The sequence below is a fragment of the Propithecus coquereli genome, unplaced genomic scaffold (genome assembly GCF_000956105.1).
Source record: "Propithecus coquereli isolate 6110/MARCELLA unplaced genomic scaffold, Pcoq_1.0 Scaffold206, whole genome shotgun sequence".
NCBI classification, from domain to species: Eukaryota; Metazoa; Chordata; class Mammalia; order Primates; family Indriidae; genus Propithecus; species Propithecus coquereli.
The window spans coordinates 2,838,160-2,976,557 of NW_012145634.1; the positions used below are offsets into that span (position 1 = coordinate 2,838,160).

At 54.5% G+C, this 138,398-nt stretch overlaps 1 protein-coding gene across 1 annotated transcript; it reads left to right on the top strand.

The window, feature by feature from the left end:
• The first annotated feature begins 6,743 nt into the window (after positions 1-6,743).
• MN1 (meningioma (disrupted in balanced translocation) 1) lies at positions 6,744-51,243 on the top strand. The gene is made up of 2 exons (XM_012644110.1): positions 6,744-10,512; positions 51,062-51,243. The coding sequence occupies exons 1-2, from the start codon at positions 6,744-6,746 to the stop codon at positions 51,241-51,243; spliced, it is 3,951 nt and encodes a 1,316-aa protein (XP_012499564.1).
• Positions 51,244-138,398: the final 87,155 nt, after the last annotated feature.

The window sequence follows — 138,398 nt, forward strand, 5'->3', positions numbered from 1 at the left end:
GTGGCAGTACTGGGCTTTGTGCCTGGGAGATCTAGCTCTCTCGCTAATGCCCCCAAGCCTACCCCAGCTGAGGAGTGGGCAGGAGGTTCTGCTCTGTAGAGAGCAGCATCTATAGTCGTGGAGCTAAGAGGGACTCTTGTCTGTGCACGGCACTGAGATGGGACAGCCAGCAGGCACTGTCCTGCTCCGTGCTGACTGCTTAGGTACAAACTTGGAGCTTCCCCTCTCCTAGGCTCTATTTCCAAGGAAACCAGGTGAAGATGGCTTCTGGGGCCACCTTGAAAGGCAAAGAAATGGGAGACTCTCAGGTCTCTAGGAACTGTTTTAAACTCGCCTCTCTCTATGGTTTTGCCTAAAACCTTTCTGTGGCTCCCAGAACAACGTCCAGACTTTTTCACCCATGAGGTCCTCCTGATTCTGCCCCACCTTCATCCCACTCTAAACTCAAGGCTGCTTGAACCTTCCCCCTCCTCCTCTAACTGGATTGCTCTGCTTGGAACGTCCTTTGACCCTGTCTGGTTATCAAACTCCTATTCTACCTTCAAAACCCACCATTAGGAACCCTTCTCTATATTGCCTCCCACCCAGCACAGTTATTTTATCCCTTAGAGGTATGCAATGTAGTCCTTTTCACATCAAGTACTAAGTTTCCTTTGATCTGGCTTGAGGACCAGGACTGTGTCTTCCACATCTTTGTGAGTCCCCGGACAGACCAGGCCCAGGCACACAGTAGGTGTACAATATGTGCTTAATGGACAGATGGAGGAGAGACTCCAAAAGATTTCAAGCATGATGTGCAGAGAGAAGGAAGGGGTGCTGTTGCTTAGCAACGTGAGGGTCTTACCCCTTCTGACCTCTGGGCAGCTACTCTCTCCTCTGTCCTGGCCACAGCTGGGCTTCCCTGGGTGTTCCCTGGACATAAACGGGGCGGGCACCCGTCTACACTAGCACAGGGGTGGGCGACGCTGGGGTGACCATCAAAGAGAGTCATCCTTTCTCTCAAAGCCTGGCTGGTGAGGCAAAGCTGATTTGTCAAATAAACCAGGATTCTTTGGCATCACGGTTCTGTTCTCCACCTGCCTGGATCCAAACGTAGAAGAAATAATAATGACAACAGGAGAAGCTACCATTTAACGAATGTCTGCCATGTGCCACACTCTGTGCCATTCCATAAACATCGTCTCCAAGCCTTATGCTTCATAGGACCTGGCCAGGATGGCCCTTTCCAGCAGGGGAAACTGAGGTTCAGAGAAGAAAGTATTGCATAACGTCGCACAGCTCCTAAGTGGTGAAGACAAGATTTGATTCTGGGTCTGCAATGTCAAGATCCGTAACCTTTCCACCACTGAGCCAGGGGAGGGGCTGGTTCTGAGGACCTTCTACCCCGGTGTCAGCGGAAGCAGGTTCCTCTTCAGTCCTCCTAGGGGACTCTGCCTGCAAGAAGGGCTTGGGGGGGCGTGGTTTCTAAGCTCTAAAGGGCATGGGGTGTGGGGGAGAAGGCTAAGGAAATGGGTGTCTGTGTGTCTGTCTGTGCTAGTTTCTCATGTTTGTGTGGGTGAGAGAGACACCCTGAGAATAATACTAATCATAGTTACAACAATATCAATAGTGACAATAAGGGCAGTAGTAATAAAGATTGCTAACGTTTCTTGGCACTTACCACGTTCCCTGCACTGTGCTAAGTGTTTTACCTGAACTGTCACACTCGGGTAGAGGAGGCAGTGGTTAAGAGCCAGGCCTTGGTGCCAGGCAGATTAGAATCCCAGCTCTGCCACTATTTGACTTTTGGAAAGTCACTCTACCAGTCTGACTCCATATTCTCATCTGTAAAATGGGTTCAGAGTCCTGACCTCACGGAAGCACTTAGCACTTCACTGACACAGAGGGAGCCTTCGATGCCCCGTAGCCAGTGGGCAGACACATTCACTGTGGAGGTGAGTGTGTGTGTCTGTGTTGGTGTTGGGAGCCTGATGGGCAGACGTGAAGGCTGTGTGTCTCTTGGGCGACGAGTGTCAGGTGTCAGTTGTTTGGTGTTTTTGCAGAGTGGGGAGTTCACTAACAGGGGCTTCCTGTCCAGCCAGAGCTCTCAGGCTAGTTCAGCTATACTAGGCTTTCTCCCCACGTGGTGACAGTTCTGGGCAGCTCACTGGGGGCCATTCCAGGCTGTTGCCTACTTGTTACCAGCTCGGAGCATCCTTTCCCAGCTCTGGGCCTGTGTCTCCTCCTTCCCCTGCCCAGGAGGCCCCTTCTGGCTGGTGCCAGCACACTTAGGAGCGGAGGGTTCCAGGGAGGGAAGGAGTAAGGAGAAAGGCCTGGGGGTGGGACCCTGAGGCTCCCGCCACTCCTGGCTCTGCGCCTTCGGGGACTTTGAATGCGTCTGAGCGCTAGGGGGCAATGTGTCTGTTCCAAAGAAACTCCGCAGGCCCTTGCGGGCGAATGCACACACAGGGGCGCCCACACTGTGGGGGCGCACACGTCGGCTTATCCACGGGCACAGATGGGCACAGGCTGGGGCACACACGCTCACACTTGCAGAAGAAACGGACACACCTGAGCAGAGATGCAGGCACACAAGGGGTGAGGCAGCTGCACACACATCGTACAAACACAGAGGCTCACACACAGAGAAACATGGGGTTGGGGGGCAGACAGCACACACACACACACACACACACACACACACGGAGGCACCCAAAGATACGCGCACACATACACACACAGAGACGTGTACAGAAACACACGCAGACACCCTGCAACCCCCACACAAGCGAAGACACAAAATACAAACACACCACACAACATTTGCAGTGTTAAAGAAAGGTGACCCAGCCACACATCCTGACCAGAAACACAACTGGGCCCAAACACTCCCTTCTTTCAGATGCTAACACACCTTGTACAGCTAACTCTTGGAAAGAGCCCCAGAAAAATACTCCCACACCCCCTCTTCCTGGAGTGCACAGAATTATTCCACAGGAAACCTGCCCAGGTGTGCCGGGGACCCCTACCCAGCCCTTGCGTGAAGTCATGCCTCAGCCCAGCACACACCCCAAGCCAGGTCTCCCCAGACTGCAGGCCTGTGAGCCATTCTTCCCACCCCCCGGCCCACCCTGGGGCCCCAGATAGGACCCCGCCTTTCACTATTTCCTCCATACACGGAGACGCAGGCTTCTCACATAGGTGCGTCCTGAGGCATGCCCAAGCCAGAGCAGATTGTGTGACCCAGTGTCAGGGACTGCTCAGGCCTTTGCCCATGTGGGGCCCCCTCCTGGCAACCATTCCCCCTCTGGCCCCCTTCTTGCCCAGGAGGTTCAAGGTCCCCCCTGCTGTGGCCTGAGGGGTGCAGAGCCCTAGGGCCCTGAACCCTGGGGAGGGGATCACCGGAGTCCTACCCAGGCCCTTTCTTTCTTTGTGCCTACATCAGCGAAGCCTCAGTCTTTTCTCTGGCTCTCGCTTCCCTGTCACTTTGCTAAGTAATAATTTCCATGTCCAATTCCATTTCTTTTCTAGTTCTGAAACCTCTAAGCTATCAGCAAGAGGATAGTTCACATGAAAACTAATTACACAAAATCAATATTTAATCACAGACCAACAACCTGATCCTGCAGAAAAATCCTTTAAAAACTCCGCCGCCCTGTACAAATACTTCTTCCCCATGCTTATTTATGGACCCCATTTTTGGTGGGGGTAATTTTCATTTTTAATTTCAGAAAGAAAAAAAAAAGATCTGTAGACATCCACAACAGGAAGGCCCTGGGAAGGGCCTTGGATCTGAGCTTGGTTTGGCTTTCTGAGTTTTAAAGTTGTTGGTTTTTATTATTTGTTTTTGTTTTTATTTTTATTTTATTTTTTGGGGGGGAGGGTATTTTCTTCCAAATTCCCTCGAGACTCTGCTTCCTAACCCACTCCCCCAAATGTGAGCCTGTCTCCTAGGCAAGGGGGGCCCTGAACACCCAGCGCTACCTTCCCAGCAGCAGCTCCGGGAGCTATGAATCTGTGCGCGCAACGTGGCAACTTTTTAACTCCCGCCCGCGACGGCGGAGTGCTTAATCTAAGGTTTTTAAATAAAAAGGGCTCAGGGGTTGGTTTTATTATAACGTTTATTTCATTTCAGATTTCATGCGCAATTTAGCAAAGGCTAGACAGACTTGGGCGATAAACACTTTCTTTCGTGGGGGGAAAAAGGCATTTTTATACACCGTGTTTAATTTTATTTAGATTTAACAGCGATATCGGGCCACTTCAAAGAAAGTTCTTTTTTCTCCCCTTCTCCTAAGAATGCTGGTCTGCTAGCAAAATCACCTGGTGCTATTTTGTGGCAAGGAAAATTACAGGCCTTCTCCCCCCTCTCTTTTCTTGCATACACTTTAGGGAGGAAAACACACACACACATACACACACACACACGCACACACGCGCACACACGCACACACGCACGCACGCACGGGCACATAGGCACACAGAATAAACACCTCCAACACCCTGCATCACCTCTAACTTCCAACTTCTAATTGCAAGATAGATTTCAGCCTCAGTGGGGATCAGGAAGATCTAAACATTTTAACTAAGATTATTGGGATAAATATTTCATAAAGAGCAGGGCAGATATTAAATTACTCCTATTGATTTTAGTATCACAACCCAATTCCGTTCCTTGGCCTCTCCAGGTTAATTGATCTCTTAAGGAGGCCAACCCCGCACCCGCAGAAGGCCTGGGCGTTGGAAGCGGGTGGCCAGAGCGAGGTGTGCGGCCTGCGGGCGCGTCCTCTATGCGCGAGTCTTCTCGGGGTTCCCAGCCGCCTCGTATCGTCGCTCCGGGGCTGGATTCATCCGTTATGTCCCCCATAAAGTGCCGGAGTGATCTCTGCTCCTTCGGGCCCAAGGCGGCGGCTGAGACCCAGGAGCCACGGACAGTGGGATTAGGGAACAATTGTGAGCGCCCCAGAGAGGGAGGAGTGAGCAAGTGCCCGGGTCTCTCGGGGGGAACCCTAACTTCGGGGTTCCCGTCTCTTTTAACCTCCAAGAAAATCCCAGGGCCGGCTAACTTGGGCGCCGCTAGTGGAGAGCAGAGGGCTCTACTGAATTCAGCGCAGTAGACGCGCAGCGACTTTCCTTGGCGAGTCCAGGGGCTTTGACTGGCGACCCCATTGTCTGAGCGCCCCGCACCGCTCACCGCCCACCTCCCCGCCCCCTGCCCACCCGGCGGGTCTCGCTCCAGTTGGGGGTGGGGAGTTGGGAACAGTGTGAATGGGAAGGGGGGTGAACAAAGCCAAGCTCCCGCCATTCTCCTCTGCTTGCGCCCTCTATAGCCCGGTGTGCCCGGAGGCCAGGGCGCGCCCCCAGCGCGCTGACGCCGGACCCCGAGGCAGTGCGGGCGCTGGGGACCCCAGAGCCGGGAGAGTGCGGGTTCGTGGCTGGGGCCTCGGCAGCCAAGACCCAGGACCACCTTAAGAGCGAGCCCCGCCCCGGGCCCGGAGCTTGGGCGGCGCTGATTGGTGCAAATGTAATGGCTGAAATTGATTGCTGAAATGCAAAACTTGTTGCTGCTTCTCCCGGCGCAGGGCGAGAGGCAGACAGAGAGAGGGGAGCCGAGACCCTCGGAACGCCCCACGCAGAGCCCCCCCGCCAGTCGGGAGAGGGGTGCGCAGACCCCCCAGAGCTGCCCCCGCCCCCCTATTCCAGGCTCTGAGAGCGCAGCCGGAACGCCTTAGCTTGCTCGCCCAGCGTGGCCCCCAACCCGCGTACACCCCCCCTTCCCCGGGTCCGAGGGGGACTCGCGAAGCACCTCGGCGCGGAGGCAGGGAACCGGAGCCTTGGAGCGACCCAGCCCCTCATCTCGCTGCCCTCCCGCGCCTGCGACGGTGCGCGGAGACTCGAGCGAACTCCGAGACCCAACGGCGGAGGACAGAAGCGGCAGGCGGTGGACGTGGCCGCGAAGCGGCGCGCCGGGCGCAGCGCACCCGCCGCCAAGCAGGGGAGCCGCGCCTTTCCCCCGACCCTCCGCTCCAATCCCCGGCGCCTGCTGCCTCCCCAGCCCCTCTGCGTCCTCAGCTCGGAGGCCAGCACCGGCGATGCCGAGCGGAGCCTCCAGTCTTCCGACCCGCTGAAGAAGCAGCAGCCGGTCGCCCGGAGCCGACGGGACTGTGCAAGCCGATCGTGCTCGGTGGAGGCTCCGGCTGCGGAGCTCTGGGACTCGGGGGGGAGGGGGGAGGGAACCGCTCTGTCGGTGCCCGGAGCCAGCCGCGGCTTTGAAGGGTCTCCCTCCCCTGCCCTTAGCAGCTCCGCCACGGACTCCGGGAGGCTGCGGGCGGCGTCCTGGGGCTCCCCAGCCGACCCAATCGGACTTAAGAAGGTGATCGCTTTGCTCTCCCACCCCCCTTCCCTCCTCCTTTTCCCCCACTTAACTTTTTGTCTCTGTTCACCCGCGGCTCCGTCCCCTCTCCGCAGACCCACCCGCGGCTGTGCCAACTGCCCGGAGCATGGGTCCTCCAACACGGCTTTTGGAGGCCCCGTGGCCTCGCAAGATATGAGAGGCCCGCCCCGGGGCAGAGCCAGAGCTTCAGGAGCGGAGCTGATAGCCCCCAGCCTCTCCACGCCAGGCGGGGTGGCGGTGCGCGCTGCGCCCCCGCGGTGCTGAGCGTCCCGGAGCGCCCAATCCAGGGCTGGAACGAGTAGCTGGCCGGAGGCGCGCCGCGGAGAGCAAGCTGTCATGCCCTATTGATCCCCCCTGCCCCCCGCCAAGTATGTTTGGGCTGGACCAATTCGAGCCCCAGATCAACAGCAGGAACGCTGGCCAGGGCGAGAGGAACTTTAACGAGACCGGACTGAGCATGAACACCCATTTTAAGGCTGCGGCTTTCCACACAGGGCCACCCCCTGGCCCCGTGGACCCTGCCATGAGTGCGCTGGGCGAGCCCCCGATCCTGGGCATGAACATGGAGCCATACGGCTTCCACGCGCGCGGTCACTCGGAGTTGCACGCAGGGGGTCTGCAGGCGCAGCCTGTGCACGGCTTCTTTGGCGGCCAGCAGCCTCATCACGGGCACCCGGGAAGCCACCATCCCCACCAGCATCACCCCCACTTTGGGGGCAACTTTGGTGGCCCGGACCCGGGGGCCTCATGCCTGCACGGGGGTCGCCTGCTCGGCTACGGCGGCGCAGCCGGCGGCCTGGGCAGCCAGCCGCCCTTCGCCGAGGGTTATGAGCACATGGCGGAGAGCCAGGGGCCAGAGAGCTTCGGCCCGCAGCGACCGGGAAACCTCCCGGACTTTCACAGTTCGGGTGCCTCTGGCCACGCCGTGCCTGCCCCATGTCTGCCGCTGGACCAGAGCCCTAACCGAGCAGCCTCCTTCCACGGCCTGCCCTCCTCCAGTGGCTCCGATTCCCACAGTCTGGAGCCCCGGAGGGTGGCGAATCAAGGAACCGTCGACTCGCTGGAATACAATTACTCGGGCGAGGCGCCCTCAGGACATTTTGACATGTTTTCGCCTTCTGACTCCGAAGGGCAGTTGCCTCATTATGCGGCGGGTCGCCAGGTTCCTGGGGGCGCTTTCCCGGGTGCCTCGGCCATGCCCAGAGCCGCAGGCATGGTGGGCTTGTCCAAAATGCACGCCCAGCAACCGCAGCAACAGCAACAGCAGCAGCAGCAGCAGCAGCAGCAGCAGCAGCAGCAGCAGCAGCAGCAGCATGGTGTATTCTTTGAGAGGTTCGGCGGGGCCCGCAAGATGCCTGTGGGTCTGGAGCCCGGAGTGGGCTCCAGGCACCCGTTAATGCAACCTCCCCAGCAGGCCCCGCCACCCCCTCAGCAACAGCCCCCGCAGCAGTCGCAGCAGCAGCAGCAGCCGCCGCCACCCGGGCTTCTGGTCCGACAAAATTCGTGCCCGCCTGCGCTCCCGCGGCCCCAGCAGGGCGAGGCGGGCACGCCCGGCGGCGGCCTGCAGGACGGAGGCCCCATGCTGCCCAGCCAGCACGCACAATTCGAATACCCCATCCACCGGCTGGAGAACCGGAGCATGCACCCTTACTCCGAGCCGGTTTTCAACGTGCAGCATCCTCCTCCGCAGCAGGCGCCCAACCAGCGGCTGCAGCATTTCGACGCGCCCCCCTACATGAACGTGGCCAAGAGGCCGCGCTTCGATTTCCCGGGCAGCGCGGGAGTGGACCGCTGCGCTTCGTGGAACGGCAGCATGCACAACGGCGCTCTGGACAACCACCTCTCACCCTCTGCCTACCCGGGCCTACCCGGCGAGTTCACGCCGCCGGTGCCCGACAGCTTCCCCTCCGGGCCGCCCCTGCAGCACCCTGTCCCGGACCACCAGTCCCTGCAACAGCAGCAACAGCAGCAGCAGCAGCAGCAGCAGCAGCAGCAGCAGCAGCAGCGCCAAAACGCGGCCCTCATGATTAAACAGATGGCGTCGCGGAATCAGCAGCAGCGGCTGCGACAGCCCAACCTAGCGCAGCTAGGCCACCCCGGGGACGTGGGCCAGGGCGGCCTGGTGCATGGCGGCCCGGTGGGCGGCTTGGCTCAGCCGAACTTTGAGCGCGAAGGCGGCAGCGCGGGCGCGGGGCGCCTGGGCACCTTCGAGCAGCAGGCGCCGCACTTGGCGCAGGAGAGCGCATGGTTCCCAGGTCCGCACCCGCCGCCCGCAGACCTGCTACCCCGCAGGATGGGCGGCTCGGGCCTGCCCGCTGACTGCGGTCCGCACGACCCCAGCCTGGCGCCTCCCCCTCCGCCTGGTGGCTCTGGGGTGCTGTACCGGGGCCCTCTGCAGGAGCCGCTGAGGATGCCCGGGGAGGGCCACGTGCCCGCGCTGCCTTCGCCGGGCCTGCAGTTCGGGGGCAGCCTGGCCGGCCTGGGCCAGCTGCAGTCGCCTGGGGCCGGGGTGGGGCTGCCCAGCGCTCCCTCCGAGCGCCGGCCACCGCCGCCAGACTTCGCTGCGCCCGCGCTGGGGGGCCAGCCCGGCTTTCCGTTTGGCGCAGCGAGCCGGCAGGCCACGCCACACAGTGGTCCAGGCGTGAACTCACCCCCGAGCACAGGCGGGGGCGGTGGCAGCTCGGGCGGCGGCGGGGGCGGCGGGGGTGCCTACCCGCCACAGCCCGATTTCCAGCCCAGCCAGCGCACCTCGGCCAGTAAGCTGGGCGCGCTGTCGCTGGGCTCCTTCAATAAACCCAGCTCCAAGGACAACCTGTTTGGCCAGAGTTGCCTGGCCGCGCTTTCCACCGCTTGCCAGAACATGATCGCTAGCCTAGGGGCCCCCAACCTCAACGTGACCTTCAACAAGAAGAACCCGCCCGAGGGCAAGAGGAAACTGAGCCAGAATGAGACCGACGGCGCGGCCGTGGCCGGTAACCCGGGCTCGGATTACTTCCCGGGAGGGACTGCTCCTGGGGCCCCGGGACCCGGAGGCCCGTCTGGGACTAGTAGCAGCAGCTCCAAAGCCTCGGGGCCGCCCAGCACGCCCGCCCAGGGGGATGGCACCAGTCTCTCCCCCAACTACAACCTAGAATCAACGTCGGGGAATGATGGCAAGCCAGGTCCCGGGGGTGGTGGCCGGGGACGGGGTCGCAGAAAAAGGGACAGTGGTCACGTGAGCCCCGGGACCTTCTTTGACAAGTACTCGGCAGCTGCGGACAGCGGGGGCGCAGCTGGGGTGAGCCCAGGGCAGCAGCCAGCTTCGGGCGCTGCCGTCGGGGGAAGCTCCGCGGGCGAGACTCGCCGGGCAACGACGCCCCACGAGAAGGCGCTCACGTCACCGTCGTGGGGGAAGGGGGCTGAGTTGCTCCTGGGGGACCAGCCGGACCTTATGGCGTCCCTGGACGGCGGGGCCAAGTCAGACGGTAGTTCGCCGCACGTGGGCGAGTTCGCCTCGGACGAGGTGAGCACTAGCTACGCCAATGAGGACGAGGTGTCGTCCAGCTCCGATAACCCCCCAGCCCTGGCCAAAGCGAGCAGGAGCCCCCTGGTGACCGGCTCGCCCAAACTCCCTCCCCGTGGGGTAGGCGCCGGGGAACACGGACCGAAGGCGCCCCCGCCCGCGCTCGGCCTGGGCATCATGTCTACCTCTACCTCGACCCCTGACAGCTACGGCGGCGGTGGGGGCACGGGCCATCCGGGCACGCCGGGCCTGGAGCAGGTCCGGACCCCGACGAGCAGCAGCGGCGCACCGCCACCCGACGAGATCCATCCCCTGGAGATCCTCCAGGCGCAGATCCAGCTGCAGAGGCAGCAGTTCAGCATCTCCGAGGACCAGCCTCTGGGGCTCAAGGGTGGCAAGAAGGGTGAGTGCGCCGTCGGGGCCTCGGGCGTGCAGAATGGCGACAGCGAGCTGGGCAGCTGCTGCTCCGAGGCTGTCAAGAGCGCCATGAGCACCATCGACCTGGACTCCTTAATGGCGGAGCACAGCGCTGCCTGGTACATGCCCTCTGACAAGGCCCTGGTGGACGGCGCAGACGATGACAAGACGCTGGCGCCTTGGGAGAAGGCCAAACCCCAGAACCCCAACAACAAAGAAGGTATATGCACACTCCTTCCCTTCTCACTACCCCGGTGACCCGCCCCATCCCCAGTGCAGGCCTCAGCCTCGCCTCTGGAGTCCCTTGGGGCTTGGGGGACACAGCTCTTCCTAATCCTCAACTCAGAGCTGGGCACCCCTCCGTTGGTTACACCAAGGGCTGCGGGGACAGACCTCCACCCCCAGCTGCTGCCAGGTGGATTCTAGTGCCACAAGGTGGTAAGAACTTACTCAGCAGGCAGCCCTTTGGGAATCTTGTAGTCACCTGCCCCCACCCCCAGTTCTGGCTGAGTTGCCCAGAGCACCACCCCCTCCCTTTCACACTGAGATCTCCCCCCACTGCAGCAACCGAAAAGGTTGGTTCCACTTTTGAGGAGTCGTGGGCCCCCTTTCCTGGCAGGACACCTGAGAAGTTGTACAAACGCCTTCCCACCTTTTCCTAGTTCCCCAGCCAGCCTTCAGCTGAGTTCTGTTAGGAGCCAGCATCTCTAGCAAGAAAGTTCCCAGCCTCAGTGCCGGCAGCAGCGCCTAATTTGACATTTGTTCCTAATGAATAGCTGTTTTGTCTCTTCTTAACTATCAGAGTTTCATTGAAAAAGTGGAGACCTGTGGGGGTTGTAGGAGGCAGGGAACCTTTTCAGGGTGCATCTCCTTGACATTTGGCGGTGGCTGGGGGGCTGGGGTGGAGCTCGCCTGACAGAGACCAGAGCGCGCATCAGGACATCATTTGTGTGTGGGGATATGGATATATATTCTTAAGACACAAAGGACCCGCGTTTGTCAATATCTCCCTTGGTTTTGGTGACAGATGTCCAGTCCCAGCTCTCTTTTGCATTCTAAGAACCCCTCCCCACCAGGCCTGGAGGCCTTTAAGGTGGGAGGGGTGGGGTTAGTAAACGCACTGCCATTCCAGTGAAACTAATAACACTTCTTTTTCACCTAAACATTTCTAGGCTGCAGTAGATACCATTTTATTTTAATGAAGCTTTTTTATTAAAAAAATATATATATGGCTAATGGCTTCTTAAAATCAGGTAACATCATTTTTTTTTTCTTTCTTCCTACCTTTTTCTTTTAAAGCCTGGTTGAATTCCCTTGGTCTCACTGGGCAGACTATTACCCTGGAGCCAGTGGCTGGCAATTTAACCCTGTCTTTTTAAAGATGTGCCTCCTGATTCTTGCCCTCTCTTACTTTCTTTCCTCCTCTGCCTTAGCTTTCCTTGCCCTCCCCACATCCTGCCGTCCCTTGACCCTGGATTTAAGGTGAGGGTGGGTTTTAGAATGGGATGGGCCTGGGAGAGGAAGGAGGAAGAGGAAGGGGAGCAGGGTGGGAGCTGGGTGGTTCAGAACTCGGGGCTTTCAAGGCGCCCATCCCCGGTAGTTTTTCCCGCTTAGGTTTTCTAATTCATGAATGCGGCCTCTCTGCCTTTCTCTTTGTTCCGCCGTTACTGCCCAGCCCGGGACGCCCGGGACGCGCTCACTCATTTGAAGCCGGGTGTTTAGCATGCACAGCAGACGCCGCCGCCAGCATCAGCATTCTGCAGCCTTCTCCCAGGCAAGGCCATAAATTGGTTAGTTTGGGACCCTCAGCTTCTTCTCCCCCTTTTTTTTTTCTCCTTTTAAAAATGGAGTTGGACACAGCATCCTGCTTGCTAACACCACCCCCCGCCACCCCAGCCCCCTTTTATTTTCTTGTACACAACATCTCGATCTGGCTGGATCGATAGCTGGTTAGCACAAATCTCAGCCCCTGTCACTTCTACCTGGCCTGGCCCCGCCGCCACTCCCCCCTTCTTTCCCCCACCCCCCCAGTAATTAAGAACATATTGGCTAAAATGGGGTGAGAAAAGTTAAAAAAAAAAAAACCAACCAAACCTGATTTAGAGAATTAATAAAGAAAAACCAGTAGCACTTCACCTTTGAGTCTTTTCAAGAACCTTAGTAGACTAGATGGAGGGGGTATAGGGTGGTTTTAATGAGATTTTTTTTTTCTAAGTGTCTCTCCCCATCCCCTTCTAAAGTCATTCCTTTGGGGCGGGGAAAGATGCCGGTCTGTGAATGAAGAAATATCAGTAAAGAAATGTTTTGTTTGTTTTATTATCACTGTCATAGGAGTGAAAATATTTTTTTGGAAACAGATGCTAGTAGGTAAATGAGGCCCTCCCCTGCACTGGGGAGGGCAGGGACTGGCTGCCTTATGAGCATTGGCAGGGACACCCACTTGACCTCCTTTGTTTTCCACTCCCTGAGGTGGGAAGGACAGTTTCCTCGATAAAGCACTGAATTGAGGTCACTCGAAGCTTCTGTAGCCTCGGGATTGCTAGTTAAGGCTTTATAAGATATCTGCATTCGATTCCTGCTCCCTTACTGCTAGTAAATAAGGATGATTAAACTTTTCATTATGATAACACCCTTCAGTTCCATCTGCACACGTTGTATAAATAGGTACACAGAGCTTACTACAGGCCCCTGAGTCCCCCGGCTGAAAATCAGAGTGAAGTGTGCCACTTCAAAATACAGTCAGAAAAAAAAAAAAAGGAAAGCAAAAACCTCCTGCTTTTCCTTAAAAATCATGCCCATGATCCCCTTAGCCATGAACAGTGGTGACCAATGGCCTTGAATATACCTTCTCTGCGTTCCAACCCCGGGCAAGCACTGTTTTTTCCACCCACCCCCTCCCCCCTTCCAGGCAAAGCACATTTTTGTAATGATATTTTATTTTGTCACGCCGTAAAACACGCCAGTACTAATGTGATTAAATATTAACACCGTTTCTGAAATTCTTCGCTCCAATGACAAAATACTAGTCGGTATTTAACAAAATGATCTGTGCTCGGATTGGAGGGAACGAATAAGTCTTCAGAACTGCACAAGGCCTGCGGCCACTGGGACGTGCCCAGATTGTCTTATGGGCTTTAAGATGTCCTTGGGCGGGGAGGGAACTGGATTCGCGAGTTTGCGGTTCTCACAAAGTCTAGGCTAGAATCACATGTGATTACGATTTTTTTTTTAAAACCAGCAAAGCCAACCTCTCCAAGTTATGCTTCCCTTGACTTCTTAATCAACCCACCAGACAACTTTTATATAATGAAATCCTACATCTGATCATGATGCTCTTTTTGCACAACGTTGGGGTAGGGGAAGGGTGAGGTTATGGAAAAGAGAAAAAAAAAAAACAACAAAAAACAGCCAGCCTAAGTTTGGGCCTATTCAGACGTCTCTTAAATCAGGGAGGATTACGCAAACCTAAAAATAGTTTGCAAAATCATCCGCCTATCTTCGTAATAGGTGTGTGGTTATGGAAGAATTATTTCAAAACTGAGAGAGAAGGAGAAATAGTGATAGATTATAGATAATAAAGAGTAAGTTGGAAAAAGTATGTTTTCCCTGCTCCTGCCCCTGACGATTTTCAAAAGTTGAATTAACTGTCTTCTGTAGTAAGTTTCTCCTTGGCAAACTTCCTTTCCCTTGGTAGCTCTCTGTCTGGAAAACCGGGGACGGTCTAGAAATGCTCTTTCGCACACATTGAAATGGAAGCGGTCTCGGTATACGCTCTGCACTCAATCCTGCCCTTTTTGGAAGTCTGATATTTTTACAGTGATGCGGAAGAAATTTTCGGAATTTCATGCTTCTCTCAGTGTTCCAGTCGGAATATACGAAGCAGCACTGAGAAATACTAGGCTGGCAGGATTTGAACATTGAATTTCTTTAGACATGGGGCAGATGTGGGGGGGGGGCCGGGGTAGGTCCTAGCCTCAGAGCAAAGTCCTGTTTTTTGAGTCGTTTCCCCTCCTCCCCGCACCGTGGAGAGAATTTTTAAAGCTCACTCAAACTTGTTTGGGGAAGGCAAGGAGGCTTGCAGTCCTGTTTCCCTGCGAAATCACCCAGCAAGGGTTGCATGCCTTCATGTGACTTTTGCGCCTCCGGAAGATGTAACCCAAAACTTTGCAGGTGTTAATCAGGGGTAATGTAAACAGATAGGGTCCCCTTTGTGCAGCTGAAGTTGAGGCCTGCCTGCTCCCTGGCTAGACCACGACATACAACTACTGTTCATTGCTGCTTGTTTAATATTTCATGGCTGTAATAAACCTGTCTTCTTAGCCCGCCTCCCGACATAAAACCCCAACCTAGCACACATCTGCAATTATACATTTCTACTAAATATTAATAAAGGACAAGGATGTTTTAAGGGGCTGAAGCTTAGCGGTGTTGAACTTGTCATGCTTTCTGCCACTGGAGTTTTCTGGCTGTTTTGATTTTAAATAGCCATAGCCTTCTACTGGGCGATACATACTTCTATATGCATATATATAAATATGTACAATTTTTGTAGATTGAAGGGCTTTCCTCAGGTATAGCTTTCCTTACTATAAATTCATTTAGATTTCTTGCGAGGCCCCTTTAGACCGGAAATAAGAGACTGTTGAAATGTACTTCTATTTTATTGAGGTTTCTAGGAAAGGAGTGAGGGTTGGTTAATCTAATTTCTCTTTCTAGCAATGAAATTCTATGATTCCTGATATGATTTTGTTTGCCTGACAGAGGTATTTAAATTTCCACAAAGAATCTTAATAGGTTTTGAAAATACGGGCTGCTCTCGCCAAGAAGTTATTGGATACCCTGTGTTGATATAAAATATACATCTTTAATAAACAGTCTGGGAAGACCAGGTGAAATTAGAGGAGGAAAATTCTTCCCACTGTGGAAGGACCAACTTGAGGGCATCACTGGGATTTCACAGGATCTCCTAAAGTCACTCTATGCTGGAAAATTTAGCACAATCACTTGTGACCTGTTTGTCTCCACTTGAGTGACAATGACGTCGGATCGTGTTCTTTGCCCAGGGAGTGATCAGCTTTGCCGAGAGCATTTAGGCGATAAATACTCTTGGTGAGGAATACTGTATTTACCTCTGCTTGGTTATTTTTAGAGATTAAAAGGCTGTAGCTTTATATAATAGGATCAACTGTCTGGGGAGTGTGTGAGAGCAGGGAGGCCTCCCAAGCGCATCACAACATGAAAACCTCAAATCCTCTCATGCCAGAGGGGTCCTCGGTTTACCCGGGGCCCCCTGAAACCAGCGGGTTCACCGTCTGTCCTTTTCTTACAGACCCCTGCTTGTTCTACCCGAGTCTCTGGTCTGGAGGGGCCGGAACGGTCCAGCCTCATCATTTTGACTCAAGTCAGGATTGTGACTCGCCGGCAATGTGTTTGTTTTAGGACACTGTCTATATTTAGGTGCGTCTTGGGTGGACAGATTTGAGTGTGGGATTTGATCGCTCGTGGCGGAGTTGTTGATATATACATGAGTGCGTGATTGAGAAGAGAGACATTTGGAGGAAAAATGTTCAAGTTCCCTTGACTTCTCGCACACACGCTGGAGCCAACTGAAGGGGTCTGGGTCTGCGTCTCAGGGGAGGGAAGCAGGGCCCCTTGCAATTGAGCCTGTGAAGGAGCCCCCCTCTCCCCCGCACCCCGCCCCCGGCATATGCACGGATACATATGCATGGCCAAGTGTATTTCCATCAAATCTGGAGTCACTCCTCCAATCCCCCCCTAATCTGCTTTCCGAAGGCGAGTGGGGAAAGGAGCTAACCCTTCAGTCTCAATGGCCTTAGCTGACAGGTTCTGAGCCTGCGAAGGACTGAATGAGCGCCAGCCCTAAAAATAGAGGGAGGATTTTGAGGATCCTAATTACGAAATCTCGGCCTCTCGGGGCCTTCTGGGCTGTGGGTGACTTTGATCCGGAGTATTTCAGTAGCAGACGCACGTCGCCCCGCGCTGGGTTTCGTGCGTGAGCGTGCGTGGAGGTGTCTCTCTGGCTGAGTTCAGCTAACACCAGCTTCCTGCCAGGAGAGGAGTCTTTGAATCAGCGCCTCCCCCCACCCCCACCCCTACCAGTTGTGGGAAGCGAACGCTGCTTCTCATTTATGGAAATTCCACTCCTTCATTGTAATCTTTTGGTACCAACGATGTGGTGGAGAGGATGCTGGGCTTTCGAATTAGTCACGGCCCTGCCTGCAGGGTCCCCCTGTGTCCTGAGGCACAACAGCTCAGCCGGAGTCCCCAGCTCAATGCCACCCAGGGTCCCGGGAAGTGGCGAACAGGACCCGAAGGAAGAGGTGGTTCTGGGGCCTGGGCACATTTTGCTGGATGGGTCTCCGCAGCACAAAGGTGGCCCTGAGCATTTCCTGCCATCTTCCAACGGCACGACAGCCGGCATCCAACACCCAGCCTCACTGGAGCAATCCGCTGCTTTGCAGAGTGTGGCTGAGAAGATACCTTGTTGTTGGGTGTGTACTTCCAGGGGGCAAAAACTCGAAACTTATTTTGTGACCAGGATCGGAAAGCAGGGTTAACTTTCATTTGCCCGAGTGCGGAGGGACGTTTGAAAGACGTCACTTTCGCAGGGTGTAATTATTATAGGATTCCGAGACCTGCTTTGTTTGCTGGTCTGCATGTTAATCAACAGCCTCCGAGGTTTGGGAAGCAAATGGAGTGTCTGCTCCCAACATAGCGTTTGCCCAGAGGGAGGGGGCGCCGCGGGGAGAAACTGCCACAGGTTCCCCTGAATTTTGGCATCCAACGGTCTGTTTCAGGTCCCCGATCAGCTTCCAGTTTTGGCCCGACATGGCCACATTTGAGGCACCCCTGGTACCTATGGAGTAGGGGGGTGTTCATTGTCGCCCAAATTCTCCGTCTCCTGGTTGGCTGAGAAAGCCGCTAGGTTTTCATAATCAACTGCTTCCTTGTGAAGCCAGATCAGAGAGAACTTTATAGCAAGCCCGTGCGTATCCCTTCACGATTCACACATCATCGTAGGGACCCAGATGCCCTTTAGACACAAGGCAATTGAATTTAATAGTTTGGAGGCCTTAGCCTATTCATGATAACTTGCTGGCTCTCTTCAAAGATCCCAGAAGGAACATCTTACATGGACTGGACATGTCCAAAAAGGGAGGAAATGAAAAAAAAACCCAATAAACATCCCAATTCACACTCACATTGTTGAGGGAAAGCAGGTTTTTATGTTCTGGTCTTTAAAGCTCAGAGTCTGGTGAACTCCAGTTGCCCCGCTTCCCTTAGCGCTTGTAGAATCAGCTGTGTGGGCCTAAGTCTCCGCCTCACCTCTCGTCTTTGACTTCTCCGTGGAAAATCTCGGACTCGCCCGAGATGTTTGGTCCTGGGAGTCTGATTCTTCCGTTGGTCTCTGGTTTTCTGGGTGGCAGTCTGACTGACTGGTGCTGCCTCTTGGTTTGGGTGAAGTGAGGTGCGTTGGAAAATGCTTTGGGGAAGGCACATTTGGGACCCTGTGCTGTCCAAGATCTTTGGAAAGTTGGGTGCTTCGAAGACACCGGGAAGAAAACCGGGTCTTGCTTTTCTCCTGCATGTCTCAAAAATCATCTCCACAGGTCCTCGGAAGTAGATGGTCATTGTCATGCCTTTAGAGGAAATGTGGACAAACTTTGGTGCCAAGACATCCCTACAGTTTTGTGTCTTCTGTTTTCTCTTGGAGCAGCCTGTCTGGGGAGAACTAAGTGGTCCGTAGACGCGTTCGATTGAGGCGTTAAAATTAGTTTTTCCTTCTTGGTGCTGATAGGAATGGAAAGAGTTTTGGGGCACGAAGCTTTCATTTGATTTTAAAGCTCTAGGCAAAAATTTCCCTGGCGCGATGCGGGCTCTGTCTGGGCCTTTCTGGCTTTGCGTGGTGTGGCCGGGGAGATCCCTCTGCCCTGAAGTTGAGGGCCCCGGCGTGGCTCGTCTGGTTTTTTCTGGTAGTATTTGGGAGCTCCTGGAATGTGAGATGACCGTTAATGAGTGAACCCCTCCATGTATGCACACACACACGCACACACTGGTTCCTGTTTGTCTAGCCATTCAGGGCAGGGTGAGGTGTCAATAAAAGATATGAACCTTTTCAGTTACTGCGAAGCAGTGTTTTCAGACGCCCTTGGATCGTGGAATACAAGCGTTGTCAAATGATTGGCAACGGCCACCAGGAATAAAATGCTTCTGAGGGACCATCTCATGATCAGAGAGGGGGTGGGGAAGTCGGCAGGAAACTCAGCCTGCTTTGAAATCCCCAGAGCTCAGACTTCCAGAGAAAGCAAGGGTTGGTTGAGAATTTCCTGAGAAGTTAGTTGGTTCTCCCCTGTCCTCGTGGGCCATTTGAAAAAGCCCTGGAAAATTTTAGACCCAGTTCCTGATGTGGATGATCTGCCCCCTTTTCCAGAAGACAGAGAGAGAAACACCCCCAGTTAGGAAGACTGGATGGGAATTGGGGTGCGGTTCATTTTCTTGGGGTGAGGGCTGTGGTAGAGGGATGGATGGGGCCGGGAGAAATGTATGCATATGAATTGACATGTTATTTACCAACTCCCGGGGTTCAGGAGTGGAAAATAATTTATAAAAGCGGAAGTCATTTATACCACCACCTCCTGGGCAAGGCTGAGGGAGTATGAGTGGCTCAGGGGGCTACTGTTGGCCATCGCAAAGGACAGAAAGTGCTTGGTGGGCTTTCCCTACTGGACCAGGGGCCGCCCTATCACCGAAGACGTAGGAGGGAAATAGATACCGAGGACCCAGCTGGGGACTGGAGAGCAGCGTCGTGGGTCTGTTAGCAGTCAGGGCCCGTTTCTGTGCAGGTAATGGCCGAGGCAGGCTCGTCGCAGGATAAAGTCCCAGACAGGCCCTCGGTGGGTCCAGCCCCTGCAGCGTGCCTGCGGCCAACTCCTCTGGAGGGGTCGAGGCCCAGGCCTTTCCATAAAAGAGGGACGATGGGGGTAGGGGTGGGAAAAGGGAGTGAGCCTGTAAGGTGGCCACAGGGGCTTCCCCCCCAGCCCCAAGCCCCTTCTGGCATAATCTTGGCTTTCACCGCCACTGCAGGCAGGCCCCCCTGCCTTGAAACACAAGTGCGCCCCAAGATGCCCTCCTACACAATGTATATTTTTTTCCTTTTTCTGAATGGTAGGCTAAAAGGGAACTAAAGTCAGTGACAAATTCAGCAAGAGGAAGATTTCCCCAACTCGAGAAAAGCCAAATGTGGAAAGGAGCTGGAGAAATGACAGTCTCCTCTGTCGTCCCTTTCAGGGGACCCGGATCCAGCCTCTGGAAGCCCTTAATGCTTCTATGGAGAGGCCTAATTGGCTAAAAACAAATTGGCCATTTCTGTCCCCTGCGATGTAACTTTGGTGGTTGTTTAGCATTTGAGGGAAGGGAGGCTAGGATCAAAATTAGGCTTTTAAAAACGGGAGCAATTTCACGATCCTTATGCCGTGACTGTTTCTAAATTGTCTGGGCATAAAGGTTTGGATGCCTTTTGCCGGTTCCTGCCTACGCGCACGCACACAGGCACACACGGGCCCGGGACGTCTTAAGGAGAAATGAAAAAATAATTGTTTTCCCCCAAGAAGAAGCTCGTATAAAGTTTTGGCCTCGTTCACTTTGAAGTAGACGAATATTGATCTCCATGTGGTCAATTTTTGCCGAATTTGTAATCCTGTTAGGCCTCCGGGAGAGACATGATTAATTTACTTGTACATTTCACTATTTTGGGTCAGTTTAGGTAATAAGCGTTTATTTTGTGCTCAGTGCGTGTGAAGCATTTTGCTGGGATTAGAATTGTTCGTGGGTGCATGTGCGTGTGTGCGTGTGTGTGTGTGTGTGTGTGTGTGTGTGTGTGTGTGTGTCTGAGTATGGGCACTAAAGGGGCCCCTCGCCCGGCACGAAATAATGTCCCCTAGTCCAGGCTCCCCACCACCTCCCTGGGACAGGAAGAGAAGGCGGGCGGCGCCTCGCACTGTCACTTGTCCTGGAGGGGGATAAAAAGCCCAGACGGTCAGCAAACCCAGCCTCCCGGAGCCTTGGAGACCAGAGAACACAGGCTTCCTCCTGGTGCCTTAGTGCTCGGACCCTGGAGAGCGTCTGACCATTAATTCTTAACTGACCGGGAGCCAAGCACCTTTGCGGACCAGAGGTCTCCGCACTTGGGCGGAGAGTTAGGGATGTTCAACCTCTTTGCAGCTCCTTGCATTCTGCTGCCTTGACAAATGGTGGTGGCCGAGTGTGTGTGTGTGTGTGTGTGTGCGCGTGTGCGTGCGCGCGACTTTTACAAAATGCATGGTTTGACTTCCAAAGAAGGAAGAAAAAGTATGCATAAGTCTCGAAAGCTGGGAAAAGGAAAAACAAAGCAAAACAGCTCGCAGCCCTGGCCTTTCCCAAGCGGAGTCTCTAAAGGGGAGCGAGTGTCATTTTGATGCTGGGAGCGCGTCAGCCCGGCTTTGCTGGGTGGGCGTCCCTTCTCTTCCTCTCTGGACTCTGCTTCCAGAGGATGGGTTAAAATTCCACCAAAAACAAAACAAAACAAACCCCCAAATCCAGGCTTTGACCATGACACTTTTGGAGCAAATGGTGTCCCCAGCACCCTGGCCTCCATTTGCTGAATTCCTCGCACATCCGTCTCCACCGAGGCCCTGCCTCTGCAGCGAGGGCTGGACGGAGTGTTTTCGGCACTGAGCCAGCCTGAAATGAACTGGAGGCGCTGGGGAGACAGGCATTTGGAGAGATGAGGATACAATTTCTTTTTTTATGTGGGCCCGTTAAAGTCTAATGGACATTGGTGTCTGGCCTTAAATTTGGAGAGGGTCTTTATCTAACCCTTAAAACCGGAGTCGTTTCCAGTAATTACGACACCCCGGGCCAGACCACTAAATCTTCCAGAGCTTGTCTGCCTGACCGTGCTGGGGGCTGGGAGGGGCTGGGGGGCACACCTGTTACCTGTATCAGCTATAATGATGACATTTCTGGACCCCTGGTTTTAAAGGAAGAATTTGTGGGCCAGGCGACGCCGGAAGAGAGCAGCCAGAGGCGTCCTGGCTCCTGGCAGTGAAATCGCAGGAGCCCCCACACTCGGTGCCCATCACAGCCCCTGTGTTTCTTTAATCAACTAATTTAGCTCCCCAACATTTGGTAATAAGTAAGTAGTTATTTTGAGCATCCAAGAGAGAAAGAGCTGGAAGACTTCTTTTCTAAAAAAAAAAAAAAAACAAAAAAAACTTTTTGGAATAAAGAAAAAGTATTGCGTTTTGAAGTCTGAGACGACTTGGCGCCCAGGCGTGAGATGTTACAGGGGAGGACACATTCGGGGCGACGTGGCCGGACGTGGCACAGTGGCTGGGCCCCATCCCCGCCTGTGATTTTGCTTCTCCACAGAGGGGGTTTTTCCGTTGTTAGGAACAGTGGAGACCACAACACCCAGACTCCGTGAAGTTTGTTTGGAGGGACTGTTTAGATTACTCTCGCTTTTCAAATGGAGAGAAACTTGGTTTAATGGGAAAATAGCAGTATTACTATCTTGGTGTGTTTGCTTTAGCGTTTAAAAATAGTTTGTTTTCATAGCCCGAATTTCATCCTTTCCTTCTTTGCTTGTTTGATGGAAACCCGTGTGTGTGTGTGTGTGTGTGTGTGTGTGTGTGTGTGTGCGTGCGCGTGATACCAGCACACATCTATGTACATGCAGGCAGTGGAATTGTTGCAATCGTACAACCCCCCCCCCCAAAAAAATGGTTGCAATTTTACAGCTGGCTAAAGGGACCCAGAGCATTTGTTTTTAACTTAAACCATCTTGTCCCTTCCCTCATCGGCATACACCACTCCCAGTCTCTCCCCCGCAGCCCCAGCAATATTTATTTCTTCCTTAAAAAAGGAATGCCGGCCCGTTTGCTGAGGTCCCTGTTGGAATAGATTCTCAGAGGCTGTGTATTAAATGTGTTTGAGGGCTATTTCAGCCCTAAGCCTGCTTGTCCCAGTACTAATAGGAGCAGGGCCTATTACAGAGAGGCAAAGAATATTGTAAATGGCTTATGCAGAAAAACCATTTAGATAAAAATGCAATTTTCCCTTCTGCATAGAGTGCTAAGAATTAATAGCACATTTTTTCTAAATGGGTATTTTTATATTATATTTTCCCCCTAATGAAATTCTTTTCCCAAACAGGAGCATGTTTCATTTTAAACTTCAGAGTAAAATTGATCTGTTTTTAAGCCTGCAAACACTGGCGTCCCAGTTTCCAGCAGAGACCCCTTTCCTCCCTACTCCGCGTCCAGGAGTTTTGAATTTAGCTCGTGCCGTGGACAGTGATGGCAGTTCTGTCCCTGGGTTGTCCACGTGGAGGCTGAAAAGAGGGCGGGGACTGGGTCGGCCCCGCCCTTGGGTTCTTCCTTCCTTCATCGTGGGGTAAGTTTGGGGGTGTTTAGTGGTTTCAACAAACAGAGAAACTGGTCCTGAGGTTTGAGCTGTTCGTGATTGGCCCTGGCCTGGCCTGGCCGTCGAGGGAGGCTCAGGGAATTCCTGTGATCCTCTGCGGGGTGCGCCCCTCTCCCCCTGTTTCTGCAGGGGAGGCCCAGGTGCCCCTGTCCTGCTCCCCTTCACGTGACAGCTGGGAAAGGAGCTGCTTTCAGCCCCTGGGGGATCACCGAGGGGCAGTTGTGTGGGCCGGCTCTGCGCCGGGGCCTACGTGGGCATTTTGGGAAGAGTGGAAATTCAGAGCTTCTAGAAGGCTGACTTCATGCAGACCGGCAGAAGCTCGCAGCAGCATCGTTGTGGAAAATCTTTGAGAGCTTGTTGTGCTGGCTGCCACGGGCCAGTGTCTGCTGACCCAGTTTTCCCCGCCCAGGTGTGTGTACGCGGAGATATTTGGTGGGCTTGCCTTGGTGGCTTAGGTGTCCAGACTTGATGGCAGTGGACACTGTCACGTTGCGGTAGAAGAACGTCCTAAAACATGCGCTTGCGGTTTTCGCTATCAATACGGCACTAAGGTGAAAGTTTAGGTAAAATTCTAGAATGGGAAAGACCTCCCATTTTTGTTCCCCTTCCCCCTACAACATTTTCTAGCTGAGAGAACTAAGGCCCAGAGAGGGCAGGCAACTTGGCCAAGGTCACACAGTATAGGCATAGAGCGAGGATTGGACTATAGATGACCCTTGATCTTGCCTTCCCTTCCTGCCCCTTGACCCCTCACCTGGGAGCTAGGATCTGATTTTGCTTGGCTAATCCTTGCATAGACCAGAGTTGAGTCTTCTTGAGCCAGAAGTTTGCAAACCTTTTTAGAAAGCACCATGACATACATCCTCTCATGACAGCAGCACTTGTTCCAAGGTGGATATCGTGCAGGAAGTAACTCTGTTTTTTGTTTTTTTTTTTTTTAAGACAAGGTCTCACTCTGTTGCCCAGGCTAGAGTGCAGTGGCATCATCATAGCTCACTGTAGCCTCAAACTCCTGGACTAAAGTGATCCTCCTGGCTCAGCCTCCCAAGTAGCTGGGACTACGGGTGCCACCACATCCAGCTAAAGGAAATGATGCTTGACCTTGGGGAAGCCCCAGTAGCACGATACCCTACCAGCTGAATGGCCTCCATTTCAGGCCGTTTGACTCTTCTGAGCTGTGTGACCTTAGACAAGCCACTTCACTGCTCCCAGCTTGGTTTCCTCATTGATAGAATTGAAGAAGAAAAAAAAAATAGTGCTTATCTCATAGAAGTATTGTGAGAACTAAATAGGATGATTTTAGTTAACATTGTAATAATGTAGTTGAGAGCACAGGCTCTGGAGCCAGACTACCTGGGTTCAAACCCCAGTAATTCCACTTCCTAGCTGTGTGACCTTGGGCAGGTTACTTAACCTCTCTGTGCTTTCATTTCCTCATCAGTGAAAGAAGATAATAATAGTGGGGCTAGGAGGATTCAATGAGTTAATGTATGCGTGAGTTGATACTCAGAAGCCTGCCTGACACAGAGGAAGTGCTATGCCAGTACCACCTTTTATTGATCAACTACTGTATGCCATGTGGTTCGTATGAACCTATAAAGTGCACGGTGACGTTGCTACTGTTATTTATCCCATCTTAGGGATGAAGAAACAGGCACAGAGAGGCTAGTGAGTGGTGTGGGCTGGAGGAGAACCACACCAGCCTGTACTTCAGGCACTTAGCGCTGGGTCTGGCACCAGGGGCTTGCTCAGTAAATGTCACAGTGTCACAGGGCGGGGCCAGGCTGGAACCTGGCACCCCTGCAACAGCAATTTCAGGTCTCACTATCGGACCAGTGTGTGGCTGGGGAGGGTAGCGGGGTGCGCAGACCTGCTACCTGTTTGGGGCAGTCGGGCCCCGTGCAGATGTCGGTGGGCTGGTCACAGCCTGGCACGGTCAGGCACCGTCGCTACCAGCGGGATGGTAGTGCTGAGGTATTTTTTTCTGCCTGACAGCTCTCCCTGTGCTCCAAGGAGCAGCTCCCTGATATGCATGAGTAATGGTCAGCCTGCTCGTTGAAGGAATTCACGAGACGAGCCGGTCCCTGGCTCTGAGCACTTTGCCAGGAGCCCGGTCAGCCATGGACAGGCTGGGGGAGCTGGGAGAGAAAAATCAAAGCCTTGCGTCTGGCACCTCAGGGGGGCCTCAGGAACCTGGCAGGCTTGGGCTGAGACAGTGAGAGCCAGAGCGAACGAGGGAGGCAGAGAGAGAGAGAGAGAAGGAGAAAGAAACACTGAGTGTCCCTGCCCTGGGTGAGGGTGGGAGGTGTGGGAGTCAGACGAGCCGAGTTTGAATCCGGCTCTGCCGCTTGCATGCTGTGTGACCTTGGGCAGGGGATTCACTTCTCTGAGCCTCAGTTTCCTCGCCTGTAAGACAGATACAATTCCTGGGGCCCTCTCAGAGGGTTGCTGTGGGGGATGCACAACCAGGTAGGTTGGCCAGAGCGTGGGCTCTGGAGTCAGCTCTGGAGGGAGGCCGTGTGGGACCCCCGGCCACGTTACAGCTCCTCTCCAAGCCTTAGTGTCCTTGGCTGCAATCTGGGGAGAGCGACACACTTCTCACAGGGCGGTGGCAGGGGTCCTCACCCAGGGGTGATGTTGTTCCCCAGGGGATACTGGCAACGTCTAGACGTCTTTGGTTGTCATGACTGCGGGAGGGAGGATGCTACTGGCTTCTGATGCGTAGAGGTGAGAGATGCTGCTCAGGGTCCTACAGCGCACAGGGCAGCCCTCGCTACTCTCCTCCCCAGCAAAGACCGATCCAGCCCAGATTGTCCACAGTGCCAAGGTCGAGAAACCCTGAACTACAGTGAGTGATTGAGGTTAGGTTCAAAATGATGCCCAAAACATGGTAGTAAAGCCTGAATTCAAAAATGTTGGTGTATTTATTCATTCAACAAACACTATCAAGCCACTTGCTACATGGTGACCTTGTTCTGCTGGGACAGACCGACAGACAAGCAGCTAACAAGAAAAAGCAGAGAGTTAGAAGGGGTGTGTGTGAGGGTTTCTAGACTGGGCCACCAGGAAGGTCTCTGTGAGGTGCTTCTGGGGAAGAGGGACCACCTGGATGGTGAGAAGGAGCCAGCCAGGCGTGTTCTGGTGACTCTTCAACACCCGGCTCTTTGAGGGAGGAAATGAAAGCTCTGATGTGTAGCGTCTGCCCATTCCCATGGTGTAAACACATTCGCCACAGCCCGGTGGATTTCGGGCCACCAAAGTGATGTCAACGGTCAGTCTCAGCGGATTGCAAAATTCCTGAATATTTAACACTGGGCTCCCACCCCCCGGAGCCTGCCTGTCAAGCTCTGCGGGAAGGGTGTTGGGTGGGGGCACAGGAAGTGAAGGATCCCTGAGGCAGGACTGAGCGGGTCTGTTCCAGGAACAAGGAGGCGGCTGGGGAGGGGGAGAAACAGTCCCGGCAGGCACGGTCAGATCGACAGTTTGGATTTTATTGTGAGTGTGTCAGGGGTGGTGGGGGCGCAGGGGAGGGTGTTGACACAGGAGGAATGGGGGCTGAGGGCACATAGTAGATGTGTAATTAACAGGGCTTCCTCTGAGCCCGGGAGATCTGAGCACATGTCTGTTTCCCTCCCCTTATGCCCCGGCCCCGTCTGAAGAGGCAGAAACTCTCTCCTGACAGTCTGGGGCACCCAGGTCAGAGGTGAGGCAGATTAGGCCACCCTACCCCCAGGATGGGGAGCTTGGGCCCCAAGGCAGGGACTCAGCCTGCCACAGGTGGCGGGGGGACGTGGGGGATGTGTGTCCTCTCCCTGAGCCGAGCGGGCGGGGATTTACGTCCTGGTCCGGGGAGACTCTGTTTCCTTCTTTCCCCAGGCATTGTTCTCCAGGCCTGGCAGAGGTCACGCTGACAGGAAAGCACAGGGCCAGCTGGGGCCAGCCCGAGGAGGCGTGGAGGGCTGGGCCCCTGGGTGACCCAGGCCTGGCGTCCACTTTCTGGAAGCTTTTCCTTTGCACTCCTCCCCAACTCTCTGAGTTGCAAAGGAATCGTAACAGGCTGTGGTTACTGGGCACCCATCAGGCCGAGTCCCATTTTGCAGATGAGAAAACCGAGGCTCAGAGAGGTAAAGTGACCTGCCCAAGGTCACGCGGCTGGGAGGGGGCACAGTGTGGACTCATACTTGGGCCTTTCTGAACCTGTGGCCGGAACCACTAAGGATACGGAGACAGGAAGCCGTATTTCCCACCCACAGAGGCTTGAGCTAAAACCCGACTCCGGGTCTTGCTCCCACCGGCAGTCGCCAGGTCCTGCCGTCGGCTACTCAAGTGTTCGCCACCTGCTTCCCACAGGGGAAGGGGCAGCGGTCAGAACCCCAGGCCTGGGGGCTGGGAGGGGACTTGGTGTGACGGGGGCAAGGCCCCCTTGCCGACCCTCAGCCCGCGTCTCTGTCCACTGGCTCAATTCTGGTATCACGGAGGACCCAGCGAGCCGGGAGCGTCTGCCTGTGTATCTGGTACCTCCTGTGTGCCAGGGAGCACCGGGGCTTTGTCCCAGGCACGTGCTCTACCCTGGTCTCAGGCCTGGGGCGTGAGTGCCCCGTCCGGTGACAGCGTTGAGCGTGGCCACCCTGACACCCTGCTGCCTGTGGCCCCTGGGACTTAGGAGGGGGGATGAGAGTTTCCTCCAGGGGTCTGGTCCAGAGTTGGGGATCCCCACCCCATCTCTGCAGGGGTGAGGAGGGAAGGAAGGGGGTCCCCCATGTCCCAGCCCCTCTCCCCACCCCTATCTCCAACACCAGGCCTTGCCAGCCCCTCCTGCCGTGGGTTGTGCTTGCCTGAGCCGCTGTGGCCTGGGGCGCAGCCACTGCCCCACCCGAGCGAGGCTCGTCACAGACGTCAGGGGCTGCTGGACCACAGAGGATGCCGGAGTTTCCTCCCTTAGTCACCTGACCACTGGCCATTGGAGGTGGATTTTATGGCCCAGACCTCGGGGAGGAGGACGTGCACAGAGCCAGGCCTGCGGCCTTCTGTTGGACCGACCCCTTCCCCACCGCGGGCCTCAGTTTCCTCATCTGCCTTTTGGGATAAATGGGGTTGTGGCGAGGATTAGGGGGGATCATGAAAAGCACTCAGCCCAGCGTCTGGCACATCAAAGACGTCACTAAGCCTTGGCATAAATACAGCTGCTTCCTCCTCCTGGGCGGGAGGAACCGGGAACCTCTGCGGGGAGGCAGTGACAGGCCGCGTGAAGCGGAGGAGTGGGCGTCCCCTTCAGGATGGCTCAGTCCCCGGTGGGCAGTGACAGATTTGCCTGCAGAGTTGCGGAGGGTGGTCTCGGATGTCGTGCAAGGCAGAGATAGTGGCCACTGCGGTTGGCAGAAATTCCCCAGACAGCGAGATGTTTTGGAACGTAAGTCGGAGAAAATGAACCGGAGACAAAAACTGTGCCTTTTCTGGAACTCCTGAGAGTTTGAAATACCCTGCCTCTCTGTACCCACTTCTTAGATTTCCTGTTTGTGGAGGGTTTGGCAAATCAGCCCCTTGCTGGCATTAGGAAACCTTCCTAAAAATCACGGCAACCGTGCTAATAATATTTAAAAGAATCTATTAATCACACCTTCTATTCCGTAGATACAGGGCGATATGTTCTTCCTGGGCAGTTACGACAAACCACGTGTCGCCCTTAAAAGCCGTGCCTGGCCGGTAGAAAGCCCCCACAGCTGCGAACCTGCTGCTGGGGTGACCGGCTTGGGGACGGAAGAGACATCCCTGTAGCACTTTTCTTCTCGCTTGTGTTTGTTTCTCCCCAAATCCATGCCCTGCAAGCCTGTTTGGCTGGAGGTTTCTTCTCGATTTTGCTTTTGGAAGAAATCTCTTCTGATCCTCCGCCTCCAGCATTCATTTACAATTTGATCCGACAAAGGTGGGGTGGCGAAGGGGGCTGGTTGTAGGCAGCAAAATGCTATCTGCGGAGAGTGGGGTGTATTCATCTCCCCTCTCGTGTTTTAAAGGCCGGTGCAAAAACTTTTTTTTTTTTTTTTTGCACGCCAGTCCCTGGGGGACGGAAAAGTATCTCCGGCTGTGGTTCCCCAGGTGTTTGCTGTGGCCCCCTGTCCCCTGCCACCCCCTCCTCTTCCTTTTTCTTCTCTCCCTTTCATTCCGGAGCAATCGTCCCTGGCCAGGTCCTTTGGGCTCTTCCACATTCTCTGCCAAAAACAAAAACCATTCTTAACCCCGGATGACCAGGCCTGCAGTCGTTTTGTCTGGTATGTGGCGTCCACCTCGGGTGGGGGCGACACGCATGCTTCCAATTTATATTCCAGCGTGCCAGCTTCAAGGGGAGATGGGGCTGGGGAGTGGGGAGCCCAGAGCCACCACGTTGCCAGAGAGGAGAGGGTGGGCGGTGAGGGAGGAATGGCAAACCGAGGTGACCAGCAGACTCTAGGTCAGGCCAGTTCCCTGTTTCAGAGCCCCACCGCCCCCTGCCTTCTTAGCCCCGTGGTAGACTTTGGGTTTTACTCTGTATTCTATTTGATTATTATGATTTTATAATGAGGTCAGGCTGAAAATCCATCTGCCAGGGCCTGCCTGCCTAGGTTTGAAGGCAATTAAACCGGAGACTAACCTCTTAATTAGGGTTTCCCTGTGTAAATCTCATTTGATAAATTCCTTATCATCCTTGGCTTTAACTACAGTGCGTCCTCGAGACCGGATTGAGCTCCCCCAGGGACCTCTAAGTGAATCCCCCCAGAGAGGCTGCCCCGGTCTGCAAACTCTTCTAGCCAGAGCCTCCCCCAGGAAGGCGCTGGAAGAGAGGCCCCTTTCAGGGTTAATTAATCAGAAAATTTAGTGGTGCCCGGTGATTCCGGAGAACTTGTCTGCCACCTTTGAATTCTCCTGTTCCCCCTTCTGCCTCCCTTCTAGGTCTTTTAAAAAAAAAATAATAATTTTTTTTGGGTGAACCGATCTCTGCTAAAGGAAATCTGCAGCCCCTACTCCTTCCTTGCAGCTCCCCCCTCCCTCCTACTCAACCTGTTTGTCTGTGTGGATGGTTAAATTTTTTTTTTCCTTCCCTTTTTTAAGCGCAAGTGCGGCTGGGAGTGGAAATGTCAGAGGTCAGGCTCAGCTGCTGTCGGTGCCACTCAGAGAGATCAGAGCTGCGCTTAACCCTTTGGAACCCAGCCCCTGCCTGTGGCTCCAGGGACTCCGGGCACTTGCCACTCTCTTCACTGGCGCGGAGTCGGGGACATTGGCACCTGGACTCCTTTTTGAGGATTTTAAGCTAAAAGTCACTGCTGCGGTGGAAAGGGGGTGGTCACAGCGGCATCACTTAGAAGAATGTCGAGTTGGATTTTTGGTCCTAGCAGCACGTACTGAGCAGTACCGAGCACCTACGGTGTGTTAGGGTCAGGGTCGAGATGCCGTCCATTTGGACGCGGTCGTGTGGGGCGGGCTCAGCCACGGCCATGCTCACTGCTTTAACCCTGCCAGCATCCCGGGAGATGTCCCAGTTTACAGATGGGGAAACTGAGGCCCAGGAGGCACGGTGATGCGCTCAGTCTCCCAGCTGGTAACAGGTAGGGGTGGAATCAGGGCCCAACGTTCCCAGTTGTGAAGCCTTAATTCCTGCATACCAAGATCCCTGACTCCCTATTCCTGGAGTCTGGTAAGAGGAGAAACCTGAGTCACATATGGAATTTGGGCTGCTTACGTCATTCTATAGCCATTAAAAGGGCAGGGGGGCCAATCTGGAGGGCTGAACACATGCTGGGGCCTTCTCTGTGTCACCCACAGCATCCTTCCACCCCTGGGAAGCAGCTATTGCTGTGGACCCATTTTACAGATGAGGAAGGCAAAGGCCGATCTGCCTCCCATTCTTTCTGCTCACTGGGCCAGGCTGCCCCCCAGCGTGGGGACGCTGCCAGTCCGTGGAAGCAGGAAAAAGAGCACAAAGCACCTGCGTCCCAACCACCGGGTCTCCATCACCCGCGGAGTCGCCCAAGGGCAATGAGACACGGACAGTCTCTGAAGTAGGGCTCGGGAGAGGGTGCACCTGGGTGGGCGTGTCAGAGTGACACGGGATCTGGTCTGCCAGTGGCCTAGGTCGGTACCTGGCAGAGCTGCCCCCGGCCCCTGGGGCCCTGTGGAATTGTTGTGAATGTTGTTATCACCGCGCCTCAGTTTCCTCCTTCTGGGCAGCAAGGACAGTGGCCGTGCCAGCCCCATGGGGCTTTGTGGGCACTAAACTCGCCTGTATACAGGAAGCCTTACTGCCGGCGACTCCCACCGGGTGAGCTTCAGCAATATTAGCTGCTGGGATTATTATTTATTCCTAATAGTGGAAGAAAAAAAAAAAAACGTAGGTGCAGAGAATCCCCGAGGGAAGAAACCCTGTGTTATGACCAGAGCCTCGTGGACAGCTGGGGGTGTGGGGGCCCCAGTGGGAGCTGGAAGCAGAAAGCTCTGCCCCAGCTGGGCCCATGGGGTGGGCTTCCAACCTGGGGCTGTGTGGCCCTGGGCAAGTCACCCCACCTCTCTGTGCTCCTGGTGGTGGGGAGGAAATGCCCGCTTCCTTGGTCAGTGGTGGGGTTTTTTTTGTAGGGCAAAGGGAAGGGGGGGGTTTGCTTCATGGGCTTTGCCCTCAACTGGGCAGTGGCTGTGGGATCCAGCCCGCCGGCCAGGCCTCTGTTTCCCCGTGTGGAATGGGGAAGCTTTGGTGAGGCTTAGAGGAAGTGATGTGCCCAGACGTGTTTTGCAGCCTCGAAGAAGGCTGCTCAGACGTCAGAGATTATTATTAGAATAATAAAAGTGGGTGTTTCTCTGCAGAGCCCAGGGACATCTGAGCACACGGGAGACGCAGCCCCTGGCAGCTGCAGGTCTGTCCAAGGGTCTGTTTGCTCCGCGTCTCCCTCTCTCCCCAAGGGGCACTGCAAGAGGATGTTTTGGGGCCTGGGTCTGCGTCCCAGGCCCTCTCTCGCTGCGTAGCCGTGAGCGAGTCTGTCGCTGCTCTGTGCCTCTGTTTCCTGGTCTGTAAAATGGGTGCAGCGAGTTTCTACCTTCTGGAGCGGCTTTGAGGACTGAGTGCAGTGGGGCGTGTGCGGTGCCAGTCTGGGCTCTAAATGATGTGCTCCGTCACTGGTCACCGTGGGACAGCCCAGGCCCAGCTGAGCCTGGGAAGGTCTGGAGCCGCCCGCAGCAGAACTTGAATTCTCCCCTCGCTGGCCTGCGGCCTCCCGTCCGCCCTTGCTCGGAAACCAAAGCCCGGCACCTGTTTCCCGGGAGCTGTTTAATATTCTGCCGCGGTAAAATGAACTCATTGGAGCCACCCGAAAACAGCTGAATGAGCCCCCTGGCGCCCAGTTGCCTTTCAGAGCAGCTCCAGACCTCCCTCGGGCCTCGGGGAGGCTGGCAACGGCAGCAGCTGTGGGAGAGGGGCCCCTTTTCTTCTTATGCCCTGGGGGAGCCTGTGCCCCTAAATGGGGCTCCTGGAAGGCTGGGTGGGGGGCCGGAGTCTGGGGAGGGGCGGCCTGGGATTCCCGGCCTGTTTGGGGCCTTGTTTGTGCTTCTTGGCTCAGAGGTTCTGTGTGTGGGGCCTCCTTGGGGAGGCCAAGGAAGCTGGGCCGTCCGCGGATTCTGCCGCTCCTGGGCGCGGTGGAGGCAGGAAGCCCCCCGCATAAACCACGCTACTGCTTGATGGTGGTGACGATGATGGCGATGATGATGATGATGGTGGTGGTGGCAATATCCACGGCACTTGCCAAGCGCCAAACACTGCTGAGTGTGTTGTCTTGCTAGCTAATTGATGCCTCGAAACCACTGGGGACAGTTTACTGTCCCTATTCCCATTTGACAGGGAAGGAAACCGAGGCCCAAGAGGTGAGCTGGCTTGTCTAAGATCACGCAGCTAGGAAGTGGCCAAGCAGGGCTTCGACCAGAGCCTGCTGTCCCCACCACACCACTGTCCCGATGCTGCCACACAGACGTCTGCACCTGCAGGGCTGTCCTGGGGTCAGGTGACATCAAAGCCATTGAGCATTGCGCCCAGGCATGCAGCCGGCGCTACTTAAGTGCTAGCCGTTGTCATTACTTGATCACTGTACTTTGTAACGCTGTTGCCTGTTTAGCCCCAATCTCGCGGCGCTCCCCCGGCTCCCCTACCCCAGTTGCGCCTCGGTTTTCATCCCAGCTCCCTCGAAGGGTGAACGGTAACAAAGCGCTTCCAGGTAGAAGCCGGATTAATTTCATATAATTATCCCTGACAAAATTAAATATCACTTGCAATTAGTCTTGGGCAATTTCTCTGCTGAGACGTGGCGAGGCAGCGGGGTGCCTGCTGGGCTGGGTGCCGGGCCTGTTGGTGGCTGGGTGTGCATTGTACATACGCTGCCCAAGAATGCCCCGTCACCAGGACTTAAACCCACGGCAGCCATTTCTCCCCAAGCAGAGAGATCCAGGGAGGGCAGGAGGGAGGACACACTCGACAACTCCTTTCCTCTGCCCTTATTTTGTATCTGAAGAGCCTCAGCAAACAGTCCTGGGCTTCATTTTTCCAGCAGGTGGTCTGACATGGGTCTGGTCCCACAACCTCCCTGGAAGATCCTAAAGATTGATCTCTGGAAATGGAATCCAAGGTTTGGTGTTTTCTCCCCAGTGTTCAGACCCCAGCAACACCACCTCCCAGCTACGAGACCGTGCTCAAATCACCTCTTCTCTCTGAGCCTCAGTTTTTCTCATCTGTAAAATGGGGGTAGTTTTGACCATTCAGTGAGTGGAGTCAATGCAGGGGTCAGCAAACCTCTTTTGTAAATGGTCAGATGGTAAATAATTTGGATGTCGCAGGCCATAAAGTCTCTACCTGAGTACCTAAGCCTGCGCTTGTCGTGCAAAAGCAGCCACAGAGAATGTGCAAATGCATAGCTGTGGCTGTGTTCTGATAAAAATTTATTTATGGAAGCTGAAATTTGAATTTCATATAATTTTATTTTTTGGAGTCATAGTCTTGCTCTGTCACCCTGGCTAGACTGCCATGATGTCAGCCTGGCTCACAGCAACCTCAAATCTCTGGGCTCAAGTGATCCTCCTGCCTCAGCCTCCCCTGCCTCCCCGCCCCCAGGTAGCTGGGACTACAGGTGCTCACCACCACGCCCGGCTAATTTTTTCTATTGTTAGTAGAGACAGGGTCTCGCTCTTGCTCAGGCTGGTTTCGAACTCCTGACCTCAAGCGATGCTCTCGCCTCGGCCTCCCAGAGTTCTAGGATTACAGGCGTGAGCCACTGCGCCTGTCCCATATAATTTTCATTTGTCATAAAATAGTCTTTCGATTTTTCCAACCATTAAAAAATGTAAAAAAAAAAAAGAATCCAAAAAACCTCCCACATTCTTAGCTCACAGGCTGCAAAAAGATTCCAAAACCCAAAGTCAGGTGGTAGAGCAGATTTGCCCGTGGGCTGTAGTTTGCCAACCTCTAAGTTGACTCTTGGAAGGTGTTTAGCATGGTGCTCTGCACAGAGAAACTGCTCAAAAATTCGAAACGACTATTATTGTTTTCTAGCTCATACTACCTTTTATGGGTATATTTAGGAGTAAATTAAAAACAGGTCGGTACTGTGAGGTTCAGATGATAATGACATCATCATCCGTTTTTACGGTCTACACCTGTATCTTCACATTTTTGTGTGTGTTCTTTGACCGAGGCAGGACTGTCACTCCCATTGCAGGGAAACTGAGGCCCAAAGAGGGAACATGCCTTGTCCAAGGTCACATAGCTGGGAAAAGGCAGAGGAGGGTCTTGAAGCCACGAGGCTTCTCTGCCCGGCCCAGGGTGTGCCTAGGAGGGCCTCAGGGTCCCCTCTGGCAGTGTCTGTGTTGGAAAGCGCACTGGCCTGGGAGCTTGAGTCTTCCCTTCCTTGAGCCTCAGTTTCTCCACCTGGAAATGGCTGCCCTTCAGACCCCTGTCTGTCCACTGGACTCTGACTCTGGGTGCTGACGGGGCGGTGGGTGACAAGAATCTTTCCCCACGATCCTTTTAGCAGTTCTAAAATCCAGGTTGTATTTGAGCCGTGTTTGTGCTGCCCGTGGCTAAGGATCACGGGACCGTCTGCTGTGCCGGCCAGAAAGGACTCGGGCGGAAGGTTGTGAAACCAAGCTAGGGCCCGTGTTCCCTGGGTCAGGGCGAGGATGGGAGCTTGGGCGTGGTCACTGCTCAGCACCCCGGATGGCCGTGATCTGTATCGGATGATGATTGCCAATTAGTGCCCGCCTTGGACGGGTCCCTCTGGGTCTTTGAATCTCCCTTCATTCACCATCCGGAAAGCGGGGACAACCGCGCATACGTTTTAGGTTGTCGTGAGAGTGAAGAAAGGTACCGGCGAAAACAGAGGCTTGGGCCGGCCACGCAGCAAGCGATCAGTAAATTGGCGTCACTGATACTATTATAGCTGGGATCACTGTTCTTCAGTTCCTGCATTTCCAGGCCTCAATTTTGAGGGTTGTGAATTTCTACCATCCAGAGTGTTGAGGGGGGAGGGCGGTGTGTGATGGGGAGAACAGGAGGGAGGAGGTAACCCTGGCCTGGCCTTGACTCGTCGTCTGACCTCAGGCAAGTCATTTTATTTCTCTGGGCCTCAGTTTCTCCCCCTCTGTGATTGGACTAGGTCAGATTACAGACGCAATGGCAAGCGCTCACCTGGATTGATCAGTTCTGGCTCCTGGAGCATTGTGTGGAGAAAGACTCCGAGGCCGTGTCTGGGCTGCATAGGCAGGAGTGCTGCAGTGGATTAGTAATGTCTGCCGTGGGCTCAAGCAGAAATATGTTTTGGCGGGAGTCGCAGGTGGTTGATAATCCCGGAAAAGGTGACCAGCTCCTTCCAGCCCCAGATTTACCACAATCTAAGGAAGCTTCCTATTAAAAAAATGATGGGGCTTGCCTTATGTAAGAAGACGAGTTGTCATGGCAACCGCTGATGCAGATTGGGAGAGACTTTGTAGATTTTTATTCTAGATCAGCGCCATCCCATAGAACTTTCTGCGAAGATGGAAAGTTCTATCTATCCCGTCCAGTACAGGATCTTCTAGCCACTTGAAATGTTGCCAGTTGTGAGGAATTGATTCTTAAATTTTATTTCAAATTTTAAAAGCCACATGTGGCTAGTGGCTACCATCCTGGGCAGCCCAGTTTTAGACTCCTGGAGTCCCTGAACTTGTAGGGCCTCCCAAGATCGTCAACTTGTTATACTCTAAGCTCGCTGTGAACTTGGGCTGGGGTGTGGGGTGAAAGCCTGTTGCTAGGCAACAGATGCCAGGCAGCTCTCTCTGTAGCTCCACCCACAGGCAGCTGGAAACCACCTTTGCAGGAGTTTTGCTCAGGTGTGTGAGCTCTGCACGGGAGGGCGAATGCTTTTCTGCATCGCACGCCTCCCTGGTTCCCCAGGGCTCAGACCCTAGGAGTGGGTGAGACACCTGCCTCCCCCTCCCCCCCAGGCAGGTGTTTCCAGATGCAGAGTGGGCGGGCCCAGAGGAAGGCTAGGTGACGGGTTTAGAGAGTGGGAAACATTTGTTATTTTTTCCTTCCCTCCTTCCCTCTCTCTATTTCTGGCACGGGGCAAAAGTGGAAGAGGCTTTGGAAACGGACTTGGCTTCATGCTACCTCAGCTATGTGGGGCTGGGCAAGTCACCCCGCCTCTCTAAACCTGTTTTTGCATCCTTTAAAAAGGACCGACAGCCCCTCCCTCCGAAGGGAGGACCCGATGAAGTAATATACATGGAACGTTTAGAATGGTGTCTGGGATGTGGTTCCCTTCCCTAGGGGAAAAACAAAATCAGTTAAATCACCCTCCAGTGCTCTGATACCATCTCTCTCTTTCTCCTCCCCCCACCCCTAAAAAAATCCCCAGCCCACACTCCCACCCGGCCACCCCTCCTGCGCAGAGATGACGTCAGAGCAGTGGGCAGTAATTTACCTGATTCCCACGCCTGGAGTTGACTTAAAACTCATCTCAGAGGCTGTCCCAGCATGTCCGGTCTCCGGGCCGGGTGGGGGTGTTGGCTGGGAGAGGGGCCTTCTTGGTTCATCTCCAGGCGGGAGGAAATTGATGGCATTTTGCTTAGCTCATTCCAAGGGACTCTGATATTTTTCTCTCCACGAAAGGCACCCACATCTTGTGGTTTCTTCACACACGGGCAGGATCTGAAATAAACTGGGAGAATTCTAACCTCCGCACTTTGGAGGACGTCTGCTGGCTGCGTTGGGGTTCTGGGAAGTGAGTGGACGGAATTCCTCCATCTTTGGGTCATCTTGGGAGAGTGTGGCCCATCTCGGTAAATTTTGGGAAGGAGCTCCAGACAGGACTCCCGGGGAAGCCTTGTGTTACTGGCACCCAGGAAGCCCTGTGACGTTCCAGTTCGGGTCTGTGCGGAGGCCCGGGTGATGCGGTTTGAGTCTTCCTCATTTTAGGGATTCTTTAGGGTTTGCTCCTGCCCCCAGGAGTTGATGGTCAGCACGTGGAGGGTCTGCGATGTGCCAGGGCCACAGTAGGGGAGAGAAAAGGCCCCTGATTTCATGGACTCGCATTCTCAGTGTTGTGACAGAGAGCAGGACAACTATAAGACGTTTAGCATAATCTGGGTTAGCATGAGGTGTTAGAGGATGGGGGGGCACTGGAGCCCACTAAAGGGCTTGACGAGACCTCCCTGAGGAAGGAAGATACAGAAGAGTTAGTCAAGTGACGGGAGAAGGGACAGTAATGGTCCAGGAAGAGGGGAGAGCTGGCAGGAATAGTGTTGCCACCTCTTGGTGACAGCGTACTACAAACTCCATGGTCAAGCCTTCTGAATGAGGAAGGGACCTAGAGCTGGCTTTGGCAGTTGGGACAAAATGCTCGGATCTTGTCACATTTCTGTCCTTGACTTACCCCTCTCTGGCCTTGGTTTCCCCAGTATGTAGCGCCTGCCAGCCCGGGCTTCCTGGGGTCCGATTCTGCCTTGCTCGGAAGGGGCAATGACCTCTGCCCTGGGAGGAGCGGCCCTGGGGCTGAATCCCGCTTCTCCGTAGCGGAGACGTAGACCGAATCCGGGAAATCCTCCGGAGAGGTGGGGGGTGGGCGTAGCAAAACCTGTTGTGTCCGGGGAAAATGTGACGAAAGGTGAGGCTGGGGTCCCCTTAATCACTGAACCCCGCACCCCTGCCCCTGCCGCTTCCCACACCCCTGCCTGAGAGCAATGTGGCGGCCCCCTCCTTCTCCTCCGAGCCCCCCCCACCTTCCCAGGTCAACACCAGAGACGGTGCTTGGGGTGTCACAGGCCCAGCCAGCAGGGGCACGTGGAGCCGGGCCAGTCAGCATGGCTCAGTCCCCTGTCCCACCCCCAAGGCAGAGATCGGTGGACGTTTCCCAGCAGTCTGCAGGACAATTTCGGGTGGGGAACATCCACTTGGGTGGCCTCTTCAGGTCACAGTGTCATAGTCCTGGCAGTTGGTGCTCTTGCCACTTACAAAGGGGTTGGCAGCCCAGAGAGGGCAAGTGATGTGCCTGATGTCACACAGCCAGCTTGTGGCAGAGCCGGGGGAAGAGAGCCCAGCCTGGAGGGAAAGCAAGCTGGGGGTCGTCTGTGGCAGATGCTCATCTCCGTCTCCCCAGAAAGCCAAAGGCTGGATCTGTCGGAGCCCTTGGGAGGTGGCAGCTGGGGATGGTGTGCCAGACACAGGCTCCCCAGGGGCTTTGTTCCCCGTGGTTTTGATGGAAGTAACCGCTCAGCTCCTAAGCGCACACGGACCAGCTCCTACCGCTCCACCTGTCTCTCCCTGCAGGCCAGGCAGGCACCGGGGGGCGGGGAGGAAGGCACAGGCTCTGAGCTCACACAGACCCGGGTTCGAATCCAGGCTCTGCCATTTTTAGCCCCGTGGCCTTGACTCTCGTAGGGCGGTTGAGAGGGTCGGTGCTCTGCCCACCACTGCCCGCTTGGGCCCCGCCTGCCCCGCCTGCCCCGCCTGTCACCATCACTCTGTCCTTCCCAGAGTTGAGGCCTAGCTGCCGTTTTCCCGGTCAGGCCGTGGAGCCCCATACAGGGGTCCTCAGAGGCCTTGCGGGAGTAACACTGGGTCCCGCTCCCCGAGTCCCCCTCCTGATGTGGCTGACTTAGCCTCAGAGAACCCACCTTTCTCTTTTCTTTGTGGACGTGTTCTGAAATGATTTTTTTTTTTTTTATTGTTGGTGTTTTTACAACAAACCCCCTTCCCTCACCCAATGTTTTAATGACTTTTTTTTTTTTAAAGATAGGGTCTTGCTCTGTTTTCCAGGCTGGAGTGCAGTGGTGTCATCATAGCTCACTGCAGCCTCCAATTCCTAGGCCTAAGGGATCCTCCTGCCTCAGCCTCTCGAGTAGCAGGGACTACAGGTGCACACCACTGTGCCCAGCTAATTTTTCTATTTTTTGTGGAGACAGGGTCTCGCTCTTGCTCAGGCTGGTCTTGAACTCCTGACCTCAAGCGATCCTCCCTCCTTGGCCTCCCTAAGTGCTAGGATTACAGGCGTGAGCCACCGTGCCCGGCCTATTTTATTGATTTTTCAGTAAGAAGACAGGAAGGTTTCCACTGTAGCCGGAGAAGGAAGACCAGGGCCACAGTGAGCAATGAGGACATTTCTGATTCCCTAAAGGTCCTGGTGCGAGTCTTCACAGATCAGGAGTGTGTATTGAGCACCTACTGGATGCCTGGCTGCTGCTTCCTGCTTATGTGAACTTGGACAAGTGACATTACCTCTCTAAGCCTCAGATGCAGGAGTCAGCAGACTTTGTAAAGGGCTGGATAGTAAATACTTTAGGTTTGTGTGTTAGACAATATGATGGTTAATTTTATGTGTTACCTTGACTGGGTCATGAGGTGCCCAGACAGTTGGTTAACCGTTTTCCTGGAGAACCCAGGCCAATACGTGCAATCTCTGTTGCAACTGCGTGGAAACAGCCATACAGAAAATGTAACCAAATAGGTGTGGCTGTGTTCCAATAAACTTTATTTACAAAAACAGGCAGTGGGCCAGCTTGGGTTGTGGGCGGTCATATGCTGATCCTAGCAGGTTCTTCATCTGTGACATGGGGCTAAGAGCATAGATGTGGCCCTGCAGGGTTACAATGAGGAATTGGTGAGTTTAAAAGAACGAACATGTGATAGATGTTAACTCTAATTATCTGTGATTGTTAATATTATCGAATGTCATTCTCCCAGCAGCCCTGCCCAGTAGTAGGGGTATGATCTCATTTCACAGATGGGGAAACTGAGACATGGAGAGATGAAGCGACTTGGCCTCAACCCTTCTGCTCACTGTTAGATGACCTAGGATGTGTCTACACTCCTCTTGGGCCTCGGTTTCCCTACCGATAGCCTCGGAGATGTAATGCACAAGGCACGATGATTATGTCCATTGTGTGGGGGGGCGTGGAAGCACAGAGGGGTGGCGTCCCTTATAGGGGTCACCAGCTGAGACGTGGCAGGGCTGGGGTTAGGAACGGAGCTGGGGTTCTTGGGGACCCAAGTTATCGCCGTCTAACTCAGACGCTGCCCAGAGTGCTTGGCCTCTTGGGGTTCTTCTGGAGGGGTCATGCCTAGGTTTGGGGTACCCCCCTCCCTCTTTTTCTCTTTGCAAAGTTCATACTCATCCTTAAAGCCTCCCACAAGCCCTCCCCTCTGCGAAGTCTTCCGGGATCCCTGGCTCTGTGCCTGGATCCCTCAGCGCAGGCCTCCTTTGCTCCAGCAGGTACTGTGCTCTGCCTTGTGGGTTCGAATCGACCAGAACGTCTCCACCAGGCTGGGAGCTCTGGGGGTCAGGACCTATGCTGGGGTCACTTCTCTGAGCCCAGCAGCCCACACCCAGCCAGGGCACACGTTTGGCTGGGATCAGCCACCGCCGTGCCGTGAGTGCCCTCACGAGGGCCCCTTCCTACAGGCTGCCCCGGGCCCCGGTTTGGGGAACTGATCATAGTGGCAGGACACTGAGTGCCCACTGGGTGCCAGTTCATCCCTCTTTGCAAGGCAGGAGTGACCAAACCCATTTTTCAGATGAAGCAATGGAGACTCAGGCAGTCGAAGGGGCGGATCTAGGGTCACACAACCTGGCAGTGACAGCACATCCAGGCCTCTGTCTCGCACAGCCACCACCACGACATGTCCATCCGTGGCGTGCAGCAGTGTGGTGGCAACTTACGTGGCCCAGCCGGCCACCGGCCAGCCCGGCTGAGCTGACACAGGCAACACCCCAAAGCTCCCGGCCGACCTGCGGATTGCGGGTGTTGGGCGGATGAGGCAGACGACCCCAGGAATCCCCACCCAAAAGCATCGGTGCTTCGAAAACTTATTTTCTAAACTTCCGACTTGTTGCTGAGTCTGGTGTTTCCTCCAATTGGGCTGAAAGCGGTGAGACTCTAATTCTAAAGCAATGCAAATGTACATTTCTTTTTAAATAAAAATAATTATTTGTTGAAAGCAGAATGCTGGGAGCTCAGCGAGGTGCCGGCCCTGGTGTTAAGTGGCCTCAGTTTGTGTATGAGGATGTTGGGGCTCAGAGAGGTATAGTGTCCCGCCCAGGGCCACCCAGCGTTGGGTCTAGCACCATGTGGGCGAATCTTGGGTGAGAAGACAAGGAAACAGAGAGCAAGAAGTGCCATGCTGGGCTCAGGGCTGCAGAGAACCTCAGATGCCACACACGCCAGTAATGCTGACAGCAGCCGCTACTCGGTGGGGTGTGCTTGGCGCCTGGCATTGTGCGGAGCGCTGTGCTTGGCCCTCCCTTCCATGAGACTGACACTGTCTCCATCCCCATTTCACGGATGAAGAAACTGAGGCCCGGAGGAGTCGATTTCCCCAGAGCCGATAGGCAGCGCCCTCCCCGCATAAGCACCCTGGCCACACCACTGTCCAAAGGAAGGTACAGGCTGAGTGACTGGCCCTCAGCCCCCAGGCCTGTCGCATCTCAGCAGCGTGCAGGCCGGGAGTGGCCCGGCTGTGTGCAGGGCTGCGTCTGTCACAGGTCACTGGCTGTGTGTGGCCGGAGGCGCCGGGACAAGGAGCCCGACTGGAGATACTCGGGCCTGGTGTGAGGAGCCCGTCTGTCCGCCCTGCGGCCTATGGGTCTCATGCGTCCCCCTGTGCCCTCCTCCAGGGCTGGGGAGGCCCCAGCAGTCAGCCTCCCCCACGATGCCCGGCCCTGCCCCGCCCTTGACGGCCCGGCTCGGACGATGCCCTTGCTGCCTGTCCTCTGCGGAGCCCTCGGCCAGTTCTCAATCTAAATGACAGCTGCCCGCAGCCAAGTCAACTCGCATTAATCTCCGAAGGCTTCCAGGGGCCTGGCCGAGCGTCTCGGCAGACACCGCGGCCGCAGTGGCCGGCACAAGGCCCCCTCTTCACCCTCGCGGGCCCTGGAAAGGGGGGCCGCACAGGGCCCCTTGGTGTGGTTAGTTGGGGGCTCTCTTGGCGCCCGGCCCCACACCCGGGGTGGAAGGGGACGCAGGCCCTCCCTGCGCCGCCACCCGGCCATGCCCTGCGCTCCTCCTGTGGGACGGGGCTGGGTCGTAGCTGAAACTCACAGGCAGTGACCAGACAGGGAAGCGTTGAGGGGGCAGGAGGCGTTGGTTCTTTCCTCTGCCGCTGTCAGCCCTGGTAGCTCTCATCCCATCTGTGAGCCCCAGGGTTTTTTCCCAAAAAGTCAGTGTGTGGTGGGACGGGGGTTGGGGGAGGACAAGAAAGAGACAGAGGTTGACAGAGGAGGGGACTTCCAAGAGAACGAGAGGGAGACTGAGGTGGGAGGGGTGGTACCTGCCGCGTTGGCAGGGCACTCGGCCCCTCTTTGTGCGACTTTGATACAACCACACGCTTTGACAGCAGCCAGCCGTGGGCGTGGCCCTGGCTCTGCCGCTGCCTGGCTGTGTGATCGCGGCCCTGTGGCGGCTGTGGGGGGACGGGGGTGTCAGGCCCTCTCTCCCTGGTGCTGGGGTCATCCGCGAGACTGGCTGAGCCCACGGTCAGCGTCCACCGTGACACCCTGTGAGATGCGGTCTGCTTTCCTTTTTCCTTGTCTTGTTGTCACAGTGACACCACTGCTTGACGTCGTCTTGGAAGGGAAGGGAGAGGAGGGGCAGGGGATGCGGGCGGAGGGCTGGGCTGAGGAGTGGCCAGTCCCCTGGCCCCTGTGTGGTGGCTGGGTGCAGTGTCACTTGGGCTGCTGGCTGCCATCCCTCAGGCCCCAGGCCCTGGGGTTGTGGGTGGTGATTCTTTGGCCTTAGGCTGAGGTGTCTTAGTGTCCCTCACTCCAGGAGGGCTCCTGCCGACATCGAATGTAAAGTCTGGTTGTCACAAAGGGAAGGATTGGGGCGAGGGTTGAACATCCACCCACCACCCGTCATTTTAGGGAGGGCCAAATAGGCCCAGAGAGGCGAGTGACTTGCCCAAGGTCACACAGAAGCAGGTGACAGAGCTGGGATGAGGATGTGAGTGATTCATGAAAACATCTGGCCAATACTTACCAGGTGCCTACTGCGTGCCAGGAAGCAGAGAGACAGCCAGGAGCCACACGGACACGGTGGCCCTCAGGGCCTCTGGGCCGTCTTCCCCAGAGGGATTGTCACCGCCTTCTACTGATGGGGAAATCGAGGCTCAGCAAGGTGACCTGCCCAAGGTCTCGGAGCTGGTGAGGGGCAGAGTGTTGAGATTCAGATCAAGGTGGGATTCAAAGCCAGGTCCCGGAGCCCAGAGCGGGGGTGACCTCCTAGCTGCCCAGTGTGGGGCCGGGGTGTGGCCGCGAGGTCTTAAGTTTGCTGTTCTCCTGCTTGGTTGGTGGCCGAATGGACCCTCTTTCTGCTGCCCGACATCCGGCTGAGATTTGCTCTTTCTGTCCCTGAGCCGACGGATGGGGATTCCCAGGTCCCATCTCTCTCTCTGGAGGAGGGACTGGGACCAGGGGTCGAATGTTGACAGGCAGCCAAGATGGGGTTGCCCTTGGGGCTGTGGGGCCCTGCAGATGGGTTCCGGTTGGGTCACAGGGGCCAGCTCACAGGGCGGCTCCCCCACACCCCCAGTGGCGGGTCCTTGCAGACAGGCCTGAGCGCTGCGTTAAAAAGCCTGTGACCTTGCTTGCCGCTCAGCACGGCTCTCTACCCTGCGACTTCCGTCTGCTCTGAGAGCTGGTGGCATTTCCTGGGCACCTGCCATATGCCAGGCACCATAGCACCTGGTGTAACTCGGCAAGGAGCTGGGTGCTCCCCTAACCCCATTTCACAGAGAAGAAAGCTGAGGCTCACGGGGGGAAGGCGACTTGCCCAAGGTTGACCTGCTGGGAAAAATGACAGGGACGTTGGTCATCTGACTCCAAAGTCCCCCCACGATGTTCCCCATCTCTGGCAGCCTGTTGGTGAGTGGCCTTGACCTCAGGACACACTGCTGCCAGAGTGGGAGGTGTCAGCGCTCCCCGCAGCCAGCTAGGCAGTGGCCAGTGGCACCATCACTCTCATGGTGGGAGGGGCAGGGCTGCCATCTGCCAGCAGGGAGGGGAGGGTCACGTACTGCAGAGTAGGGGCGTTGGAGAAACATTGCCAGGGGGCTGATAGCCAGGTAGAGTGGTAGGAGTCAGCGGGGTGAGGAGGGAGGGTGCTCCAGGCAGAAGGAACAGCAGGAGCAAAGGTGTGGAGGTGGGAAGGGAGCGATGGCCAGGGCTTGGCGTGCAGGAGGGGGCGTTGAGAGATGAGGCTGGGGGCCTGAGATGGAGGCAGGCCAGGTCGTGGGCAGCCAAGGGCTTTATCCTGGGGGCGCTGGGGAGCCATGGAAGGTTTAAGCAGGAGAGAGGCCTGCTCTGGGGTCAGCGTGGAAGCGGTGAGAGCAGTAAGGTGGCTCGGCAGGAAGGAGATGGCGGAGGCTGGGCCGGGGTGGGGCAGCGGGGCAGGAGAAAAGTGGGCGGCTATTAGAGGCAGCCTCTTCCCTCCTGGCGCCGGGGCTGACTCTGGGGCATGAAGGAGAGTGACATGAGGTGCCCAGGGCTAGCTCGGGTCCCACGGCCTGGCCCTTCTTGGAGAAGGGGAACAGGAGCTACTCACATCTGGGGGTCACGGATGTGTGTGTGTGTGTTGAGGGGCCCCTAGGGACACCCAGGCCCTGAGAGATGGTGGTCCAGCCCCTCCGCTGAGTGGCAGCTGTCACGGAAACCAGCATCTCCCCCCACCAGGTCCAAATAAAGGAAAAACCAAAATACATTTCCCTTTGTCGGAATCCGCGAGGGTGAGTCGGGCGAGAGTCATCCGCTATTGTGTTCTGGGGCCCACACTGCCTCTTACATAAGCTCCGAGTTAAAAATACGCCCGGAATTCTCATTCTCCTGCTCTGCCTGGGACCGCACCCTGACCCCCAGCCGCGGCGGGCAGGGGTGGGACAGGCCCCCAGCACCCACAGAGTCGAGGAAACTGCCCCACGGCACAAAGCTGGCAAATGGCACTTCTAGATCCCACTGTCCCCAAAGCCTTGGGCTGTGGAAGAAGAGTAAGTGTAAAGAGCAGATACCCCTTTTTTGTTTTTCTGAGACAAGGTCTTGCTGTGTCACCCGGGCTAGAGTGCAGTGGTGTCATCACAGCTCACTGCAGCCTCAAACTCCTGGCCTCAAGTGGTCCTCCTGCCTCAGCCTCCCGAGTAGCTGGGACTACAGGTGTGTGGCACCACACCTGGCTAATTTTTAAATTTTTTGTAGAGATAGAGTCTTGCTGTGTTGCTCAGGCTGGTCTCGAACTCCTGGCCTCATGAAATCCGCCCGCCTCGGCCTCCCAAATGCTAGGATTACAGGTGTGAGCCACTTCGCCCGGCCAGCTACCCTTTTTTGGGGGCTCACCAAGTGCTGAAGACTTTGCCCCTTCATCTTGCTTAATTCTCTCTGCAGCCCGTGGGGTAGGTTCTCTTCTTGTCCCCAAACGCAGCCCAGGCTCCTACCTGCCCAGCCACACCCTGGCTTGGTGCCCCGGAGGCCTTGATCTGGGCCTTCGTTGGACTCTGCACGCTTCCCCCACACCCTTGGTCTTGCCGGGTGGGTCCAGGACGTGGCTGGGCCAGAAGTCCCCTTCCCGAGGGTTTGACCGTGGAAAACCACCGAGGCAGCACTTTGGCTTTCGTGGGAGGTGGCAGCCACCTCCGCCCAGCTCACGACGCCTGAGCAGGTGGCTCACCCAGAGCAGGCCTGGGGATCTTCAGAGCAGAGCAGGGTGATGACGAGGACCGTGTGGCTGACTTTAAAGACAAAAAGAAAACTCAGCCCCCTCCGCGGGTAGGCGGCATCTCCAGCAGTGAAATTAAAAATGAAACGTCCTCAGGTAAACACAGGTACCTCTCTTCCCTTCTCCCTTCACCCCGGTCCTGGCCAGCAAAGGGCCCCTCGGCCTCCCCATGCCCAGCCCTGCGGGTCCCCGCTGTCGCCTGCAGGCCGGTCAGCAACGACAGACAGGCGGACGGTCCCCACGGCCCGTGTGGCGGGAGCGCGACGTGCACTAAGCGCTTTGCGCGGATCGTTTCACTTAGTCCTCCTGAACTGCCTCCGCGGTGGCGCGTCCGTTGTCTCCCGGTTTCCTGGCACCGAGTCCCTGAGAGCTGAAGTGACGTGCACGAAGTCCCTTCCTCCACAGACGGTGGCCCCTGTCACCGTGGACCCCTGTAAGGGAAACGCAGTGACGTTGGTTATTCAGGCAGGTGCTGCTTTGGCACCTGCTTTCCCCTTCCCGTCACGGACTCGGCTGTCCCCGCTGTGGACCGGGAAGGTGGGGAGACGGAGCCCCTCCCCGGTCTCCTGGTCACAGAGGCGGCCGGCCGGACCTCCGCGGCACGTTACAGAGTCGGCAAAAGTGACCGAAGCCAGGGCGCGGAGGTCGAGGCGCGGGTGCTGGGGTGGCGGGCAGAGGCGGGAGGGTCCAGAGGACACGTGCACAGGACGAGAAGCTGGGGAGGACCCTGGGGAGGGGGCGGCAGGGGTGTCGCAGCTCCAGGCCTTGACCCTGGGTGCAGGACGCGAGGTGGTTCCTTCACAGATGTCCTTAAAGACTGTCCCATGCCCTTTCCCTGCTGGCAGAGCCGCCCATCCGGGCCCCGGGGACAAGAGGCCCCTCTCCCGAGTCCCCTGTGCTGCCTGTGTCCAACGAGGCACACGCGGGTGACATGTTTTGAGATGATGCCCCGGCCTCTGGGACTGGCCCCCGCCCCCCGCACATGTCGTTGGTGTGGCCCTTTCTCTCGTGCGGTCCCCCCAAGCTGCTCCTAGCCGGGCCCACCGGGAAGCACCGTCCCCAAGTTACAGATGAGGAAACCGAGGCTTTGCAGACGGGAGGCTGCCCAGGGGTGGGCGACCTGGGATTCCACCCTGGCCCGAACGGCTGAGAGAATCCTGGACTGAAAGAAGAGAGCCAGCCCCAGAGCTGGTGACCCGGCCCCGGGTGACCCCTGGGCAGCTCCCCGCCCCTTGGGGCCTCTGTCTTCCCAACTGCGGACTCGGAACGGGGGCCGCCTCCCAGGCAGTGCACGCCCCAACCGCGTGCAGGCTGCAGAGCTGGACAGCCCAGACCTGCCCCTCCCCGGCACGGCCAGTCTGACGGGGGAGGCTGACGTCTAGCAAGTGGGAAACGAGACGCACTCCCGGGTCCCGTGGTGTCTGCCAGCGCCAGGCGCTGAGTATCTCCAGGGTCTTCCCCCAGCCCTGGGAGCTCGGGAGGGCGCGGTTTTATCTCTGGGTCCTGGCCTGGGGGCTGGTGTGCCCGCCGGCCCTCCCGAGCGCGGACTGAGAGCCTCTCCCCAGCGGGGCAGGCCGCGACTTGAGGCCGCTTCCGTGGGACTGATTTATTGCAGCGACTCGGCAGCCCCGGGGGAGCTGCAGTCCGAGGGCGTGTTGGGTCCCCCGGCTGGAATGAATCCAATGGGAGGATGAGTTTGGTCATGCTTGGGTTGTCGAGAACTGAAGAATAATATTCTGTCTTAAAAATATTCCCCGTGGATACCAGACTGGCTGGCTCTCTTGCTCGTCCCAGGCAGAGGCTGGGGAATCCTGCGTCTCTGGCCTGTGCTCTGTGACATTGGGCGAGCCCCTCACCCTCTCTGAGCCGGCCCCGGTGCCCCTGCTAGTGTGGGCAGAAGGGTCACTCTGTTGCTGGGCTTGCTGGGGGATGGGTTAGATAACACCCAGAAGCAGTCAGCTGTGTGCCTGGCACGCCCTCATTACATCCACCCAGACAGGAAGAGCCACCGTCTCTGGCGTTAGTGCCCGGCGTGGTTAAGAACCGTGTGTCACTTGGGAATGAAAGCCTCTTTGGGAAATTTGGCCATTTGGGCAGGTCTGTAACCAGCATTTTGCTCAGGAAATGACGACTTCCTTTTACCTTCCTGGTGCTTGCAGCCACGGAGCAAGGGGGCCGGGGGTTGGAAGCTCAGGCCGGGGTCTTGTCTCTCTCCTTTGGCGAGAGGCTTCATCCCTCTGAGCCTCCATTTCTTCATCTGTAAAATGGGCGCAGGCATTGCTCTCGGTTTCTTGAGATAAGGATGTGTGCAAAGTAAAGGAAAAACACCCTTTCAGATTTCTCTCTCTCCAGCACATGCTACCTCCCGCCCTCTCGTCCCCCTATCCAGATCTTGCTGTGCTTGGAATAAAATTTCTTTTGGGGGTATCAAGTGGGGGCGCTGGGAGCAAGGCAAGCGTGGGGGTGCCGTGCCTCGGTATTGCAAGAGTCCAGGGCTCGCTTTGTGCTAAGGGACTCTGCCGCTGAGGCTTCAAGCCTCCTGGGGTACCTGCTCCCCAGGAAGCTCTGGGTGTGGCGTTAACAGCATCCCAGCTCCCCCGCTACTAACCAGCTTTGAAACCTTGGGCTCAGAACCTCAGTTTGCCATTCTGTGGGATGGGGCAAAGACTCCAATGTCATGGGCAGGAGCATGCCCACCGGGCCAGGCCCCAGGAATTCGGGGGGCCTTAGGGGCGTCCAGGTGGCTGCGAGGATCCCTCACCTTCTGACCCTCCCAGATCCTAATGACAGTCCCAGCAATACAGTTTGGGGATCTCTCTGGGCGCCAGACCGTGACGAGGCCCCAAGGGAGATGACATCACCCTTACTTTACCAGCGGGGAAACTGAGGTTCAGAGAGGGAAAGTGGTAGGGCCCTGGTGGGGCCATGACTGCAAAGTGACTGTGCCTTTGTTAGAAAGAGACACTACCTCCTCGCCTCACCCTCAGCTGCAGGAGGAGGGGAGGACAGTGTCTGGATCTGCAGGGCCAGCACCAGGCCTGACACACAGTAGGTGCTCAGTAAAGGCCTGTTCATTGAATGAATGAGGGAAGGAGCAAAGGAAGGAAACCCTCCCCAGCTCCGGCTCCTCCCAGCATGCAGGTCCCAAAGCTTCATGTCTCTGGGGCTCCAGCGTGGGGGCCCAAGCCCAGTTAGTCATGGCCTGTCCTCGGCTGCCTGGGCCCGTCCCTCTGGGAGGATTTTCTGTGCAGGCCACGGCTCATCTCCTGGGGGAGGCCTCCTGCTAATCCCAGAGGGCAGGGCGGGCGGGGCGACTCCTGCCTGGCACGGGGCCCTGGCTGGGCTCGCGCAGTGCTGAGGGCGGGCCGGTGCTGAGGGCGGGCCGGTCGTGGAGGTCAGTATCTGGGTGTGCTCCTCCAGCTGGAGCGCAGCCCCCACCCCCAATTTCAGCTTTTCTCACTCCTGCTGAGTCAGAAATTCACCATCAGCCGGTATTCAAACCCAGCGTCCTGCCTCTTCCTGGCTGTGTGACCTTGGGTACGTCACCTGTTCTCTCCAAGCATCAGACTCTAGAAAAGTGGAATGATGAGAATATTCACTGACATATGGTAGCTCTAAGGACAGAGCCAGCGGTCACTTGACAGCAGTACATTAGACATCCTCCAAAATGAGAGCTCTATTCCTTCCCTGCCTTAGAACTCCCAGTTCTTATGCTCTTCTGGTCTAATTTATACTAAAGTGTGAATGGTTATCAGACTACTTTCTCCTCAAACGTATCTAACACAGGCATCACTGTGATCTGTGGTGTTTTCTGGTGCTGTGTGACTGAGTGAGAAGGGAAATGGGGATATTTTCACTAAGGGTAGGGGCGAGGAATAGACTCCCATATCCCTGGCACCCAAAGTCCCTTCATGCAGCAGCTAGGAATGGTGCTTGGGTGCCGGTCTGGTCAGGGAATCCAGACTCTCAGTCTTTACTGCTCTGAGCACTTCACCCTCTATCCCCGGGAAGACAGCCCTTTGCGGTTGACACAAACACCGCGTACACGTTAACGGCCTGGTTGACTGACCGTCAAGAGGAGGTCTGTGGGCCTGGTGGACACTCCCATTTTCGGAGGAGTCCCTTTGTGGGGCTAGAACTCAAGTCTCTCAGCTGTCGGTTTGGAGCTGTGTGACCCCAGGAAAGTTTCCATGCCTTTCTCGGCCTCAGACTGCTCATCTGCAAAGCGGAGGCTAAGCCTCGTGGGTAGGAGGGAATGAACGACATAATAATCAGGTGTCCCAGTGTGCCCCTCCCCTCCCATGCCCCCACTCTCAAAGCCACCTCTATCGAGTCTCAAGCCCTGCTCATCAAGGAGGGGCAGACCTGTAGAGGTGGGAGGGGCTGAAAGTGGTGTTGGGAAAGCACTCTCGTCTGGGGTTGGGGATCTTCCCCATCCTGCCTGCTCCCCCGGGGATGGTGCTGTGTGACTCTACACTTTCTCCTGTGTGACCTGGGCAAGTCATTTTCCCTCTCTGGGCCTCAGTTTTCTGAGGTATAAAGTAGAAGTGACCATCCTTACCTCCTGGGCTTGCTATGCAGCCCGGCACTCTTTAAGGAATTTCCCAGCACATGACAGTCCCCTGACCAAGTGTCTATCCAGAGGGTGACACAAGAATGGGCTGTGTTCCAGATCTGGACAATCCTCCTCCCCACCCTTTCACTGCATCTGGCGAACTCCTACACATCCTTCGATGCCCCGTTTAGATACCCCTCCTCCACGAAGGCTTCCTGACTTACCTCACGTCCACTTAATCTTTTGAGAACTCTAGTTTATCAGAGATGAGCGAACCCTAAGTTTATCCTACCCCATTCTCCTGTTTCCCAAGGGGGAAACTGAGTCCCAACAAGGGGCAGTCAGAGTCAGAGGCAACAGCAACAGGACTCAACACAAACACCTCTAGATCCACTTGGACCATTGCTAGCCGTGAAAAGAGGGCGTGGACAGTGCCTCTCTTCTCGCGCCTCGGCCACTGTGTACCTGCCACTAACGTGCTCTTTTCCTTCTTTCTCCGCAGCCCACGACCTCCCCGCGAACAAGGCCTCGGCCACCCAGCCCGGCAGCCACTTGCAGTGCCTGTCTGTCCACTGCACAGATGACGTGGGCGACGCCAAGGCCCGAGCCTCCGTGCCCACCTGGCGGTCCCTGCACTCTGACATCTCCAACAGATTCGGGACATTTGTGGCGGCCCTAACTTGAATGACAAGAAATACCCCCTCCCCTGCCAGGCCCTTCCCTCCCTGCTCTGTCTCCTCCCCCTCCTCCTCCCCCTCTCCCCACCCCTCTGCTCATTCGAAAGGGCCACTATTGCTGAGTGGATGATTTTTTTTGTTTTCTAGGTTGGTACCTGCTTAGTGGCATACGGACCGGAAAGGGTTAATTTAAAGGGGGAGGGGAAAAAAAAAAAAACCTCAAAAGTTTTTTTTTAAAAAAGAAACTTGTCTGCCACAGTATGTTACCAGTGTTAATCCTTCCGCAGTTAGCAAACTTTCGCTTAAGCCTTTTTCCTGCTAGATAATCCCCCGTTTTCTGTAATCTTGGCATACATTTTTTAGATGACCTCTTCCCTTGTTTTACCTTCATGCTGCTGTATGTCCAAGTATTGTTATTTCATAATAAGGCAAGAGTCGCTTTCCTTTTTTTATTCTTTTTCCTTTTCTCTCCTCCTTCCCCCCCACCTTTTTTTTTTCTTTTTGCTTTGTTCACTGCTTATTAAAATGGAAATCGTGGAGAACGAGTAGTTCTGGAATATTGCCGGGTGAAAGTCAAATTGTCATCACGATATTATATATTGACACCCACCTGTCATCAGCCGGGCAGGAGCCAAACAATTAATGTCCCCCTTAGGTATTCCGCCTGGGATTTTGTTTTGTCTGTTCCCTAAGAAAATAGAGATATGTATTTTCGTTCCTCCAAACACATGCTCAGCCTTCAGCTCCGTTCGGCTCCGTGTTTTTTCCTTCTCCTGCTGCAAGCCGGACTCGAGGAGGAGCCATCCAGCCCTCTCTAGGGGAAGGAGTTGGAATGTTCCATGGGGGTCTTCTCTCCTTTTCTGGGCGTCCGCAGAGATGCCCGGGCTCTGCATTTTCACGCTGTGCTGAGCAGCCTCTGGTCTGCCTGGGGTAGGGTGCTCTTCCGGCTTCAGAGTTTCTGGAAGCTCCATGCTCCTGCCCTTGCTGCAACCCAGCCAGCTGCGCCTCAGGCACGGGAGGTGGAGGTGGGTGAATTCTCAGCCTCTGCCTTTTCCCAGCGTCTGTTTCTGGCTGTGCATCCCGGGGCAGAAGGAGGGGGCTGAGTGTGTCTCCCCACCCCTCCCATTCCGTCCCCAGTTCAGCTTGGCAGCCCCGTCCCTGGGAGGGAGAGGCACCCCCAGGCTCAGCTGCAAAGCCCCGCTCCTTGGTGCCCGGGTGTATTTCTTTGCAGAGCTTTGCAGACTCCTGAGGGCTCTAGGAGGGAGAAAGCGAATATAACTAAGGACTTTGATTCCGGGGCCTTGTATTTTTGAACCCTGGAATCCCAACCCCCCCCCTTTTTTTTACTTTATCCTCACCCTGTTGCAAAACTAGAGCCATGTCCCATGTGTCTCACGAAGGCATAACTTCCCCTCTGAGCAGAGACGAGTGGCAGGACCCTAAGGTGCCCTCAATGCCCGCAGAAGGCCTTTGTGACTTGTGGAGGTGGGGAGGGGACACACAGACTCCAGGGTGGGTCAGAGAAGAAGGTGACTGCTGTCACTTCACCAACACTGGTGACCGCTGTATGTTACTGCAGTTTTTGGTGATAAGCGTGTCTTCTTAAATGCTCCATTTTGAGCTCCCCTCCCCCACCAGGTCCCCAGAGGTTGCGGATCTGGCTTCCTTTCTTTTTTTTTTTAGCAAGTGACCTGAAGGCTTCAGGCTCACCGTACAACACCCACATTGTTTATTTCAAAGAACTTTCCAGCAAAGGGAGAGGAGCTTCCAGAAAAACCTCATACGCTTTCCCCTCCCTTCCCTTCTCTTTCCTTCGGTGGCCCTTTTGCCTGGGGTCTGTGTCTGGGCCATCTGCGCTTCCCGCCGGGGCTGCAGAGGGCAGACGCAGCAGGTGGCACGGATTTATCATCCAGAAGGGGTGAGCGGGCGGTTCCTGCGTCCTGCCACCAAGGGAACGAAAAGGGAAGGGGATTTTTCCCATCACGGCTTCGGGAGAATCGGCCACGCTCTGGGCAAACAGGCCTCCACTACCCCTCTGACTCTGCGACGTTCAGACGTTCAGCTGTTTGAGAGCTTCGGCATTTTACTTTTTAAACAGGAATGATTTCTCCTTAATCGCTTAAGGCTGGGGAGCAAAGTGTCTTAACTTCTGTCTTTGACTTTCTCAGCGCCGAGTGCATCAACACTTGGCCATTAGCTCATGGTCCTCGCAACCTCGGGGACCCCTGAAGTTTGAAACTTTCTCGCTCCCCGCGACCCCAGAATGGAACAGCTTTAAAAATAGCCTTAAGCAAAAAGGATGTTATTTCATTAAATTTGGTTTAATGGAAACAATAAAAGCAAATTAAAAACACACCCAACACAGGAGACTCCGAACACTGGTAAATCGCTACTGCATAGCAAACTCTTCGGGAAAAGAAAACGAAAGTGTTATTGCACATGTAAGATATGAAAACTTAACTCTGCTGTGTGTTAGGCAATCCTGTAATCTTTTTTGACTCTTAAAAGAAATTCATTTCTGAAATGCTTGGTTGGAAGACTGTGACAATAGCTCATGAAATTGAGTGTTATTTTTTTCTTTCTTTTTTAAAAAAAATATGTAAAGTGCAGTCTTCTGTATTCATGCATATTGTATATACCTGTATATGTTTTCCTGAGCAGCTAAATTACAATAAATATGACGTTAATGGTGACTGTGGTACATTTGTGGGCGGGGCTTTCTTTCTTTTTCTCCCCACCCCCATCCCTTTTTCTTTTATCCATAGGTCTCTTCGAATTCCATGGGTTGTGGAGGGCTAGCGCTGGGTGCTGGAGCGTGTGTTGGTGCTGTTCTAAGTTGGGCCGTTTCCATATTTCTCAACCTTGACACTCTTGGCATTTTGGGTCAGATAATTCCTCGTTGTGGGGGGGCATCTAGTGCATTGCACGATGTTTAGTGGCATCACTGACCTGTACCCACAAGATGCCAATGGCACCCCCTTCCCACCATTGTGACAACCAAAAAATGTCCTTAAACGTTGCCCAGTGTCTCCTGGGGGGGCAGGATCACGTGGGGGCTGAGAGCCACTGGTACTGATCAACAGCCAAAGGAAGGGGCAAGGGAAGGCCCTCCCTCCCCCAGGTGGCCGTGGTGTGGGGCAGTTATTCTTCGGGGTTCTAGCGTTCAGTTGCAGATCCCAGGAAGCTTTGTGATCTCCTGCCGTTGACGTAGCTCCTCAGTTCTTCCTTTCCGCATCTGTGAAATGGGTCTAGCTTGTGGGGTTGTGACGGGAGACAGTGGACGCAAATGGGACATGTAGGAAGGGCTCTGTCTGCATAAGCTGTCAGCGCTGGTGTCACTGGAACCCAGCGCAGCTGATGGTGTCCTGGAGTCGGGCTGTCCTGGGTTGGATGCCGCTGGGCCCTGGGCAGGGGGTTTAACTCCAGCCTCCGTTTTCTTGTTTCCCAAGTGGAACAAATAACACATTTAGCTTGAAGGATACTGCTTTGTTCTTGGCCCCGGAAAAGCACCGACTCTCCCACAGGCCACGCTTTGGACAACTTCACGCCGGCACCTGCAGCCTCAAACCTGAGGCCGTTGCAGAACCTTCTCTGCCCTTCCCTCTTGCACCGTTAACTCCCAGTGTTTCTCAAAGTATGGTCCACAGAACCCTGGCAGCAGAAGCACTTCAGGGCTCTTGTTAATGTCAGATTTCTGGCCTTGTGCTAGGCTACTGACTCAGACCCTTTGAACTCTTACTTTGCACGTAATAGTAATGGATGCAGTTACCTTCATTCCTGGCCTGCAGCAGATCAGACGGCTGCTGTCGGTGGGCCCGATGCCAGGCTGAAGCGGGAAGATGAGTCAGAAATGAGAGCGGCAGATTGAGAACTGAAGTGTAGCCATTTAGCGTGGAGGCAAACAGCTTACATATGTCTCTGTGTATATGTCTCCGAGATGAATCTACCCCTGAAAGCATCACACTAACACACGTAAAAGGAAGCTCCCCAGACTGGCATCGAACTGGTAAAACAGTCTGATTATGTGCAGGAAACTCCCCGTCTCGGAAGCAAGGAACACATGTAGGAAGACGTCTCGCCGTAGCCGCTTTGGCGTTAGTCTGGAACCCGGAGTGGAAAGACCTCGGGAGTCAGCCGGTGTCTGGGGGCAGGCAGGGTACTCTCTCAGCCTCAGTTTCCCTGCCAGTGGAAGGGGCATGCGTGTTGCCGATCCCACGGAGCCGATCTGTGGGCAGACTGCCGAGCGCAGTGCCAGGCACACAGGGGAGTGGGCGGTGCCCATCCCCGTCTGACGCCAGGTAACTCCTGTTGGCATCTGGCAGGTTGAGCCGCCACGACCATTCGGAGTTGGGAATGGTGCTCTCTCACGACACATCTGCAGGGAAGCGTGACCTTGGAGGACATTTGCCTCCCTGGGACCGACTCAGAGACCTGGGTCCCCACCCCTCACCCATAAGCAGAGGACACATACAGGTGCGGGCTAGTCACACTATTTCATTTGAGCTCAACAAATTTACTCAGCTCCTACCATGTTCCAGGAACTGAGGATGCAAGTAATAGAACTGCCGTGAGTTGAGGACCAGACTCTGTTCTAGGCACTTTATAGACTAATAGCATCTCATTTAATTCTCAGGGCAAGCTTGGGTCAGGACAGAATCATCCTACTTTTGCAGATGAGGAAATAGGCTCAGGGAGATGAAGTGCCTGAGGACGTGCAGTTAAAAAGTGGCTTTGAGTCCAGCTGGGATTGAGACCATGGATCACCCTGCCCTGAAAACACTCACAGCCTAGAAAGGAGGCATGAGGTTAGATGGGCAAGTAAGTTGAAAGTTAAAAGTGAGGGGAATATGCCCAATAACCCACGGTGGTACGAGGGATGGATGTCACTCTGAGAGATTCACAAACCCCGTGTGGGAGGCTTAGGGAAGGCTTTCTCCAGTAGGTCATGTCCAGGTAGGGTTTTGAAGGATGAATAGGAGTTTCTCCTATTTATCCCAGCATATAAATTGACACTAATTTTGCAAGTTCTATTGTGTTTTTTTCTTTCAACTCTTAAAATTTTCTTTATAAATAGCTAATGGCATATTTGTCAGAACATGAGGCTTAAGGACGGGGCCTCTGTATTCTCCTTAATTTGGAGAAGCTTAAGAAACCTCTTTAACCTTTAAAGGTCTCCTGCTCAGAGTGACAGTGGTAAATGATTGTGTTCAGGACCCAGGGAAAGGAAGAGAGATGGAAGAATAATGAGCACTGAGTGTGGGGTTTGGGGAGACTTCAGGTTGGTGTAAAATGAATGGGTGAGTGAGTGAATGAATTCTCAGAGGGCCTAAGAACCAAAAAGGCCACAGACTGGCGCATTGTTGTGTGTGTGTGGGGGGGGAGCGTAAGACATAGGGGCTGCAACTTTGGGGTTCATATGGCCCTGGGGACAGCCAGGATAGGGTTCCAGCAGCACCTCACAAGTGGGGCCTTTCCATATGAACAGAGAAACACCATCTTAACTGGATGTCCCATCTCACACCTCAGGAGGCTGCCTCCCCCACCCTGTGTTGACAATTCTGGGGTGCTGAGGGACAGAAGGCAGCCTGGGACCCTGGCCCAGCTCGGACTGTGCAGAGTACGAGGGAGGTGCATCGTCCATCATGGCGGATGAGTGTTGAGCGAATACCATTATTGCAGCCTTGGAAGGGACCATATTCTCTGGAGGAAGATTCTGGACTAAATACCATGGGAAATGTCAAATCTATCTTGGAGAGATGTTGCTTTGGGTCTCAGTTTTTTTTCTCTACGGTAGGGTGGCATCATAATGGTCCCTGTGGTGACAAGGACGTGGTGGCTCGAGGCCCCATTGCGTTAGACCCCTCCAACCCGATGCCCTCGGCTGCAGGTTGTCAGAAGCTTCGTTCCATGATCAGGTTGTTTCAAAGGCATTTTTAGAGCTAGGGAGAGCCCCCGTCAGGGGCAGGATAGCCCTTTGGAGAGAAAGGAGAGAAGTGGGGTGCAGAGAAGTAATGATGTCATCTCCTCCTGGGACCCCTTAAAGGCACTCTGGCTTGGGGCCACCTGGGCTGTGTGTGTGAGGAAGAGGAGGATTTGGGACTTGGTGGGCTCCATCCAGAGTGGGCTTCAGATGCCCCAGGTAGATGGAAGATTGAGTCACAGCCCAGGGTCTGGAGACTAGGGCCTCACCTCTTTGCACCTCAGTTTCCTCATCTGTAAAATGGGGGAGGACATTCACAGTAATAACCCTCTGGCAAGCAGACTGTGAGGCTTAAGTGAGGGTTTTGCACTTGTCTTGCTCACAGTACAGTGCTCAGTGAGTATGAACCATTTGTAACGTCAGGAATCACAGGCTCCCGTGGGCATCTGCCACATGTTGGGTGTTGAGGCTGGGGAGGGGTGATGCAGGCGTGCAGGAAGAGCCCCCTAAATGTCTAGACCCGCTCTGTCCAGTGCAGTCACCACCGGCCGCGTGTGGCTCTTGAGTGCTTGGAATGTGGCTGCTCCAAACTGAGATGTTCTGTGTGAAATACACATGGGCTTTCAAACACTCAGTTTGAAAAAAAAGAATATAAAGTATCTCATCAATTAAAGTTAAAATTCCGTGTAGCAATTACATGTTGAAATAATACTTTGGCAATACTTTTAATATGCCAATAAAATAATTTCACCTGTTTTTTTCTTACTTTTTAAAAAAAATGTGGTGTGTTATGTTTTCTATTGCTCATAACAAATTAGCAACATCCATTGTTGAATTTGTTTCTGTGGATCAGGAGTCCAGGTGTGGCATAACCGGGCTCTCTGCCCAGGGACTCACAGGCCGAAATCAGGGTGTTGGTGGGCTGTGTTCTCATCTGGAGGCTGGACCGTGGAGTCGTCCACTTCCAAGCTTGTTTGGATTGTTGGCAGAATTCGTTTCCTGGAGGCTGTCGGACTGAGAGCCCCAGTTTCTTACTGGCTGGTGACTGGGGCTGTGCTTAGCTCCCGGAGGTCCCTGAAGTTCACGTGGCCCATTGGCTGTGCACGGCACGCTGTTTGCTTCTTTGAGGCGAGCAGGAGGGTCTCCCACTCCAGTCTGCTAAGACGGAGTCTTATATAACACAAGATTTTTATGGGAGTGACAACCCGTCACCTTTTGACATATTCTGTTGGTTAGAAGCAAGTCACTGGTTCCACCCACACTTAAGGAGAGGGGATTATACTAGGACATGACTCATCGGGGTCATCTTAGGGTGTGCACACCCACACATGGGACTGCTTAAGAATTCTAATTTGAGTATTACACATGCGGCTCGCATTTTGTTTCTATTGGACAGTGCTAGTCTTGAGACTACTAAATTGTGCCTTGGGGGTTACGCTGCCTTTGATCGAGGAGGAAGAGCAGGGCGGATAAGAGAGTGGGCTTTGGGTAACTGCTGGGCATCCGTGGGCAAGTGACCGCACCTCTCTGAACCTCAGTTCCCTCAGCTGTAAGTTGGGGGTGGTGGTACCTACCCCTTGAAAAATCTAAGAGAGGTGATGTTTATAAAGTGTTTCTTAGCCCAGTGCCTAGCACTTAGTCAGTGCTCAATAAACAGTAAGCATTATGCGTATTATTAATACATATTGACTTTCAACCTTTAGAGGACAGGCCTGTTGACTGTCCTAAAACTTGGCCGTGCTGCTCGCTGCTATGAGGCCAAAGGACTAAACATCTCAGGGCCTCAGTTTCCCCGTCTGTGACATGAAGATGTTGAACTATGTGATTCCTTCAATCACTACCATCGGATGCATTCTGGCTGCTTTGGACAGGGTGACGGGGGGTAGGGAGCCCGGCAGCCCCACGAAGGAGGGAACGACGCTCAGCCCCCAAAGAGAGCAGGAAAATGCAAAGGAGGTCACCCAAGCAGGCGGCAGCCCGGGTACCCCGGTGTCTCATGGAGGAGGTAAAAAAGGAGTCAGGTGCGTGTTCTGTCCTTAGCGAGCCAGGGGAGGTGCCGAGAAGGAAGCCCCACCCCACTCTCTTTTTAAAAAGATTAGAAAAGGATCTGAAGACCAGAGCGAATCATGGATTTCCCTACATGACAAGAGGTTCAGCAGGGAGGACTCCACCTGGGGCACTGCAGTTGAGTTGCAGAAGAGACAGAGGGTGTGGGGGACGCCAAGCCCCTGGCCCTGGTCTGGGCTGACCTGACCTGGAAGTGATTGGGGATATTAAATCCTGCAATTATAATACAGTGATAGGGTGGGGGTAAGACCCTGCATCTGTGGTTGTAACGCAGCCTGATGTGGTGCCCCAGGAACCTTGGAAGAATTTGTTTTTTCTTAAATTTAGATAAAATTTACATAACATAAAATTCACCATTTTAACGATTCTGAAGTATATTATTTATTTATTTATTTTACTTTAAGTGCTCATGATGCAATAGATAACTAAACACTAAAGTACTGTAAGCACTTTAATTTTAAAGTATGTAAGTGAGAGGCTTTTAGTATATCTGCAATGTTGTGCAACTATTACTACTATCCAATTCTGGAACATTCTCGTCACCTCAAAAAGAAACCCTGTACCGATTAGCCGTCACCTCCTATCCCCCTGCCTCCCCTCATCCCCTGGCAACCACAAATCTGCTTTCTGTCTTTATGGTTTTGCCAATTCTGGACGTTTCATATAAATGGAATCGTGCGATATGTCGTCTTTCACGTTGGACTTTTTTCGTTCAGCGTAACGTTTCAAGGTTCATCTAAATGGTAGCGTGGATCAATACTTCACTCTTTTTTATAGCTGACTAATATTCCGTTATATGGATATACCACATTTTGCTTATCCATTCACCAGTTGATGGACATTTGGGTTGTTTTTAACTTTTCAGCTATTTTGAATAATATCGCTATGAATATCTGTGTACAAGTTTTTGTGTGAACATATATTTTCAATTCTCTTGGATATAGATCTATGTATCTAACATACAACCCCTAGGTTGTATGACCGCTCTATGTTCCTCTTTTTGAGGAACTGCCAAACTCTTACAGCACTGCACCATTTTATATCTTGGAAGGGGTTTTTTTGTTCCTTTATGTAACCCAGCATTGCCTGCCTTTTTCACATTTTTAAAACTAAGATATAATTTATATACAATGAAATGCACAGATCTTAAGTGTATAATTTGAGTATATTTTCTCAAACGTATATACCTGTGTAACCCAAGTCCTTATCAAGATTAACTGTGACAAACTCCCTAGAAAGTTCTCTCCTGCCCCCTTTCAGTCAGCTCCCCAGCCCCAAAGCAACCGATTCTCTGAGAGTTCCAGTTCCTCCTCACATTCTTGCCAACAATTGATATTGTCTGTCTTTTTAACTTCAGCCATTTTACTGTATGTGGTAATATCTCATCGTGGTGATAATTTATATTTCCCTAATGATATTAAATATCTTTTCACATGCTTGTTTTCTATCTCTGTATCTTCTTTGGTGAAAGAAAGATTTTTTTATTAGATTGTCTTTTTATTATTGAGTTGTGAGAGCTCTTTATATATTTTGGATCCAAGCACCTTCTCTGTGTTACAAATATTTTCTCCCAGTCTGTGGCTTTTCTTTGTGGTGTCTTTTTGCAAAGCAAAAGTTTTTAAATTCCCCAGTGTCCATGTTATCAAATTTCTTTTGTGTTCTTCTAGTAGCTTTATGCTTTTAAGTTTAGCTTTATGTCGCGCTCTGTGACACAGTTTGATTTAGGTTTGCACACGGTGTGAGGCAAAGGCAATTCTTCATTTCCATTCCATCCAGGTGTCCTGGCACCATTTGTTAAAGAGAGTTCCCACCCCCACTGGATTGCTTTGGTGTCCTTGTTGAAAATCATTTGACAGTGCACGTGGGGGTCTATTTTTGGACTCTCTGTTCTGTTGATCTGTTTGCCCATCCTTTTGCCACTTGGTCGGATTCTAAGCTGGGGTCATGTAGGAATTTTAGTATGTTCCCTCTGGAGCATGACCAGGAGAGGGAGTCTAGAAGAAAGGTACCCGCGTGTCCTACCATGACCCTAAAATGGACACCCTGAAAACTTGGCAGTGCCACCATGGTCTTCTGGAGGCCTCTGGCCTGAGACCTCCTCTCTGCATAGAGAGGGCGTTAAAGACCTAGTAGCACCGAGTCGAGACATTCTCCTCGTAGCAACAGAAAAGCTTGCAAAGAGTTGAAAAAGGGGCGTCTTTATCCCTGGGAGGTTTGAAATTACCGCATTTGGGCTCCTCACATGCCGCCATTCTCCAGCCTTCCAAGAAATGCCCTCGATTTCTCCATTTTACACGCAAAGAATTGGAAGCTCAGAGAATCATGTGTCTTGTTCAAGGTCAGCTGCGAAACCAGGGACAGAACCAAATCCCCGAAACTCCCTGCCTCTTCCCACTAACTGTCCCTTCTCCTGTGGACCCAGGACCAGGGAAACTGGAGGGAGAATGAGGAAGCTTGGTAACTGCAGCAGCTGGCACAGGGCCTGCACCCAGTAGGTCCTCACTAGATGTGGATCGAATGAAAGGGGCCACCGGTGGTTTCCCCTTCCTTGCTTCATGCCCACCGCCCTCCCCACCTTCGGCTGCTGTTGGGGTTAATGGGTGGCGGCATGGAGCTTGTGTCCGGGGACCAGGCCTGATTGCTCCGACTCTGACTCCGGGGGCCGCTCATGGCTGTGTTTACAAAAACACAACAGGTAATGAGCAAACTCCATTATGAAGACTAATACAGCTGGGGGAGGAAATAGCAGGTGACAGGGAATTTCTCAGGGACACCCCTCCAAAGATGACCAGGGGAAGAGACTGAGGGTGTTGGAGAGCAAGCCAAGCAAATATCTGAACAGAGGGAACAGCATGTGCAAAGGCCCTGTGGTGGGAGCATATTCGGCATGTTGGAGGAGCAGCGAGGTGGCCATGATAATAACGATTCCACTGGGCCCAGACAGAGAGAGGCTTCCAGAATCCAGTCCTCATCCTACGGACCCCTTACTCTGATGCATTAAAAAGCCCAAACTAAAAGGAGCTCCTGGCATCTTTTTTGCTGTACCACTCTTTCCTGGGGTCCCAGGATGTCCCCTTGAAGTTCTCAGTCTTGGTCCTGCTGCCACCTGCTGCCTCATTTCCTGGGCCTGGCCTGCCTCCCAGGCTCTCTGCCCCGTTCATTGAAGCTCGTTATGCATCAGCCCTTCATCTCACTCTATTTTGCCAAGGCAGGTGACATAAGGGTCTATGTGTGCAAAAGCTGCTGAGCCGAAGGGGACAGCACCCGGATCACGGATGTGGGGAAGGAGACCCTCAGACCCACAGGGAATGGCCGTGAGACTCCCCTGACAGGAGTTGGCAGCTCCATTTTACCTATGGAGGGTTTGGGGTTTGCAGAACTGCTCCTGGCTTGCTGGGACGGGGAGGAGATTGCAAATGCTGCTGCTGCTGACACCAGCTGTCATTCGGGGAGCCCATGCCCAGGGACTTCCCGTGCATCAACTGTAAGCTCAGGCTTCTTGTCCCTATTTTCCAGGGAAGGAAACAGAGGCTTGAAGATAGGGAGCGATTTGCCTTGAGGTCACATGCAAAACCGATTTGAACCCATCCAAACCTCTGCAGCCTCCAGAAGGCCCCAGTCCAGAAGGACGGGGCACATGGTGGGGTTTGAACAGACAGTGCAAGGAAGCCAGTGGTGAGGGTCCCTCTCTGGGCCTCAGTTTCCCCATCTAACAAATGGGCTTAAACCAGCACCTGTCCCAGGTACCTCCCAAGGCAAGACTTCCCTGAGAGAAAGGTGGAAAAGGGAAAGTTAGAAATGACGAACTCCAGTGGGGGTGGGCGGACACCCCTGGCCCCCTGCCTGTTATCAGAACCTGGGCAGCCAGGGTTTGTTGATCACCTACTGTGCACCAAGTGCCCACAGGGCACTCAGGCAGTCATGCAAGATGAGGGGCTCAGAATCCTTCCTGGTTTGCAGGTGAGAAACTGAGGCTCAGGGATGTGTAATCTACAGATCGAGTTTGCCCAGGAGGTAAGCAGCTGGCCCAGGGGCCACGTTTGGGAAACTCTGAACTCTCAGCCTGCAGGTGGCAAGGGGGTATCTTCTGTTTGCACCTTCGTAGGGATTTGAGCAAACAGGGATAACCACACCCCTCCCGGCAAGGTCCTGTGGTCCCCTTGTTTTTTTAAGGAGGGTAGGGACACAGGAGGGGCTGGAGCCTGAGTCTGGCAGTGGCATTCACCTTGTTACACCAATGTAGGGGATGGGCAGCAGTCCCATCAACTCTATATCCTGCTGCCTGGGTGGGTGGCCATTTGCTGAGCCTCAGTTTCCTCATCTGCAAAATGGGTCTGATTGTAGCATGAGCGTGTAGAGATGCGAGGATTAAATACAGCAACAGGGACTTGCACACAGCCTGCCCTGAGTGAGCATTCGGTGCATGTCAGCTGCTGGCGGTGGCAGAATGAACCATTCTGTGCCTCCGTTCTGCGCTTTGCAAAATGGAGGTAATGATATTAACAACTAGCAACGACAGGAAACACGTGTGATGCTTGCTCCATGCAGGGGCCTGACCCAAGCATTGTACATACACACGCTGATGAGACAGTGGCTGGACAGTGTGCCTCACAGGGCCAGGGTGATACCTATGAGGCTCAGAGAGGCTCAGCCACTTACCTGAGGCCACACAGCTAGTCCAAGGCAGGGCATGGCCAACTTGGGTCTTTCAGAGTCCAGGGGGCTGGGTGTTTTTTGCTCTTCCTGACCTGCTCTGTGGCCTGCATGCAGTAAGCACTGGGCAAATGCACTGCCCACCCCCTAGTCCCCTGCAGGTCCAGGCCAATGATTTCCCTGTCCTTCTGGCTGTGTTCTTGGAGGAAGTGGGGGGCAGAGGCCAAAGGAAGAGGCACCTGGTTTTTGTGCCTCCCCCTCCTGGTCAGCACAAGTGCCCAGGGCCTGGCAGCCTCCCTCCCGCGGGGAGGTGGGAACTTCTGCTTCTCCACCCCCTCCTCTTGGGACTGGAGCCCTCCAGGTCAGGCTGGTGGGGTGGGGGCCGAGGGGCCACGGGGACCGCTCAGATCAGTTCCAGTGTGTGCTGTGGCCGCAGCCTTTGTCCCCTCCCAAAGGGCTGGAGGAGTCTGACCCCATGGAAATCCCATCGGCGGGAGCACATTCTTTCCAGCCATGCTTCTGAGCCCCCGCCGGGCACCCCGAGCAGCCCCCACCCCTCCACGCCTTTGTCCCACGGAGGGACCCTCAGTAGCTCTGAGCCCCTCGGAGGACAAAGGGCTCATTGAGGCGCCAAGGCCAGGCGGACGGGGAGGGCGGGGGAGGGCAGAGTGACTGAGCTTATAGATGGAAACCCGATCAGGAGTGGCCAGGCCAGGACCTTCCTGAAGCTCGCTTTCCCCCCGAAAGTGGCACTGAGTTCAGTTCCCTGCCTCCTGCGCTTGTCTATGAACTCACTCAACAAACTTGGGCTGAGTACCTGCTGCGTGCCGGGCAGGACCGACCCGATCTCAATCCTGGGGAAACTTCCAGTTTGGTGGACAGGGCCCTCTATGCTTAGCCTGAATGTGCTGACTAGAAACTCCTGGACCCTGAGACCAGAGACCGCGACTGGGATTGGCCCTTAAGTGGCCAGAGAGTTGAGCGTCAGTGGTAGCGTCAGTGAGGCGTCCTTGAAGACGGGCTGTGGATTTGCAGAGTGTTTCAGCGGCTGGGGGAAGGGCGCTCTGGGAAGAGGTGGAGTCCCTTTGCACAGCCCGGGCAAAGGCCTAGCAGGCGGAGGGAGTTTCGGGGAAACTGCCAAAGCCCAGGACCTTGGGGAGGAAAGAGAGGGCAGAGATGGAAGTTGAAGCCGGAACCCCCAGAGGGGCTGCCCAGGGGCCACGTGGCTCCAAATCCTATCTCCCGCCCCAGTCGGATCCTCTGGCCAGGCCCCCAGCCAAGAGTTCTCCTTGGAGCTGGGCTCTCCGCGTGGAGCTCAAGGGTTCCTGACAGCCCTGCCTCGTGGCCTAGATGCGTCAGGGTTTCCTTCCTTCCTTCCTTCCTTCCTTCCTTCCCTTTCTCCCGCCCTCCCTCCTCCTCCTTCTCTTCCTTTTCTCTCTCCCAGGTCCAGGGCCTAGAAGTCCCCCAGCCGAGTCCCTGCATGACGACATCGCCTTGTTCGCCCAGCTGATTGTGCAGCCACTGCTTGTTGCCAAGCTCGTGCATTTTCTCACCAAATCCTCACCCAACCCTATGATTTTAGAGATGAAGAACACAGAGCTCAGACAGCCGTAGCGACAATCCCAAGGTCATCGTGAGTGGGGGAGCTGGGTTCCAGCCCAGGTCCTCACAAGCTCACCTGTGGCCCCTGCATCCCCAGGCCCGTGCGCTCTTTCTGCCTCCAACACCTTCCACCTGACGGTGAACTCCTAACCATCCTTCAGAACGCCGTTCAGATAGCCCTTTGTTTCTTCAAGCACCCAGGCAAGGCGCATTTCATTGCTCCTTCCGTGGCGGCAGGTCCTGGGAAAACACAGATGAAGACACCGACCTGGGTCGACCTGGAGCCAACGCACAAGTAAACATAAACCAACACGTCGTTAGTGGTTGCAAACACAGGTGGGGAGGCCACGGACTGGGTGCTTTAAAGAGTAATGGGTCGGGGTTCCTATGCACCGGGGGATCAGAGAAGGTCTTTTGCAGAGGCGAGATGTGAGGAGTGCTCCCGGGCAGAGGAACGGGCAGGTATTAGCACGCGGGGCCGAGGCAGGGAGAGGCAGATGCACGCAAAGGATCAGCAGGTTGGCCAGTGCGGCTGCAGCGGAAGGAGAGGGGAGAGGGTAGCAGGAGAAAAGCCAGGGAGGTAGGCAGGCAAACTCCCTTAGCACAGGTCCACAGCACACAGGGGTCAGATCAAATTCGTGCTGCGGTGTCCCCAGGGCAGCGCCTGACACCCAGGAGGTGTGCAGGTGAAGGGGCAGGTGATGGACCCCTCCGCCCCCTCCCTCCTTTCCTTTGCTCAGGAAGGAGGCTAGCCCTCCCCACCTGGCTGGCTCCTGTGGGACACCCTCCGAAGGGACTCCGCAAGTCAGCCTGGTGGGGGGTGGGCGCGAGGGGTGCTGACGTCGGGCCTGGGAGGGGGCCGGGGTGCTGCTCTTGTGGGAGTCAGGCACCATCTGCAGCTCATTTTTCCATGTCATTTGCATTTTCTCTGAAATCATTTTTTTTTTAAAGTTTCCAGCCAAATGCTCTGTCACGCAGGCTGCAGCTTTAAAAGAGCGTGGGGGGTGAGAAAGAGCGGGGCGGGGGGGCGCCGGGTGCGGCCCCTCCAGGCTTCTAGCCTCCCTGGGATCTCTCTCCAACCCCCTCCCCACCTGAGGCAACCTGGGCTAGGCTCTCGTTGTGCGTGGATAAGAGCCAGGGGTCACGCACGGCCGGTGCCACAGGGACGTCTCTGCACCGGGCTGCGTGTTCAGACAGCGCCGTTCAGTCTCCGCCAGGGCCCCATGCAAGGCGAGGGCGTCGTCCACTCCGCTAGGGACACCGAGGCTCAGAGCATGCGCACAGCGAGCCGAGGTTTGGAGCTCCCAGCACACTCGCATGGCCACCGTTAAGCGGGGGCGGATCCGGCAGGTGGGATACAGGTCCGCCAGGTTCCCAGGCTGTCGTCTCCCCGCTTGGGACAGGAAGAGTCCCCAGAGGTCCTTTAGCACAACCAGCCATTGTATAGCGGAGGAAACGTAGTCCTTCAAATAGACGGGAAGGGGCAAGGTCAGGATTTGAACTAGGAATGTCCGCGCCAGAGAAGGATAGATTGTATAACTTCAGCCATAAAACAGGGGATCCCCTAAAAGTGCGGGGCCGGCTCTGCTCAGAGAGGATGCAGGGGCAGGTAGACCTCTGTGCGAAGCCCCTCTCTGGTACATCACGCCTGCCAGTGTGTCTCAAAGGGCGGGGTGCATCCCCCTCAGTGGGATGTGAGATAAATAATTTTGAAATCCCCACTGAGACAGCTATTTCTTTCCCACTCCTCTCACGGCATCACACAGAGACTCCTGTGGGTACTAATGTGTCTTCAACACCTCTCTCCAGCTCTCGCCCTTTTCCCTTTGCAACAAAAGGGAATGATGATTGTGATGGTGATGATGATGGTGATGGTGATGGTGTTGATGGTGGTGATGATGATGGCGGTGATGGTGGTGATGGTGGTGATGGTGGTGATGGTGGTGATGATGATGGCGGTGATGGTGGTGATGGTGGTGATGATGATGATGGTGATGATGATGGTAGTGGTGGTGATGGTGCTAACGGTATAAATAGTAGTGTCAACTAACATTTACCTTTGTATTCCCTATTTCATTGTCATTATTAGACCACTTTCCCTTGGGATTATCACCATTTTTATCTCCATTTTTCCAATGAGGAAACTGAGGCTTGCCCATGGCCACCCAGCTAAAGGATGGCCAAGGGGGGGTGGGGCACCCGGCTGGCCTGACTCCTGAGTACTGAGCTCTGGACCCCATGCCTCCTGCTTCCAGCCTGCATCTGGAAGAGCCTGTGCCCCAGCCTTCCCCTGTGCCCAGGGCACCGAGATGTCAGGCTTCTCTCCTCCTAGGCCTTTGTACCGCTCTGACCCCGTGGGCTAAGCCTTTGAAGGCGCCTGTCTCACTTTCAGCTGCAGGCTTGTCATTCCCTGGCCATTGGCAGCTGTGCACTGGCCCCAAGGGTGGGGGCTGGGGAGGCTTTCCACATCGCACAGCTCTTTTGTGCCAAACCCTGGCCTGAGTGAGATGAGTGTGGAGGAATTTGGTGCACATGGATCCAATTTCTCTTGGAATATACAGCAAATGGTGCTGGACAAAGGCAGGCTGCCTTGGCTGGACCTAAAATATGTGGGCGATTGCTTCCGAGATGTTTGACAACTCCAAGACTCAGCTGAATGGGCCGGCGGCACTGGGCTGCGGCAACCGATCCAGGAGTGAGCAACTGACTGCCACAGCTCATTCTGTGAGCGTGCCAGGGACACATGGACAGGGACCAAGATGCAGGGGAATCCGGCCAGGCTGGGCAAGGTCCTGAGCAGGGCTGCCCAGGCACAAGAGACCCTTCCAGAAGACACAGCATCACATTGTATTGGCAGTGAAGTTTTAAAGCCTGATTTTTAATTTTCCTGCTTTGTGACCTGAGTGAGTCTCTCGACATTGCTGAGATTTAAGGATCTATATTTATCAAATGGGGCGAGCAGATCTTGCGGAGCCAAAATAGGCCTTTTGGTTCTATCTACCCAGAATAGACCAACCCCACCTCCCCAACCTTCCCTTCCTTTCCGGCATCTCTTCCTCCTCGTTTCAACCTGTGCTTCTGATCGGGGCTGCCAATCATACTATCTCATTCTTTGACTGCAGTGATTGGTCAAAGGTGAGCATGTGACCTACACCTGGCCAATCAGAGCCCTTCCCTGGGATTTCTGCTCTTGGGCCAGATGAAGGCAGCCTCTTTTCCTCCATGGAGGTAAATCCTGAGCGTCTATGACTGTGTGGAAATAAAAAAAGACAGTGACCAGTAAAGAGAGAGGCAGATGAAGACCAAGAGAATGTCTCGATGAGTTTGGCATCCTGAAGGCCAGCCTTACACCTGTCCTCCTCACAGAATTTTCAGTGATGGGAGCCAAGAACATCTCCTGTTTTGCTTAAGCTAACTGCATTTGTGTTTCTGTCTCATACAGCTAAAACCATACTGATAAATGCAAGCTTTTTCTGGCTTCCAAGACACCTCCATGGTTCATTGCCCTTGTTGTTCCTCAGAGCTGCTCTCTGAGATGGGTATTAATATTCCTGTTTACAGATGTTTATAATCATAACTGCTTCTATTTCCCCAAAACTCAATGCTGTGCCAGCCACTGAGCTAAGCCTCTTGTGGAAATTATTTTACCAAATCCTACAATGCACTTGGAGGTAGTGTTTGTTATTTTCCCCATTTTAGAGATAAGGAAATGAGGTGCAGAGAGTCAAGGGACTCACTTCAGGTCACATAGCTGGTGAATGGCAGAGCCATAATGTAAAGTCAGGTCAAAATTCAAGCCCCACGCTACTGATCTATGTGGGTGGTGATTGATGGTAAGCAAAGATTTATTGAGCACCTACTGTGTGGCAATCACTTCAGACACATTGTCTCTTTTAGTTCTCATGAAGGTCCTATGAGGTAGATACTATTTTTATCCCCATTTGGCAGATGAAGAAATAGAGACTTAGGGAAATCGGGTGATTTACCAAATGCCACATGGCTAGACAATGGCAGTTACATTTTATACTGTGGGGTCAGTGGTGCTAGACTGATTGCAAAAGTCTCAATTCCTCCTTCCCCATCCTTTCCCTTACCATGCCTCTTTAAGATGTGGCTTTGCAGCTCCTTCCAGCAAGAGGATTCATCCCTTGAATCTGGATGTCTTAGTCAGCCCAGGCAGCATAACAAAATACCATAGGCCGGGCAGCTGGAGGCCAGAAGTCTGAGATCAGGGTATCAGCATGGTTGGATTCTGGTGAGGGCTCTCTGCCTGGCTTGCAGATAGCTGCCTTCTTGTAGAGCCCTCACATGGTAGAGACAAAGAGATCTCTCACTCTCTTCATTTTCTTGGAAGGCCAGAATCTTGTGGGATTGGGGTCCCCCCTTATGACTTCATTTAACCTTAATCACCTCCTATCTCCAGACAGAGTCACATTGAGGGTTAGGGCATCAATATATGAATTTTAAGGGGAAACTATTCAGTCCACAGCTCTGCGGTTGGCCACGTGACTTGTGTTAGCTGGTACAGTGTGGCAGAAATGGCATTGTGCCAGTCCCAAGTAGGGCCTTAAGGAGATTTCAGTTTCTGTTCTTTCTCAAAACCTTGCCCAGCTGCTATGAAAATAAGCCTTGGGTAGCTTGCTGGAGGATGAGACACAAGTGGTTCTAGTTGAGGCCAGTCTTGACCCACCTGGCAGCTGACTGCAAATGTGTGAGTGAGCCCAGCTATGACCAGAAGAATAGCCCTGCTGAGCCCAGCCCAAACTGTAGATCGGCAGAATTGTGAGCTAAATACATGTTTTTGTTTTTGTTTTTTTTAAGCCAATATGATTTGTTACACTACAAAATATAATAGACACAGAGACATTACTGGGAGTGGATCCAGTTGGGATTGTTTCTAAGAGATTTTGGGCCATGGAGTCAAGCCAAGGGGAACTGAGAAGAGGCAGGGGCTTGAGTTGAAAAGTTGGAGAATATATCTTTATGCCTCAAGCTGGGAGCTCTAGGAAAGGCAGGATGGTTGGGCTCTCAGTTCGTGGATGCGGGGTCCGTGTAGGTGGGCTCTTCTGTGGGTCTCCTGTGATCCGCTGCGGACTGGGCTGGGTGCTTAAACAGCTAGCTTAAGCCTGACGTCTCACGTGTGTTTCCACTGCCGGGAGGTGTCAGGACAGCAGCAAAGGCTCTGGTATCAGACCTCCTGGACTTGCATCCTGGCTCCCATTCCATTGCCAACTGCCCCATTCCTTTCTCAGCCTCAGTCTCATCATCAGTAAAATGGGGACGAAAATAGTACCTACTTCCTTCCCCAAGTGGGGAGGATTCAGGAGATACTTGTTATCAGTATTGGCTCTTACTGTGGGGATAGTTGGAGTTCTAGCTCTGGGTCCAGGATCTTGACATTAATCTCCCCCAGATGGGCATCACCGGGGCCAGCTATCGGGATGACTGACTTTTCAGGAGAGGTGCAAGTTCCTGCATAAATGGGCCCATGGCAGCATTCTCCACGACACCCAACCCAGAGGCTCCGGAAGGGGGTCTCAGGCGATGACTTCCTAATGGGCCATTTGCTTTAGCTTGCCAGAGAGTCCGTGATTGAAATCTCGGCATTGGTTGAGTAAAAGCAAAGCAAACGTTCAGTTTGTCTTGGTTTGGTTTTGCTTTTCAAGCTTGATGGAAACATGTGTGCTCCTCATGCTGTTGCAGAAAAAACCAAAACTGATCCCTCAATTCTACCTTTTAGGGGCTGCATTTCATGTACCTTGTGCAGTTCTAGTATATTTCTGTCAGTTACCATTCTGTCCACTTTAAAAAGGTTTTCTCTGGGAAGTTGGGGAGAATGCTCATCCTCGCTCTCTCAGCTCTGTGCTTACGGCCAGGAGGAGGCCAGGCAGTTTGGTAGATTGATTACAATAGTCGTCCCATTTCTTCACTTCTCCCTCCATCCACACCCTCTGCCATGTGACCTCATGGCGTCCTCCTGACTCCGAGCTCAGCCACTTGCTTTAGCCAATGGAATGCCAGCAGACAGGATGCACGCACAGGCCCGAAAAGTCCTGTTGTGACTGGGCTTTCTAGCTCTTGCCCTCTGCTGTCACCCAGACAAGGACATGCCCGGGCTAGCCTGGTGGAGGGTGAGAGGCACGTGGAACAGAACCAAGTGAACCGAGTCATCCCAGCTGAGGCCAGCTTAGATCAGCCGACAGCCAGCCGAGCCCCGGACGTGAGAGCAAACCCAGCCGAGACACGTGGAGCCACCTGACCAGCCACCCTAGATGTGCAAGCAATAAGTGCTTAGTTGGGCACCACTGAGGACATGGCATTATTTTGTCATGCAGATTTGTTGTGACAAAGAGAACAGGCAGCGACAGTGGGAGAGAAAGGGGCAGAAGGTGTCTTCCCTCTGCCGTCTCTGGCTGTGTCTCCTTTGCTGGACGCCACAATGGAGGACCATGTGATGCCACCTGCACCCTCCCCACATCCGCCCTTGCAGCAGCTCAGAACGTGTGACGTTGGTTTTCTAGGGCTGTGCCTAAGTGCTTGTCATCAACAGCGAGGCTGACTCAGAAGCCCCGTACCAGCCTGCCCACCCCATTCAGAGCAGAGTTTGTGGGAGTTGAGTAATTGTATTGTTTATTGCCCTAAATGGAACATTAATCAAACAGCTTGAAGGTGCTCAGGCTGTCCCCACGGGCCATGCTCTCTGCCGCGTGTCTAGATGGCAAGTGGACACTCAAGGGACCTGCATGGTGGATGTGGGGACCTCTAGCTCTAGCTTCCCAGGTGTCGTCCCCACCCCCAATGCCTCACCATCCTTCTTGTGTTAGGGGTTCCATTTGACAGATGTGGAAACCAAGGCCCAGAGAGGTCAAATCACTTGCTCAAGATCACCCAGCAAGGAAGGAAGAGGAGGGGGTTGGAAGCCAGGTGCACATGTGTCCAGAGCCAGGCTCCTCTGGGTCACACTGTCTGGCCCCCGGGGGCTGCAGCCGTGTTTTTCTGAGCCTTGCCCAGCCCTGGGAAGAGAGAGGATGAAGCTGACAGACGTGACTGGTGCACGGAGATGATTTGTCTGAAGCGGCAGAAAGACTCTGGAGCTCGGGGCTCTGTAAGTCTCCATGAAGCTGCCGTGACCCTGCGCAAGGTCGGGGGAGGGGGCAGCGTTGACAGGCGCAGCTCCGAGAAGCATTGGGTGACTCTCCACCTCACTCCCGTGCGTGGGGAGGGGGTGTCTCTCTTCCCTCCACCTCGTGACAAGGTGGCTATTTTTAAACCCCTCTTTTTATAGCTAAAACGCGTTCATGTCAAAGTCACCACGTAAGGAACACGTCAGGCATCCCAGGAAGTGACGTTCAGGCGGACAGAGCTGGGTAGAAACCTTGGCAGGGGGGTTGCTGGTGTCAGAGCAGCCAAGCAGGCAGCCGGGGGGGGCTCTGGTGAGTCACCCCACTCTTCCTCACTGCTCCTCTGTCCCTGGGAGCTGTTGTGTTGGGAGTTTCCTAGGGATGGGGACAGTGGGTCCAGCCAGAAGTGACCGTCCACTCAGTTCCCAACCTGAGTCCCAGGTGCTTTTCTTCACCTCTGCTGAGCACCAAGAGCCCACCCCGCTGTCCCCCCAGGCTCAAGGTCACTGAACCCCTGGCAGTACCGCTCCTCTCTTTAATCCGTCACCCCCACCATGGCCACAGTGCTCCCCAAAGACCAAGCCCGGTCATGGCTCTCCCCTGCTCGAAACCCAGCAGGACCAGGGACTAGACCAGGATGCCAAGCTAGACGATGATGGAACAGGTTTTCCTTGTTGCAGCTTACCTGGGGGTCTTCAAACTTGAGTTCCCAAGAGGAGTTGCTGGAGGCCACGGCAGGGCCTGGGTCCCCACTCACTCTATTTTTCTCCCCTCTTTCGCAAATCTTTCCTGGAAGATTTCATTAGGAGGAAATGTTTCGCAGCTAAAAACAAAATTTTTTTTTTTTTGGAAACTCTTAAGTTTTGCAGTCAGACTGCCTACATTCACTATCCTGCTCAGCCTCCTAGCTGTGTGGCTTTGGGTGAATTACTTAACTTCTATGAACATCATTTCCCTAATCTATAAAATGGGAATAATAATCGTACCTACTTCACAGTTGTTTCGAAGACTGTGGCAAATTGTATGTTTCAAAGATGGTCGATAGCTCTCATCCCGCACGTCCTTGTAGAATCTTGCCATTCCCCCAGCAAGAGGTTGAGTCTATGTCTCCTCTCCTTGAACTCAGGTGGGCATCTGTGATCACCTTGATCAGCAGAGTATGGTGGAGGTGATGGTACAACTTCTGAGGCTAAGGCATACAAATGCCACTTGTGCCTGGTTCTCTTAGGATGCTCATTCTTGGGATGTGGCCACCATGTTCTGACAGAGCCCACGCAGCCCACACACAGGCATGGAGACACCCCCTGCCCCGCCTCCCCAGGGAACAGCCCCAGCTGAGCTCCCAGCCAACAACAAGGACCAACTCTCCAGCTGTTCTGGAAGTGGACCCTCTGCCCCATCGGTGAGCCGCTTCAGCTGATGTGGGGAGCCGAGGTGAGCCCAGCCCTGCGTAAACGAGGTTGTAATGATTGTTGCTCCAAGGCACTGCGTGTCAGGGTGATCGGTAATGGAGCAGTAGGTTATCGGAACAAAGAGTGGGCGAGGTCATGTGCATAAAGGCCTTAGCACCAGGACCAGGTGCACTGGAAGCATTTTTGACACAGGAGAAATTGAGCACAGAGACAGTGGTGGGTTGGCTGAAGGTCACACAGCTACTGGGCATGTTTTCTATCCACTTCTTTGCCTTTTTCTCTGTAGGGAGGTGGTGAGGATGTGACGTTTGGGTTCTGAACCCATTCCTAGCCCCTCTCCCCAAAGACTCGCACCCACTGCTCAGAGCAAGGTTTAGCAGCCAGGCCTGGGTGCCTCCAGACAGGCCTGCTGCAGCTCTCTCCTCCCTGCCTCTCCCCTCGGGGGGCCGAGCGGCCCAGCTGGGCATTGGCACGTGAAAGGCCGTGGAGGTGGGAAGGGGGGCGTCTCCTGGCACCAGCCCCTGCTTCCTGCCTTCCTGCAGCTTGTGCCCCCGAGCGTGAGTGGCTGGGAGCGAGGATCTGGGTCACTCTTTCCTCTCGGCTTTAATAATACTGCTAATTAAGCGGCCAAGAGAAGAACACGGCTGGCGCCAATGAGGGGACAATGGTCTGAAACGGGAACAGAGAGATGCATCAACAGCTTCCCATGCAGGGCTTTCACAAGAGCAGCTGTGGGGAGTAGGCGGGCGGGGAACAGAAGGGACGTCGCCAGGGCCGGTCATGGCGTGAACGGGCAGGGAAGCGCTGGGTGAGCCCACGCCAGCTGCCCAGCTGTGCTCCTCCCTGGCACCCCCTGCCTGCCCAGCTGCACCAGGGCTCCTCTGGAGCTCTGGACAGGCTGGATGAAACAGGCAGCCAGAGGGCACCAGCTGGTCCACACGGACTCCCCATGAGAACTCACTCTGCCTCCGTTTCCTCAACTACAAAATAGAGGGCGTGAACTAGATTCCAGTTCTTCTTGGATGCTCATATCCACTGCAGGTGGCTGCCTGGAACGTTGACTTGAGAATTTAGAACCAAATCAATGCTCCATGGGAAAGCGTGTTGGGATCGATTAGTGATGTCTGCCACGAGTATGGGACTGGCCAGTGGGGGCAGGCGTGCTACCCATGAATTGGATCCCCAAAGGTCCATTCATTCATCCAATGAGTAGTCAAAAAACGCCTACCAATTATAGATCTTCCTCTTTTTCTGGGCTAGTTTCCTATCTACAAAATGGGGATCCATGGAGAGGTACAGTTGTCCCTTAGTATCCATGGGGGATTGGCTCCAGGACCCCCCATGGATACCAAAATCCCTTATACAAAAAGGCGTAGTATTTGCATATAGCCTCCCGTGTACTTTAAATCATCTCTAGTTTACTTATGACACCTAATACAAGACAAATGCTACGGAAATAGTTGTTAAACTCTATTGTTTACAGAATAACAACAAGGAAAAAAAAAGTCACGTTCAGTACAGATGCAACCATCCATTTTATTTTTGCCGAATATTTTCAATCTGTGGTTTGTTGAATCCGTGGATGTGGAACCCACATATACGGAGGGCCAACTATACTTTGTTTTCCTCCGGACTGTGATTTTTGGAGACAAAGGAAGTAGGAAAAGGGAGGGACCAAGAGAGAGGCAATATCAGGAGTGATGAGTAGAAAGCCTTGGTATTTGCAAATCACTTTAAATCAAAGGTTGGCAAACCACAACCCGTAGGCTACTAAATACAGTTTTATTGGAACACGGCCACACCTACTTGTTTATACACTGTCTGTGGTACAGAACTAGGGCTACCAGGGACAGAGAGCTTGTGGCCGGCAAAACCTAAAGTATTTACTACCTAGCTCTTTCCAGAGAACCGCTGCCAACCTCCGCTGCGTACTTTTCAAGGCGTTTTCCCGGTTCTCCCGTCACTTGCTTTTCATGCCAACCCTCTGAGTTTGGCAGGGCAGATAATATGAAGCCTCATTTTTTGGAAGAGGAAACTGCAGCCCGGCCACAGGAGGCAAGGCCTTGAACTTGAGCATCCTATTTCTTCCCGTGGGCCGCTTTCTCTTTTTTTTGTTTTTTTGAGACAGAGTCTTGCTCTATCACCCCGGGTAGAGTGTAATGGCGTGATGATAGCTCACAGCAACCTCAAATTCCTGGGCTCAAGCGATCCTCCTGCCTCAGCCTCCTGAGTAGCCGGGACTACAGGCGTGCACCACCACACCCAGTTAATTTTTTCTATGTTTTGTAGAGACGGGGTCTCGCTCTTGCTCAGGCTGGTCTCGAACTCCTGACCTCAAGAGATCCTCCCGCCTCGGCCTCCCAGAGTGCTAGGATTACAGTCGTGAGCCACCACGCTTGGCCCCTGGGCCTCCTTCTCTACTCTGCCTTCCATCTAACCCTAAAAGCTGCCAAACTTTTTTGATTTTTCCTCTCAAATCCTTTATATCAGCCTCAGCCCCCAGCAACACTCACCAGAGTGATTCTAACAGCCTCCAGAATTTCTCCTTTTACATTATCCTACAGTGGTTAGAGTGATTTTTCTTCAACCTGAATCTAATCAGGCCACTCCCTCGCTCAAAGCCCTCCCATGGCTCCCCAGTGCCACAGCCCAAAGCCTGAGTACCTTAGCATTATCTGTAAGGCCCCTACTGCACTCCGAGCCTCCCCACTGCCCCAACTGCTCTGGGCCATGTCACTCCTTTGCTCCTTCTGCCAGGAACTTCCTTCCAGCCCCCAACCCTCCATCATACAATTTCTCCTTGTTAAGTCCTCTTCAACCTTTAAGGTCCAGCTCAGTCCACAGATAAACCCAAGGAAGGCTTCTCTGTTCCTTGCCCTTGTCAGCCAGAATCAGCCCCCAGCACCCTGGCTCCCCCAGGCCTCATGCCCTGAATGTGGCCTCACAATCCTTTTTGAAGCATCTGTAATAGTCAGAGAGAGGTTTGGCAATAAAGCTAAAATGTTTTCCGGCGCAGAGGGATGAAAGAAGGAAAGAAATAACATTACCACACACCTTCTATGTATCACAGTCTATGTTGCTAACAACTACTATTTCTATGGCACTTACTATGTGCCAGGCACTAAAATGTTCAAAATTGGCTTCAGGCATGGCTGGATCCAGGTGCTCAAACAATGTTGGCAGGACTTGGTTTCTCCTGGCCTCATTTTGCTCTCCCAGGCAAGCTCTACCAACAGGATCCTGGGCACCTCCAGAGCTGTATTCTCCTCACACCCACAAACACACATACACACACGCACACTCACTCTTTAACTCATTCACAAGCACTTATTGAGTGCCTATTGTGTGCCAGGACACAGTGGTGAATGAAAACAGGTCCCAGCCCTCCCCACTCCCCAACAGGGAGCTCACGAATTACTCCTTTGAGGCACACAATGCTTTAAGAAAGACAGGCATGTGGAGTGGCGAGAGTGTGTACCAGGCAGGGCTTCCCTGAGGAAGTGGCAGTTGAGATCTGAACTAGGGAAAGAGCATGAGGGACAAGCATTCTGGGGGACGGGAACAGCATGTGTACAGGGCCTGAGGGGAGGGGAAGCGTAAGCTCTCGGACAGGTTGACTGGAGGGCCACGTGGCAGGAGCCTGAGAGTGACGGGGCGAATCAGGAGTCGGCCACGAGTAGGGGGGCAGTGGGAGCCTTGGGAGCCACTGAAGGGTTTTAAGCAAGGGAGGGACGGGGTCGGATTTGGGTTTGGAAAGGGCCTTCTGGTTGCTGCGTGGAGGAAGGTATGCGAGCGTCGGTGCAGCTGGACAGGGAGGCAGCTGCACCGCCCAGGTGGACACAGTGGTGGCCAGCAGCAGGGAGGGTGGTGGGATGGCAGGAGGAGCTGAGAGAGTGGAAGGAAGTCTCAGTAGTAAAGAGGAAGGAGAGCAGGTGCCACTGGCATCCGGTGCGGGTGGTGGGAGGGTGCCGTGTACAACCCCTGCCTGGGGCCCTGCACACACAGCAGGAGCAGCGCAGGGCAAGATGTCCCCTTGCAACCCCCACTACCACCCTCAGACCTCTCTCACACCCCCACTCACAACCTCACTTATTTACAGACATCCAGACACACTCACATGCACACGCTCACTCACACATTCATCCTCCCACGTCCCCTCGCTCACGTGGACAGCAGTGCCTGTATCAGTCAGCGCAGGCCGGGTTATGCTGCAGTAACAAACATCCCCCAACAGCACCATACAGAGGTTTCACTCACACCCACGTTGTCTTGCTCCGTCCCTCCCACCCTTTCCTACTTCCCCTCACTCACACGGACAGCAGTGCCTGTATCAGTCAGCGCAGGCCGGGTTATGCTGTTGTAACAAACAGCCCCAAACTTCAGCACCACACAGCAGCAGGGGCTTGTTTCCTGCTCCCACTCTATCCAACATGGCTGGCAAGGGCTCTGCCCCACCTCATCTTCCCTTCCGCCCCGCTGACGCTGCAGCCTCTCTCTTTCTGTGGCCATGGCAGAGCAAAAGGACACAGCAAGCCACGCACGGCTCTTGAAACTCCACTTGAAAGTGACATGGAATTTTCACAGTTTATTGGCCAGAGCAAGTCCCATGACTGCTGGATGCCGAGGCAGAGAGTGATGCTTCTGCAGGGAGGGGCAGGGAATGTCTGTGCCTATAAATACAGCAGGCCACCAGTGCACCCAGGGGACCCCCTTCACCAACACACTCAATCCCCCCACCTCTGCCGGTCACACGCACCGTCTCAGCCACACCCTCTCTGTTCACACTTGGACACTTGGTGACACACGTGGGCACTTGCGCTTACCCCATCCCTCACACTCCTTCAGAGCCGCTCGGATCCACACGCCCTCTTTGTCACCGCGCCCGGACACTCACGCACTCATTTCAATTTTTCACACATTCCTGCACTCAACCTGGTGCACGCCGCCATCTGCCCTGCCAGGGACTGGATGTTTGTGTCCCCCCGAAATTCACATGTTGAAACCTAACACGCAAGGCGATGGCATTAGGAGGTGGGGCCTTCGGGAGGTGATGAAGTCCTGAGGGCGGAGCCCCCATGAAGGGCATTGGTGTCTGTCTTAGGTCATTGTCTGCTGCTGTCACAGAATCCCGGAGACTGGGTCATTTATGAAGAAAAGAAATTGACTTCTAACAGTTACGGAGACTGCGAAGTCCCAGAACGCGGCCCGATCACCTCTTAAAGCCCCCACCTCCCAATTCCCTCCCAAAGGCGAGTGGATTTCGTGTGAGTTTTGGAGGGGACGTTCAAATCACAGCAGTATCCTCAGAAAAGAGGCCCTTCCAACACGCAAGGACACAACGAGGAAGCGCCACCCATGCACCAGGAAGCCCTCGCCAGACGCGCATCTGCCAGGGCTTCGATTTTGGACTCTTCAGCCTCTAGAATGGTGAGAAGGGATCTCTGTCATTTGTAAGTTACCTAGGCTGCAGCACTCTGTTGTAGTGGCCGAAACAGACCGAAACACACCCACGCTCGCCATAATATCTAGCTTTCAAGTGCAAATATGCACCCTGCGTCTTCAGACACACACCCCTCGAGTCATGCCCCTGCACAAACTCACACATGTGCACCGGCAGTCAGGCCTTCCGCACATACACACACACCTGGCACAAACACGCGTCCCATGCACACACAGAAATCAGGCCTGTTGACTCCCTCCCAAGTGAGATGCTGTCAGGGCCTCCTGCTCTCCGGGTCTGAGCGTCCGGGTCTGTCTGGCTTGAGCCTGCTGGTGCCACACCCCGAAAGTGGGCAGGTGCGTCTACACGGAGCCTTGCTTGGTGAAAAGTCCCCCGCCGGTGCCCCACCTGGCCTCCTCCCCCTGCCCCAGGAGGCTTGACGCTGCAGCGCCTCTGTAATTGGCAGTGCGGGGCGAATCGATGAGCCTCTGTGTACACTGGCCACAGGAAACGTAATTAACAGTGTTTGGGATCTGTTAATTGCACCAGTTAGGAATTCCAAACAACCTCATTTGAAATGTCACTTTTGAGCGTGTCTTTGCCTCCATGGAGCACGGGGAGACTGAATAGCTGCGGAGGGCAGCGGGGCAGACAGAGGCGTATCTGTTGTCATGGGGCGGGGGTGAAGGACACTAAGGCAGGGGAACGGGTGACTTCCCTCCTCCAAGAAGCCCTCCTGGATTGCCCCATGCCCCTCAGACAGCCTCTGGACTTGCCCCACACCCCAATTCGGCTTGCAGCCTACTGCCTCCATGGTTTAAGATTGTCGTCCATGGATTCGTGCAGCCTCTTCTGTGGTCAGAGGTCTTGTCGCCGACACCCGTTCATGGTACCTGTTAGTATGGTTATTATTATTGCTGTCGTTATTTACCTCTGTCCTCAACCTAGTCAGCGCCTCAGGGGAGTGAGTTTTTTGTGTTTTACCTTCTTTGTGACACAAGGCTTCATTTGTCCTAAGTGTTTCAAAAGCTCAGATCTAAGGAAATAAAAATCAAACCAGTTTGGGTGTCATAAGACACTAAGAAAGGTTATCACTGAAAATGTGTTGAGCTTCCTAACCAGTGAAATATGAAGCTCTAGTTTATAAAAAAAGAAATGAAGAAAAAAACCCTTGCAAAATGTTTTGTGGTTTCTTCACAGATGTGCCCGAACCTTAAACCCCTCGCAAATTTCTGTTCCTGTCTTATCCCAGAGCCCAAATTGCCGAGAAACCGTTGAAGACCTGGCCCAAGTCTTAATTATTGCTCCCTTCTCAAGTATCTCTCAGGCTGAAAGGTTAGGGAAGCTATTGTGGATAAAAAGACCTTTGGCAGAATGGGTTTTGCAGGGTGAGCAGGAGTTTGACAGGTGGAGAAAAGGTTTGGGAAAGGGACATCCAGGCAGAAGAAATGGCACATAAGGCAGCGTGAGGCGGGTGAGCAGGGCGGAAACAGCATTGCAGATGCAACTTGATGTGAGAGTTGGACAGAACTTGAGAAACCCGGAAACTTTAGTCTTGAGTCTCGGGGCACTAGGGAGCCAAGGCAGGGCTTATCCCCACTGGGGAGGGTAGGAGAGCTCGAGTCCAATTTAGGAGCCTCAGCAGCAGGGCCTGGCGCACACTATGCACCTTTCCTGCACGGTGCCATCTAGTTATGCCTCCAGACCTTTGCTCCTTCTGTCCTCCCTGCTGAGAATGCCCTTCCTCACTCTGCCTGCCAAGGGCATTCCTACGCATTTGCTGAGATGCAGCTTACGTCTTTTTCTCTGGAAAGCCTCTCTGGTCCACCTCCTCTCCATGGGCTGATCCTCCCCCTACCCCATTCCCATGCACATCCACCTGTTATTGCATTGATGGGACCATGTTGTGACCCCGAGCTGAGGCTGGGGACTTCTTTCCTCATCTCTACACACAGACACCTGGTGCACACCTGCCAGCCAGTCCTTGGCTAGGAAACGTTGCTGAATGAACATCCCACCCTCGGCAGCACACGTGGGAGGGGGCGCAGGCGGTTCCTGCGTGAGCACGTGAGAAACAAGGCACGCGTGTGCCCTGCAGCGAGCAGCGGGTGGCGTCTCTGAGCGGGTGGCAGGGACTGCGAGGGTGTGTGGGGGCCTCTCAGGGGACTGGATTCCTGGTGCGTCAGGGTCCTGCGGGCTGTGCTCTGCTGCGGCCTGAGCTCTGCTGCGGCCTGAGTGTTTGCGTCCCTGCAAACTTTGCATGTTGGAACCTAACACCCGAGATCACGGTGTCAGGAGGCGGGTCCTTTGGGCAGTGATTAGGCCATAAGGGTGGAGCCCTCGGGAACGGGATTAACGACCTTATAAAATGGGCCCCTTCCGCTGTGGGAGGACGCAGCAAGAAGGTGCCATCTCTGAACCGGAAGGAAACCCGCACCCGACTCGGAATCCGCCGGCACCTTGATCTTGGACTTCCGGCCGCCAGAAACGTGAGCAACGAATCCCCGCGGTCCGTACGCCGCCCGGGCTCTGGCGCTTTGTGAACGGCATCTCCGAGGGACTGGCACACGCTCCGCCTTGTGCTTTCTGCCGACGCTCCCGGACGCGACTGCGGCCACACGGCCCCAGGGCGGGGGCTGTTAGCACGCAGGCCTGGATTCGGCGCGAGTTCCCGGGATTCTGCGTATCCGGCCACTTCCTAGATGCTGCCGCCGCGCCGTCCACGCCGCACTTGGCCTTGTCGCCAGGCCGCCGCCCCGGGAAGGGGCCCAGGACCCGCCGCGGCTCACCCGGCAGGGCAGCGCTTGGCGGAAACCCAGGCCTCTGCCCCGGCTCCGGAGGCTGCCGCAGTCCTGGGGACCCTGAGGCTGCCACGAAGGTCCCGATTCTCTGCCGTGCCCTACTTTACGGGCGCGCGAGGGCGGCTCCGGCATCAAGGGTGTCAGCGGGTGGGTTTAATGTGCTCGGGCAATTCTCGCGGCTCCGGTGCCAGCGGCCGTAATTCACCCGCTAAATTATGGCCATAAATTTCCGCAAAGAGACGGGTCCCCAGGCAGGTGGGCGGGTTGGTGCTGGTGTCATTGAGCAGAGTCAGTCTTCTGTCCTGATTCCAGGGCAGCGTGAGACCGTGCAGGCCCCCGAGGCCTGGGCCCGCTGCTCCAGGTGCCTGCTGTGCCTGGGCCTAAGCGGGGCAGGACGGGCAGCTGCGGGGCCGCGGCAGGACACGCGGGCTCCGGTGTGAGCCTGCATGCAGAGCGAACGGAACCAGCAGGCTCCGTTCTGAGCACCAATCCTGATGCTGCCTGCGGTGGGTTGAATGGTGACTCCCCCCAAAGAAAACGTCCCATGGAACCTCTGAATGTGACTGTTTGGAAAAAGAATCTTTGCAGCTGTAATTAAGTGAAGGTTCTTGAGATGGGCTCAACCTGGGTTAGGATGGGCCCTCCATCCAATGACAAGCGTCCTTAGAAGAGCAAGGGAAGAGGACAAGAGGACGCAGAAGAGCAGGCCATGCGGGAACTGAGGCGGAGACTGGAGTGACGCTGCCACAAGCCAAAGAATGCCTGGGGCCACCAGAAGGGGGACGGGGCAAGGAAGGACCCGCCTCTACAGCCTTCGGAGGGCGCATGGCGCTACTGACACCTGGATTCCGGACTGGCGACCTCCAGAACGGTGAGAGGACGCATTTCTGTTGTGTGAAGCCATCGAGTTTGTGCTAATTTGTCACAGCTGCTGTAGGAAACAAACAGACTACTGTATGACTTTTGGGTAAACTGAGGGACTCTCTGACCCTCAGGTTCCTCTTCTGGCATGTGGAGTTCAAATTGCGCCTTCCATTCCAGCCAGGTGTAGGGCACGGTTTGACGATGTCTGTAAAGTGCCCATGACAGCCTGGATTGGTGGCTGGGATGCTTACAGGCCGTGGCCGTGGCGTGGGCTTGGCCCTATAAAACGGGATCGCTGGGCAGCGGATGCGTCAACCGAGACTGTGCTTGGAAAGCGCTTCTGTAAACTGCCAGGTGAGGGGCTGTGGTTCGTGACAGGGTGGCCCTGAGCTGGCGACCCCCACCTGCCCTGCGACAACCCCTCCGGCTCGTCATGCACCTTCCACTTGGCCGTTTTTCCCCAATATCATTTCCACCGATGCTCACATGTACTCAGTGCCTTTCATCGAATCAGCTCCTTCGTTCAACTTAAATGAGTGTATTTAAAAAGGACGCTTTGTACCGCTACAGTAAACGGGACACGCATTTCGCTTGCCCTAAACAGAGGGTGACCTTGCACAGAAATGCAATGAAAACAAAGTGAACACGTCTGAAAACCCAGCCAGGCTCTGCAGTCTGCTGGGGGCTCTGAGCCTGGGGCCCGCTTGTTTTTTGCTAGAAAGGGAGGTGGCAGAAGGGGGCAGAGTGTCAGAGACACATTGGCACCAAACGGAGACTTTCTCCTTAGTAATTGGGAAACACTGATTTCGTTATGTAATTCGTAGTGCTGGCTTCACATGTCCCCCTAAACTGATTTCTCAGGGCACACACCCTGTACCATGGGAAACCAGGCAGGCATGGGCAGGGCGACTGCCACCAGCACGGCCCACAGAGCTCAAGGCCAGCACCGTGCTGGGTGGGGGCCGAGGCTCGGGACTGGCCGCCTCGTGGAGCAATCGCGGTGGGCAGTTGCTCTGGTGGACTCGCTCGCCTCTGAGGCTGGCGCAGAAGCAGGGAGGGTGGGCTCAAGGGGGCTGGAGTCCCACGATGTGGGCCGTGATTGGAGCCAAAACATCTCTGGTGGTTTCTGTGGCTGTGGAAGGATTCAGGGTTCAGGCGTAGGTTCTGTTGTTTCAGCTCTTGCTCCAGACTTGCTGGGAACTTGGCCTCACTGTCTCTTCTCTTGGGCCTCATTTTGCTCATCTGTGAAGTGGGGAGAACAAGTTGTTAGACATCCCAGTTCTCATTCACTCGCCCCATCAAACAACACGGCCTGCGCCCCTCCTCTGTGCAGAGGTGGGTGCTGGAACCCAGTCGGAGAATGGTAACCCTACGACAAACGCATTACGTTAGGTGACACGAGTGAGAAATGCTGGGAGCTCCAAGGCGGATCTCGGGGAGGTGACGTGGTCCTGCAGCCGAGATGGTGCAGGAGGGTGGAGAAGTCTAAGAGACCCTGGCCTGGGGTCTGGCAATCCCAGGCAGGCCAGCGGTGGGGGAGGGGGTGGGGTCAGAGCCTGCCAGGTGTCATGCCAAGGAGTGCTTAGAAATTCCCCTAAATGGGGAGTGGGGAAGGGACAGATGATTTTGAGGGTGAACTCTGACGCTTCTCCAGCCTGCTTCCGGCAAACCACCCTGGAGTTCTTATTCTTTCACGTGAACAATGGTCGTTCTCTCAATTTCCCGTAAATTGGAAAGGACCCTGTCTCATGTCACTACCTGAAACGCCACGGGCTGGTGATGATCCTGGGGCTCATGGATGGGACCCTCAGCCCCTTCTCTAACCAGACCCCCCCCCGCCCAACCGGCCGCAACCCCCGACTGCTAAACAGAACCCTCTTGGGTGGTGCACAGAGATGTGGCGTCCAATCACAGCGACTCTCCGAGGGAGAGCGTTCCTCTTGAAACCCTCATGTAGCCCCTCTGTCTACACTGAGGACAAAGTTCTGGCTTGGTGCTGTTGTGTCTTACATACCTCTGTAGCCCCAGTTGACCCCTTTTCAACAAAGAGAGCGAAGGCAGGCCGGAGGCTGAGAGCACGAGGAAAACAGCAGCACCAGTTGTCTAGGATTTAGTGACGTCTTTTTGTTCTCATTATATTTACTTTTACTCCCTTTTCAGAGCTTGTTATACTGCTTTTCCACTTTTCTGAAGTGATGATACATAGTTTCCCTGCCAAATAAATTTCCGTAAGAGAATCAAAGAAAACATAATGCCCAGAAACTGTTCCTTCAGGTGCCGATGGGTAGAACAGGACTCGGGAAGGTGGGGCTGGAGTTTGGGAGCCGCTGTCCTGGGCGCCAGTGGGAGCCATCGCAGGTCTGTGAGCAGGGGAGACACCACCCATGGCTGTCTTCCCGGAGGTGCTGGGCCCCCGGAATCAGGCCCAGGCCTATCCTGAGTCCGTGAGGCCCCAGGCCCTGAACTTCCACGGCGATGGAGGAATACAGAGAGAGACAGTGAGGCCGTGAACCGTGGCGGAGGGTTTATGAGGCGGCCATGCTCGAGTGGTCGAAAGTTAGGGAAAATGTATTTATTACAACACTTTTCATGGGCAAGTTATCATTTTGTCAAACTTTATTAGAGGGACTAATTAATGGGTTGTAAAAAGTACTAGTGCGTGGCCAGAGAAAGAGCTGGTCCCGGGGACATTGGCAGCCCCAGGATTTATGACCCCTCGGTTCCCCATTTATTAATGTGGAGAAGGAGCACGGAGTGGGTTATATATGGGCTGGTGCAGAGCTTCCCTCCCTCCCGGGGGGCTGGGGGGTCTGGGAGGGGGTGGAGGCAGGGGTCCTCCGGCCGCTGCCTTCTGGGGTAAGGTAGAGAGGCAGGTGGAGAGAGGGGGAGGGAGCCTGGGCTAGTAGGGGGACACCTGGCTGTGTGACCTTGGATGACATGTTCCTCTCTGAACCTCAGTTTCCTCTTCTATGCACCTCAGGGCAGATTCGAGGAGCGAAGAGTGTCCTGAGCGGGAGCACGCCTTGTAAACCAGGCAGTGCTTGGCACCGAAGGAGGGTGTGGCCGTATGGTAGAATGCTAGGCAGATATCAAGAATGACATTAAGCTTGAGCTCAGGAGTTCAAGACCAGCCTGAGCAAGAGTGAGACCCTGTCTCTACTAAAAATAGAAAAAATTAGCTGGACACAGTGGCATACGCCTGTAGTCCCAGCTACTCAGGAGGATTGCTTGAGCCCAGGCGTTTGAGGTTGCAGTGAGCTATGATGATGCCACTGCACTCTAGCCTGGGTGACTGAGATACTGTCTCAAAAAAAAAAAAAAAAAAGGGAATGACATGACATTGAGGAGCCCACTCTATGGGAGAAACTGGGCAAATGCTTCTCTTGTTTTATTCCCCTAATCCATGCTTTTGCCCCAGATCCTGGACCCCTTCTCATCTTTAAGCAGTCAGCTCAGGTGCCTCCTCCTCCAGGCAGCCCTCCTGACTGCCCCCACATGCTGCACAGTGCTCTGTTCATTTCCCCCATGGCCCCACGCAATCTTTACTTACTTAGTGGTTGGTTCACTTCCCTGTATATTGACTGTCTCCGCCGCATGATAGTAGAGCAGGGACACCCATCTTGTGCCCAGTTCTGTCCCCAGTGCCTGGCACAGTGCCAGGCTGTCTGCTGAGTGGATGAGGGAGGACCTGTGGGCATAAAGGCTGGGAGATGGGACCAGGAGAGGCACATGCAAGAAGTAAAACAAAGTCACTCATTGGGTAGCAACTACAATAGGTACTCAATAAATGCAGGTCAGGGGTGGGAGGCTCTTCCAGACCCCCTTGGGCAGCAGAGGGGCCGACTGGGACTCAGTCTCCTGGCACGAGCCCCCTCTGTCCAGGCGATGAGTTAGTTATGGGGCTGGCTGGGCCAGGCTCCCAACCTCTCGGCCTCGGCGGCGATGACACCCAGGAGCTCTGAGCGAGAACCATCTTTATTTGCTGTTTCTCAAAGGCCCCCTCGGCTGCACACGGAACAAACAGAGCACGTTTCGGATTGGGGAGGGCGTTCTCAGGCTGCAAACACCCTCAGCAGAAAGCGACCAAGGTTAGGAAGCAAGGAGGACCGGAATGTCCCACACACGTGCATTCAAAGCCTGGCTCCTCCACTCCCCAGCTGTGAGACCTGGGGCTCATCACTCAACACTCGGCCTCGATTTTCCCATCTGTACAGTGGGGATGCTAAGGGCACACACCTTGCCAGGCTGGCGTGGGCATTCGAGATGACGTCTGGGAAGCTCCTGGCACCAGGAGGCCCCTCGGGGACTGGGAGAGCCTCACCCTGTTCCGTCTCAGTCTTGGCTGGGCTGAGGGCGGGAGGCCGGCGCCTCTGACTCGGGCTCAGCTTTCGCCTGCGCAGAGCCTCGTGACTGCTGTGAGGACAGCTGGCCCCTGGCTGGGAAACAAGTTCTCCTTTTGGTCTCTTGACCGGTGTGGTATGAGGTCAGTGAGTGTTAACCTGGCAGGGACTGCTCCCTCTGCAGGGTCGGGGGGAACACAGGAGAGGAAGGTGGCTTTGAGCTGCAAGGAGCGAGTGACCCACGGTCTGCACCTCTGCTTGTAGCTTTTTTTCCCAGCAGGGGACCAATGCACAGAGGTTGTCACCCTCACTCTCCCAGGTGGGGGCTAGCACTGCATAGGCCCCCCAGGGCTGCCAGGAGGGGCAGCTAATCTCTTCTCCTGCCCCTTGTGGCTTCCTTCCTCCCTGCAATGCTGGAAGGTTGGCATGATGACCCCATTTTCCAGCTAAGGAACCTGAATTTCAGAGGTTCAAGGCATGTGACTCCATAGGACTGTGTGGTATGGGGTGCTGGCCAACTGTGAAGGGATAAGACACAATCCCCACCCGCAAGAACCTTCTAGTCCAATGGGGGAGACGGACTCGGAGCACCAGACCAAGGTCAGGGACAGACTCAGGTCAGGGTCAGAGGCGCTTCCTGGAGGAGCGGACATTTTAGCTGGGTATCGTACACGAATTTGCCAGGCACAGAAAGAGGGACCAGCATGTGCAAAAGCGCAGAGGATGAAAAGTGACGGCTGAGTGGTGTTCTGGGGCTGGAGTAAGGAGGGAAATCTGGGACGTGGAAGGAGGCGAGTCAGGCAAGATCAGCAGGTGCGAGGCCAGGAAAAGCCCTGGGGGGTCTGGCCGAGGGGAGAATCTGATGGAAGAGGCTGCCTGTCACTGCCGTACAGGGACTCCTTCCAGAGTGAGTCTTCATGGTTTGTGACAGCTCCAACTCTTCCTCACCTCCGAGGGCAAACCTTCTAGCTCAGTGAGAAAAAAACCGGCAACAACCCCCAAGCCCGAAGCCAAGGCAAAAAAGGAAGAAAGAACGGCCCCCCCGGGGCCCAAGGCAAGGCCAACAAAAAAAGGCCAAAAAACCTTCCGCCAGAGGCCTCTAAATTTTGATCACTGATCCTTTTGGCCCAGTGAGCTTCACGCCATCGCGCGAAGTGAGTCTGGTCAACAGTAAGAATCGTCTGGTGTGAGAAGCCAGGAAGGGGCCAGTGCAGTGCCAGAGTGACCCAGGGGGAGGCGGTGCGTTTACCGGAATGAGCGAACTCTCTTTGGAGCATATAGGAGAACCAGGGCAGGGCAGGGCACGTGCCACCCAGGCAGCGACCGAGTGCACCGTGTGATGGCCGTGGATTCTCGGTGACACCACGTCGTGGTTCTCGCCACCATCCCTGACTTGTTTAGCACGGTTTTGAGTGATTTCATCCTTCCGAGAGGGCAGCCAAGGATTCTGGAGTTTGAGAGCCTGCCAGGAACACGGAAAGTTTGCAAGCGGCGGCCCGTGGGAAGGAGACACAGGGTTATTTGGGGGAAAGGGCCAGGTGCCATGGAAGCCAGACAAGGATACCCCTGCTTCCAGCACCTCAGTGGGGCAGGGTGGAGAGGGGAGGCTCCGATTTTGCCCACAACTTTGTCTGAGCTTCCTGTTGTCTTTAGAATCAGACCCAACCTTCTCAGCTATGTGCCTGGCTCTGGGGGACCTGCCCTGCACACTTCTCGCTCTCCTTTCTCCTCCCCTCCCTCTCCCGCCTTCTTTGCTCTCTCTCATAAACGAGGGGTCCCCGTCTATTTTGTTTTACGCCCAACCCTGGGGGCCTAGCCCGGTGCCTGGTGCATAGTAGGTGTCATTAGATGTATGTTGATTGAACAAGTGACCTTTTTGCAGGTCCTGGTGAGCACGTATCATTGAATGGTCAGAGGTGCCCTGCGGGAAGGCTGAGGCAGGCCACGCTCTGCCAAGGAGCACAGCTGGGAGGAGCCTTCGGAGGGTGTCTGTTGGTCTCTTCTGACTGTGCCCCCCTGGCTCATGGGATTTGTTTGGGCCTACATGATGGGGTAAGGCTTGGATCTTTTGCCCTAAATTCAGAACCTGGGGTCCCTGTCTTCATCTGTTTGTTCAGAAATTTGCACAAACACATCCTCATTCTCCCCTTACCCTGAGCCCTCCAAACGCCACCCAGGGGGAACCAGTGACCAGGCTGAAAAAGCCTCTTTCCAGATCTTTGCAGCGTCGACGGGTGACAGGGTGAGGGTGCCCAGCGCTGACGTGTCACGCTGGCGTCTAGTCCAGCTGCCCCAGCTCCCTGGCTCTCCCTCCCCATCTCTTTCCTTTCTTCTAGAGAAATCTAGGAATCCCTGGCATTTCACTTTGGGCCTCTGAGATTCTGGCTATGGCCAGGTGTGGGGGCAGGGGGTGAGCCTCCAGGCTTGGAGCCAAGGAGGAGGGAACTGTATATGTCAGCAGGCTTTGGACACTTGTGTGCCAGGCACGGGGCAGGGAGGGAAATGGGCAGGGCTCCTGCCCCAGGACGGAGCACTCTGAAGTGTCAGAGGACGGGCCAGTGGGGCTCAGGTGAGTAGTCCGAGAAAAGGAAGGTAAGGAAGACATCAGAGAGGTCCTGCTTGGGGGCGAATCTTACAAGATAAACCATTGATTTCCAGATGGAAAAAGGGAATTCCAGGTGGAACGCACAGCCCCGGCAAAGGCGTGGAGGTGGGAAACCACCTGGTGCCTCCAAGAGCCTTCCCTGAGAACGTCCAGTGAACCGGCGGCAGAGCCAGGCTCTTTCTGAGGGCCTTCGTTAGCAGTGAGTACTGCCCACAGAGGTCAGGAAGCTTGGCCCTGCAAGCAGGTGCTAGTTGCAGGGGGCACGTTTAATCCACTTAGGAGAACAAACTCTGCCCCAGTATTCTGGGGCCTCTACTATTTGCATGCAAATGGAGGCCACTAATTGCAGCAGGGATTTGAGCCCGTGAAAGCAGCCTTTCCCACTAGTCTGGAAGCTCTGTTGGCAGCAGGAGCGCCTGTGCGTCTTCCAGAGGATGCCCTGATTTCTTTAAAGAGCCGATTCGTTCAGGCAGCCACTCAACAAACATTTATCTGATGTACTTCAAAGGCCACGCCCTGTGCCAGGCCCTGGGAAGACCTCCCTGTCCTCGGGCGGGGGTGGGGTGGCTAGATTCCCAGTGGGGAATGCTGAGGCTCAGGGACAGGGATTCGAAGGCAAGTGGTTTATTGAGAGATGATTCCGGAGGCGCCTGCAGGGACATGGGGCATTGAGACAGGGAGGGGAGGGGGCCCACACAGGGTGTGTGAGTCAAGCCAGTTACCGTGGTGGGTGCCTGGAGCCCCAGCTGTGCGGGCCTGGGAGAGACCATGCAGGATACGCCCCTCGGAGTCGCGCTTCCGTGGGGAACTGACACCCCAGCTTCCCAGAGCTGTCGGCGCGGCTGGACTTCCTGGAGAGCACAGAGACGGTCGCGCAGAGGAACACAGGTGGGGCGCTGGATTAGTTTCCTGGGGCTGCCGTGACCAATCGCCACAATCTCAGCGGCTCACGACGACACACCTTGATCATCTTCCAGTTCTGAAGGTCAGCAGTCCTGAAAACAAGGTGTCAGCTGGGCTGTGTTCCTTCTGGAGGCTCTAGGCGGAGGACCATCCATTCCCTTGCCGTTTCTAGTTTTTCGAGGCTGCCTGCATTCCTTAGCTCCTGGCGCCCTCCTCCCTCTTCCAAATGCGCATTGTAAGACCTTGAGTCTCTCTGTTTCCGTCATCCCATCCCCTTGCCTGACTCTGATCCTTCCGCCTCCCTCTTAAGGCTCCTCCCGATGACACTGGCTCACCCAGATGATCCCGGATAATCCTCCCACCCCCAGGTCCTTAACTTAATCATACCTGCAAAGTCCCCATGGCCAGGTAAGGTGACATAGTCACAGGTTCTGGGCATCAGGGCATGGATGTCTCTGGGAGGCCGTTATCCTTGAGGGTGAGGATGCTGAGGTTGAATCTGAAGGATGAAAAGGGGTTTCCCTGTGCCAGAAAACTGGGCGGCGGAGGATGTGCCTCCTCCGTGCAGACCACCGGCCTGGCTGGAGTGTTCACAGGCCTGACAAGAGGCCAGTGAGAATGGAGTGGAGTGAGCAGGTGTGGGGAGGGAGCAGGGACACCATGAGCGATGACGCGAGACCACGTCCCCCAGGGAACTTATAGGCTGTGGAAGGATCTCAGAGTTTATTCTGAGCGAGAGGGAAAGCGTCAGAGAATTCCAAGCATGAGAGTAATCTGATTTGAATTCTGGGATGCCCATTCCGCCTGCTGGCTGGAGAATGGGTTAGTGGTGGTCACTCAGGGAGGCGGGGGGAGGACTGTGCTCTGAGCCTGGCATGAGACGTCTTTGGGGCAGAGGAGGGGGCTGAGGATGAAGAAATGTAGCAGGGCTTGAGGACTCGTGAGAGGGTAGAAACAATGAGATCAAGGATGGGTTGGAACCCACAGAGGCATTAAAGTAGTGCCCCCTTCTGTTGGAGGCGATTTGGTGGTGTGGACCCAATCATGGATTTTAGACAATGTGGTCGATCACTGTGTATGAAAACATCCTTGGAAAATGGGAAGGACCCCAACTCTGTCCTATGAGGTACCACCGGAGCCTGTGGCCACAGCACATAGCTGGCAGGGGTGCAGTGAGTGAGCAGTCTTGGAGGTGGGGCTGGGGCTACAAAAGCCAACTCATCTCCCCCTCCTTTTCCCTCTTTTCCTCTCTCCTTCCTCCTTTCCTTCCTTCCTTCCTTCCTTCCTTCCTTCCTTCCTTCCTTCCTTCCTTCCTCCCTCCTTCCTTCCCTCCCTTTCTTCTTTCCTTCCGTCCTTCCTTTTCAACTCAAATATCTCTTAAAACTGAAAGAAGAAAGCAGCATAAACTCAATACTCTAGGAAACTTCGAGCTGCCTTAGTGTATTGAGTAAAAAGCCACAGTCTTGTTCCGCTGTGTTCGTCCAAAGGCCACCACTGCTCACAGTTCCTTGTGTGCCCTTCCAGGCATTTTTATGGTGGTTTGCTTTCTCATGTGTTTTACAGTTTAGGATTGCAAGCTCATCTTTGGCACGGCCACATCTGTGGGAATCCTGAATGCTATGGTCGAGGGCGTGTTTGCTTTAGCATTTGCTTCTGCCTGGTTTGCCTTGATAGCATCATCCCTGGTTTGGGGTTTATGTTTTTCTCCATTTGGGGGTTCCCTTCTGTGCAGGTAGTACATACATCACATTGGTATGATTGCAGGTCCATGGATATATAGTTTTAGGGGAATTTTTCCCCCTCATCCTGAGCCCAAGCCAAGACAGACAAAATTCCTCATTGCTGTCCTTTGCCTGCACACAATTCCACCCCCGACTTTATTCTTCCTTTGAGAATATTGCCCTCTGGGGATCTTGGTTTTAGGTGGGGGTGTTAGTTCCAATACTCCACCTGAGAAGAACTCCAGGCTTTGCCTTCTGCCCCCCCAGGGCTATTAAAACTCTGTTCCCTTGATTCCTGGCAAACTCCTCCATGCCATCACCTCCAGCTCTCCCCCATCTGGAAGAAATGAAAGCCTCCTGTCAGTCATTCTGCTTGTGTCTGGGAGGCAGCGTAACTTAATGGTTCCACTTCCTGGATTTGAATCCCAGCCTTGCCAGTCTCTAAAGATGTGACCCTGGGCACTCATTACTGAACTCTGAGCCTCAGTTTCCTCGTCTATAAATGGGGGATGATAACAGTTCGTACATCATAGGATTCCGATAAGGGGCAAATGAGGCAATGAATATGACTGCCTAAAATAGTGTGTATTGACCCCTTAATAAATGCTCGTGATGGTAACAATACAGCGTCCTCTTATGTTTATACAAATGGGAGCATAGGAGGCTCACTGTTCTGTACCCGGCTTTTTCTGTAGATTGTTCTGCATCGGCCCAAACAGCTCATGTCATTCTCTCTCTCTCTCTCTCTCTCTCTCTCTCTCTCTCTCTCTTTTTTTTGGTAGAGATGGGGTCTTGCTAGGTTGTCCAAGTTGGTCTTGAACTCCTACCCAAGCAATTCTCCCACCTTGGCCACCCTTTAAAGTGTTGGGATTACAGTGTGAGCCATTGCGCATGGCCGATGTCATTCTTTTTAATGGCTGCATAATACTCCTTTGCATGGAGTATACACCACGCTGCATTTAGCCCGCGTCCTGGCGGCAGGCATTTCAGATGTTTCCCATTTTTCCCTTTGACCAGCAACTCTGGGACCAGCATCCTTGTCCATCCACCCTCACCAGTCACTCTCTCCTGTTTGCATCCGGTTCAAGTCCACAGAGGGAGACTGTTGGGTGAAAATGAAGCCTCTTCCAGAGACCATTCCCCTCCATCTTCATCCCTTTAACTCCTTTCCCAAATGAGCCCCAGGGGACGTGAAGGCCGCAGGGAAATGCACAATGAAAGACCCCAAAGTGGTGTGCGTGAACACTTCCCCCTTTTTCTTGTCTTTTTTTTTTCCTAGAGTCAACGATATCTTGATTAAACAGTAATTAAGAGTGTTTTGGACAGCACGAGGCACTAGCAGCCTCCCAGGTGCTTAATAAGTGTCAGGGCTGCCAAAGAGAAACATTTATTTCACATCATAACTGGCTCTATGGATGCCAAATTTGCCTTCGGCCATGACACTGTAACACCGTGGGGTGGAAACAGGCTGAGAGCTTTCGTGCCTGCTGGAGGGGGCAACGGAGGCAGGAGTGTGGGCAGGTCGGGAACGTTAGTCGGGGGTCAGAGAAGTCTGGGTTCTAAGCCAGCCACTGCCACTTATCAGTCCCACGACCATGGCCACGTTGCGGACCTTCTCTGAGCCTTGGCGTCCTCACTTGTAGAACATTATAAGTGTTCTAAAGGGGGTTAAATGTGATAAAGCCCCTAAAATATTATAGGCTTATAATATTTGTCTCACTGGGTTCTAGGAGGCCATTAAGAATGAGAACTCTGGATTCTGGTCTAGCCACTCCCACTCATTAGCCGATGACCCCGGGCAGGGTTCTGAATGTTTTTCAGCCTCAGTTTCCTTGTCTGTAATGTAGGTGTAATAATAATCCTATGAGCTCACCTTGTGGAATTGTGGTTACGACAAATATGAAAATGTATGGGAAGGACTTAGCCCAGTGTTTGGCACAAAGTAAATGCTCAAAAGATCAGTAGCTTGTATTATTGGTATTAGACATTTGCTGAATGTTAAATGAGATAATGTGTATACAACTGAAAAAATATGTGCAATGGATATGGACTAGTTAAGGCAATGCCGGCTGTTGTAACAGACGCAGTTGTCCCTCCAGTGGTTTAACACAACCTAAGTTTGTTTCTCACTGATGTCACAGCCCACTGCTGGCATTCCGGGTCGGGCAGGCCTCCTCCACATGGTGACTCAGGCACCCAGGCTCCTTCTCTGTTGTGGCTCTGCCATCTTTAACACATGGCTTGGAGTCTCCATTTGGTTGGCAGAAGGGCAAAGAGAGGATGGGGAGACAAACCTTGCTTGTTAACCACCTCAGTCCTGAAATGATGTACATCACTTCCTCTCACCGTCTATTGGCCAGAGCCAGTCACATGACCCTACTCAGATGCAAAGGAGCCTGGGAAATGTAGTCCCTGCCTCACCAGAAGCTTCCCAGAACAGGAATCCTTGGTGGGTGGTCACTCTACCCAGCTCAGTTTCAGAGGGTGACCTGGAAATGGCGCAAGAGTGGACTAGTTCTGCCCACTCCAGTCGGTTGGAGCTGGGGTGTGCAGAGGTGTGTCCCCCTTCCCTGAACCGGGGGTGACGTGTCTGCTGGGACCTGCATCATCCCCTAGACGGAAGGTAACGGGAGCAGTGATTCCTGCTGGAGCCCCCTGCACACAGAACACTCCACCCCTGCGACCACACTTAACCCCCTCAGCAGCCCCTCATCCGTGCCACACACAGATGAGGAAACTGAGGCACAGAGGACTCCACGCCTTGCCCGAGGTCTCCCAGCAAGGCAGGGAAGGATCCACGACTTGAACTCGGGTCTTGAGGTGAATCCAGTCACCTCGGAGGCCAGGGTCACCCCAGGGGGTCCCGCATTTAGGGCTGGGGAAGGGGACTCTCCACCCGCCCCCGGCAAATTTCCGGACACGGAGTCCCGCTGGACAGTCCCCCTGGCTGCTGTGGGGCTGAATAACAAAGCAGCAGAAGAACAAAGAAGAATAATTGTTCTTTCTGGAACCTCCAGTTTGTTCTCTGAACATATCAAACATGCCCCCGCAACCTTGCTGACTCTCTTCGTTGGCTCTGCAAACTCCCAGCGGCTGTCATGGGCACGTCTGTGCACATACTATTTAACACCCGGCCGACACACCAAGGGCCCAGCGAATATTTGTTGAATAAAAGAAAGCACGCCTCACGGGAAAATTTATCTAAATTACAGCTACTTTTCCATTTGTGTGTGTAATTGTGGGCTGCAGAGATTGAACAGAGCCCCATTAGCTCCTAGGCCCTTCTCTGAGTCCTCTCACAGCCCTGGGAGGCAGGCCCCACTGATAGCTCCAATTAGGGGACAGGGAAACTGAGGCATGCCCCTGAGGCTCCTCATTGGTCAGGCCAGCCTGACGCTTTGTCACTTGCTCTGTCTGCTGCCTGGCACTGCTTTGGAGTCACAAGGGGCCGAAAAGTGACCTCTGGGCGTCTATAATTAGGCCCTGCCTGGTGGCAGGGCAGACAGATATTCTATCTTGGCTGACACTGGCCTAGCACCCGCTACGTGCCAGGCACCGAGCTGAGCCCTTTACACGCATGCGCTGAATCTGGCACCAACCGGCTGGCTGATGTTACTTGCCTCTCATTTTCCAACGGGGAAACTGAAGCCCAGGAAGGTCACACCCTTGCCAGAGGAAACTCAGCTGGGAGGAGGTTGAGGATGGATTTGAACCTAGAGCCCTACAGTTGTGGTAACCACCAGGCTCTGTCAGTGATGGGTGGCAGCGCCATGTTTCCATATCAAAGCAGGATTTCACGTGAGCAGGCAGGAAAGGGGTGAGCTGAAGGTCGGTGGGCATTGGCTGTTGTCACTTCCAGCTACTTGCTTCCTGGCCCTCTCTGCTCCGTTTTCATTTTCTCCAACCTGATCCTACTTCCTGGCCTTTGCACATGCCTTAACCTCTGCCTGGAATGCCCTTCACCCAGATCTGCCTGTGTCTGGCTCCTTCTTACCCATCAGCCTTCTGTGTAACTGTCACCTCCTCCAGGAAGCCTTCCCTGGCCACGCCTGCTCTCAGTCTTCTTCTTTGACCTGATCTCCAGGTGAAATGATCTTTACTTGTTTACTGCTTGTCTCTCCAGCTAGATGTGAACTCCATGAGGAGTGTCTCTCTTGTTCCCTGTGGTCTCCAGCCTCGGGGACACAGCTTGGCATACAGTAGGCATCCTATAAATAGTTGTCAAGTGAGTGAGTGACTGAGAGTGAGGGCTTCTCAAGGGCAAGAGGCCAGCAGGCTGGATGGGCAGGTGCGTGTCTATGGGAACAGAGCCTCAGGTTACCTGTGTGCTCATAGCGGGGTCCCTTCCAGCTGTGGGGGGCCAGGTGGAAGGATCCAGCCTCTTCCGAGAGAGAGGAAGTCTGGCCTCTGTGCAACAGGGTACTGAAGGCAGCCAGTCGAGGTCTGGGACAGCGTGGCCTGTCTTTCACGTGGGGACATTGGACACTGGTGGCTCCTGGATCAGAGCCAGTTCTGGGATTGTGGCCTGGTGTCCTGAAGAGCCACTGGCCTTTGGCGGGACTGGCTCCAGGGACCTGCCCGGGGTGCAGGAAGGACTTGCAGGTGAGGCAGCTGGAAGGCAAGTGACAGATGGGACCCGCGGGTAGGGAAGAGGGGCGCTTGTCACGACGCAGCCAGGCTGCCTTCTGCCCCAGGGCCTGGCAGGCCCATCAGGAAAGCTCACTGAAGAAATGAATGAGGGGGTGACCCTACACAGACCCAAAAGCCCTTTTTTCTTTAACAAACACGAGAGGCTCAGCACGGTTCCAAGTGCTTTCCAAGCACTGATGCTTCTTATTCATAACAGCCTATGAATTGGGGCCTGTCGTTGCCCCCATTTTACAGAGGGGGAAACTGAGGCACAGAGCAGTGAAGCGATTTCTCCCAGGTCACACGGCTGCACCTGGGATTTGAACCTGACCTTCTGGCTCCGGAGTCTGTGCCTTTAACCCTCTGCTGTTTGTTTTGGGCTAAAACACTCTGACCCAAGACTCAAAGGCAGTGATTTGCAAACTTTCGAGAAGGAGCTAGAGGCTTCCACAAGTGCAAGACAGAGATGGTGGGAGCCTCTCTGGCCGAAGGGAGAATCGGAGTCCTGGGGACCCCCACGCTCACTTCCATGTCCCCCCACCTGCATCATGAACCTCCCTGGACGGGTTCTGGCTCCAAGTCCTGCCTCATACCTGCTTTTCTGGAAGATTCTCACATTCTTAAAAGCTGGAAACAGACAGATTTGACCTTTCCGTTGCTATTGTTGTTAAACTTTTTCTTGGGCCCCCACGACCCTTGCAAATAATATAGGTCTGGGTGCAAGGTTGTGAGTGAGGGGACCCTCCGGCACTCTTCCCCTCTAGAGACCTCTGAGGCCCCACTAGGGTCCCGTCGGGTAGGAACATGCCCGGGAATATCACAGGACTCTAAAATTCCAAGACATTCGATTTCCCTAAGACAGCCTGACATTCTAAAGATTTTTTTCCTTTTATCAAGAGACAATTTATATACAACCAAGTGTACAAATATTACATATGACACCCATAAAACTACCAGCCAAATCGAGATAGGAAACATTTCTAGAATACCTGGCTTCTTGCAGAAAAAGCGTGTTCAGCCCCGTTCTGAAGGAGTCCCGTCCTCTAGCACTTTCTATGATACCGGGGAGGGGTCCGTGTCTGCGTTGTCAGATAGAATAGCCTTAAAGCCACAGTATGGCCATTGAGGACTTGAAATGTGGCTCATTTGATCGAGGAACTGAATTTTAAATTTTATCTAATGTTAATTAATTTACATGTAAGAGATCTCACTGGCTCTAGTCCTAAAAGGTTCCAAGCTAAGTATATTGAAGATGCCAATATCCGCACACCCGGAGAGACTCTCGCATTCTTGGGAACGTGTGCCCGGGGTTGGGTCGTGCAGGACGCCCCCTCGTCCCCGCCCCATCCCAGGCCAGCAGCTGTGGGGTTAATGAAGAGGCAGCCTGGGACTTCTGGCATTTTCTTCAAAGATGTTGTTCGTATTGATAGATTTTTGGATGATGCTTTAGCATTAGAGAGAGAGAGAGAGAGAGAGAGAGAGAAAAGGAAAAAAAAAAATCAATGCTGGGCTGATTGTACCAGGAAGGGCAGTCGATTGCTGAAAAAGCTGCAGCCGCGTATTGGGAAATAGATTTTTCTGCCCTCCAGACATTAGCTTGAAATTCTTTGAAATGAGGGACTGCAGTCTGTGTCAGAAATAAAAGATTAAGGAGGTTAATATGCTGGGCCTCCCCTCCTCCTTTTTAATTTTCACGTCCCGGATGCCCTTGGCCTCCTGGGGAGGACGATCAGGGTCCTGCCACACTCCGTCTGACGTCCCCTTCCCCCCTTCTCTGGGAGCCTGTGGAGGGGCAGAAGCAGGCAGGAGGGAGAGGCCCACAGGCCTTTGTTCCGGAGGTGGGCCTGGGGTCTTGCGATTTGGTGGCCTTCTCCCTGGGGGAACTTTCCCAGGGGCTGGTGGCCAGGCTCTGGTCCCACTCCCTGCTCAACACTGACTTGTAGGGTCCCGGGGCTTTGGGCATCTTCAGAGTAAGCCCAGAGGGGGTCCCTGGCTGACGACACTGAGCTCCCCCCACCCCCCAATTTCATGCATTATAGATCTGCGACACGCTATGAAATTCAAATGTGCGGGAATTGAGCATGGCTGTTGTAGAGAGGTGAGGCTCTTATTCCTGGAGAGCTAAACTAGATTGTCAAGTCCTAGGTAGACCATGTTTATGCACAGTTGTCAAGAGTCTATTTCCAGAATTTGGTACACGTCCATTTAGTTAGCTCTTTTCCTTCCTAGTTGGACATACACCTGGCTGACTTTTCATCCAATAAGTAGCTGATCGGGGTGAAAGATTTGCCACATCTGGCCTGTGCTGTGTGGTTTCCTTCTTGGTCTCAAAAATACCAGGTTTACAAGACGCGCCCTTCTTATCGTTGGAATCAACACGTTGGGCGCCTGTTCTTCACTGATGTTGATAACACTTTTATGAAACTGTGGGCAATATAATGTCAAACCACTTGCACGGAAGTCTCTGCAGAGCATCGGCAGATGGAGAGAGAGGGGCTCAAGGAAGGCTGGGTTAGGGATTTGGGGCCCTTGGGAGGATCCAGGCTCCCCACGGCTGAGGCAACCACATGGGCTGTGCATGGGGGGCCGTTGGGCACTTCCTCGGGCAGGCCCTGGACTGGACATGTCCACCTGGGGATCCAGGTTCAGGAGGTGCAGAGTCCAGCCCTCCTTTCCTCCCCGACCCTGCACCCTGCAGCCTCTGCCCCTCTCCCAGGGTTGAGGTCGCCCCATTTCCAGCAGCACATCAGGGAAGGAGCAGGCTGTGGGTGCTGGCGTAGGCTGGGACCCCTGGCTTCAGGCCGGCTCTGTGCACTCACTGGGAAGAAGGTTCATACGGGGGAATGTCCCTGCTTCGGGGGCCACCCCAGGGCAGCCCGGGAGTGTGTGTGTGCGAAGGATCAGCGAGGGCGAGGCAGGGGGTGTCTTCCTGGCCCTGCCCCTCCTCAGGCCGGGTAAAGCCCCCGGTGCTCTCCCGAGGGCTCCAGCAGCACGTCCACGTTCTAACTTCCCCTGCCCCGGGAGAAAGTCAGTAGCACAAGGAGGGCACTTCATAAGTGCTTCCAGATGCCATGGAGCTAAGCTCCACTGGGGGCCCTGGAGGGACCCCAGGGCTGCCCCCCAATTCCCCCAGGCCCGCTGTATCCTGAGTGGGGCCCGGTGTGAGGCCATCATGAGCAAATGGGTTCACTGCTCCCTTGCTGTGCAGGAGGGAGAGCTGCCCCATGCGTGTTGCTCTCGGGAAAGCCTAGGTTTCCGGGGCTGCTTTTATCTGGGGCCAGCAGGCCCCGGAAGCTCTATCTGCCTGTCCCTTGGGCTGCACGTTCCCAGCTCTGAGCCCTTGCCCTCTGTCATTCCAGCCGTGTGGATGAAATAGGACAGGCACCAATTGGCCTGTCCTATGTCAGATTTCCCGGACCAGCAGGACTTGGAATTTTGTAAGAGATCTTGAATTGGAAGGTATGGGAGAGGTTGATCCATTCATTCATTCATCCATGCCCCCTTGTTCCATTTCCCAGCCTCCTTTGCATCCAGGTGTGGCCATGCAATTGAATTCTGGCCAATTGAATGTGGGCAGATGTGACATAAGCCACATTTAGGCCTGGCCCAGAAACCAAACCCTGCTCCCATAATCCTCCACTTTCTCTCTTTCTCCATCTGCCAGTTGAAAGCAGGAGACTCTGACATCCCAGAGGAGGGAAGAGCCACAACACGGAAGGAGCCCGGGTCCTTGGATGACTGCCTACTGAGCGAAAACGCCACGTGGCTTTCACAGGAAGAGAATACAATGATTATGTTAAGCCACTGAGAACTTGGGGCTTACCTGTTATTGCATCTAGTGTTATCCTAACTAATACAGCTCATTGAACAAATACTTATTAAGCATCTGCTATGTGCCAGGCACCAGGTTAAGCTCTGAGATAGAGGACTGAACAAGGGAGACAAGGTCCCTGCCCTTGGGGGGCTCCCATTCTAGCTGGAGAGACAGAGCGTAAACAAATACGATTATTTCATATAGTGGTAAGTGCAGTAAAGAAAAAGAAAGCAGGGTAATGACAGTAAGAGGGATGGAGGTGGGAGAGTTTTGTAATCAGGTGGTTAGGGAAGGTTTCCTAGAGAAGGGAACATAACATCTGTCCTGACACTTTCGGGTTGAAAAGAAGCTGGCCGTGCAGAGATCTGCAGGAAGATCATTCCAGGCACGGAGAAGAGCAAAGGCCCTGAGGTGGAAACAGAGAGGACACCAGGGTGTCTGGAGGGGAGATGGGTTTGCAGTGGAAGGTGGGAGTCAGATCTGCAGAGCAATGGAGATCATAGAAAGGAATCAGATGCTAGCCAGAAACATTTTAAGTGTTTTAGCACCCATGCATTGTGCTAAACATTGAAGATAAAATGGTTGGCAAAATTAGATACTGTCTAATTCTCCTGGAGCTCAGATTCTAGGTGCCTGACTACCCATCTGATACTTGAACCCTCTCTCAAGTGTCTCTGCGAAGCTGCGTTTTCTTGTTTGCCTCCAGTGACAGGGAGCTCACCACCTAATGAGGCAGCCCATTGCATCTCTGCATGGTTCTGATAGCTCGAAATCCTTCCTTAAGGGGACTTCTACTCAGTGGCTCTGGGATTAAATAAGTCACCCCCTCTGTCTTATAGGAGCAGTACAGCTACAGTTTGCCAGTCATCAAGGATGTGAAGGAGAATGAGACAAAGCCCTTGTTGGCAAATAGCGCATGTTGTTTTAGGAGTGCTCTTTTAGGCAGGGTGATAAGTTTGTGGCTTTTGAATTTCAGAAGCTTATTTTACGTCACCAGCATCAAAAGTAGAAGGATCCAGGGCATGCAGTTTAGAGAAAAACAGTGAGGAAGACCATGACAAGTTAAGGGCGGTTATTGGCTTCCCAGTGGAAAGGGATGTTTCTGGGCTGGGGCGGAGGGAGGGTCTGGGAGATGGGACAGTTCCCACAGAGGGCAGTGGAAACCTTACCTTGGATGTACGAACGATAGACCTGCAGAGGAGAAAATTTTCTTTTGCAGGATGCAAGGTTGGCTAGAATGAAAACAGCAGTGGCTCCTATCTCACGAATATCCCGTTCCATGAGTCTGGGCATTTGTTCCCACCTGCTGCTATCCTTGCTGCTAATCATCCAGAGTTTTCTCATGTCAGTCCAGGGCCCTCTGGAGAGACTCTCTTTTCTGCTGGGTTAGCTAAGGCACAGGATGTAAGTTTCAGGGGGGCATCTTGTCACCCCGAGGGGAAAGTCTGCCTGAGAACAAAGTGAATGGAGAGGAAAATTGACTCGAAAGAGACAGGCAGCTTCCTGCTGCCATTGTTGAGACCCTGGATCCAGCCATACCTGAAGCTGTAGCTTCAAGAAGTTTTCAAGTATTTGAGAAAACAAATTATTGTTCTCATTTGTTTCCTAAGCCACTGTGAGTTGGGTTTCTGTCACTCACAGCCGGGAGTACTGATAATACCCTCTGGCAGTAGGGACTGGAAGTGGAGAGTAACAGGTATTGAGTCGGGCAGGTTGCTTTCTCATTCAAGTGTCCCCACAACCCAGTGAGCTGGGGAGCTCGCTCATTTTACAGACACGATGACTGAGACACAGAGAAGGCATAGAACTAGGCATCCACGGCACAGCAGTGGTGTGGACAAAGTTTGAACACGGTTCTGCCTTATGATTCCGATCCACCTCATTGCTTCGGGAAGAGGTGGGAGCCAATGCTCCATGCTCCGCCGTGCTCCTCTTGTGGGCTGCCCTGCTGCTGCGGCTGCTGCAGAGAAGCGATGGGAGAAGGGGTGTGTCCAGAGTCCCCAGGAGTCTGCGAGTTGCACGCATCTGGATGGGGGAGCGAAGCAGATGGCCCATCTGACTTCGCCGCATCGTGTAAGTTTATGGCGTCGGCAGGTTCTCCTCCCTGCTGCGTTTATAGGGATGTCTTTAGGATTTCCTTTTTGATATACGAGAGAGGCTTGGAGGCTGGGGCCCCCTCCATCGCAGGCGGGGTAATCTGTGAGTAAATCACTGCAAACCAGCAGGCAATTGTTTGCACGGGGCCGGAGCCCTGTGCGTGCTTTGGGATAAATCTTCTCACTAAGGTGCTTGGGCGTGTGACCCTGGGGACCAAACAGCATGAAAAGGTCAATTACAAGGGGCACAAGGGAACTTGTCCTTTGCTCCCCCTCTGGAGCAGGGAGATGGTGGGAGGGTGTGTTGGTTTCCTAGGGCAGCCATGACGAAGTACTGCAAAGGGAGGGACAGGAAACGACAGAAATGTATTCTTTCACACTTCTGGAGGCTGGAAGTCAGACGTCAAGGTGTCCACGGGGCTATGCGCTCTCCGAAGGCTCCAGTGGAGAATGCTTCCTTGCTTCGTCCCGCTCCTGATGGCCCCGGCCCTCCTCGGCCCTCCTTGGCTGGCAGACGCTCCAGTCCAGTCTCTGCCTCCGTGGTCACATGGCCTTCTCCCTGTGTGTCTGTGTCTCTGCCTTCAAATCTCCCTCTTCTTTCTCTTGCAAAGTCCCCAGTCCCCAGAGAAGGGCCTACTCTCACCAGTAGGACCCCCACTGACTTGAAATGCGAAAACCCCATTTCCAAAGAAGGGGGCATTCCGAGGATCCAAGTAGATATGAATCGATTCTGGACACTGTTCAACCCAGCACAGAAGGGGCAGGGCAGTTCTTGCACGAAAGAGGAGCTTGTCTGGAGGCGAGAGGGGTGTCAGAATGAACGCATGCCCCTTTGGGGTATTTCCTGACGATGACAAATCTCAGAGCAGCTTCTATTCATCCCAACACACAGACCTCTGTGGGGCCCCTATAAACCGAATGAAGGCATTTCCTCTAACCCAGCAACTCCGTTCCTAGAAACATCCCCACTAGAAACGTGTCCTTAAGGTCATCGAAAGACACACCCTAGAATGTTCTCCGCAGAATGATTTATCTTGGCTGAAAATTGGAAAGTACCCTAATGCCTATTCTGGTAGGCTGCAAAAATAGCCACAGTTCTGTGCAGCCATCCCACTTAGAAGCAGAGTCTATTTCATCTCCCCTTGAATGTTTGCCAGTCATGTGATCTGCTGCAGCCAATAGAATGTGGCAGAAACACTGTGTGCCAGTTGCAAGGCTAGGCTTCAAGAGGCCTTGCTTCCCTTTGCTCTGTTGGCACCCTGCAGTCACCACGAGAAGTCCAGGCTAGCCTGCTGGAGGATGGGCAGTGGGTGGAGCAGAGATGAGCTCTCCCTGCTAACACTATCTGAGACCAGCCAGCCCCGGCCGCGGAAGGCAGACACGTGACCAAAGCCCGGCCAAGATCAGCCAAGCCAGGCCCAGACCAGAAGAACCACCCGGCTGATCCCAGTCGAGATCTCCTTGCCGAAGCTTGTGCTAAATAAATGGCTGTTGTTTTAAGCCGCTGAGCTTTGGCATGCTTTGTTAACCCAGCAACAGCTAACTGATACATCACCAACGGTACAATGGATAAATAAATTGAGGTATAGTCACACATGGAATAACCAATAGCAAATAAATAAACGACTCCTACGTGGGAAAACGTGAATGAATCTCACAGATACTCTGCTGTGTGAAAGAAGCTCAACACAGCATGGCACGTCCTATATGATTCCGTTTACATAGAAAGTACAAGAATAGGTGAGAGTAATCGACGGTGAGAGACGTCAGGACGGAGGCTATCCCAGAGGGTAATGTCTGGGGAGGGCAGAGTTGCGGGGCTGGTGACCTGGGCAGGCTCACCTGGCGAACGTTTGTTGAGCTGTACACTTAAAACACGTGCCTTTTTGTGCACGTAGATTATACTTTGGCAAAACGATTTTAAAAATATCAGGTGTCTTGTTTCTCTTCTAATTGCTGGAGAGCCGACAGGGTTCCTCTTATGCCGAGGACGGGTGTGTCGGGAGGAGATCACGTGCAGTCAGAATGCCCTCGGAAATTCCTTGGCAGGCTGTCACGTTGGAGCCAACTTCCATCTCTCCATAAATCCAGCACCATCAGTTTTTCCTCCCTCGCTGGGACGGGTCACTAATTCTCCTGTCAAACTCCAGATGAAGTAGAGGCTTTGTTTAGGGGTCACACGTGTGACCCTCCCAGGGAGATGGGGGACCCTGCGGGAGGGCTGGGTTTGGAGCAGGTGTCTTCAAAGTGAATGGGGTGGGCGAGTCCCCCGTGGTATAATCCCCCACTTTGGGTGGGGGGCAAATGTGTTTAGTTAAGTAGATCTTAACTAAATTTAACTCTTCGGTTAAATTCGTGTAGGATATGAGGCCAGCGTATTAAGGACTTAACTCTTGGTTTACCAAATATTCCTCCCCAAGAACTCCCACTACCCCTTGAGCCATCTGGAAAGTCACCTCCTTGTTTTGGGTCTCAGTGTCCTCGTCTGTATATTTGAGGAAGGGCACAGACTTGCACAGAATGGGCACTCGCTGTCACTTGGAGAGTCTGGGATTCTAAGCCGCCCTCTGGGAGATAAAAACACCCCATCACAGGTGGTGAGGGCTGCCATAGACTTTCTGGGTGACCCTGGGCCAATGTTCCCTTCTTTGGCCGCCTTCCATCCTGTGCAGTGGGCCTTCCCTGGGGCTGCGGGCAGCACAGGGGCTCCCAAGCCCAGCTGCTCACCGGGAGACCCTCGCTTGAAGAGCCTTTGCAGTCCTGGGCCCCAGCTCTGCAGATACAGCTGTGGGGCTGTGGCCCGGGGCCTAGGAATCTGTATTTGGGCAGCCGCCGCCTCCCAGGGCTCGGGGGTTGCAGGAGCCCAGGTGGCGGACACGTGTCCCTTGGGGGCCTCCCCCTGGGGCTCCCGCTGCTGTGGCAGCCACACACGTCCTTTGCAAACACACACAGCCCATGATTGATCCTCGCCGTTCCCCGCACGGCCCAGCGGGGCTGATTGAATGGCCGACGTGCTGCCCAAACACCCTGCTGGAACCACTTCCCTGCCCTCTGCCCCGGAAGTCGTTTGTTTGTTTTTCGACACAGCCTTTATGTCCAGCTGAAAGGCCACCGGCCTCCCGGAGCCGCCCCTCCAAGCTGGAGTCAGGCTGAAGACCGTCCTGGGGCCCAGGGGACCTGGCGGGGCCTCTCCTACGCGAGGGTGGACACCGTGGTCACTCTGTGAACCCAGGGAGGACACCCCGTGTGTCCCGCATCAAGGCGCACTAGAAGTACTTGGGTATTTGTACCAGGTGAAGACATTTTCATCCACCTCGACACTGTGAGCAGCTCGTGGGTGGGGATCTCTCCCTCCTCCCCCCGCCCGTCTTCCTCTTGCATTTATTAAGCACCTACCCTGTGCCAGGGCCTGGCTGTTCCAGTGTCTTCATTCTCTGCATGAACTGACGCATGCGGCATTTTGTTGTCAGACGACCAGATTCCAGAATTCAACAGAGCCCTCCCCTCAGTCTTAGCATCCTTATCTGCGAAATGGGATGATAAAGCCAGCTTTGGGGGGTGGCTGGGAGGGTTCCTAGCACCCTAGATGACGAGAGGTACTCAGTACTTCTTCCTTTCTCTCTGCTCCTCCCCATCTCTCTTGGGCATTGTCACCTGGCCTTCCACCCCACCTGGACGTGTGCTGTAGCGAGGGGAGCACGGGGCCGGGAGTCTGGAACCCTGGGGCCCAATTCTCATCTTCCCGGACCCTGCTTTGTGACCTTCTCTTGTCTGGACCGATCATCTCAGAAACACTTTCTTCTGTTCCGTGTCCGGAGTGGGAGCTGCCGGGGGAGGCGCATTCCATTTCCCTGAGTAGGGACCAGTAGGTGTGCCGGGGCCAAACACGGAAGGGAGGTGAGTGGAGCATTAGCTACGTCTGGGCAGCAAACTGCATATGTGCAGCTCTCGGGTGGTCACACTGTGGCTCCTTCTTCCGGGAGGGCTGGGCGGGGTGGGGTGGGGGAGGGGAACACTGTTGCACTTCTTATTTTTTGGAAAACCTGCAGCCTTATGCTGTGCCTGCAGCCCCAGCCTCCACCGCTAGTGAAGCAAACATGGATTGGGAACCAGCTCCCGGTTCAGAGACCTTCCCTCTCCCTCCCCACCCCCCGCCGTGGGGGGAAAGACACCTGGTCCTGTTCGCCTCTTCCCTTCCAGGGACCTTCCTTCCTTCCTTCCTTCCCTTCCTCCCTTCTTCCTTCCTTCCTTCCTTCCATCCCTCCCTCCCTCCCTCCCTCCTTCCTTCCTTCCCTCCCTCCCTTCTTCCCTCCTTCCTTCCTTCCTTTTCTGGGTCCAAGAAGTCCAGGAAACAGGGCCCCACACATGCTGGCTGCTTCACCCCCCACCCATCCCACAAGTGAGGCTGGGCCCTGGGCCAGGCAATGGGTTGCCGCAGGGAACAGAACAGCCCTGGTTTTACCCTCAAGAGGCTCAGAGCCTGGCCGGGTGACCAGGCAGTGGTCACACAAGGCACTGGAGTCTGTGATGGGGATGCGCAGGGCACAGAGGAGCCCACAGGAGGTTCCTAAATCAGCCTGGGCAGCAGCTATCAGGGCAGGCTGCCTGGAGGAGGGAATGTTGAAGGAGATGCCTGAAATTAACCAGGGGAGGAACTGAGGGTTGGGAAGTGTTCTGGGCGCAGCATGCGCGAGGCTCTGGGGTGCGAGTGGCACTCTGAGAAGTGGCCGGAAATGGGAGAGCAATCACAGTGACGACACCACGACAACAGTACTCGCGACCACCTTCCTGATATGCCCAGCCTCTTAGTGCGTGCTCTCACCCAGCCCTTCCAGACAGACACCCCCATTTTACAGAGCAGGAAGCAGAGGCCGGGAGGGGTGGAGGCCTGCCCAGGTCCCGCAGTGCCTAGGGGCCTTCTCACCAGGACGAACAGCCCGGCTGCAGTGGGGCCGGAGATACACTTTCTCCCAGAGCTCCCCTGGGCTGGCTGGGAGGCCTGGGAGGCGCGGGTGGGGGCGGGGCGTGGGAAGGCTGTAAACTGGTTTGGGGCGGTAGGGCTTTCCTGTGGCTGCCGGTGGCCCCCGCCTTTGTCCTCATGTGTCACTGAGGAATGCAGCTACAGTCCGGATAAAGGCAGCTTTGTTTGGAGGCCTCAGGAGGGGGGAGGGGGAGGTTGGGGGGAGGGACGAGCACGGCCAGGAAAGGGTTACCATCCTTCTGGCTGACCCAGCCCAGGCTCTGGGCAGGAAGCACCTATGCCCCTAGATACCCACATCCTCTGCTGTTCCCTTAGTGCACTTCCTAGCTGTGGGCAAGCAGCTCCCTTTTCTCTGAGCCTCAGTTTCCTCATCTGGATAGTGGGCGTCATCTGTCAACCTCTATGGCTAGTCCTGAGGTTCTACTAAATAAGTCACATGGTTGATTGTGCTTGTAAGGCCTATGGATGAGTAAGAAAAAGGCAGCCCAGAGAGGTACAGCAACTTGGCCAAGGTCACACAGCTTGACCTCAGAAGCGGTGATGCAGTCAGATGTTTGCCAAGTGGGGGTGGGTGGGGGGAACGGGAACATAAGCACCTGTCTGTCTCCATCTGCAAATGGCTGGGCCCCAGGTTGGGCCCTTTGCCTTGGTGAGAAAGAGTGACAGGTGGTCATTCGAGGGTGTGCATTAGCCCACAGAAACCTCACGAGGGTGGGCACCGGGTTCGTCCTCGGTGGCTGCTGCCTTCGTCCCCCCAGGTGCCCGGCACAGGTAGGCAGTAACGCACTGGATGATTCCGACCCGTGGCTACTACCCAGGGGCTGTGTGATCTTGGGCTGTCTCAGTTTCCCCCTCTGTAAAATGGATCTAATGTGAGCACCCACTTCTCAGGGCTGCTGGGAAAGTTCAAGAAGATGGTAGGCTCGGGGGAGTCTCAGAGCCTGGCATTGGTTATTAGGATTACTGGGACAGTGGGGATCTGCCCGCTGGCTGCACAAAGGATTTTATCAAGGTCACCGCCGAGGGGGAGCTGGGATCAGCCCGGGCTCCTCCTGGCTGTTCCTGCCCAGGAAGGAAGGGTGTGGGTGCTGGGGGGGCTGCAGTCCCGGCAAGGAATGGAGAAGGGGGCAGGCATCACGCGCTGCCCAGCTCCAGGCTGGGATGTGCCCTTTCAGGAGGAGGTGTCATATGGGTCTGGAGCTCAGGGACATGGCCCCCTGGCCCCTCCTCACAGTGACGGATGTGGACAGACAGATGGGCCAGGGCTGAGCACGCTTAGTCATGGCCCAGATATAACCTTGGCCCCATGGGGCGGCTCCCTCTGTCTCGCTCCTTCGCAGCAGCTGCAGCCGATCCCAGTGTGTCTGAGGCCTCATTTTGCTCACTGAGTGGGTGTGAGCTCACTCCCTTTGGATGCAAGAGGAAATGGAAGCCCAGAGAGGGAAAGTAACTTACCCAAAGCCACACAGCACACAAGGGACAAAATTATTCATTCACTCACTCACTGACGTGGCAGATATTTCTGGAGTACTAAGGGTGGGAGAAGTCCTTCAGGGGCTGTGGGAAGCCCTAGCGGAAGGCCTGGCTTGTACACAGGTGTGGGGCAGAAGTCCTTTGGCGGTTAAGGGTGTGGGTGCCGCAGTCTCAGTCTGCTGGGGTCAAATTCTGGCTCTGCCACTTGCTGTGTGACCTTGAGCAAGTGAACGAACTACTCTGTGCCTCTGCTTCCTCCGCTGTAAGTTGGAGATACTCGCAGGGCTTATGTCAGAGGGTCTTCGTGAGGATGAAATGAGACCATCCAGATAAGGTGCTGAGCAGGGGCCCTGGTACACAGTAGGTGCTCAATAAACACGAGCTGTTACGACAATATGGGGAGTAACGGACATGTGGGGCTTGGGGACCACCAGCCGGTGGTAGGGAAGGCCTGGAGTCCAGAGTGGGGGGTTGTGGCCCAATTTGGTTGGAAGCTTGGGGACTGTGACCTGCCACTATGAGGACAGTGGGTGGGGACAGGGCAGACCAGAGCTGGGGGGTTTGGGGAGGAGGCAGGTCTCCCTGTTCAAAGAGCAGGAAAAAAGTGCCAATAAACGTCCTAAAATAGAAAACGTTTTCCTTTCGTTGGTGCATCCCTTCGGTGCACGTACATGCAATTATTAAGAATTTCCAGATGGCAACAGCAAAACTTAAACCCTTTCTTTCTGAGTGCAGGGCCTGGGTACAACTGCAGAGACCTCAAAGCCATAAACCTGGCCCGATTGCGTCCATTTCACAGATGAGCAAACTGAGGCTCAGGGAAGTGAAATGTCCTGGTATCGTCCCTCCAATTCCAGAGTGCCCTCTATTCTCCTCCCCCACCTCCCCACGTCTGTTCATGTCTAATTTTTCCCTACCAATCTCCAAAGAAGGGTCTAAAGCCATTTATGTTAAAATGCAGGGGTGGTTAACACAGACGCAAAGGGAGAAGCAACAGCACCCCGTGGAAGGACCCTGGCCCAGGACGTGTGTGACCTTGGACAGGTCATGCAAACTCTCTGTGCTCACGATCCCTCCGCACAGATGGCTTTGGGCTCCGAACTCCTGCTCCCCCAACCCAAGGCTCGCCCCGTTGGCCCACGTCCCCCTTGGTGTCTGAGGCTTGAAGTGGTCATAAAAAATAAAACCACAGTCCCCCACTGCGCTTGCTGGCTTCTCAGGCCTTATTTTTTTTGGCTGCTAAGGAGACTAATAAATGGCTTGCCACTTGACGTAATCATTAAGGGCTCCACTGAACTGTGGGCAGCGTTTCCTCTCCTCCTTGGCCGGGCCGGGGGCGCCCAGCCACGGAGGGTGGCAGTGATGGATGGTGTCATCGGGGGGCTCGCCCGGGGGGAGTGCAGGCGGTGGTCGGCTGGGGCTCCCTCTCCTGCAGGCTGCTGGGCTATTCATTATGGGAAGAGGGAGCCGATGTGTGTGGGGGATGGCGGCTTCCAGAAGGCGCCAGGTGAGGCTTCCCAGGGCAGTGTGGGCCAGGATGATTGCGAGGACCAGTGTTTGGGTGCAAGGAGTCAACTGTGAGTGGCTGATGAACAGATGAAAGGAACGAACAGCAATCTTGGTAGTATGCAGTCCAACAATACACATAAAGACATGTTTTTTAAAGTTATAAAATTGGTAACAATTTTAATTAAAAAATTAAAAATTAAAAAATAATTGTGACATTGGTTGCATAGCTGCTCTCAATTCTCTTCCCTTCCCTGTCTCTCTTGTGGCTTTGCGGTTCCTCCCATCAAGAGACACAGTCTATTTCCCACCCCTTGAATCAGAGCTCAGTCATGTGACATGTTTTGGCCAATAAGATGTGGCAGGTGTGATTCTGTACCTGTGTTGAGCCTTGGCCTTAAGAGACGTTGCAGTTTCCACTTGCTCCCTGGCGATCCTGCTGCCGCCGCGCGAACACACCTGGGCTGGATTGCTGGAGGATGAGAGACCCCGTGGAGGAGAGCCAAAGCCCTGAGAGAGCCCCATTATGATCAGCAAAGCCAACCACAGATGCACAAATGAGGCTGGTTGAGATGAGAAGAATCACCTAACTGATTTGTAGATGCCTGAGCCATTATAAATGCTTACTTTTTAATGCTCTGTAAGCCGTTGAGTTTTGTGGTGGTTTGTTATGCGGCAGTAGCTGACTGATACAAATCGTAACATCCAATGTTGGAGATGGTGTGGAGAGATAGGCTTTCTCACACACAGCTAGCAGGAAGAGAGTTTGCTACAAATTTGCATAGTCATTGAAATAACTAAAAGATGAAAAAGGGTTATTATGGACAATCAGTGCCTGGACAAAATGCCCAGCACAATACCTAGCATTTAAAAAGTACCCAAAATGTGTTAGTCCCATCTCTATGAACATATCACAAAGGGTGACAGCACTCAGGAAAGCTTATTCATGGTTTCAGCTTTGGGGATGAATTCCATTGGAAATCCTAAAGAATTTCTTTCTTGTGGACAAAGATTTATGAACATAGATGTCCATGACAGCATTGTTTATAATGAGCAAGTGGAAATAAACTAAATGACAGACACTCACGTAACCATTGTCACTTATTTTGCTGTTTGTTATTATTTATCGTTACTAATTTTTTACTTGCATTGCTTGACTATATTAAGGCTGAATTAAGGCTTGAATATATAGGCTGAAATGCAGTTCAGCCACAAAATCAGATTTCAGAAGAGAATTTGCCGACATAGGGAAATAGACTTTTTTTCATATAAGTAGCAGGAGGGCAGTTTGCTAAAATTTTGTATATCCATTGAAGTAAATAAAAAAATGAAAAGTCTTTATAAGTGCAAGGTGATATTATCACTTTGTGGGCAAAATGTTGAGGCTGTTAAGCGAGAAAAAAATCAGATTACAAAGCAGAATGTGATTGCAACTTTTATAAAAAATTTGTTTTACATGTAACTCTTTAAGTCTGTGCAGAAAAAAAAAATACCTGGAAGGAATGAATCTAAAATGTTGTCTGGGGTTGTCTCTGATGGTGGAGAGATGTGAACCTGTTTTTGGTCTTCATATTAATGCATTTGTTTTGAGTTTCTTTTGTGTGCGATAACTTGCTAAATGCATCCATCCGGGGTCTCCTTTCGTCCTTATAACGAATCTGTGATGGAAGTACTGGGCTTGTCCCCATTTCACAGATGAAAACATTAAGGGTTCAAGAGGAGAAGTACTTTGACGGATGTTCCACAGCTAGTAACTTAAGCAAATATGTACATTGCCAGATTATTGTCTATAATAAGATGTACTATTTTGATAAAATAAAAACTGTAATGTTAATTAACCAAAAAAAAAAGGAAAGAAAGAAGGAAACTCAATAACCACTCTAAAGATTTTGTGGATGAGGCTCTGGCCAGGCAGAAACTTCTGAATATATTTGAGTATTTTGATTGGCCTGAGACCGTATGGGACGATGGCCGTCACAGGAGGCTGCAGAGTGGGAGCGGGGGAGAGGGACTATACGTTGCCCTTGGGGCCAGCACGTTGCACTTGGAGAGACCTTGGCCGCCAGGGGCACCGACTGCAGACTGTCAGCTCCTTGAGGACCAGGACCCGTCTGCTCTGCGCTGGCTCGGGTGCCCCGCCCCCCAGGCAGCCCCTGGCACCGGTGGGAGCTCAAGGACCGTGAGGTAAGTGAGCAAACGAGCGAATGAATGAATGAATGCACGGGTAAAATCAGCAGCCTGTGTCCAAGATGAAGAAGGATCTGGAGCCCTCACAGGAGAAACAGCCGCGCACCCGTCTGCTGTACTCTGCAACGGCCCCACTCACGTTTCCTTCTTTGTTTGAAAAAGAACAAGAGTCCCTCCTGCCCTCTTTTGCTGAAGTTCCTGTTGCATTTTCCAGACCTGGAGGAACCCTGAGAAATGATCCAGCCCTAGGTTTAGAATTAAAAAAAATAATAATAACCTACTCACTCTGATGCACAAAGAACTATTCACGGTGGAAGATTTGAAAAATAATAACAGCGTGAAGGAGCCGGCCCCTCACTCTGCCCGGATGTCCTCCCTCAGAACAATCCGCGCTGACACTCAGGCGTGTTCCTTCCAGGGGCTCTGCCTTCTGTGCTTGGCTTTGCGCAGTCGGCATCACACTCGAGCGTGCAGTCTTGCCACCTGCTGGTTTTACGTCGCATCAGTAGAAGTCCACGTGGACAGAAACACAGCCGTGGAATATTCCAGCATGTGGGGATTTCTGATAGATGTCACTGGCCGCTGTGGTCTGAGGAGCCCCCTGGTTTTGTAGGGAAGGATGGAAAACGAGGAATTGGGTGCTGGGTCCCAGACCCCCACTCTGAGCCCACGCAGCTCTGTGTCTAGCTGCTGTAGATATTGGGGGACACCTAGGATTTTGATCAAAGAGGAGATTTCTCTGCTCCAAAAAGGGCCAGCCCAGCACCTGGAGAGAAGGTACGATCTGTTCAATGTCTCCCAGGACGTCGGGGGCAGCCCTGGGGCTGGGACACAGGACGGCTGCCTTGTGTGCTTATCGGACCGTCATTGGTGGGTGCTGTCAAATCAGCACCGAAGCAGAGAACAGCAGAGCGGACACCTTTAGGTCAGGAGGGAGAGGGCCTCTGGGAGGTGACCACCTGAGTTCGAGGGATGGGAAGAGTCAAGGCCGGTGGGAACAGCCAGAGCGAAGGCCTGCAGGCTCGCTTGGTGTGAGTGAGGGAAAGAGCCAGCGCAGCTGGGGGTCAGAGGGCTGGGCAGGGCCGGGGCATGCGGGGTCCCAGAGGCCGTGGTGACAGGTGAACACGGGTTTTAAGCAAGGGGGAGATGCGACTGGATCCATGTCCTGAAAGCCCACTGGCTGCCGCAGGGCTGAGGCTGGAGTTCTGCCCGGGCCCTGCAAGGCCGGCCTCCTGGCGAGTGGCTCTGATGGGACCCTGCCCCCACTTCACCCCTCTGGCATCTCTCCTGGGGAGCTCACGGTGGGTGGGTCTGTCTGCCCGGCCACAGGCCTGTCCTCCTCCTTGCACCAGGGGCATGGGGGGAACCGCCTGCCCTCGCTGCAGGGAGATGGGAACAGCAAATCCCTTCCCTGGCCTGGCCAGGGGCCGCCTGCCATGCACAGTCCCAGCGACACTCTCCCCCTCCCCCCAGCCCAGTTCCAGGGCATCTGCCAAAGCCAGGCCAGCCGCGTCCTGCTCTGCTCAGCCTCCCAGCGACCTCAGTGTCATGGCGTGTGAGGGCCCCGATGACCACAACTCACTAGCCACCCAGGTCAGCCCAGAGCTTGAACTGAGCACCGTTAATCAGCCCTGCCACACACCAGCCACGCATGCTCCAACCCCACCAATGCCAGGGCCACAAAGTCACCTGCCTAGGGGCACGCAGCCCGTCAGGGGTGCCGCTGGTCTGTAGGACAGTTCTCTGCAGGTCCTGTGTGACCCCACCCTGGGCTCTACTTCTCAGCACCCGGGGGACGCCTATCACTGGGCGGAAAGAAAGAGGATGGGGAAGGGTGTTCCCACCACTGGGAACAGCATATACCAAGTCCTGGATGGGACAGTACATAAAAACCTTTTTTGTGACTTTTTTATTGAGATACAATTTACATACTGTGCAATTCACCCATGTGAAGTGTACAATTCAGTGTTTTTTTTTTAGTATATTCAAGAGTTGTGCAACCAATGCCACAATCACTTTTGGAACATTTCCATCACCTCGAAAAGAAACCCTGTACTCTCAGCTGTAACCCCCCAAACCCCTTCCTCCTCCCAGCCCCTGGCCACCACTAACCTGCTTTCTGTCTCTACAGAGTTCCCTTTTCTGGTCTTTCATATAAATGGAATCCTACTGCATGGGACCGTTTGTGCCTGGCTTCTTGGCGTGATGTCGTTGAGGCTCATCCATGTTGTCATGTGTGTCGCTACTTCAATTCCTTTTCATGGCGGAATAATACTCCATTACGTAGATACGCTGCATTTTGTCTGTCCACCATCAGTTGATGGACATTTGGATCATCTCCATCTTTTGGCGATCATGAATAATGCTGCTGTGCACACTCGTGTGTAAGTATTTGCATGTTCACATGTTTTTCTTACCCCCAGGCATAACCCTAGGAGTAGAGTTGCTGGGTCAGATGGGAACTCTGTGTTTGACTTTTTGAAGGACTGCCAGACTTTTCTGAAATATGTTTATTTATTTATTTATTTATTTATTTAAAAGAGACAGGGTCTCACTATGTTGCCCAGGCTGGAGTGCAGTGGTGTGATCATAGCTCACGGTAACCTTGAACTCCAGGGCTCAGGCAATCCTCCTGCCTCAGCCTCCCTAGCTGAGACTATACGGGTTCACGCCATGCATAACTGGCTAATTTAAAAAGTTGTTTTTAGAGATGAAGTCTCACTATGTTGCCCAGGCTGGTCTTGAACTCCTGGGCTTAAGCGATCCATCGCGCTTTGGCTTCCCAAAGTGCTGGGATTACAGGTGTGAGCCACCGCATCCAGCCTGAAATATGTTTTAAAAAATAGCGAATATATGTGTGTGTGTGCTTGTATTTATGTGGTAAGTACGTGTACGTGTCTGAGTGTGAAATCGCCCTGCGTAAGTAGTCATGATGGTTTTTATCCACACACAGAGCTAGCTGAGAAGGGCATTTCTAGCAGGGGGATCAGTATGGGCAAAAGCTGGGAGGTAGGAGTGAGAGGTGGAAGCCAGTTCTCTCTTTGGAAAGTGCTGGAAAGTGTCTGGGCTTCGGCGGGCCCCCACGTTGGAGCCTACATGTCTTGCATGCTACCCGCAGCATCTCATGCAAATCTTATGCAAATCTCCTCCCTCCCATCAGCCCCGAGGCACCCAGAGGAGTGGGAAATATTCTCGATTGGGTCCTTCCCTTCATTAATTTCCGAGCCGTAGTACATTACTCATGGATAATTAAGAGTGAGCTATTAATACAACATTTAATATTCAAGTGCAGCGAAGAGGAGAGAACTGTAAGTCACAGAATCCTATACGACAAGACGTTGCAGTTTAGCCATGAGTATTTTTTTTCGCCTTCCAGGTGCTCATGACTGTTTGCATCCCAATGTGGGCCTGAGAACTTCATTTATTGACAGAACATGAATGAAACCTTAAACCACCAGGAAACTCATCTGAAGGGCCGTGGGAGACGAGGCTGGGCAGTAATGACACCGAAAGTGTAGTTGTCCCTATGGGGCACGTCCAGAGCCGGGAGATGGCCCTGCTCTCCCTTGGCTGGCAGGGGACTGATGGCGAGGGGGTTGGGCAGAGGCAGAGACAAAGGAAGACGTGTGGAAATTTGGTGGTGTCCGTCTACTCCTGGGGCAGGGCTGGGGTGGGGCACGGAGCAGCTGGATCCCGGCCACCCACAAACTCACGTTCATCCCGCCTGGAGGCTAAGACAGCCTGGACTGCCCCAACTCCCTTCCTGCGTGACCTTGACAATAAGGACTCTCCTTTGTCTCAGCCTCACTCATGCCCAGGACCTGATCCAGAAAAGGAACTCAATAAATATGGAGGGATGGAGCAAGATGTCTCTGAGCATCTTGGGGCCTCAGTTTCCAAAGCCATAAAATGGGTTTTCTGTGGAATAATCTTTAAGGACCACTTTCCACCTTCCTCTGCCTCCAGGGGATGAGTATATGTGGCATATGGGGGGGGGGGGTCACTTAAATGCCAGCAGCTATTAGTCACAGAGGTTGCCTGGTGTGTATAGATGGCATCAGACATCGCGAGTGCTCAGGAGGTAAGTGGTACCAGCTGCTGGTAGTATGTGGCTCTGTTGTACGTACGTGGCAGCAGCTTTTGCTGTGAGCTGATCGAGTGGCCTGTGGGGCGGTCAGTGGAGGGAGGCAGGCCTGGGGCAGAGATGTGGAGGGGGAAGGAAAGCCTGCTCTCTGCCAGGCATGAGCTGGGCACTTCCCAGAGACGTGGACAGTCTGATTCTCACAACCAACCTGCTAGGCACCAACATGTTCCTCTGTTTTACAAGCTTGTCTGGGGAAGTCCAGAGACATTGAGGAACCTGCCCAAAGCCACCCAGCAGAGTCTGGATCTCCTGGAATCTCTGGGTCTAAGGCTGTGTTCTCTTGCTCGGGACCTGGGGGAGTGCTTGGTGGGTGAGCAGGAATGTGGTGGCAGCTGGCTAAGGCTCAGACTCAGTTTGTCCCCAGTTTGAGCTCCAGCTCCGCCCTGCATGATCCTGGGCAAAGACCCAGGCCCCTTCTCTTGAAGTGAGAGTAACAGAATCAGAACCAACCTACCAGTGTCATTCCAAAGGGCAAACAAGTCAGTGTCCTCCAAGCTGTCCCGGGACCATGGGAGTTGCTCAAAGTGTCTTACCATTGGGAATTATCTGCAGGCCCATTCTACAGATGGGAAAACTGAGGTTCACAGGAACAAAACAATCTCCAAAGTCATAAACAACTGCACCATCCGAATCCAAAGTGAGCCTTACTACACCCCAGACATAATGGCGTTAGCTGGTAATATAATAGGTAATGCAGTAGTAACCACAGTGATATTATTATTAACCTCTTCTGCGGACCTCTCTCCTTCACCCTCAGAATTGGTTGTGATAAGCCTCAAGGTCCCCCCAATGGGGGAAGCCCAGAGAGGGACGGTGTCCAAGGTCACAAAACAGGTCTGAAATGGCTGCCAGACATGGTGAGAAAGTGTGACCTTCCTTGTGCTGGGGACTGAGATGAATTTGCCAGAGCCCCTGCACCCCTGGAGCTCACAGTCTACCGGGGGACCCAGATTCATACAGTAACGTGGCTGTGCTGTGGGCTCCAGACCCTCAACTCCCGCAAACTGTCACGAACAGCAAGCATGTTACAGCTTGCATGGCCTGCACGTGTCCTTTGTCTCATCCGAACATCCAATAAGTGTGCTTGGAGTTGGCATTTTCATTCCCATTTTGCAGAGGAGGAGACTGAGTTCGACTCAGAGAGGGCACAGCCTTGCCCAAGACGTGGCGGCCTTCACTGCAATACCAACTACTTATCCTTAACAAGTGACAGAGGGTTCTGTATTCTAACCCGTTCAGTGCTCACAGCAGCTACAGGGGGCAGGCGCCGTTATGATCCTTGTTCTACAACGAGGAGATTACAGATTAGCCGGTGTCGTGGCGCAAGGTCACGTTGTCAACCACACAGCCCGGACCTGAAGGCTGGACTGCCTGACCCTGAAGCCGGGTTCTTCTCTGCTAGACCCTCTCCTGCAGGGAAGCCGAAGTGTTCTGTGAGCTGTGTGAGCGTGGGGACCATGCCTGCCTCCTTCCCCGCGATAGCCTCAGGGCTCGAACAGGGCCTGGCTTCAGACGGGTTTGCTGAATGAAGGGAGGAATAAGGGAAGGATATTAGTTCCCCCCTCCACCCACCCATCCACCCATCTACTGAAAGACTCAAAGTTTGTGTTCCTGCAAATTCGTTTGTCGACGTCCTAACCCCCCAGTGTGACAGGATCTGAAGACGGGGCCTCTAAGGAAGTAATTAAGATTAAAAGAGGTCGTAAGGGTGAGGCCCGGATCGGATAGCATCAGTGTCCTGGTGAGAACAGACACCAGAGCTCGCGTCTCCGTGTCTCTGTGCCACACAAGCAAAGGCCGAGTGAGGACACAGTGAGGAGGCGGCTGTCTGCAGTCCAGGAAGAGAGCCCCCACTGGAAACTGCGTCAGCCGGAATCTCGATCTTGGACTTCCAGCCTCCAGAATTGTGAGAATACATTTCTGAGGTTTAAGCCACCCAGTCTGCGGTATTTTACTATGGCAGCCTGTCTTCGTCACTTTGGGGTGCCGTGACAACAGAAGTTTATTCTTGTCGTCCTGGAGGCTGGGAAGTCTGAGCTCAGGGTGCTAGCATGGTTGGGTTCTGGGGAAGGCCGTTTTCTTGCTGGCTCCTCACTGGGTGGAGAACAGAGAGAGAGAAATCAAGCCCTTTCCTGCCTCTTCTTCTAAGGGCACTAATCCCATCACAAGGACTCCACCCTTGATCTAATGATGTCCCGAAGTCCCCACCTCCTAGCATGCTGTCATTGGGGGTTTAACATAGGAATTTGGGGAGGACACAAACACGCCATCCATAGTACGGCCTGAGCAAGCTGCTACACTTCCCTCCCCTCTTGTTTCCTTTTGTCCTTCCTCCCTCCCTCCCTTCCTTCCACCCATCCATCCATCCGTCATTATTCAACCCTTCCTTCCTCCTTCCCTCCCTCCCTTCCTTCCTTCCATCCATCCATCCATCCATCCGTTAATCAGTCCTCCCTCCCTCCTTCCCTCATCTACCCATCCTTCTCCTCTGTCCTTCCTTCTACCATCATCCGTCCCACCAGGCACCGCTGGGGAGAATCACTATCGCCCCGACACACTCACACTACACTCTGCTCCGGAGCATGACCCAAAGCACCTCGAAGCCTGCTTTGGGGACGCCCAGCCCAGGACGTGATGGGGCACGTCTCTGCACGCCCCACCCATGGGACGTGACTACAGTGGTCTCTCTTAATTCAGTTGCACACGGGAAAACCTTAAGTCACACTATCTGCAAACTCGCCCTCCAAATTTGATAAAAAAAATCCCAACCGGCTGTCTGTTTGCACAACGAGGTAACAAACAGAAAATTAATGTTATTTGCACAGATAGGAATGATTAAACCCTGACAGCTGTCCAGACATTTCCGTGCCGCAGAGGCCGGAGCTCTCCGGGAGGCCTTCCCAAAGGGAGGCTGGTCTGGAGAAGCCAGGTATCTTCAGGCAGGGTCTCCCACGGGTGGCTTGGGAACAATTCCCGGCTGCCTTCCCCACCTGCTCCACCTCAGCCCCGCCCAGAGAGGCAACATGTAAATGGCCCAGGAGCCTCATTTGCATACACACCGGCTCATTTCCATATCCCCTGGCTCTGGGTGGCGCGGCTGCCACAGGGCTGGTGGACAGCAGCTCCTTTTGTGTTCTGCGCCATCCAGGGACTTGCTCCTTCGTCCTTCGAATATGGGGGGAAAAAAGAAAGCAAGCAAGTGAGGAAAAAGAAAAGGGAAGGGGGAAAACCCTGAAGACAAAGAGACAGGCACCATCTGGGCAACAGGAAGGGAAGAAAATACCACTGTCTGCAGTTTGGACCCTGGGGAAGCGGGCGACAGAGGGACAGGGCCTCGGGGCTGGCTGGAGGAGAGGATCTTAGAATTGTCAGAACTGGCTCAAGTCCCAGCCTCGTCATTTACTTGGCTCTGGGATCCTGGGCAGGTGACCGTGAGGCTCGTGCCTCCATTTCCCCATCTGGGACATGGCAGTCTCTCGTGCCAGCGGCTTGTGGCTGCTCAGAGAACCCTCCGGGGGCTGTGCAGACATTGCCTGGCGTGCAGCAGCCCCCCAGCTACCGCTCCTCTGGGAATTCTGCCGCAGACCCCCCCAGACGGGGAAGGGGCTGCCAAGTGAACAGGCAGAGCTGCCCGGCGCACCCTCTTCTGTGGCACCAGCTGGTGTCCACGCTGGCTCTGCCCTGCCCTTTCCCCTCTCTGAGCCTCAGTTTCCCCAGGGTGATGGGCTTCCAGCTGCAAGGGCTGGTTCCCTCCACGGTGTTTAGCAAACAGCCACAAAAACCAAGGCATGTGGTGATGGTGACGATAATGACAGTGGAGATGATAACAGTATGAATGTTAATAGAGTATGCGATGAGAACCCAGCACAGGCCACGCCTTCTCACTTTATTCCTGTGACCACCCCGTGATCCCCGTTTTACAGACAAGGACATGTGGCCCCAACCCAGGCCTCAGCCTGAGATTTCCGCAGCCTTCGGAGAGGCAAAGCTCTCACCTCTGAGTGGAGGCCCCCGGCTACTCTGTCCCCACCAGGGAGGACTCAGGCCACCCATGCCCATAGAGCCCTATCCTGGGGTGGGGGTGTGCCCTGGCCTACTGGAGCCCCGGTTCAGACAGGGTGGGCCTGGGGCTTGGTGGTCAAGAAGGCAAGATGCCTTGGGAGTGGGGGAAGGACAAAACTGTTTGATCCTGCACCCTGTTCCTGACCCTGTGACCCCTCAATCCCTGACAGCACTCCTGGAACTGTCTCCCCCCACTTCTCACTGTGCTCCTATGTTTCTCTCATCCTCCAGCTTCCTGGATGAGTAAATGTGATGCAAAAGTCCTGTGGTCCACACACCCCAGAGTCTTTCGCCCTTCCGTTCTTACACGTTTGGTTGCATTGTGTGTGTGTGTGTGTGTGTGTGTGTGTATGTGTGTACATGTGTGTGTGTCTGTGTGTGAGTGGGCGCAGCGAGTTGGGTCTAGAATCTTACGTGAGCAGGTGTATATATTGTGCTCATCCACACGTGCATATCCACATACACTCGTGCAGACGAGTGCTTGTACACATGTGCAGGCTCACATGGGCACGCCCGTGTTTCATGTGCCTGTGTGAATTACATGTGGAGTGTGTATGTGTGGTGAGTTGGTCAGACCCAGTAGACAAGAGCCACTTGTAAGATGTGGATTTGTGCTTGGCCTGAACACTTTTTATCAGCGTTCATGAACTTGATCAATACCTTAACTCGCGTAGTAAGAATTTGTAGGGGAATGTAACTCACTGCTTCTGCAGGAAGCATTAGTATTTGCCTCAAGGCCCACTAAAGGGGGACTTGTCTCTCTCTGTCCTTATAGCTTGGAATCAGGAGCACGGCCCCCAAGGCAGGGACTAGAGAGCCCTTGTGTGACCAGGGTGGGCTGGCAAAACCCTTCGGTGGGGCTGGTGGCTCTTCTGCTGTCTGGAAGGCTGGCTTTGGAGCCCTTCCCTGGGCCCGCCTGGTGGCCTAAGTACACCTCCCTCTGGGTGCTAAGGGCCTGGGGAGGTGTCTAACGCTCTCAGTTTGCCCCCAGTCCTTGCCCCCGTGTGTTTTGACTGTGTCCTGAGGCTCACGTTGCAGTTTTAAATTTAGCAACCTGCAAAGCCTTGTGTAACTCTGGCCGATTCGTCTTTCCAACCCTGGCTCCTGGGTGGCATCTGGGGGCCTCTCAGACCCTGTTTTGGAAGGGATAAAATCAGAACGACCAGGAGGGTGGCTGGAGGGGCCAAGGGACCCTAAAGTCCTCCTCGGACCCCCCCGAAACACTCATTTCGTAACCATCCCTCTCTTTCTGAGCGCCTCTGGGCCACTGGCCACTTGCCGCTCCTTTTGGTCAGACGAAGCTGCCGCCGGGACAGGAAACACTTACTAGAAGTCACAAGAAGCAGGTGTGAGAACTGGCTCACCTCACGGTCTCTGTGTGACCTGGAGCAAGACCCCTCCTCTCTGTGGACCCCACTCGCTCCACTCACCCAAGGGGGCTTTCGGTTCCTGCCCTGGGTGTCGCTGAGGGTGCTGTGAAGATTCAGTGGATGGGAGGGTGTTTGCGGTCTGTGGCCAGCTTATGTCTTCTCCTGAATTTCCCCAGGAACCTCAGCTCTAGAAATCTTTGTTGGTTAATCTGCCGCTGGGGCGGAGGGTATGGGGTGTCGGCGGGGCTGGGCCCTGAGGGGGTCTTAACATTTGTTCCCTCGGAGCCTGGCAGGCACACAGAAGGTGCCAAGCAATTGGTGGCCGAGCGCACGACACCTTCCTGGAGTGATCATTTTTGGGACGTGGCCGATCTAAGGTCACGCAGCCGGCAAGGACCAGCTGGGATCTATGCTCTCTGGGGGTGACACAGGCCGCCGCTGTGCAAGTCCTGCGTGTGCCTGTCCAGCAGGCAGGGCGTAGGGGATTAGCACCCAGGGGCACATCGCCACCTGAGGAGGCCGCCTGCTCCCTGGGAGGCCGGATGGGGCAGCCACTGGGCCAGCTGGTCTCAGGGGGAGGAGCGGGGAGAACCTGACACCCCCAAACACTTGGTCCTGCCACTCCTGGGGGATTTGGTGAGCTGGTGGGTAACCGGTCGGGTACATACTGTGCTGGGTGGCCGGGACGGGGGAAGTTGGCACATCCCCTGTGAGTCCAGCGCTGCAGGACGGTAGGACTTGGTGCATAGTAGGTGCCCCATGAGTATTTTTGTACGAATAAATAAACAAAAGAACTCCTGGTCTCCCCACCTGGAACCTCAACCAGTCTTCCCCAGCTCAATCTGATGCTGCTCCCACCATCCCAAAGCCTAAATCCGGAAACTTGGGACCTGTGCTTTCTTCCCCCACGGGCTCAGGCCCCACAGCCCCCATCTCCAAGCTCTGCCTCCAAAGTGCACCCCACACCCAGCCCACCGCCGCCTGCCACCCGGATGCCTGCGGCAGCCTCTGCGGGAACCTCCCACTTCCCACCACCCCGTCCTCCGCCAGGTGACCTTGGCAGAGCGCAAGTGGCCGTGTCGGTCCTCCGTTTAAAACCGGTGGCTTTCCAAATAAAATGGAAACTCTGCCTGCAATGCCTTCCCCTTCCGTCTGCTAGCCAGGCCTCGGGCCCTGCTCTTGGCCCCGGTCCCCAAACGTGCCAAGGACGGCCAGGTTCCCCTGTAGGCCTTTCCCAAACTGTGCATTCTTTATGTTCCCGGTGCTGGTTTGCTCCCGTCTGGCTGGTCTCCTCATATTTGAAGTTTTCTTCTTATCGCCTTCCTTTTTTTCTTGTAGTCATGATCTTGATATTAAGTTATAGGGACATGCCTGGGACGGGATTGGGATGAAGAAGTGGATGGTTGGAATGATCTGGCTGGAGGGGAGTCTTCCCTCACCAGGATGGGCTGCTTGCCATGTAGTCATCCATTAAACTATCCTCCTTTCTCCTTCCCTTTCTTCCTTCATTTACCCATCCCCTCATCCATCCTTCTACCCTCCCACTCATCCATTCATTCAACTGTCCATCTCTACATCCATTTATCCATCCACCCACCCACCCGTCCATACACTCATTTTTCTATTTATCCATCCATTCATCCATCCATCCTACATCTGTTCATCCATATATCCATCCATCCACCCACCCACCCATCCATCCACACACTCACCCATACACCAACATACCTCTCCTTCCATCTACCCAATCTTCATTAGGCTCTTTTTCCTTGACCTGGCCAAAGTATACCATCTTGCTGGACCTCAGTTCTCTTTCCCTTAGAATGGGGCGACCACACATACCTTGTGGGTTGCCCAGGAGACGACGTGTGCACAATTCCTGCGGGTGTGCCTGGCACACAGGGGTGCTGGCATCAGCACCTGGATTCGGGCAACAGACACATGCCTGCGTCTGGAGCCCTGTGCCTTTTCAGCTCCACCTCCTCCCCCCAGCAAGTGCTTCCTTGAAGGCTCAGTCACATCACAGGGAAGGAGGGGAGGAGCTGCCACCCGGGCGGGCGACTCACAGCTCAAGGGGGGAGGTGGGAGTGGGGCAGCCTGTCTCCTCGCTCTGCTGAAGGGCCGGCTGTGTGTGTGGATGTGGGCACTCTCTTTCCTTCTAGGTCTTTCTCTCTCTCTCTTTTCTGCCTCTCCCTCTCATTCCTCCTCTTCCCCTCCCCCTCCCCCTCCCCCTCCCCCTCCTCCTCCTCCTCCTCCTCCTCCTCCTCTCCCTCTCCTTCTTTCAGCCTCAGCTGGAGGCCCTGCTTCTGCAGTCTTGTTTGGTCCCAGCTGCCCCATGGAATAACGCAACGACAGCCACATTCTTAGGATCTTAGAGTCACCCCATATGGCGTCTGAGCTGCAGAGGGCCTTAGAAACAGAGAACCACAGCATCAAGACTCCTGCGATCTAAGCACCCCAGGACTCTGGAGTCAGGGCTCGTTGAGGGTTGGAAGACCACAGAGCCTCGGCGTAGCAGAAGTTTAGAATCACAGAGAAAGGCCTTCCTTGGGGCTGGCTCCGTGACCTTTCAACCCCCGTTCCTGTATCGCCATCGCCTTCATTTAATGAATCTTTGTTGAGCACCTGCTATGTGCCAGGCACAGTTCTAGGCTCCTTGGGATAAATCCATGAAATATCCTGCCCTCGGGACCTCGCCCCACGAACCCATGAAGCGGGAAGGAGGGAAGCGCTGTGGATTTTTGGCACAACCGAGTGTTACCTGTATTATTTACTTACTATTTTTCTTTCAGTAGACTCACCTTCAACACACAGATATACTTTTTGAAGGAAGCTTGATAGTGTTACAAATGATGGGAAACTACGATCAGTGGCCACCAGCAGAAAGCGTCGTCACAAATGGAATGTAAGATGCTGTGACGAGACCCTAGCTTGATGCTGTCCTTGCCTTTTCCGTGGGAGCCCGAGGCCCGCAGCACCCCCTCCCTTTGCGGTGATGGGGGACCGCCAGGTGTCGGAGCCACCAAAAACAGGCAGGCTATAAGAAGGACAGAAAAGGAAAAGATACTATTTAAATATCCCCTTCACGTGCCTCTGAAACCCTTGGGCCTGGCCTCAGCCTGCCCCTCCAGAGCCCCCAAGGAGCTGCGTGACGTTGGGAAAAGTCACCTCACCTTTCTGAGCCTCAGTTTCCCCATCTGGAAACCGGAGGATGACGAAGGTCCCTTCCTCTGGGGCTGATGTCGGGATTAATTAAAGTAAGTGCTCAAGGTGAACAGAGGATTAGACGGGCTAGAAATTTCCCCCTCCCACCTTGTTCCAGGTCTATGTGGACACCTGTTCCAGGAAGCTTCGGGGACGGCCCCCAGGTCCGGGCCCCTTCCTGGCCACCGACACCCTCACGCCCACTTCTCCTTCCATCCTAGCTGGAGGGGCCGCCTCCTCCGGGCTCGGCCTGCGGTCCCTGCCTCCCTGGCTTCTGCCACATGGGAGGCTCTCACCCCGCCCCCACGCCCACCTCCATTGAGATTTAGGGTCCTGCCACTTTCTTGTAGGTAAATCGGGCTAGGGGGAATCTTAACGCGGTTTTATCGGCTATATCGTGCTCACTTAACCTGGCACGGGAATGAGAGGCGGGGCCGGGGCAAGTGCTAGAACAGGCGGTCGGGACAAACTCCCTGTGTCTCTATTTCCTGTAAGAAGGGGCTGCAGATCCCAGGGAGGCCTCGAGGTCAGATGGCTCAGGACTCCCCTCATCCACGTCTAGACCTTCCAGAGGCTCCCAGGACTTAGCCAGGTGTGCCAGCTGTGGCTTATTCATTCATTCATGCCTTCGGCAGGCGTTTACCCGGTGCCTGCCCTGGGCCGTGCCCTGGGGCTCCAGCTCTGAACAGAACGTGGCTCCCGCCCTCCCAGAGCTCATACTCCTGCAGGCGGCAGCATTTGTTTCGGGAAGCTCTGAGGGCCCTGAGGAGGCCGATGGTCCAGCCTGGGAAGTCCAGGAAGGCTTCCTGGTGGTGGTGATGGTGGTGATGGCGGTGGCATCCGTAGGACCTGGGCACCGGGGCAGAGGGCGTCTGGCTTGGCAGGTGTCAGTAGGGTGGGGGACCTGGACCTCAGGCCATCAGAGGTTGGTAAAGAACCACTGGGCCCAGTGTCGCCGCATTTGTATTCCAGAGGTGGAAAAGCTCTCTCACATCAGATAGGCGCCTGGGCGTGCTGGGGCGGAACCCACCTCCCGTGTTCTTTCCCAGCAGCCCAGGTCCCCCTCCCAAGGGAGTCCACAAGCTCGGGGTGGGGCAGTGGGGCCCTCAGGGGCACAGGCAAGGGAGGGGTGGCCTTTCTCCTGTCTCTCAGCCCAGCCCTCTGGTTTCATGGGGCCTCTTTTGTGTGTTCTTTTGTTTAAGGAAGACTCGAGTTTCTCTCTGCAATGCTCGGTCCCTCCCTCCCTTCCACGGCTTCTTCCTTCCCTCCCTCCGTCCTTCCTTCCTTCCGTCCACTCGGTGCACATGTATGGGGAGCCCGTGATATTCCAGGCATAGTTCCAGGCACTGGGGAGACAGCACAGAATGAATCAGGGAACAATCCCTTCCCTGACCTCACGGAGCTTACACTCTAGCGGAAGGAAGACCGACAAGAAATAAAGCAGGTTACGGTGTGTAAGATAAAAACAAGCGGAGAAGACCGGACGCAGTCCTCAGCCTGAACTGCTGTCTCGAACTGCTTCACGGCGTGTCCACGCCCGGCCTGCACCTGCACCGTCTACACGCGTGTCCGTGGAAGGTGCGCAGTCCGGCCTGGCATGTCGTAGAACTTCCCGGGCACGCGAGCATCCCGTATGTAACTCTGCGGTGGCTTTTTTGGCTCGACATCCTATTTTGAGACTGATCCTTGTTGATACGTGACGCTCCAGTTGACACACTGTCGCCCCGACGGGCTGTTCCGCAGTATGAATATGTCACCGCTCATCGACTCATCTTCCTGGTGACGGACATTTAGGTTGTTTCCAATTTTTTTTTCTCTTACCACCCAAGCCGTAGGAACCTTCTCATACCGGTCGACATCCAGTCCGGCGTTTTCTAAAGGAAAAGCACCTGCAGACAGAAAGCCAATAATGTCTCTCAAATTGCTCAACCTGGTCTACAATGATGACGGTGACAATGACAAAAAAAGAAAACAAATAGCTCCCAGGTACTGAGGGCTTACTTTGGGCAGGATCGTTCCAATCACTTCAGCCCATCAACTCCTTTTCATCCTTAAACGCTAAGGGACACATCCCACTATTGTTCTCATGTAACAGACATAGGCCTGGAGCCCAGAGAGATCAAGCAGTTTCCCCAAGGCCACTCAGCTAGGAAGAGAGAGCGAGAATGCTCACCTGGACCCTCTGAGTCTAACCACTGCACTGCCTGGTCCCCTCTTTCCCTCACTCCACTCTATCCAGAGTAGCCTCTGTCATCTCTCTCCAACACTCTCAGCTTGGTCCTGCCTCTGAGCATTCGTACCAGCTGTTCCCTCTGCTCAGAATGCTCTTCCCGTTTCATCTCCAGTGCTGCCTCTCAGACCCTTCCCGGATCCTTTACTCTCTTGTCTTCCCAGCAGTCACTACTTACAATGGGTTAGTCACTTGGCTGCTGCCTTAATGTCTGTGGGTCCCATCGAGGCAGGCCCTTGATCTCTTTGCCTGGATAGCCTCAGTGGCACTGCACGGCCTGGCGCAGGCGCTCGGTACGTGATGCTTGGACAGGGCGCGTGCCCCGCGTCAGGCCCTGGGTCTAGTGCTTTGCAGATGTGATCTCATTTCATCTTCACAATGGTCTCTTGAAGTTGGAGATGGTTTTCATTTCACACCAAGGAGGAAGAGGAGGCTCAGAGGCATGGAGTGACTTGCCCAGGGTCACACAAGGACAGCGAACAGAAGCACGATTTGAACCCAGGTGTGCCCCCCTCCATGTCACCGCTGCCTCTCCGTGTCTTCCTGGACACTTGAGGCATCGCAGAAGCCACGCGTCCGAGTTTGGAGATGACACCTTCATTTCACAAGAGGGGAAACTGAGGCCCAGAGAGGGACCAAGACTTGCCCAGGGTCACCCTGTGAGTTGGTAGCAGGCGAGGCCAAGCTCCTGTCATCTCCTGGACGCCCAGGCCAGTGAGACCCTGGCCACACTGCCTGAGGATCCACGGCCCCATCAGAATGCGGGTGACATGTATCATGTCTCTCTCTCCATGCACCTTGGGGGCCGGTGGCCGGGGATGTGGCCGAGAAGGGAAAGTTTCCTGGAGGAGAGTGAGAAGCGTGGATCAGAGATGTGTCTGTCACTGTGGCCGGACGCTCAAGGCAGATCCATTATTCAGGTCACCAGGCTGGAGCCACCAGGCGGGGGAGGGAGGCCTGCTGCAGCCGGGACGGTCAGCTGGCAGGGCCGCGGGGGGGCCACAGGGCCCTGGGAGCTGTCACTGCTGACTGATGGATGGGGACAGCTTTCGGTCGCCGGCCATCCCCGCCACGAGCCCCGTGGCCATCTCTGTGGCCGCCCACGCTGGCCTCCCGCCCGGCGCCTTGCTTTGAACGTCCACAAGGCCTTTTGTTCCCGCAGCAGGAGCCGGGCAGGCAGCGGCCAGGGGCCCCTTTCAGAGGAAGGAGCTGCCCGCTGGGTCTTCCCCCTGTCCCCGACCCCCACTGTGTCCCTCTAATTACCTGTGGGCAGGAGGGGCGGCTGAGGGTCCAGCTGAGCCCTTAGGAATCTGCTGGGGGAGGAGGAGGAGATGGTGGTGGTGTGGCCAGAAAGGCCTCAAATTCCAGCCTGCAGGGACAATGGGGATGTGCTCCTCCAGATCAAAGGCTGGAAACTCGGGCCCAGAGAGGGCAACAGCCTTGCCCGAGGTCACACAGCGAGTTACAAGTAGGGCTTGGGCTGGACCCAGGGGCGTTTAGAGGCAGGAAGAAAACTGGCACTTAGTAGTTTTTGAAGCTCTATTTGACACCTATTGACTCAGACAGCCCCGTTTCTGGTCACCCTCCCTCCCCAGAGGTTAACTCTGTCTCTGAGCCCTCGTTTCTCCATCTGTGCAATACACTTATTTATTGGGGGCCTCCTATACACAGGACCATGAAGACACGTAACTTAGACGTGGGCTCTGACCTCAAGGAGCTACAGTCAGCAAAGTAGGGGACGTGACCATGACATGGTAGATGGCTGGGCTCACGTGGCAAATACTGTGGTGGGTGAGCACAGGTGGCCGTGGGACCCCAGAGGGGACGGGAAGGGCTTCGTGGAGGGCTCAGTGCCTGAGGATTTGACCCAGAGAGCAACAGGAGCTGTTGGAGGAGCAGAGGCAGAGGCAGGGGGCGGCCAGGAGTCTACTGCAACAGTCCAGGAAAGAAGTGACCAGGGCTAGGCTGGGCCCCTGTCCTTGCATCTTCGCATGGACTGGGCTTTGAGCCAAGGGGCCGTAGACTCTTGGTGCAGCCACAGGTTGGCAAGTTCTTAAAAAGCTAAGCACAGATTTGCCATATGACCCGGATGTACCACTCCTAGGAATATACCCAGAGGAACTGTGAACAGGGACTCAAACGGATGCTGGTGCACCCGTGTTCATGGCGTTATTCACAGTAGCCAAAAGGTGGAGACGGCCCGCGTGTCTCTCTACGGGTAAATGGATAAGCAAAACGGCACATCCCTCCAACGGGATCTTGTTCGGCCCTAAAAAGGAATGAGGTTCTGAAATGTGCTGCAAGATGAATGTACCTGGAAAGCATTATGCTAAGTGAAATTAGCCGGGCACAAAAGCACACCTATTACGTGATTCCACTTACACGAAATATCTACAACAGGCAAATTCGCAGAGACAAAGTAGCCCAGTGGTTCACAGGGGCTGGGTGGGGAATGAGGGCTCATCGCTTCATAGCTACAGAGTTTCTTTTTGGGGCAGGGCGGGGGGAAGTTTGGGAAATAGATAGTGGTGATGGTGTATGATGCTTTGAATGGACTTAATGCCACTGAATTGTCCACTTAAAAATGTTTAAAATGGAAAATTCTATGTTATATATGCATATATATAAACCACAATTTAAAAAATTATAAATCAAAAAATAATCATTGCGTTGCACAGTTTAAATGGGTGACTTGTATAGTATACGAATCATATCTCAATAAAGCTATTGAAAAACCAGATGGGTGGAAGCCATGGGTGGGATCCTGAGACTATCACTAAAACGGGAAGACAGGGAAGTCCCCTTAGAGGAAATGAAGGCCACGGTATCCCCAACTCGGCAAAAGGTGACCAGCTGCCCCTGTCCCTTGCCTGTGGACATATAAATTTTCCCAGAGCCTTTTGGGAGATTCCAGTCCTGCTCCCATGCTGACGTGCTGTGTGCCCTTTGGCAAGTTGCACGACCTCTCTGAGCCTCAGTTTTCTCATCTATATATCCATTCGTTTGCTGAGGGCTAACTGGATGCGGGGCACAGGGTCAGATAGTTGCTCTGAATCATCTCACCGTATTTGAGAGAAGAACTCGGAGGCCCAGAGCGGGTGAGAGCCTTGCTTGGGGCTCCCAGAAAGAGCACGGCTCAGACCCTTCGAACGTGGTCTGGGGCTGGCCCGGGTTTGCCTCGGCTCCCATGTCCCACTGTCCCCGAGGGCTCCCCGGCCAGCCCCCTTCCCTCCCCTCCGCGACCGTTTGGAGCTGGTCACGGGTTTTGTTCCTTCTGCAAATGATCTCCATGTGTCGGGGATTGGGTTTCTCCTCGTCTGGCCCTGTCCCTCTCGGGACCCGGGCCCCCCGCGGGCTGATGCGGCCGGGCGGGGCCTCCCCAGCAGCCCCGCGGCTCGTGCTGACCCCGAGCTGGGGCCCAGGCAGGATGGGGTCTGGCATCTGGTTTAACCATCAGCGCAGGGCTTGTTTGGGTTTGAATGACCCGTGGAGCCCCCAGCAGAGGGAGGGACGCAGGCCGGCGAGCGGGGCGCCGCGGCGGAGGGACGGGAAGGCCGGAACCGGGCAAGCAAATCCTGGAGGGCCAGTGGGGGAGGCACGGCAGGGAAAACACACTCACGCTCACGCACGCGTGGAAGCGCACGCACGCACGCACGCACACGCACACACACGCGCATGCGCAAGCGCCGACCCCGCGCCCCTTTTCGCCTCCTTAGCTCTCGCCGTCCCGACGCATCGCCGTTCTCTGCTCGTGCGCAGAGCTGTGCAGCCCTCCGCCTGTGCCCGGGCTGTCCCTCCACCCGGAACGTCCTTCTGGGCCATCCCTGCAAATGCCCTGTGGTTTCCGACGTCCCTGCTTCCGCTCCGCCGCCCGCGTGAATGCTGTGTCCCTACACCTCCCCTGAGTTCCAGCGCCGCTCTGTAAAAACGCCACCCCGCACCTCATTGGATCCTCCCAGTGCCGCATCTGTGATGGTTCCCATTTTGAGGCTGAGAAAAGAGAGGCTCAGTAATTGGGCCAAGGTCACCCAGCACGTACGAATGGTCCAGCCTGGGAGTCAGAGGCCTGTGTCTACTGACCTTGGCACGTCCAATGGCCCCCTTCTTGTTCCTCCGCTCCCCTTTAATGGTCGTTGTGACGGGGGATATGATTTCTAAGGGCTCGTTTCGTCCCTGCCCAGCCAGGCGGCTTTGGGCATCTGCCAGCCCCTCAGCCTCTGCATCTGCGGGCGGAGAAGAGGATTCCGCTCTCTCGATCCTGCCCTCTGTGCTGGGAGCTGGGCTGGGTGGGAAGAGGCGCTCCCAGTTCTAACAAGAGGAAACTGAGGCCAAGCAAGGCCAGTGAGTGGCCTTTCTAAGAAGCCACAGCCAGGCCAGAGCAGAGCTGGGACTCAAACCCAGGCTCTGGACTTCCGGACCTGGCTTTGCCTGTTGCCCCAGACTGCCTCTGCCCCTGCCTGCCAGGTGTCGGCCCAGCCCTGAGGGTGCTGCTACATCTCATTGACCCCTGCCCCGGGCCCAGCAGAATAAGTATTAGGGCCGGCAGAGTTTGGGGGGCTGATCGGGGGAGGGAAAGGCTCACTGGGGACTTGGGGCTCCATGGCTCCTTCTGCCCAGCTCCCCAGTTGAGTGACAGCTTTATTGCAACTGTCCAGTGGGCACACTATTAGCACCTGCTCTTAGGTGGTCATGAAGATGAACGTGTTAGTAGAAAACACGTCCAGTGTGTAGGATGGTGCCCGGCACATCCACGCACCGTGTGAGCATCGGTTACTGTGTGAACATTATTTATTAATCATTGAGTGGGCGTAGCTGGCATTGGTTAGGTGCTGGGGCTGCCTTTTTAGCAAAAATCGAGTTCATTGTCACAAGGAAGTGGGGTCGAGTTGGGGTATGACAATGGGCTTGGCCTCTCCAAGCCTCAGTGTCTGCATCTGTGAAATGGGATGGTGCCCACAGCCTCACTCGTCATTTGCAACCACAGTGTTTAGCTGCTCAGGGCTGCTGGGTGCTGGGTCTGCTCAAAGGTCCACACAGGCCTCTCTGCTTGTCTGTGACAGCAAGGACGCACCCCAGGGCCCAGGAGGCCAGCTGCCCCGGGTGGATGGCGGGTGGTGGCGGTGTTAGGTTTCAGTGCCTGGTTTCTTTGCTTGCCGGGCTGGCCAGGGCCAGGTTGACCATCCAGACTGAAAATACTGTGCAAATCTCTCTTGTCACACCCCCAGCCTCCTCCCACTGGGGACACGCCAGAGGCTAAAATAAGACGTGAGGTCAGAGGGGGACTGTACCCGGCTGCCACCTGATTCGGCCAGTCCCTTGGGACTCAGTGCTCCTGGCACAAATTCTGCAATGGCAGTCGGCAGACCGGTGCCAGTCCCCATGGGGTTTTAGGGTGCGGACTCCCCGGCCTGACCTCACGAGGCAGAGTCAGTGGCCCGAAGTGGGGCCCAAAGTTCCCCGGGGATTCTACTGCCAGCTGATATTGGGTGTCCCCGTTCCGCCACCCTTGACACTGACTTGTACTTGTTTATTCACATCTCTGTCTCCCTTGCGGGGGTGTCGGGAGCCTCTGAAGGCAGGGCTGGGTCTGAGTTACTGCTACCTGTCTGAGCGAATGTTGGGTGGAATGATGGATGAATGAATGAATGAATGGATGAATGAATGAGTGGATAACCAACTTCCTGGAGAATTTTGGACTTTCCTTGCCACTGTCAGTGGGGAAAGCTTCAGCGCTGATATACCCCTTAACATCTGAGCTCAGTGGAGAGGCGTGAGGAGACGTTTTCCTGATTGCTTGAAGCCCCCTCCTCCAGGCAGTCTTCCTAGATTTCTCCCCCACCTGCTGTGTACGCCCCCCCCCCCCCCCCCCCTACTTCCCTCACCCACATCATGCTGCTCTCTTGTTTGTCTCCCTCTCCCTAGGAAGCACCCTCAGCCTGGCTCAGGGTAGGTATTAGTGACTTGAATGACCAAGCAGATGAATGAATGAAGCACCCGTTTGTGACTGAATCTCCCCCTGGCTTTGCCTTCCCATGAAGGGAAGTCTTGGAAAAAGCTTCCCCTCTCTTGCCACACTGTCCCTCTTTTCCTTTGCTCCCGTCCTGTTGCATTTCTTTGATTCCTCTGCGTTTTCTCCAGCCCCAAAGCCTTTGCATGTGCTGTTCCTGCTACCTGGAACTCCCTCTGCCCTAGCTAGCTCCTCCCCCACATCGGGCTTCAGTGCCTTGCCTGCGAGCATCCCCGATTGCTCTGCCAGAGTCCCGTGTTCTAACCTAAGCCACAGTCTTCCTGCTTAAAGTGTGAGCTGCTTGAAGCATAGCCCACGTTGACTTTATTTCTGCTTCTCTGGTCCCCAAGCAAGCTGGGAATGTTTGTTGAATGAATGCATGACCTTGTTGAAAAACCTCAGCTATGCCTTTTTAAAAATGTTGATTCTAACCCCCAGTGTGGCTGGGGGACCCAGGCTGGGGTTCCACGGAGGCAGGTGAATCAAGAAGGGTGCAGGTGTGGTTCCAGGGCAGGGCCACTTGTCCACTGAGCAGCGGCTCTCTGGCCTGAGGCCGTATCCACACCTGCAGAGACCGAGATGCCCGCGTGTCCCAGAGCTCAGAGAGGAACTGACTGGGCCAGAGTTCACACCGTGACAGGTGGGGAAGCAGAGGCTGAAGCTGTTGTATGGGGCCCGGAAGGCACGCTAGAGGGACTTCTGTGTCCCCACCTCCCCTTGGAACCTGGAGAGCGAAGAGGAAGCAGCTCTTGGGAAAGCTCTTGGTAACTTTACGGGCCATGTGAATGTCAGGGGCCGACAAGGTGAGCGGCTCGCACTGCCTGACCCACCTCCCGAGTGAGGATGATGACGGTCAACACCGCCATGGTGGTATCGCCGTTGACTGAGAGCTCCTGAGTGCCTGGCCAGGAGCTGAGTGCTGGGAAGCGAGAAAGGGAATAATGCAATGACCACGCCAACAGCACCCGCACGTGCTAGGCGCCTCCTGTTTGCACTTCCTGTGTGATCTCATTTAATCCTCGTGAGAACCCAGTTTACAGATGAGGCAACCGAGGCCCAGAGAGCTGGTAGCAGACAGAGGCAGGATGACTATGCCCCTGACCATGACAACACGTGACGTCTCGGTTGGCCACGGCCCCTGCCGGGCACACAAACGCTAAACTCTGAAGCTTCCGCAGCCACCAGCTCTTTCCTCCCCACACATGCACGCCTTCCTGTCTTCTCTCACACTTATTCAGTCAACAAACATTTGTCGAGTGCCTACAATGAGGCAGGACTGTTCTTGGCACCGAGATACAGCAATGGCCAAGAGTGCCCTGTCCAGGGGAGAAGTCGACTTTTGAGCTTAGTCACACTCTGATACGTGCTCTGAAGGGAAACACCAGCTAAACGGGGGACTCACCCTGCGTGTGTGTGTGACAAAATCAGGGAAGGCTTCCTGGAGGAAGGGAAGGAGCAATGGGCTCCTAGGAGGTGATCAGCGGGTGTGGGCAGGGCTGGCGTCACGGGTGTCAGACCTCTGCAGCCACGCAGGGCCCTTGGCTCAGAAGGGTCTGCCCTTGGTTAAACGCTCTCCTGTCACCATCTTGAAACTCCTAACAATTTTTGAACAAGGGACTCAGCATTTTGACTTTGCACCAGGCCCTGCAAGTTCTGCAGCTGGTGCTGCGTATGTTCCTTGTCAACTGCAGCCCTGGGAGCCGCAGCCTGGGAACACCGGGGGAGGGTCCATGCGAACCCAGACTCTTGTTGGCTTCTTTGCAAGGCGACAGGGCCAGTCACGGAGGGTGCGGAATGCCAGGCTTGAGGGCTGGGAGCCTGGCAGGTGCAGGCTGGTTTGCAGCCAGCATCTTGGGGATTCGTGAGCAGAGAGGGTGGGACTGGGACCCCTGGGACCCAGCGCTGGCATCACCAGCGCCTCAGCTGCGTGGCTGCATCTCACTGGGCCTCGGCCATCTCTGCAGTGGGCGCTGACAGTGGGTGGACCGGTCTGAATGTTGGGGTCCCATCCCTGCTCCGGCCGTCCTGCTCCCACGTCAGAAACTGAGGCCAGATGATGTATCTATGGACGTCACAATCTGGTCTCAGCGTCTTCTCCCGAATCCGGCCTGAGCTGGCAGTGGCCCGCCGGCTGGGAGGCCCGTTATCTGGGGCCGAGCAGGTGGAAGGGGCGCGCTCGGGGCTGGCTGGCCGCCTGGTTTGTATTTTTAACACCCAGCTCTCGGGCGGTGACAAGGTGTCTGCTAAGAGAGGTAATAGGCAATTGAGTGGGTTCCGCTTTGCCGAGGGCGCTCATAAATCACGTCTGTCAGGGGCCCGTGTCGCGGTCCAGGGCCGCGGCCGCGCGTCGGCAATTAGCCAGCTCGCGCCCGGTGGCTGGACTGCAGCCCGCTGGGCCGGCACCGCGGCCCTGGCAGGACCCGAGGGGGGCTTTGGCCCCCACCCCTCCTCTTCCCCCTCCTGGCCTCCCCCAGCTCAGCCTCAGGCAAACAAGGAGGGGCTGACACCGAGCAGGACCTGTCCCCAGGGCTGCTCAGGAGGCTTTGAGGTGACCTTGGCAAGTGTCTTCCTTTCTCGGGGACTCAATTTCCCCATCTGTAAACTGGGTGTGATTGTACCACCTGGTAGAGGGCCAATGAGTGAAAGCTGCAAGGAGATGGATGCGTCTTAACAGCAGGAGGCATCCATGGGCGATGACGGTGACAGCAAACACTTCAACGGCACTTGCTGGCACTAGCACCATCCTAAGCACTTTGTGTATATCGACAGGCAAAGTCTCCACGACTGCTCCTCCGCAGCCACCCCGCCTTTTGTAGGGGAATGGGAGGGCAGCGAAGCAGCTCAAATCTCATTAATGGCAGCAACCAAGGCAGAGAGGCGACCCTGCAGTCACCAACAAACCTGCGAGGTGGAGACCTATTTCGTTTTACAGACGGGAAAATTGAGGCACTGTTAGGTTAGTAGTGAGTCCCCCACCTGGTTAGCAGCACCTGGCAGATCGCACATTGGCTATCGGGGAAGGGGTGAGAGTCCTGCATCAGGAGGGAGTGTGGGAGGGACCCTCTCTGGGGTCTGAGCTGTTTGGGGCAGGGCTGCTGACAGAGAAAGTGAAGTCAGGGAGGGGGAAGAACCTGCCTAAGGCCACATGGCCAGTCCGCAGCAGGCGCAATCCTTGAATCCTGCCAGAGTTTTGTGGGTTGGGTTCTGTTCAATTCCCAGCACTTTGTTGCGCTGGGCACTGGGCATATAAAATTCAGCCCTGAGCCGAGTGTGGTGGCTCACGCCTCTGATCCCGGTGACTCGGGAGGCTGCGGCAGGAGGATCACTTGAGCCCAGGAATTTGAGGCTGCCGTGAGTTATGATAGCGCCACTGCACTCCAGCCTGGGCGACAGAGCGAGACCCTGTCCATCCCACACTCCTCCTGGCAATAAAATAAAATAACTTTAAAAAAATTAAGCCTTGAAAGGCACCAGTCCCTCTGTGTGCCCAAATGCCTTTCTGTGCACGAGGCAGCATCCCCTTCAAGGCTGAGTTTTTATCTGGTCCCGGTGTCCCCACTCGGCAGCTCGGTCCTGACCCCTGGCTTCCTCCAGCCTCACTCTGCACATCCTTAAAATGGGCTCATGCCAGTAGCTTCCTGGCAGGGCCGCGAGGACCCAAGGAGGCACACAGTGAGGGCTCAGGCTCAGGCGTGTTTCTAGGTGGTGTCACCGTAGGGGACTTTTACTGTATTCTTTTCACATCACTTTGGTCTTCTAAATTTGTCTCTTACTAGGTGTGACGCCAGGGCAGGAGTGGGGACATTCCTTAAGCAGGGCGGCTGGGGCCTGAGGCCTACGTGGGCGCACTCCTTGGCCTGGAGCCTCTGAGGAGGGGAGCAAAGCCCACAAGTCCTTTTGCAGATACGCACGTGGGCCCAGAGGCAGGAAAATGCTACAGACTCACACGCACACGCATGCTCACATGCACACACTCACATGCACACGCATGCTCACATGCACACACATGC

Excerpts from the sequence above, each read along its gene's own strand:
- MN1 (XM_012644110.1), top strand. The coding sequence starts at position 6,744 with ATGTTTGGGCTGGACCAATTCGAGCCCCAGATCAACAGCAGGAACGCT. Across the intron at positions 10,513-51,061 it reads GAACCCCAACAACAAAGAAG|CCCACGACCTCCCCGCGAAC; the intron begins GTATATGCACAC and ends CTTTCTCCGCAG.